This window comes from Zalophus californianus, chromosome 7 (genome assembly GCF_009762305.2).
Source record: "Zalophus californianus isolate mZalCal1 chromosome 7, mZalCal1.pri.v2, whole genome shotgun sequence".
In the NCBI taxonomy this organism is placed as follows: Eukaryota; Metazoa; Chordata; class Mammalia; order Carnivora; family Otariidae; genus Zalophus; species Zalophus californianus.
In genome coordinates, this window is record NC_045601.1 from 138,918,888 (window position 1) to 139,056,320 (window position 137,433).

The 137,433-nt window shown below is 44.8% G+C and overlaps 1 protein-coding gene across 3 annotated transcripts; it reads left to right on the forward strand.

The window, feature by feature from the left end:
- Positions 1-34,741: 34,741 nt before the first annotated feature.
- On the forward strand, positions 34,742-107,711 carry E2F3 (E2F transcription factor 3). Of its 3 annotated transcripts, none has more exons than XM_027602860.2 (8): positions 34,742-34,969; positions 42,773-42,879; positions 95,387-95,498; positions 96,724-96,943; positions 98,221-98,379; positions 101,382-101,496; positions 102,817-102,952; positions 104,088-107,711. In XM_027602860.2, the coding sequence occupies exons 2-8, from the start codon at positions 42,781-42,783 to the stop codon at positions 104,348-104,350; spliced, it is 1,104 nt and encodes a 367-aa protein (XP_027458661.1). In that variant the 5' UTR covers positions 34,742-34,969; positions 42,773-42,780; the 3' UTR covers positions 104,351-107,711. The 3 variants fall into 3 exon arrangements, with proteins under 3 accessions (XP_027458661.1, XP_027458662.1, XP_027458663.1); XM_027602861.2 differs by having other exon boundaries at positions 96,742-96,943; XM_027602862.2 differs by lacking the exon at positions 42,773-42,879.
- Positions 107,712-137,433: the final 29,722 nt, after the last annotated feature.

Consider the following 137,433-nt stretch of genomic DNA (forward strand, 5'->3'; position numbering starts at 1 on the left):
GCTTCTTGAAACGTATATTCCTTTAGAAAAAAGGTCCCTTTGGACCCCACACATCCCCTCCTCCTCTCTCGCCGTCAGTCCCTGCTAGATTCCCAAATCTGTTCCTGCAGTTTAGATTCTTATTTTTCTTCCAATTGCTAAACAATTTCACTTGGATGTCCCATGGAACCAACGGAAGGAACCCTTCCTTCTCCCCTTTATTCAGCAATGCACGGCAGGACTCGCCATCTTCTGACAATTACCCAAGCTGGAAACCCGTGCGTCATCTTTGATAGCTCCTTGCCCTACGACCTGCATTTCTAATCCCTGAGACTTGCCACTCTGGTTCCTCCACGTTCCTCATGTTCATCACCCCTTTTCCAGCCTGGGTTCCTGCTGTATCATCTCTCTCTGTCATCACTGTGGTCTTCTGTCATTGCTCTCCCCATCTCTGGTCCTGTCTCCCAAAAATCCATGCTCCCCACAGTCTGAGAGTCACCTGATGGCCAAGATCGCCATTTCACTGTCTTGTTGGAAACTGTCCATCTGCTGCCCCTCATCCAGGGACACTATGGAAACAACCTAAGAGCCCATCAGTGGATGAATGGGTAAAGAAGATGTGGTATCTATGTACAATGGAATACTACCCAGCCATAAAAAAAGAAGGAAATGTTGCCATTTGCGACAACATGGATGGATCTAGAGGGTATTATGGTAAGTGAAATGTCAGACACAAAAAGATAAATACCATTGATCTCGCTTAGAGGTGGAATCCAAAAAACAAACACAAAAATCGAGCTCATCGATACAGAGAACACATTGGTGGTTGCCAGAAGGGGGGGGGAGGGTGGCCAGATGGTGAAGCAGGTCAAAAGGAAGAAACTTTCAATTGTAACATATATAAGTCATGGGGATGTAATGTACAGCATGGTGACTATAGTGACTGCATTGCATTTTTCGAAGTTGCTAAGAGAGTAGATCATAAAAGTTCTATCACAAGAAAAAGAATTTGTAGCTAGGTATGGTGATGGATTTAACTAGACTTACATGGCAGTCACTTCACAATCTATACAAATATCCAATCATTATGTTGTACCCCCGAAACTAATATAATGTTACATATCAATTATATCTCAATGAAAAAAAATTGTCCATTTTCTGCCCATCATCCATTGGATAAAATTTATGTGGGCCTTCCATCATCCAACCCTTGCCTCCCTCTTCAATGTGGTCTTAATGCTTCCTTCCCCAAACTCAACAATGAACTTGATGAGATTCTAATCACACTATTTTATTTCTCCCTATCTCTGCTCTTGCTCCCTCCCTAAGCCCAGCCTCACCCAATTATCTCACACTCATACTCTAGAACTCATCTCCACTTTGCTTTCTCCAAAAAACTTATCTGACCCTTCCAGACTAGTTTCCCTCCCCAGTACCTTGACATTGTAGGGTTTTTCTTTAGGTCATGCAGAATAGTGCCTGGCATATAGTAATCACACCAGTGTACGCTATACAGCTACTCCATCACATCCCATGTTGTATTATAAGCACCTGTTTTTATTTCTGTTAGATACTGATCTCCTTGAAGATTCACAGGATGCTTTTTATTTGCCTGTCCAGGTCCACTCTTCCCTCCTGCTTCCTGCTCTGCCCCAGGAGGCCCATGTATAGACTGCATCAACTCGCTTCCTCTTCCACCGGCCTCCAGTTGGTTGGGAACGGACACTGCAGGGTGAGGAGAGTGCAGTCAAGGTAATTATTCCCCAGCTCCCTCCTTGCCAGGTTGCCATCAGCTGATGTGCCCTTGACCGAAGGCCACACTGTCAGGAAGCCTCTCTGCAGAGCTTGCTGGTACTTCTTCATTTCCCATGTTCCAGCAGCTATGCCTCCCCTTCTCCCCCCGATTTCAGGCCTAAGGATGGTAATTCCCAGTATTTCTAGCCTAAGGGGACTACTCTATCCCCTGTGGTTTCCCTAAACTCTGTCTACATTCTCCTCAAATGACCCAGTATGAAGTACCATCTCTCTTCTGCAGGGATTCTAACTGCTACAAGGACAGACAGCCTCTTACCTATCTCTGAAGCCTCGCATCCAGCATAGGGCTTGGCATACAGTAGGTGCTCAATAATGGTCAAACGAATGAATGTGTCATCTTGCTGCCGTTTGCCAAGTCATGCCCAACTATGTCCGAGATAACAGAAAGGAATGAACTCCTTGAACATAGGCCCAAGGGGAGATAGAAGGAGGTGCTTCCAAAAGCACAGGCAGGGGATGAGTCTCAACAGGACGACTCATAATTGGTTAGGACTAGAGGAAAGAGGGAGGGTCCGAATTTTCCTGGTAAATTTAGAATGGAAGTTCACCTTTGGAATGTGAGGAAGGTTGGAGCTATTGATGTGAAAGAAGAGATGTGGAAGATATAGAAAAAAGAAGTGTCAGTTTGCAGGGAAAGTGGAGTTGATGTTAGAATTTTTTTTTTTTTTTTTTGCATCTGCACATATTTATAGTATGTCAGGACAGCAATTTTCTGGCTTGGATGCAGGAACAGAATTCAAATAAACATTGTACTGAACACTCCCACGTGTCAGGCATTGTGGTAGGATCTAGAGTCACAGGCATGAATGAGACAGTTTCTATCCTTATAGAGAGAGGGAGAAAACACATAAACAGATCTTTAAGGCCACCTGGTAAGTATGACAGTCTGTAGAGAGGGCAGACAGACTTAGGAAGGGTTATCCAACCCAGCCTGGAGGAGATAATGTGAAAGATTTCCTGAGGAGGTGAGCTCTGAGAAGCATCTTGAGTCAGCCAGGTGAAGAAGGGTGGCCTAGATTTGGGCATAAGGAGAGTGAGCAGAGAAGATCAAAGGCGTGGGAAACGCAGGACCCACACACCCGACACCAGCCCTGAGATCTAAACACTATGGCCTGAGAGGGAAACTTGTGTTTTATCATTAGTTTTAATTACAAAGATGTCTTTTTTTTTTTTTTTTTTTGAGAGAGAGAGCATGAGAGTGGGGAGGGGCAGAGGGAGAGAGAGAATCTTCAGCAAGCTCCACGACCAGCGTGGAACCCGACATGGGGCTCAGTTCCAACACCCTGAGATCACGACCTGAGCTAAAAATCAAGAGTTGGACGCTTAACCAACCGAGCCACCCGTGTGCCCCCAAAATATGTCATTAAAATATGTCTATAAATAATAAGCGTCTGCCTTCGGCTCAGGTCATGATCCCGGAGTCCTGGGATCGAGTCCCGCACCGGGCTCCCTGCTCGGCGGGGAGTCTGCTTCTCCCTCTGCCCCTCCCCCCTCTCATGCGCTCTCTCTCTCTCTCTCTCTCATTCTCTCTCTCTCAAATAAATAAGTAAATAAAATATTAAAAAAAATAATCTAAAGAAACCAAAAGAGGTTTTCAGAGTGAAAGTGGTCTGCTTTTACCTCACTATCAATTCCCTTCCATTCCTCACAGGTAAAACCCACTAACAGCCAGGAAGATTTCTTGGGTTTTCTTCTATGGGTGGTGAAATAATATTTTGGTATATTTAATCAGTGTGGTTTTGTCCTCAATATTTGTAGTTGTTATTTCTGATGGGTTTTTTTTTTATTTGTAATTCTTGGGTTTTTTTGTTTTGTTTTGTTTTATTTTTACTCTTTTGGTCCGCCTCTGCACATACACACAGCGTTAGAGCAGGACTGTGAGGCTGGGGTATTGCAGGAATCAGGAGGACATGGTCAAAGCTGTGAATCCCCAAAACCTGAAATAAAAGTATTCTCAATTCCCAAATCTTGATGGTATGCATCCAAATCAGAGCCCTGAAATATTTGCAGCACAAACAATGGTTTGGAAATAGAATGCACGAAGAGGCCAACTTTGCCACCAGAGACTGGCTGGGAGGTGCAGAGGTAGAAGGAACAGGACATGATGGGGGCTATGTGTGAGTCAGGGCGAGGGCAGGACACAAAGCCAGCACATCCACACAAGAGGAGACTCCACCTTCCTTCCCTGCGAGTAGCAGAGAGCTCCTGGGGGCCATGGCAACGTCTGTAGAGGATCCAGCAGCCCTCTGAATAAACAGAGCCAACAAACACTCTAGTTGTTCTTCTGGTTGTCCTGTGGCAAGGGCTTTCTATAAACAGCAGCTGGCTGGACAGCCACCAAATGTCCAGCAGATATGGTGGCTGTTCGTGCCTTAGAACTTTGCCCTTTCCAAAGGTTCAGGCCATTTATAGACCTCCACGATGGAGCCCGGATACATAGGGAGTGGTGATGTGCGAAAGCAAGCCCCTGCCTCCATATGGGGTGGCCTGAGGAGAGCCAGCTTGAGATCTTTACCTACTTGGCGGAGGCGACCACAGCCCAGGAGACCTTTCCACACAGGTGCAGATAATTGTCTAACACGCACGGGTCATACTACGTAGACTGTCCCATGGTTTAATAGTTTTAACTTTCAGCACCTGGAACGGTTTGGGCAAACTTAAGTCCTCGATAAGTATTTGTTGAATCAATGGACAATATATGGGTGATCTTTCCCTGTAGAATGGACAGACTTCCATTATATTTTTTAACTGCCGGCACAGTGCTCTCTGATATGATACAATCTACTTAACTTTCCCCCACTGAAGAACATTCCAGCAAGTGTATTTCTGTAGGTTAGATACAAAGTACAACGGCTGAGCCAAAGTACATAGACATTTTGAAAGATATTGCCAAATTGTCCTCCAATAAGGATATACCTATTTATACCCGGCAAAGGTAAATGATATGATAGCCAATGTTGACTGAGAGTTTATTGTACCCAAGGCAACTTCCCAAATATTCTGCCTGGATTGCTTAGTTTATTCCTTAAAACAGCCCTTTGAGATAGGTACTTCTGTCTTCTTTTTACATTTTATTTAGAAATGGAAGCATAAACAAGTCAAACGGCTTGACCAAAGTCATGGATCAGTAAATTGGACTCCAGAGCATATGTCCTTCAGCATGTGTTGCTCCAAGGAAGGCTGCCTGTTTTCCTACATCTTCAATAATAATTGGGGATTGTACTTCTGTCCATCTCTTATGAGATAATGTGGATGAACATTATGAGCTAAATGTGGATGCAAAGGATAAAAGATTAGAAAGTTGATTCCATGTGGCTACTTCACCACTAGCCCCAAATTTTAATATTTTTGTGATGAAACGGAAAGTTCTAATGTTCTTGTTGACAGGGTGAGTGTATCAGTCAGGGATCTGAGTGGCCGACAGCAGAATCCATGCAAGCTAGTTTCAACAGAAATGGATTTATCGTTTGCTATCTGGGTTTATGGAACTTCCAAGCGGGCCAGAAAGAAGTTTGGCAGCCACACAGCCAAGAACACCGCCACTAGGAGAAATACCCAACCACACTAGGAGCCTGTGGGACACCAGGGAACCTCTTGGCTGCTGTGAGGGCATGGGACAGCAGACTCTTGTGTCCGAGGCTCTCGAAACATCCGTCTCCACCACTGGACCACAGCTCCCGATGGGCTGCCATTTCATCCTGTTCATGCCACCCTCCAAGTTTCTGGTGGCAGCTACTTGCTAAGGAGCCTGAGAAATGGATGTTTAGCTTGCTCGCCTCAGAGGTACAATCCAGAAGGGTTTGGAGTACGTCCTACACAAACGGCGGATTCTGCTACAAGCGCACACGCTTTTTCTCCCTGGGGATTCAATAAAGTTTTGCCCTCTGTGAATAAGGGGCGGAAAAAGATGTGATCTAGAAATATCTTTATTTTTCCTGAATTTTCCCTCTTGCAATTTGTCCTAAACATGAGGGCAGGGTGAGAACTGTAAAGAGAACAAAGCACAGAACGGGACCAGTAAAGATTTCACATTCTCAAAGCAAGATAATTGATCGCCCGCTAATATAGATAAGACAACGGTAGATATCAGTGGCATCATCCCCCGCAGACTTGACTTCTCTGCTCCTGAGAAGTGCACTCCCCACCACACCTCCCATCTGCACGGCTACTCTATAGGAGTATTCTCCTTATGATTCTTTCACAACTACATTTCCCCAACCAAATGTGACTTATCTTGGGATGGGCACCTGACCCAAATTAAGACGAGGAGGGCCTTTACTGGCAGCTTTGAGTTCGTGTCTCAGTCTATGGAACCCAGAAGATATGAAACTAAGAAGCTGTTTGTAGCCCTGTGTCTCGCATGCCCAGGAAGCCAGCCTGCAGTGAAAGAAATGCAGCCAATTCAAATGAGGGAAGATGGTTAGACAGAAAGTTCCAGTAGGGTTTGAGCTTCTGGTTCAGGTAGTTCCTGAGACTCAATGGTACTGCAATCTCCTCATGACTTCCCCTCTCTGATAAAGTTTAAGACACTATCAATTAAAAGATGCACCAGTTTGTTAGTATGTATGTTATGTAAATATGCTCACAGTTAAACCATAATGTGCTATCAAGTGTTAGACTCATTTTATTGCAGAGATATTTTTAAAAATTGTAAGGCAAATTTTAGAACCAATGAAAGAGTTATTTGACTTCTCCTTGGAGTCTAAGCAAATTCAAGTTGGCTTGAGTTACAATCACAACGAGTTTAAGTGAATGCAATGGAAAGACGGGTTCTGACCTGGAAACGGGATAATGCGAAAAAGACATGGCAGGAAGTATTTCTTTTTTTCGTTTTTAAGAGAGAGACAAAGAAAGAGAGAAACAGAGGGAGAGGAAGAGAGAATCTCAAGCAAGCTCCATACCCAGCGCTGAGCCTGAGTCGGGGCTCGATCTCACAACCCTGAGATCATGACCCAAGCGGAAATCAAGAGTCGGAGGCTTAACTGACTGAGCCAGCCAGGCGCCCCGGCACTATTTCTTAAGGGAAAAATGGTATCGTGCAAGAATTATAAGGAACATAAATTACCCTGAAAATAATTGATTTTGCCAATGTCCTCCTTTATTCCTCCAGTGTTACTCAGGAGAACTGTAGCAACCCACCTTGAGGTAAAGGATGACTGACAGGGACAATGTTGTCAAGCAAGTCAATTAAGGTGCTTTCCTATAATTATTATTCCTAAATACAATTTTGGATACTGGTTAATATACACGAGCATCTTCTCAAGCTAGAAGTTAGAAAGTCCTCAGAATCTACCCTCCTAGTGTAATTAAATTGTTTTCTCACTAGTGATGAATGAGTGATTCAGACAGAAGAAAGCTTTGGAAGTCCACCGATAAGCAAATTTTCTTGGTTAAAACAATTTTTCAGAAGCTCAGATTTACCTTTGTCAGTACAGGTAAAGAGCCCTATTGGAAGGCTATGGAAATTTACACACTATTTACAAATGGTTGTCCCACCGAAAAGAATTTCCGGAGCTACATGAGAATTCATTCTTACAGACTCAACTGTCCTGTAGCCCACTTTTACTTTAAATGTGGCTTGTGGTATTGCTTCTGCCGTAGTGTGAGCTATGAACTTACACAGTCTGCCAGATGGCAGTGGGAAGCCCATTAGTTATGCATCACACATCCTGATCAAAACTGAAAGAAATTATGCTCAGATTGAGGAGAGATGCCTGAGCGTAAGGCAACGATTAGAATTTTCTGTGTTTTTACAGAAGATTTCACATAATCATTGTCCATAAATAAACTCATTCTTATGATCCCACAGACCCAAATCTGGGATAACTTCCAAAGGAGCGCCCCTTGTGGTTTGGGTCAAAACATGCACGTTCCCATGATATTCGTTAGAGAATGCCATAGAGCCGAAGCCCTTTCAAGGTTATCTCGAAAAGTCTGAGAATCAGAGTGTGAGCTAACACATTAAATGTTGTGCCTTCTAGAGGTCTGTTCTTTAATAGGTACTGGAGAGGAAATAGAGGAATTCAGTTACAAAGGAAGCTTATTAGAATCTTTGAGAGAACGGGCTTGATGAAAATAAATGGGAAATGCAGTATATAAATACTGCTGATAGGAAAAGTCTAAGTAGTATTTTGAAAGGGCCTGAGGGACCCAAACTGTATACAATAACATTAGCTGATTGTAAAGTTTATCATCTCTGAAATAAAATATAAGATGGTGTTTGTTGCTGAACAAAATCATGAGATCGTTATCATACCCATTCATTACCAGCTATCTGGGGAGTAGGAGACATTTATATTAGGGCTGATTCTAATGTACTCTTGTGTGAAAAGATCTTCCTTTTTATGGCTTAAGGAGAGCCAATCACTGTAAATATGTCCATGGAAGCCAGTCCAAGCTCTGCTTTGAATTGTCTTGTTGGTAAGGAGTAAACGGATCCATTTTTCTAGTTCTTGGTTTCCCCATCTATAAAATAAGGGAAAGAAATGCTTATCTTTCCCCATCCACTGGGATGCTGTGAATAAAAATGTCAGAAAGAGACATTTCCAAGGGGGAAAGCCCTATCTTGGATGAAGAGAAGAAAAAAAACCTCTCTGCCCTGTCCCCAAATTTTCTGAGAATGCTAGACTACATCAGTAGACATTCGCTGAGTGTCTATGATGACGCTAACAATCCTTGCAATCCAAAATCAGCTCCGGGGGAAGCTTGGAAGACCACAAACCTTCCGCTGCAGTAGGAGAAGCAGGGAACACAGTGTTGGCACCTCCGGTGAACGTGGTCCTCGAGTTGTGAGGGACACAAGGTGTAGATTCTCTGCTCTCGTGGCGCATCCAGTCTCGTACCCAGGGGAGCCTTGGAGCTGCACCTTCCTAACCTGCCTCCACATCCCCCCAAACACCCAGATCTGCCTCTCCCCAGGTTTAGTGAATTGGAGCGTCTGCAATGAAGAGGGCGGACCGCGAGAGGAGCTTGGATGACATCACTGGACGCCCCACTTGAACTTGCATTCAAGTGTGGCTCTGCCATTATTTATGTTCAGCAAGATGTTGTTTGAAGAGAGAAATCAACATCTAAAACAACAAAACAAAACAACCCTTTGATTTAAAAACTGTGAGTCTAACGGGTTTTCTCACAAGCAGGAAATTGTTTCCAAAGTGTCTTCCGTTCCTTCAACAAATATTTATTGTATGCCTGTTGTGGGCACTAGGGTCTTAGAAGGGTGTACACCCACTTCCAACATGGGGGGAGATGGGGTTCAGTCCCACAAGGCTGCCTCCGCCCCGATGCCCGTCACAAACCCAGGTTGTCCCCTGCGCCTCTGACCAACCAGCTTCTACATTTGAGGTTTCAACAACTTCCTCCCTGGGTTTCATTAATTTGCTAGAGTGGCTCACAAAACTCAGGAAAACATTTTACTTACTTGGATACTGGTTTATTATAAAAGAATGCAACCCAGAAAGAGCCAGATGGAAGAGATGCATGGGGCAAAGTGTGGGGAAAGAGAGCAGAGCTTCCATGCCCTGTCTGGGCCCCCCACTCTCCCCAAATCTCCACGTGCTCACCAACCGGGAATCCCATCCTTTTGGGTTTTTACAGACGCTTCTTTATTTAGTCGTGATTGATTAAATCATTGACCACTGGTGATTGATTCAACCTCCAGCCCAGGGGTGCGCCTAAACAGGAGCTCTGTGCCAGGAACGGGGACAAAGACCAAATACACATTCCTTGTTATAAACCACAAAATCCCAGGTCTCAGCTGTGAAAAAGGACAAAGTCCCAGCTCTTACGAAGCTATCATCAACATAAACTGAACATCCGGGCCCCCAGGTTTTGTTTTTCTAGGTTTTATTCTTTAACTGAACCAGATGTTCCTCCCATAATTCTACACATTCTTTCTTTCTTTCTTTTTTTTAAGATTTTATTTATTTATTTGACAGAGAGAGAGACAACGAGAGCAGGAACACAGGCAGGGGGAGCGGGAGAGGGAGAAGCAGGCTTCCCGCTGAGCAGGGAGCCCGACGTGGGGACTCGATCCCAGGATCCCGGGATCATGACCTGAGCCGAAGGCAGATGCTTAACGACTGAGCCACCCAGGAGCCCTCCCTACACACTCTTTCTTACTTCACCCCTTTTCCGCCACCCTCTCTTCCCTTCAGAAAGTCATTTCTATTTATTCGCAAACACAGATTTTAACGTTTGCTCATCTGAAGTATATTAGTCCCTACATATCTCTGCCATTGGTTCTGAAGCCGGCGGTGCATAAAACAAGTACGTCTGCATAACACGTGCTTGTTCTCTGGCCTTATTTCCTTCTGTTTTATATTCAACATGACGTGTCAGAAATAAGTCTTCTAAGACCTTGGGTAGGTTTGACTTGATGGGCCACACAGACACAATCAATCAATTGACAGATATTTCTGGAGACATGCCTGAATGTATAAATCAAGGTCCTCATTCTCAAGAAGCCTATCCAGCTTCCTGTGAAGGGCAGCTCTGCAAGGATCACAGCGGCCTACCCGTCATCTGAAAAGAGAAGGAAGGATGTTAAAGGTGACAGGCAAATTATCTCCTCCTGTAGTCCACAGCCAAAGTGATGACTACCTCAGAGTGAACAGTTTCGCATTGGGTTCTGTGTGTGTGTGTGTGTGTGTGTGTGTGTGTGTGTGTGTGTGTGTGTGTGTGTTTCAAGAACAGGACTGGTGGGTACCCAGGGGGATCAACTTTTCACTGTTGCTGGTGGATAGCTTGGCAGCTTTGGGCGGGATGAAAAAGGTTAGCTCTAGATAAAACCAACTAAAGGGAAGGTGGTCCTCGGAGTGTCTTTTTCACCTTTGTTCTCCTTGTTCCCTCTCTGCTGGGCTTGCTCATCAGCACCAATTGCCACCTTTCTGCTCCTAGAATATCGATACTCAAGGCCCCACTCTGTGTCCTGCCTCCTCACTAGGGCATGAAGGCAGTATTCGTACCCAGCCCCACCTCCGTTCTTCAAAGGCGTGGTTCCAACTGCTCCTTGGTGGGTGGACCTTCATTCTTACTTGCTCCAGAACATCACCCCTAAAGCTGGCTAGCCCAAGGGAGAGGATGACCTTCCCAGATAGTGAAGAATCGTTGTTCAAGTAAGAATGTTGTCCAGGTAAGAATGTCATCCATCAAAGGACACCATCCGCATAAGGACGTTGTCCGAATAAGGAGCCTACTGGTCTCCCCAGCAATCCTCCATGCTCTTATATTACTGTGCCTTCCCCACCACCCAAATAAGCCTCTCCAATCCAGATTCTTTGACATGGCTGCTAAGTTTTAGCAGATCAAGCAAATTATTCCATGCTCAGCAGCCAATGGGACAAGAGCAATGGAAAATCTAAACCCCCGTCTTTTGCCTCTCTCAGGTGTCTGAGCTATCACAATCTCTGAAGACAATGCCCTCACCTTTGTTCTCTGGCCCAAAGAAATGACTCAGAGGGAAGGAATGTTAGGCCAGGGTAGTAAGGAGATATATTAAAACTGGAAGGACCTTCACCACATATTATTACATATAAGTCATCCCCAGCACAAAACTAGCTCAATGAGAAAAATTCAGTGACCTTCTCGCAAGCCCTCTTCTGCATGGAGAGAAAAAAATTAATATATACTTCAAGAAGCATTCACATTTTATAAATTTTCTGCCATCGCTTAAATTGAAAAGGTTCTCATACAACAATAATGCATAAGTATTTCTTTATATGTTTCCAACAAAATAACCTCAGAGTTAAAAAAAAAATTATAATTAAGATGTTGAGGAAAATAACCTCAGGGATTATATATTGACTATTTGCTCTTAAACCAAGGACATATTCTTTTCCTTTGACCTCTTAAATCCTCATTGAGTAACTGAAAGATAAAAATCATAATATCATATTTCTGGCATTTTATGAGCTTTGGTTTTGTTTTGAGGAACTTAAGATATAAACAGAAAATGTCATCCTGACCAAGAGAATATGATCACTTTTTATGAATAAATTGTTAGCAAAGGTTTTTACCTCCATTACGTAGAACTTACCTTTTATAGTGGTGTCTAGGGATGCTGTAACTTTGCAGCTTAAAAACAACAGGAATTTATTGTCTCACAGTTCTGGAGGCTAGAAGTCAGAAATCAAGATGTTGTTGGGACCATGCTCCTCTTTAAAACTGTAGGGAAATCCTTCATTGTCTCTTCTACCTTCCGATAGTTGGCTGGTAATCTTTGGCATTCCTTGGCTTATAGCTACGCACCCCAATCTCTGCCTTCACCATCAGAGGACCTTTTCCCTGTGTCTCTGTGTCTTCATATGGCCATCTTCTTAAAAGGACACCAGTCATGTTGAATTAAGGGCTCACTCTACTCCTGTATGACCTCATCTAATTTAACTAATCGTATCTGCAATGACCCTATTTCCAAATGGAGTCACATTCTGACATGTTGGGTGTTAGAACTTGGATGTATCTTTTTTAGGGGGACACAATTCAACCCGTAACATTTGGGATCTGCGATTTTATTTGAGAATGACTTGGAAACCAGGTATTGCTCTCCGGAGAAGTTGGCTCCTCAAATTAGACCAGTGTTCCATTTTCAGAGCTGTGTCTATAGGCCACTGGGCTCCCCTTTAGAGTGTCACGGCATGTAGAAGGATCACTGAATCAAGAGTAGGAACATCTGAGTCAGAAATTCAGCTTTGCCATCTAGCTTGACATTATAGATGGCATCCTCTGTGTTAGAGAGGGTAAAAAACACCTATGCGTTACACAGGGTAGAACATAGCACATAGCCTCACTGTTTATTGTGAATATATATTTTATATATATAAAAATATATATATTTTTTAAACTTTGAACAAGAATATCCATATATTACTTGTAAAATTAAAATTTTTTTTAAAGATTTTATTTATTTATTTGAGAGAGAGAAAGCATGAGAGGAGGGAGGGTCAGAGAGAGAAGCAGACTCCCCGCTGAGCAGGGAGCCTGATGTGGGACTCGATCCCGGGACTCCAGGATCATGACCTGAGCCGAAGGCAGTCGCTTAACCAACTGAGCCACCCAGGCGCCCTAAAATTAAAATGTTTTAATGTAAAAGCATAAGGTTTTATCATCTGTAAAGTGCTCCCAAGTTAAGATATTTTATATTTCATAAATCATACCCAATTCCTTAAAAATATTAATATTCCTTCCAAAGTACCTACCGCTCATCTTAGAGATTTCGCTTATGCAAAAAAAAAATGGCATTTGAGGCAATTGTTCATACAGGTCCACATTCTACCTCTTTCTTTTCTTCCTCTTGCCTTCCATTTTTTGCATTTGCTCTTCTTTTCCTTTCCCTGTTTGTTTCTCTTAGAGTTCCTTCTCCACCCAAGGGCATTCCAAAGAGCACACGAGATGCTCTAATCCACCTGCTCACCTTTGACATTAGGTTCTATGTGTGTATGTGCATACCATATAAGAACAGGACTAGTGAGTACCCAGAGGGATAAACTTCCACTTTTCCTCATGGATATTCTCCCAGGTTGGGGCAGGATGAAAGTTAAGGTCAAATCTAGGCAATACTAAATTAAGGGAAAAGATGGCCCTGTGAGTTTCCAAGTATTTATAAGCAAAGACTAAAAAAGCTTACTGGATAGGCCTGGATCACATTCCTACCCCTAGAGTGCAGATGAAAGGGCTCAGCTTCAACTAAATCTCATGGTTCCTGACAGTGAGGAATAGGGGTCAGCAAGCAAAAGCAGCAGATGCTTTCTGATATCTACACGTGAGTGTCACACCCATGTAAATCTACATACACCTATTTCTCCAGCAAACATTTACTAAGCAAGTACAGTGTGCTAAGTACCAAAAGACAAAGTTAGCTGAAGAAAAAATATCTACTCTCAAGATGTTCACGGTTCAGTGGAAGAGAAAAAAGAGAAAATAAGAAATCAATAGATTATCATTTTAAGTCACACACTATGGAAAAGAGGAGACATCTCGATCTGCCTGGGTGGTCTGGTCTAATTCACTACGATGTCTCACTTAGATCAGAGGTTGGCCAACTTCTTCCGTGAAGGGCCAGACAAATATTTTCAGCTTTGTGGGTTAAACTATGTTACAACTATACTCAACTCTGCCCTTGGAGCCCCAAAGCAGCCATAGACAATATGTAAACAAATGGGCTTGGCGCAGCTCTAAGAAAATTTTATTAACAAAAACCAAACTTTGAATTCCATTTAATTTTTCATGTGTCATGGGATATATTCTTTTGATTTTTTTCAACCATTCAAAAATATAAAAAGCTAAAAATCATCCTTCAATTGCAGGGTATATAAAATCAGACCACGGGCCAGATTTGACCTGGAGCCATGGTTTGCTGACCTAGATTATTGCCATAGTCCTGATTCCTCCAATACATTCCCCATACTGAAGACAGAGGAGTCCTTCTTAGACCAGATCTTACCATGTTGCACATTGTCTCAATGACTTGCCCTCAGGATAAACTCCAAATGTCTTGATACTGGTTTATAAAGGTCTTCCACAGTCCCCTGCTGAACGACTTCCATTTCCTGCAAGAAGCCATGCATTCATGTTCCCTGCTTCCATTCTATATTACCTAAATAATTCTTACCCATTTCTCTATTTCCTCCTCCAAGAAGCCTTACATAAATTCTCCCCTAAGCCCAGGTGAAGTATCCTTCTGCAGTGTTTTGATAGTACTATGTATTGCCTCACATCACAGACTTATTATGTATTATCATTATATATGATTATAATTATATCATTATTATTATTCCCTATTAGCTAGCCTCTATCTTCAAGCCTGGAGAAGATACTTTTAAGTCTATCTGTTTCTCACTTACAGCCACTGTTTCTAAATTGGAGTCTGGCACAAAGCAGATGCTTGATAAACATTTATTGGGTGAATGAAAAATATTGGATCTGAGCAGAGGAGGTGCTCCCTGAGCTGAGTCTTCAAAGATGAGTAACAATGTATAATTTTGACAGAAAGGGAAAGGCATTTCCAAGCAGACAGCTTTAGCCATCATGGAAGTGGGAGAGAGAGTAGTTTGGAATGGCTGGAGTGCTTGTCACCTATGGGAAAATAATGTAAGGTGAGACGAGAGAGAGAACCTGAAACTTGTAGGCTAAGATAAGAAATACACTCTTGTTTAATTCCTCAGGTAATGGGGAGCCTCAGAAAGACAAAGTTCACTGGATTGACATTTTAGAAACTTCACTTAGATCTCCTTGCTCATGTAGGTAGTCTAGATCCAATTAAAGTGTCTGAGATAAAGTAGACAGGATCATGTTGGCAGGAGAACTGATTGGAGTTTGGTGCCAATTTCACATTAGGAAATAAATTTGGAGGCTGCAGCAAGAGTTCACAAAAGAAGTAAAGACCATGCGAATTAAGGACATGTTAGTGGAACCACAGTGGACGTTTCATACTTAAAACTCGGGAAATATGGCCAGGTGGGAAATAGAGAATTGGGAAAAGCCACAGCCTGGAAGTATATGCTATCTGATTCACCAGCCCATGCACAGCTATTTAAATTAGAATTTAGGGGCGCCTGGGTGGTTCAGATGGTTAGGCGTCCGACTCTTGATCTCAGCTCAGGTCTTGATATCGGGGTCGTGAGTTCAAGCCCTGCATTGGGCTCCATGCTGGGTGTGGAGCCTACTTAAAAAAATAAAATAAAATAAATATAAATAAATAAATAATAAAAATAAATTTGAATTTAAATTCACTAAATGGGTGAAGGGGTTCCAAAGGTACAAATTTCCAGGTATAAAATAAAGTCATGGGGATGCAATGTAGGGCATGGTGACTACCGTTAATAATACTGTGTTGCAAAACAAATAAATAAATATTAAAAAGTCAATTCATTCATCTCACTAGCTACACTTCATGTGGTCATTGGCCATATGTAGCTAATGGCTACTGTATCTGACAGTACAGAATTATAGACCATTTCCATCATTGCAGAAGGTTCTATTGGACAACACCATCTAGTCTGAAGTTGAAGTTACAGTGAAAGTCAAGACTGTCCAGGAAGGCCCCCAAAACTTTAAACAAAGAATGACCACAGGACTCAGAAATTCCACTACTAGGTATGTACCCCCAAAGAACTGAAAGCAGGGACCTGAACAGATATTTGTAGACTAACATCATGGCCACATTATTTACCATCTCTAAAAGGTGGAAGGAATCCAAGTGTCCATCAATAGGAGAATGGATAAACAAACTGTGGTGTATACATCCAATGGAATATTATTTGGCCTATGAAAAGGAATGAAATTTTGGTACCTCTTACAACACGGATACACTTTGAAAACATTATGCTAAGTGAAACAAGCCAGACCCAGGACAAACATTATATAATTCCACTTATATGAGGTACCTATGATAAGGAAAATCTGTGTCCTAAGATGGCCGACTGAGCCAGCAAGAGAGTCCCAGTCCTTGCCCCGGGGCTCTTCTGGGTTCTTCTCCTGCTCTGCTTCCCGCGTGCACCAATCTGGGCTCCTCTCCCTGCCCCGCTTCATGCAGGAGGCAAAAGTGCCAAGTATGCAATTTATACACTTCTACTAGTGTATAGTGTATAGTGTATAGAAGTGTATAAATTGCCCCCTTTGTTTGTGCTCAGGGCTCAGACCTTTGGAGACCCACTCTCCCCTGAGCCTGCCGGCATTAAATAAACCTCCTGTCCTCCAAGATCTCCGGGTGCCTCTTGGTTCTTCTGTCGGGTGATCCAGTCCAGGTTCCGTAACACTTGGTTCCCTGAGGGGGAAACCCAACCGCGCTGGCCCATTGTTGCCCCCGGTTTGGGGGCGGTGACGGAATGAGGGATCGTAACGGAGAAGGTGTGCCCTGCCTAATTTTTGGCAGTCTACCCCCCCGCCCCCGTCCCAGTTGCCTCGGGCCGGCCCCAAGGAGACTTGGCAGGTGAGGACCTGGTCCTGACATCCCTAGGACCCAGACAGGCCCAACCCCACTGGGGTGGAAGGGGAGCCTGATCACCTCCCAGAGACCTCTTAGAGCTCTCACAGGTAGGGATTCCCAGGGAGCGAATGTAATAACTTCTGGAGTGAATGTGTGAGTGAATGTGCAGTCTGACCTGGCTTGCTCAAGCGGACTGATTCTATGACTCCATGGGCAGGCACCCTTAAGGTCCCCAGAAGCCTACGGAGTCTGAGTGGGCCCGTCTGCGATTCCGTGGTGAACGGCATACAATCTATGGCGGCATCAGAATAGTTTCTGATCATAAGTCACAACGCTGAGACCACTACGGCTAAGCCTCACCTAAGCTCCTTTGGGACATGGCCAGACGGGCATCTGATTGGTCTCCTCACCTCAGGAGGCACCCCCCCCTTGTCTGTCTCTGCGCCACCGTACACAGAGACATCACCATGGGGTCAGGGCAAAGTAAACCTATGGTTCTAGAGACCATGATCAAAAATTTCAAGAAGGGCTTTTCAGAAGACTATGGAGTCAGAATGAACCCCGGCAAACTGAGAACCCTATATGATTGGAATGGCCCACCTTTGATGTCGGGTGGCCTTCAGAAGGGACATTGGATGTCCCAAAGATTTGTTGAGTATGGCAGGTCATAACAGGAGAACCAGGACACCCTGACCAGTTTCCGTACATTGACTCCTGGATAGGAATTGCTCAGACCCTTCCCTTCTGGGTGCGATTCACTTGCAATAGGGAGGGACAGGCCAGAATCTTAATCGCCTCATCCAAGTGACCTAAAGAAAATCAGCAAAACCCCAGTCTCCACAAATCCTAGCCAGAGAACCTGAAGATGAACAGACCCTGCCCCCACTGTATGTACCCCCAAGACCGCCTACACCTGGCCCTTCAGCTCCAGACACTCCGCCATCATCAGTTTCACCAGCAGCCCCAGGCCCAGAGGATCCACCAGTGCCCCAAGGACCAAAAGATCCACTTTCTCCAAGACCAGTAGCCAGGCTGCACCCCAGGCTGGGTGCAAGCACCCTCCAAATGCCAGTACGAGAGATGCGGGAACCCGAGAGGCACGATGAAGATAGGACGTTCCAACCCCGTCATTCCATGAAGTATTATCAGCCCTTCTCCACAACCAAACTCCTCAACTGGAAACATAACACCCCATCCTACCCTGAGAAACCACAGGCTATGGTAGACCTCATAGAATCCCTCTTCCAGACTCATCAGCCAACGTGGGAAGACTGCCAACAGTTACTCCACACCTCGGTTAACACAGAGAATTCCCAACAGTTACTCCGCACCCTGTTTAACACAGAGGAAAGGAGGAGAATAATGAAAGGTGCATGGCAGTACCTGGAAGAGCTCTCACCAGCGGAAGTCATCGACCCTGCTACCTGGGCTAATACGGCCGCACCCGAAGAGCGCCCAGCATGGGACTTCACCACAACCAAGGGACAGGCCCATATCCACCGGTACCAGGAGGCCCTCCTCCAGGGAATCTGGGCAGGAGCTAAGAAACCCATGAACATGACTAAGGTATCCTCGGTCACTCAACAACCAGGGGAGTCCCCCGGGGACTACTATGAAAGACTATGTGAAGCCTACAGGATATACACTCCATTTGACCCCAAGGCACAGGAAAGCCAACAGATGGTAAACACCTCCTTCGTGGCTCAGACCACCCCAGACATCAGAAAAAATTTCAGAAACTAGAGGGTTTTGCTGGGATGAACATCACCCAACTAATAGAAATTGCCAGTAAGGTCTACAGGAACAGGGAGGTCACAGCCGAATGGGAAGCCGACAAAAAGATGAAAAAGAAAGCTTTCTCGCTGCCACCCTGAAAAAAAGGACAACACAAAGATGGGGAGACCCCAACCACCAAAAGGGGGGAAGTCCAGAACCCCCTTGACAAGGGATCAATGTGCCCACTATAAAGAGAAAGGACGTTGGAAAAACGAATGTCCCAACTGGGGAAAGGCTCAAAAGCCCAGTTGTTACAAGGAAGAGCCCCGAGAGGAGGCCCTCATAGGCCTTGTGGGAATGGACTCAGACAGAGGGACCGGGCTCTTTCCTCCTTGGCCCCCATAAGCCCACGGTCAAAATGAAGGTGGGGGGCCAACCAGTGACTTTTATGGTCAATCCTGGGGCTGAGCACTCTGTTGTCACCTCCCCAGTGGCACTTTTCAGCAAAAGGACTGCAACCATCCTTGGGGCCATCCGGGACGTAGGAGATATAAGAGCCCTTGTGCCAGGCTCACCGGTGCAAACTTGGGGGCCACAAGGTCTGACACGAATTCCTTCATCTGCCTGATGGCCCCATCCCTCTCCTGGGCTGAGACATACTCTCCAAGCTTAGGGTTCAGATCACCTTCGAGCCCACTGGACACACTAGCCTCTGACTGAACCCAAGGCAAGAGGAGATGGGGTCTCTAATACTAGCAGTTACCACGCCAAAGGAAAAAGAATGGAGCTATTCTGTGCCCAGGCCCAACCGAGCGGCCCGCCGGGGTTCAGACTCACCTTGCCTTTGGTATGGGCTGAAAACCACCCACCTGGACTAGCCCGGAATCAGGCCCCTATCATTGTTGAACTGATCCCAAGAGCCCAACCTCAGAGGCAAAGGCAATACCCCCTTCCACAAGAAGCTAAGATCGGCATCCAAGAACATCTGACCAAACTCAAAGAAGCAGGTATTCTAGTCGAGTGCAAGTCAGCCTGGAATACCCCACTCCTGCCAGTCAAGAAGCCAGGAGGGGGACACCGACCTGTTCAAGACCTGCGGGCCATCAACAAGGTGACCATCTCTCTGCACCCACTGGGCCCGAATCCATACTCCCTCCTCGGCCAAATCCCAGGGTCAGCCAGATGGTTCACTTGCCTAGATTTGAAGGATGCCTTCTTCTGCCTCCGCTTAGCTCGCCAGAGCCAGCCACGACTTGCCTTTGAATGTCGGAACCTGATAGAGGGCGCCAGATGCAACTGACTTGGATGTGCCTCCCACAGGGGGTTAAAAACTCACCAACCCTCTTTGGGCAAGCACTGGCCGGGGACCTGGTCAGCTTCCCAAGAGAGGCCACACGATGCACCCTCCTCCAGTATGTGTATGACCTCCTCCTCACCAGTGACACACAAGAAGACTGACCAAAATGCACAAAGACCCTCCTACAGCTCCTGTCATTCTCGGGATATGGAGCCTCATGGAAGAAGGCACAAATCTAACAACAGGTCCGATACCTTGGTTTCCTCCTCACCCAAGGGAAGAGAGAACTAGGGCCGGAGAGAAAGAAAGTCATCGTCTCCCTGCCATGGCCCCAGGCAAAAAAAGGGGCCTACGAGAATTCCCGGAGGCTGCACGATTCTGCCGCATCTGGATCCCTGGGTTCTTGGCAATAGCAAGACCCCTCTAAGATCTCTTAGGGGGACCAGATCGAGAACCCCCTGCCTGGACTGAGGAAGCAGAAGCCGCTTTCACAGAGATAAAGACCGCCCTGGGGCAGGCTCCAGCCCTGGGCCTACCAGATGTAGAAAAACCCTTAGTTCATTGTACATGAAAGGGAAAAAATAGTGCTCGGGGTAATCACCCAGACTGTTGGACCCTGGCAACGGCCAGTTGCTTCCCTGTCAAAGAAGCTGGACCCTGTGGCAGCGGGATGGCCACCATGCCTCAGGGCGCTGGCAGCCACAGTCCTACTCATCAAGGAGGCGGACAGACTTACCCTCAGGCAAGAACTTAATGTCAAGGTCCCTCATGCTGTTGTGTCCCTCATGAACACACAGGACACCGCTTCCTTTCCAACTCTTGGCTAGCATAATACCAAGGGCTCCTCTGTGAAAACCCACAGGTCACCCTTGAAACAGTAAGGACATTAAATCCAGCAACCTTTCTCCCCATGGAAGAGGGGGGACCAGACCATGACTACTTTGAGATGACTGATGAAGTGTACGCGAGCCGTCCAGATCTGTGGGATCAAGCTGTAAAGAATCCAGAGCTCATGCTGTTCAGCAAAGACAGCAGTTACCTACAAGAGGGTGCCCGGAAAGTGGGTTATGCAGTAACCACAGCCACTGAAGTCTTAGAAGCTAAGACATTACCAGCTGGATGGTCAGCTCAATGGGCTGAATTATATGCCTTAGTCCGAGCCCTCACCCTCGGTGACGGCAAGTGAGTCAACATCCATACTGACTCTTGGTACGCTTTTGCTACTGTACCTATACATGGAGCCATCTACAAGGAAAGGGGCCTCTTAACCACAGCAGGAAAAGCTATCAAGAACAAGGAGGAGATACTGAGACTCCTCAAAGCCGTCTGGCTTCCAAAGGAAGTAGCAATCCTGCCCTGTAAGGGACACCAGAAAGGAGATGACCCCATAGTGCGGGGAAATCATCTGGCAGATGAGGCAGCCAAGACCACAGCCAGTGAGGACATGGATAGAGCCCCTTCCCTCACCATCGCCCTAACACCCCAGAAGAAGTTCCTCCGCCCGGTTACACTAAAAAGGAAAAGGAATGGGCCATGGCTGAGGGAGCCACCCTGATTGAAAAGGGATGGTGGATGATGCCAGATGGGCGCATCTTCGTTCCAAAAGCAACTGGAGGGCATCTAGTCAAGGAACACCACCGACTCACTCATCTGGGAAAAACTGCATTAGAGGCCTTCTCAAGAAGCACAACTACATCAGTCAGCTGGCGGCACTGTGCTGAGCAATGAGTGGATGATGCATAACATGTGCTAAAAATAATGCTCGGTTTGTACCATGGTATCCTCCATGTGTCCAGAGGATGGGAGCAACCCCCTTTGAAGATCTAGAGGTAGACTTCACAGATGTGCAGCCAAGCAGGGAGTTCAGATATCTCCTAGTAATAGTATGCACATACTCCGGGTGGTTCAAAGCCTTCCCGACCAGGACGGAGCAAAGTTGGGAAGTAGCTAAAGTCCTTTTGTGGGAGAGATTGTGCCCCAGTTTGGCCTACCATTAACGATCCATAGTGACAATGGCCCCACATTTGTGGCAGACATTGTACAGGTCTTGATCAAATCTCTCAGCATCACCTGGAGACTCCACACTGCTTACGGGCCCCAAAGTTCAGGGAAAGTGGAGCGAATGAATCGCACCCTCAAGGGAACCTTAGCAAAGTTTTGTCAGGAGTCTAACCTCCCATGGCTGGATCTGCTACCCCTAGCTTTCCTATGTGCTCGCTGCATGCCTGGGACATCAGGTTTCTCCCCATTCAAACTGATATATGGACGGCCTTCCAGGAAACTTGCATCAGGTTGGATATAAAGGGATAAAGGACCAGCTTCACGCCCTGGGGGCCACCCTAAATAAATTACAAAAGTACACCACTGAGAGGGCGCCAATCTCCTTAGGGTCTCAGGTACACTTCTTCCAGACAGGGGACTCAGTTTGGGTCAAAGATTGGAAGAAAGGCCCCCTCAAACCACAGTGGACAGGGCCCCACACTGTTGTTCTAACCATCCCGACTGCCCTCAAGGTCTCAGGTGTCACCCCGTGGGTCCACCACTCCAGAATGAAGAAAGCTCATCATTAGGACCAGGAGCCATGCCAGTGCAGAGTCCAGCCAGATTTCACGAACTCACTCTGGCTTCACCTTCGATGAGACCCCCACCGACTAATGGACACCTGCTCACCGTAGTCCCTGCCTCTCATCAGTGTGATTTCCCTCATCTTGGGAGTCGGACTCTACACTGTTGCCCCTCCTGACTGGACTTTCCCCCAGAGGCTTACTATTGTCATTGCTTATTGGGTGACCCTAGGGTGTACTACTGCACTTACTTGTCCACAGGTTTCATCTGCTGTCGGGTTAGTCATGATGGCTCCCTCTACCTAAGGTCATAGATCCCACTTTTACTGGCCCTCTGCTGTCTACTCCTGAGCGCATTTCACCATGGTTTTCTTTTCTTTTTTTTCTTTTTTAAGATTTTATTTATTTATTTGAGAGAGAGAGCATGAGAAGGAGGAGGGTCAAAGGGAGAAGCAGACTCCCCGCCGAGCAGGGAGCCCGATGCGGGACTCGATCCCAGGACTCCAGGATCATGACCTGAGCCAAAGGCAATCACTTAACCAACTGAGCCACCCAGGCACCCTCACCATAGTTTTCCTGGCCCCAGTCAGTCCCGGTCTTCTGCTACCTGGTGTGCTGTTCCTCCGCACTGCCTCTAGCTTGCCCAGCCAGGCAAGGGGGGCAAACTCTCATATCACCATTACTGGTAAATGGACTTTCCAGCTTATCCCCCTCAATCCCCACCAGTGCCCCCACTGACCTCTTCCACCTGGGATGGGCACACAGCAAAGGTTAACCTCTATTTTGATGGATGCCAGCTTCTCGACACCTCCTGGGAACCTTATAGACAGTGTTCCTACCATGGCCCTCACTCAGGTTACCAGCTGGTACATATCTACATCTGTGGGGGCCCTATGCCTCAACAGCCAAACACCTGCCCTCAGTTGCAAGCCTGGGGATGTGAGTGATGGGTGGCGACTTGGCTGGGAATGGAACGATGGTTCACCAGGTAGTGACATGTCAAACAGTGCAGTGACATCCGGATTTCCTTGTCACGCAACGCCACCCCACCCTCTTGCTCTAACAATCACTGTATGCCGCTCACCCTCTCAGTCTTAGAACCCAATGCCACATCGTGGGTACAGGAATCATTCTCCCGCTGGGCCAATATCACCCGATGGTGACGGACCCCATGGCCAAATTTATGATTAAGTCCATGTTCACTCCAAGCCTTACAGTCAACCCCCAGAGTCAGACAGAAAATAACTTGCCCTGGCGCATCCCCAGGTCCCCCATCCACACGCAGCAAGCATCTATAGTGCAACTGTTAGGTATGATTAATGCCTCCCATCAAGCGCTTAACCACTCGAATCCACCCTAGCGTCTGACTGCTGGATCTGTATAAAGCCCGGTCCCGTCCAATACCTAGGTGTCATCCTCAACCAATCTACCATGTCAGTGTCTATCATGCCACACCTCCCACCTCGGCGCCGGGGACCTCAGATTATCCCTTTCTGGCTCTGGTACCGCTGTATGGCAACTCTTCCTCTCCTGTCACTGGCCACTCTCGGGTCTGTGCACCTAACACCACTTTTCTGGCTTGTGATCAAGGTGTATACATCTGCATCACCCCGCGCGATCAATCATGCACGCCTGTCAGTCTCTTACCCGATCTTTCAGTCCTCCCCAGGAGCGATGCCCCACTCATATGGAGACCCCCTAGCCGCCCTCGATGCTCTCCTGAGGCCATCCCTCTGATCATGAGCCTGCTGGCCGCATCAGGTGTTGCCCTCGGTGCCGCTGGCATTGGGATGTCTCAGGTTCAGTACCAGGGGTTAACTCAAGAACTCATGGCAGATTTTCCGCCCTCACTCAGTCGGCCCTGGCCCTGCAGAGCCAACTCAATTCACTGGCCTCACTGGTCCTCCGAAACAGGCGTGGGCTCGACTTGCTCACGGCCACGCAAGGGCGACTCTGCCTCTTCTTACAGGAGGAAAGTTGTTGCTAAGCTAATGAGTCCAGGGTGGTCCACGAAACTCTGACCCAATTACAGGAACGAGTACATCGCTGGTGGGAACCACTCCAGCAGACAACTTGGTGGGATACCCTCTCACAGTGGTTCCCTTGGTTCGCCTCCCTTGTCCGCCCCCTCCTATTGCTTCTCCTCATAGTAGCATTTGGTCCTTGTATTCCTAATGCCCTTACTAGGTCTATGACTACTCAAAATGCTAAAATCAGACTCCAGTTACTCCTTACTCACTATTGCCCCTTAGAAGATGAAGATGATGCCCTCTAAACTAGGTGTTTAAAGAGGCATCAAAGGGGGTAATGACGAGGAAAATCTGTGTCCTAAGACGGCTGACCGTGCCAGCGGGAGAGTCCCAGTCCTTGCCCCGGGGCTCTTCCGGGGTCTTCTCCCTGCTCTGCTTCTCACACGCACCAATCCGGGCTCCTCTCCCTGCCCCGCTTCGCGCATGCGCCATAAGTGTCAAGTATGTGCAAGTAGAAGTGTATAAATTGCCCCCTTTGTTTGTAGTCGGGGCTCAGACCTTTGGAGACCACTCTCCTCTGAGCCTGCCGGCGTTAAATAAACCTCCTGTCCTCCAAAATCTCCGGGTGCCGCTTGGTTCTTCCATCGGGCGATCCAGAGTAGTCAAATTCACAAAGACCTGGGGATTACCAGGAACTGGTGGACATGGGGGATGGGGAGTTATTATTTAACGGGTACAGAGTTTCTGTTGTATACTTACAAGTGGTTAAAACAATAAATATTGTGTTGTATATATTTTACTATAATAATTGTTAAAAAAAATATTGTCTAGGGAGAATGTATAGAAGAGGAGGAGGAGAAGGTTGAAAAGAGATTTTTAAGAGAATAACGAAGAAAAGGAAGCCGTTAAGAAGTTCTGGAAAGTCAGGAGTGTAGAATGGGAAACCAGAGGCAATGCTGTCAAGGAAACCAAGGTGGGAAAGAAAAAGTCATTTTCTACCCACAGACCCATTTGTGATGCTCTGCCAACAACATTCCCTATTTAAAACCCACAAGAAAGAGGTACAACCAGACTACCCAGTGTGGAAAGGTAGCTGTGTCCCCCCACTTCCTCCTATTCTAGATCTCACTGGAGTCACTGCCTAAGTAAAGTTAAGCATCTCGACTCCGCTTCTCTTCCTCAGCTCACTTTTTCAAGTTCTATCTGATAACCTGGAAAGAAAACAGCTTATAATGTTCCTTTCCCTTCACGCTTATGGAAACGTGTGCCGGCATTGCATTGTTTTCATGACAGTCCAATGTGGTGGATTCAAAATAAATTTGATTAAAAGGAAAGGTAAGGGTATGTACCCAAAGAATACCAAAAAAAACCACCTAATTTAAAGTGATACATGCACCCCTATGTTAATAGCAGCATTATCCACAATATCCAAACTATGGAAGCAGGCCAAGTGTCCACTGATATGTGAATGGATAAAGAGGATGTGGTATAGGGGCATCTGGGTGGCTCAGTCAGTTTAGCGTCCGACTCTCGACTTCGACTCAGGTCATGATCTCCAGGTCGCAAGATTGAGCCTGTGTCAGGCTCTGTGCTCAGTGTGGAGTCTACTTCTTTCCCTCTCCCTCTGCCCCTCTCCCTGCTCCTGTTCTCTCTCTCTCTCTCTCGCTCTCCCAAATAAATAAACCCATCTTTTAAAAAAAGATGCAATATATATATATATTCATATATACATATATATAAGGCATATTATTCAGCCATAAAAAAAAGAATGAAATTTTTCCTCTTGCAACAGCATGGATGGATCTAGAGAACATAAAGCTAAGTGAAATAAGTTGGTCATAGAAAGACAAATACCCTCTGGTTGCATTCATATGTGGAATTTAACAAAACACATGAGCAAAGGGGAAATAGAGACAAATCAAGAAACAGACTCTTAATCATAGAGAACAAACTGGTGGTGACCAGAGGGGAGGGGGTTGGGGGTTGGGTGAAGTAGGTGATGGGGATTGTTGAATCACTATATTGTACACCTGAAACTAATATAACACTGTATGTTAACGAAAATTAAAATATAGACTTAAAAAAAAAAGGAAAGGTAAATCCGAACATGGCAATGCGGCAGCATTGTTCTTCAATCTCTCCCTACCCCCGTATGAAAACAGAAAGGACTTCTAGATAGGAAAACCAGTACCCCATGAGCAATGTTTATGACAAAATTTGGTGACAGAGTAACCCCATGAGTCCCAAAATACAAATGAGAGGGAACAGACCACCAACTACCAGAAAAGCTGCCTGGTATCAGCACCTGTGTCTGGGAAAGAAAGAAAGAACAGGGTAGTGCCATTGGACCTATGATCAGGAGAACCCCCAAAGAGCCAGCGGAGCCTCACAGGGCTGTGAGCAGAGCGGCAGGGGGATGGCAGCTGAAACTGTGGGGGGGTTCTGCCCCCCAGGAGCAGGTGAGAGCAAGGACAGTGGTAGGATGGTCTGGAGGGACAGGAACAGTCTTAGCCTCTGCCTCCAAAACCCTCCGGGTTCCCTTTTCAGATGAGGAGACACCAAGCAGGCAGTGCTAGGATAGAATCAGAACTGACCAAGCGAGGGGCGCCTGGGGCGCTCAGTCGGTTAGGCGTCCAACTCTTGATTTCAGCTCAGGTCATGATCTCAGGGTCCTGAAAGTGAGCCCCAAGTCGGGCTCCACACTGGGCATGGAGTCTGCTTAAAATTCCCTCTCTCTCCCTCTCCCACACCCCTTCCCACCCCGCTCACATGCTCTCTCTCTCTAAAAAAACAAAAACAAGAACAAACAAAAACAAAACAAAACAAAAACTGACCAGGACAGGGACAAGGCAGAAGAAGGAAAGGGAAGGTCTACACTAGACTGGAGTAGGGGCGGAGGGGACACAACATAGAAATCTCAGAAAGTAAGCCTCCATCCTCATGACAACAATGAAAGATGGAGCTCTGGGAAGACAGACAGGCTTACCTGAACCCTTCTCGCTCAAGTCCAAGAAAACAAATTTCACATGCAGAAAAGTATTGAGGACAAATATGGTGGGAAAAAGAAAATAAGGAGCATGAATGATTGCTAAGACCACAGAACAAGGGACAAAATGGTATTGCATGCCTCAGGTTTGCCAAACAAATCAAACCTGAGGCTGGTCCACACCGTGGATCCAGCTGCAAAATCTGCAGGAAATGCAGGAGACAGAGCAGCAGGGTTAACTATACCATGAGTGTGCCTGCCAAATTCAGGCCATGAGGTTAAAGGGCCCAAATTCTTTGAGTGAGCTCCTGGAGCTGTTATAACAAACGACCACAAACGAGGAGGCTTAAAACAACAGAAATTCTTTCTCTCCCAGTTCTGGAGGCCAGAACTCTGAAATCAAGATGGCGGCAGGGTTGTTTCCTTCTGGAGGCTCCTGAGGGAGAATCTGCTCCATGCCCCTCTCCCAGCTTCCAGTGACTACAGGCAATCCTTGGCGTGCCTTGGTTTAGGGACACATCACTTCATTCTCTGCCTCTGCTCCCATTATCTCCTCTATGTTTCTCTTCTTCTCTTCTCTTATAAAATAACTGACATTGGATTCAGGGCTCATCCTAATCCAAGGTCATCTCATCTTGAGATCCTTACCTTAATCATTCTGCAAAGACCATTTTTCTAAATAAGGTCAAAATCAAAGGTCCCAGTGGGCATATCTTGTGGGAGGGGCCACCATTCAACCCACTCCATGCTTCGAGATTAATTGTAAGGAAAATAAAAGGATGAGTGAGGAACCATAGATTAAAAGAGACTTAAAAGGCATATCAACATTTTCTTTAAATGGGCAAAATGAAACTATCGTTTCTAAAGATGCATATTTGGGTGATGAAACTTCAAAAAAAAAAATTACAGGGAAGTGAAGACTAAAAATATCGGGCTGATGGTTAACTTTTGGTAGGAGGCCAGGGACTGTGATCAGGATGGAGCATGACGAAAGGTACTTCAGGTCGATGTTAGGTAGTTGCCTAAGAAGCCAGTTTATAGGGCAGAGATTGCTAGGTCATGGATGGACGCCTGCGGATGTTTCTCCAAGTGTGTCCTGTGGACTGCCTGCATCACAATTACCCTGTTTATAATAAGGCACATTCCTGAACTCCAATCAGAGATGCAGATTCAGTGGAAGTGTTTGAGAGCCATGCACTGTGCCAGAAGTTCATCCTAGATTTATTTAAAAACACCAGGGACAGCTGGGTGGCTCCGTCCATTAAGCATCTGACTCTTGGTTTCACCTCAGGTCATGACCCCCTGGTTGTGGGGTTAAGCCCAGAGTCGGGCTCTGCACTCAGGGCAGAATTTGCTTCTGATTCTTTCTCCCTCTTCCTCTGCCCCTCCCACTCCCATTCCCACTCTCTCTGTCTCTCCAATGAATAAATAAAATCTTAAATAAATAAATAATAAAAACACAAGAGCTCTATCCAAACAGTACCTTCCTGGACAAAGAGCTGAAGACAAGAAACTCTACTTGGGTATCTAAACCACAATCTGTAATAACTATAATGGTCAATTTTCTAGGATAAGCACCTAGAAATTTCATTATTAGTGTGTGATGTGGTAATGGCTTAAGGACATGCTCTTCCTAACCAGGAAGATAAAACAGAGAATGTTATTTCAATGTGGGCAACTAACTGAATTGCACTACAAAAGCCTTAAATTCTTAAACCAGTCTTCTCCAGACCCTCACATTTTAAAGCTATATACTCTAAATCCAGTGTGCCAACCGGATTTGGCTGAACTGAAATTAGAGGCACAATTTAAACTTTCGTTCTTCCAAAGACTTTCTGGGCTTATGAGCAGTTTCTTTAGTGTCCTGAGCCTACGATTTCTCTATCTGAAGATTTAATATTGAATTGCCACAAAACTGCTTATGGGTACTGTTTCTTAGGAATTATTTATATTTGTCTGATGGATGTTGGCAAAATTTTATTTTGAAATTGAAAATGAAGACTTTTAGAGAAGATTACAATATCCAGCTTTATATACATATATATATATATATATATATATATGCATGTATATATATATATATATATAGTACGTGTGTGTGTGTGTGTGTGTGTGTGTGTGTGTGTACATGCGTGAATAGGAATTCTGAGCTTATTATGTTAACTGGCAGGATAAGAAGGGGCAGGAGGATGAGAAACACCCATCGAGGCATTTAGGCACAGGAGTGGCAACTCCAGCTGGAGCTAGAATAGGAAATAATGCGAAGTCCAAAGTCATACAGCGGACTCTGGCTCTCAGTCTTTAGTGCTTGAAGAAATTAACCTGCAGGGACTTGTTAAATAAAATGCTTGGGCCCTGCCTCAAAGGATTCCGGCTCGTTAGGACTGGGGAGAGCTCAGGAATCTGCATTTTTACAAACTCCTTAGGTAAGTCTGCAACAAGTCATACTTTGAAAAGTCTTCAACAGGGCCTCTAGCCTGGGCTGACAATCAGTGTCATTGGCGTCCAGCAAGGAATGGTCTCTTGGCAACCGCACAAAACCGGTGAGTAGAAGCGGAGAGGTTTGAGATTCAGGTAGGCAGGCCAGCAGACTGAATTAGTCCCCCAGGTCTGCCATAATAAATTACCGCAAACTGGGTAGCTCAAAACAACGGAAATTTATTCTATCGCAGGTCTAGAAGCCAGAAGTCCTAGATCTAGGTGTTGGCAGGGCTCTGCTCCCTCCAGAGGCTTTATGGAAGATTCTACTCCATGCCTCTTCTAGCTTCTGGTGGCTGTTGGCATTTCTTGACTTTCAGCTGCTCATTCCAACCCCTGCCTCCATCTTCAACAAAGCCTCTCCTCTGTGTCCTTCCTCTGGGTGTCTAAGGATATTTGTCATTGAATTTAGCTCACCTAGGTAAGTCAGAAGGATCTTATCTTGAGATCCTTGACTTAATTACATCTGCAAAGATCCTTTTTCCAAATAAGTTCACACTATAGGTTCTAGGGATAGGATAAGGACATGTTTTTTTGAGGGGCCACCACTCAAACTAACTATACAAGCCCATTTTGTAACAACTAGCTGCCTGGGCCACTGTCAAAGCAAGAGAAAGGAGGTGGTGGTTGGCAAGAGCTATCTGGCTCAAGTGCTAGATCAGTCTAACCTTTAAGGGAATGACAGGAAGGCTCAGAGTCAGGAAGCAGCCAGGAGCCACTAACCCATTAGATGGGAGTGGATGAGCAGCAGCGAGGACTTTATTACCCTGAACTTCTGAGTCAGTTTTCTAGAATCCCTACTAACCAGGACATCACTGTGCTCCTACTCTGGGACAAAGCTAAGCTGCCACAGCAAGTGGACATCCACGGGCAATTGGGAAGATTTGAGGCTGGGAGTCAGATTGGACTACATAGAGCTACAAAGCACAATCACACAAATAAATAGAATCATAAATAGCTACCGCTTATTGAGCACCTGCTATGCTATATGCCTGGCACTTTCCATTTATTATTGCCTCTTTTCATCATGACCTTGTAATATGGGCATTGCAATATGACTTCCCACTGAACATATGAGAAAACAGGCTTTTAAAGATTAAAGTTATATAACTAGCAAGTGGCTCCAAAACCCATTATCTTTCTAGTAAAACATGCTGCCTCTCCACAAATCAATAGCCTACCTCAAATTTTAGCATCTTATTTTCTGTCACAAGACATAAAATGTCAAAACATTTGTTTTCTACCAAATACCCTACATTGAAAATATAACTTGGCTAAAGTAGAATAAGAATGTGACTGTCATATTCATCTTAATGTAAATCACTTGCAGGGAGATCTAGCCAGGATTTTGTACACAGTTCCAAATCCTGGGCTTGTCTCTAGTCTTAAAAATGCAGGTCTCTCACGACTTGGGCACAACCCTCACTGCCACCACCAAAACCATGCTGCCAGTGATGTTCTACAGGTGGTAATATCCAAGGAGTTAACCGAACGAGGGTTCTCAGTAGTGACCCACGGTGGAAAGCAGCATCGATGGAACAAGATCAAAGAAACTGCTTATACAGTATGCCTCTAGTCCAACAAGAATTGATGCCCTCCGAATACCACCTAATCTGCCCTAAAGAGAGTGTCAGTTTTATGATAGAGTGTTTGGGGACTAGGCCATGCGTCCCCAACCAGCTTGCATGCAAGACCAAAACATTCCTGAGCCTGGTGCCAGGTTTAACAGTACTTTTAGCTCGTCCTGTTTCAGACTAGGTTAACAGGACTGAACTATTAGGGAGTCCGAGCCTCAACTGACATATCTGGCCGGGCCTTTCATAATACTGAGTATACGAATTTTTTGGAAATTATTATTAAAAATAACAATAATAGCAAAGTTTTGCAGCAGGGCATGAAGAATCGCAAGCCTCATCACTCCATGAACACCCGCTTAGCGGCTATTTTGTACAATTCTCGGTGACCGGAATTGTAAATGACGACTGACACGTACACCTTTCCCCACATTCCTTTTCCTGTTCAGTCTCACAGAAGCGATCAATTTTTTTAAGACCCATGAACAGAGTTACATCAATACAGAAGTCGATTTGACAATAATTTAATAGACTTCTGGTGACAATTTCTGGTTTACTAAAAAAAAAAAAAAAGTTTAAAATGTTTTGGAATGAATCTGGATCGTCGCGTTTGCTTTCAGTCGGAGAACTTGGTAGGAAACCGAGACTGAAAAGCGCTGGTTCCTGGGCGTGAAGCGTTTGCTGGGAGCAAGACGTCATCGTGGGAAGCGTGTACTCCTTCGGATTACTGTTTGGTGGATTAGAAACCCGCAGATCAGTCCTAAATCAGCCCAGATTAACTGCCCTGGGTGCTTCTGGCCAGTGTGTGTGTGTGTGGGGGGGGGGTCCGCTGGACTCAAACCAATACTCGTGGTGAGCTTTCGCCCCAAACGTTCCAGAGTTCATTTTTACTTAAACCCCATCCAGGCTAATAATGAAGCTACCAGGAATGATCTGGAAGGCTAACTAAAGTGGTGCCCGCAATCACGTCAGTCGAACCTTCTGCCCCCACGATCCCGTCTGCCCACATGCTTCTGTCTATCAGCCTGGGCCTCCGGATCAGCTCTCGCCGCGGCATTGGTTGGATTTCAGGATAAGAGAAACCCACGATTTAAAGGGCTCAGGTCCCACCTGCCAGGCATCGTCCGTATGGTCCATCTTGCCTTTGGAGCACATGTGGGAGAATCTCCGGCTCGTGTACCTCTATTACACTGACTGGCCAAAGGAAAGTGAATTCCCGCAAGTGTCCCCTTGGTCACCTTGACAATTTCTAAAAGCGAAACTCGCACTCCAGACTAGATCGACACTGAGTCCGCCGGCGCTGAGCGCCTGCCCAGGTCAGCAGCCCCCGCCCGGCGTGCGGGCGGGGACCGGGCGGAGCTTGGACAAGGCGTGGTTTTCCGTGGGAGAGAAGGAAAGGCTTTGCCCCACCTCTTAAGAACCCTGCTCTCCCTCAGCCAATCAAGGAGACCTATGCAAATAGAGCCCCCTGTCGCCCCGGTAACCATGATGCACGGTAGCCAATGGAAACCAGCAAGTCGCGGCCCTGCGCCACGATTGGGACTTAAGTAAGGAGGCAGAGGCCCAATGGGCTGTGGGAACGGTCCTCGGCGGGTTGAAGGGCGGGGATATGCAAATATGGTTTGAAAAGCCGGCGGGAAATCTGAGTTTCGCGGGAGGACCTTGGCGCGTAAACCGTATCCCTTCATTCATTGTCAGCAGCAGCTTCCTGGAGCCATTTTTCAGCTGCCGGCCGCAGCACCCGGGCTGCCGCCGCCGCCTCGCAATCCGTTGCATCGGCCGCCCCCGACGCCTCCATCCCCCCTCGGGGCCCGATATCCGTGCGGCCGGGACCCTCCTCTCTCCAGAGCCCCGATTATTTTTGGCCCCCGGGGCCCGTGCGGTGCGGAAAAATAAAAAAGAAAAGAGAGAGAAGGGGCTCGGAAGCGCCGGGCGGGGAGGAGAGAAGGAGAGACTTGGAAACTCCGACTGCAAATAATAAAGAAATTGAAAACAATACATTAAAATACCATAGCAATAAAAAGAGCAGGAGCGAGAGATGAGAAAGGGGATCCAGCCCGCCCTGGAGCAGTACCTGGTGACCGCCGGGGGTGGGGAGGGGGCGGCTGTCGCCGCCGCCGCTGCAGCCTCCATGGACAAAAGGGCACTGCTAGCCAGCCCCGGCTTCCCCGCCGCCGCCGCCGCCGCCGCCGCCGCCGCCGCTGCAGCCCCGGGCGCGTACATCCAGATCCTCACCACGAACACTTCCACCACCTCCTGTTCCTCCTCCCTCCAAAGCGGCGCCGTCGCCGCCGGCCCCCTCCTCCCCAGTGCCCCCGGCGCGGAGCAGACCGCCGGCAGCCTCCTCTACACCACGCCGCACGGACCCTCCAGCAGAGCCGGGCTGCTGCAGCAGCCACCAGCGCTGGGACGCGGCGGCAGCGGCGGCGGCGGCGGCCCTCCGGTAATGCCCTCCCGTTCCCACCGTCCCCAGCCCGGGCGGGAGGTGGGCTCGCACCGCGCGGGGTGGTGGGCGCGCTGAGGGCCGCCCCGGGACAGCGCGGGGCCGAGCGTCGTGGGCCTCGGCAGCTGCCCCTCCGACTGGGCTTTATTGTTAGACTTGTGCACTCCCCCTCACGCCCCTGCGCCCGGAGGGTCGGGGGGCTCCGCCAGGCGCGCGGGGCAGCGGGGCTTGCCTTGGCGCGGACCACTTCAAACACTCTGAAACTTTTCGCGGCCCCCCCTTCTTTTCCTGCACTTTCCCCTACCCCCACCCTCCCCTCCCCTTCAACTCGAAGCTTCCTCTTTCTCGGGCGTAGGAAGGGGTCACGCCCCGGATGGAGAAGGGGGTGGGGGAGGGAGTAGTGAACTGGGGAGTGGGGGACTCTGGGGGCTGGAAACCGGGGGGGGCCTGTTGGGGTGATCACCCCCCGCCGGCCTCGGAGGCCTGTTGGCTGCCGGGGGTCCCTAAGGCGTGCTCGGGGCGCAGGGGCTCTGCCATGCCGCGCTTGACACATTTTGGGATCTGTAACTCCCGGCAACAAAGGGGCCAGGGGAGGCGGAGAGAGGTGGCGGGGAAGGTGGGGCTGGAAGCCGGGTGCGAGCTGGGGCGTGGGCTGTCCGGGGGTGAGGGACTCGCGGGCAGGCGCCCCGGCCTGGGCGCATCCCGGCGGCGGCAGCGGCGGCGCCCGCGTGGCCTGAGCGCCCGGGCCTTTCTCGCCGGGCCCCGGGCCTGCCCTTGACCCGCCTCTCCCCTTGCCCCTTCCTTCCCCGCCCTGTCCCCCTCCCCGCCCCCCGGCGACGGAGGGCGGGGGCAGCCGTGTTCCCGTCCCGCCGCCTGGGTCTGTCCCTCTCCCCGGGACCCGCCGGTGACGTTTCGCACACGTGCGCGGAGGACGCGCCTGTGACTGGGGAGGAGGCGGCGGCGGGAGGGGGCGCTGGAGGGGGAGAGGGGGGCACCCACTTCCTCCTGCTCGCCGGCTCCCTGGCCTGGGACGGTCCCGGCGCCCTCGCACCCGCCCCCGGCACGGCCACCCTCCCTCTGCTCTCCCTAACCCCCCCCCCCACCACGGGCGCCCGCCCTCGCCCGGCGCCGCCGGTCTGTTCGGCCCTCCGGGCCCCCTCTCCAGCCGGCCCCCCCACCTCCCCCGGAGCCAGGCTGGTTTCGGAAATGCCCTTACAGCAGCAGGTTAGTGACCGGGACGGCTCGGGGGCTGCCGCCGCCGCGGGGGCACCGGATTCTGTTGGGGGCTGAAGCCGTGGGGGTAGGCGGTTGAGCGGGGTTTTGGAGTGGGAACGGGGGGTTGGGTGCTTGAGGGAAATGAGTAAGCAAGAAAAATCTAACTAAGTAAATGCCCCGGCCTCCGGTTCTACGAACCTCGGGCCGGGAGTGTCCGCCCCAGGGGGTGGGTATGGTGTTTACGTGTATTTTTTTTCTAGGGGGCCGATGGATGGGCGATCGGAAAGCGGAGGGGGGGCTTCTCGCCAATGGCCGAGTTGAGCTCTGTTTTCTGTCTTCCTTCCCTTGTGCTGGAGGGGGAGGGGGGCGGGTCAGAGGGTAGGGTGTCTGTAGGATTCCCAGGCCACCCGCCACCCCCTCCCTTTGTCCCTGTAATTTATAAAGCGCCTTTGAGAGATGATTTAGGTCAGTATGCGGCTTCTCTTTTTGTCGATACTAGAAAGAAGTGTGGCCCGGAGGTCTCTCCCCTTTCTCCTTTTCTCTCCTTCATTCCCTTCCTCCATGGCTCCTGTCTTCACCCTCGTGGTGAGGGTTGGCCCCCACGAGGTTAGAAACGAACGCGAGACAGCTATGGTTGTTGATAATACCAGTCGTTGACCTCACCTTGTCTCAGTTCCAAATGGGTGTATTTTTTGGAGAATCAAGATTTTGCAGGGCTCTTTAAGAAAGTCAGCACCTACGCAGCACTTTGGGAAATGAGATGGGTTTTGGAATAATGAAGATTTTTTTTATTCCCTTACTCTTTCCAATTTCTCCCATGGTTGGATCTTCACTGCTTTCCGGCCCCAGAGATACTTGCTGAGGATGTGTGATACAGTCTCATATAGTCTCAAAGAAGCTCATCGTTTTTAGTGACAAGGGTCTGCCAGCAGGGGGGAGATAGAGTACAGTACCTACTTACACATACTGTATCCAGGATGCTGGATCTCAGGCACAAGAATATTCCATGCTTTTAGCATTAAATACTGTTAACTTCATCTGACCTGAACATGTTTAGAATATTTTTTAAGCATATTGGCCCCTTACATAGTTCTCTTACTGTATCAGAAACCTAATCTGAAACAACCACCTATTGACATAATTCTTGGATTGGATTCAGATTTATGGGAGAGTAGTTTTGATAATGGGAAATTATGAGACCACCAGATTGCTGGGGTTTTTTTGGGTTTTTGTTTTGTTTTGTTTTGTTTTTTTTTTTTGAATCTTAGCCTGCTTGTCGAGCCTCCAAAACTGTCTAGCCAAACTTAGATGTAGTTCATTGTGTTTAAAGTATAAAAATTACCCTGTCTTCCAAGTTATGTCAAAACTTTATCTTTCTTTCCATGAAATTATTCCAAAATCATGAGCATTGAAGATAAAGTTTGATTTTCTCACCAAATTATATTAAACTTCTATTTAAGCCTTGAAATTTTGTTCATCTTCTTCCACTAAGGCAGAAGATGGCTTGGGGACAGCTAAGTGATTGGCTGAGCAGAGTAACCATTTAAACACTTTGTGTCCAAGAAGAGGTTGAGAACTCTGTTCTGGTGGCCAGATTTGCAGACCCACCTGGTTCCAGTTCTCAAGAACATCTAACAACTTTTTACAGGAAGAGATCCTCAACCTTTTTTTAATGGGAGAAAATATATGAGTACTATTTTACTAGCTATATTGCTGCTGTCATTTACAAGTTTTATGATCTTAGGCAAATAACTTAATTTCTCAAAAGCTTCCCTCTTCTGTAAAATAGGAACAATAGCAGGGTTAAGGTTAAGGTTCTCTTTCTTTTTAAGAGTTCGATATGATAATGCATGTAAAACTCTTCACACAGTGCCAGGCAAATAGTAGATATCCAACAAAATTAACATTCGGAAATGTTATTTCTTTTATAACTTAGAGAAATAGTGTTAAGACTTTGTGCACACTGCCTTGTTTATTTACCTATGAGAGTAAAAGGGTTAAAGGTTTTCTAAGGTGATATGTAATTAATGATACCGAATTAATTTGGGTTTTTAAATCCACAGAACGTGGCTCTTTCAGCAATGGGTAAAATAGGGACATGTCCCTATTTTAGTCCTAGGACTATAGTCCCAGGACTATATAGAGATTGGTGTCGAACTGCCTGTACATGATCTTGTGCCCTGAGTGGTGATAAATTTAGATCAACTCATCCTCACTTTTTCACCTGGGCTCTACCTCTCCCGTGACTCCATGGACCTGCTCCCTTCAGGGTGCCGTCTGTGCTTCCTGGCTCTCAATTGTCAGCAAGGCAGAGGCATGCTCTAGGTAAATTCATTTTCAACTGGTGGACTCTTGGAAATGGAAGAGCTGTAGAGGCCCAGAAGTGCTATTTTCTGAAGCAGAAAGGGCTTCATCATTTTCTGCCTCTTCTAAAAAAGAAGGTGAGATTTATTTCATTCTCCTCCTAGAAAATTTGGGATCTATTAACAGGAGAGACAGTGGCCTTTCACATCTGATTTCATTTAATCCAGTCACAGCAGCCTCCTCATTATACTTTGGGAAAGAACCCACAGTGCTCGAAATTTCGGTGTGAGAATGGAGGAGCCATAGATGCTGTAGCTGGGTTTGTTGTTTCCTGTGCGAGTATAAAAGAAAAACGCCGGGTTCCTGTGGTTCTATACTCAATAATCTTGCTTCTGCTGAGATATATAGTTGATGCCAAGTTTAAACTAGGAGAGAATTTTTAGTCACTACATACCCCAAAATGGAAGTTTTAATATAATGCAGTGCCCAGACTCGGGCAGTACAAATAGCTCCTCTATAATCAGTACCCAGGGCGCCACTCTAATCATCCTCTCGAACAAAGCACCCTTAAATGTGGCGCTGCGAGTGGAGGAACCCAAGCTTGCGCACAGGAAAGGATTTTTTTTTTTTTCCTATAAGTCATCACCTTGTGTAATGCTTGGAAGAGTAGATTCTGAGATTAATGTTGTGCGGTGTAAAGCTAACTTGAAAACAGAAAATAATACTCAAAGCTTAGGCCTGAATAAACAGCAGCACCTGGAGATTTAAAGGCTGAGGGGGAGGGGAGGCGGGGAGTTGCTTTTATTCTCATTTCTCAGAGATCTCATGCAGTAGTTTTCTTTTTAACTCTTCTGTCTTGGGGCGCCTGGGGGGCTCAGTTGGTTGAGCGTCCCACTCTTGATCTCAGCTCAGGTCTTGATCTCAGGGTCATGAGTTCAAGCCCCGTATTGGGCTCCACGCTGGGCCGGGCTAGGAGCCTACTTGAAAAACAAAACAAAACCTCTTCTGTCTTGATTGCCTACCCAAAGATATACCACCCACACCTTCAGCCCTCTTTCCACAGGACTGGGACCCATTTGGCAAAGCTTCAGATATCCATCCTTAGTTTTCTGATTTCACAGGGTTTACCTGTCTTCCATTTGTCCAGTTTACAGCCACTTTGCCAGGCTCACCGGCTCCCATTCCTTTGTAACCACCTCCTTTCTTACTAACGTTTTTAAACCCAGGATGAGAGAAAGCCAGCCATTGACCTGTGCTCAGGATATCGAGTCCTGCCTCGATGCCCATGAAACCACTCCAAAGAGTGCAAGGCACAGAAGTAGATTCAATTCTTATCACGTTCTGTGTTTCAATTTGGTTTTTAGAGAGGGGAACTTTCCTGAATTCTTCGAGGTACTAATAAGCATGTGGTTTAATGCATATTCTCATGCTTGTTAGCAGCTTTAAAATAGTGTTTTAGGGACTGTATTTACAATTGCTAAGAAGCATTTTTTTCTACTAATCATTTTTCATGGGACTAAGAAGGGAAGATAAACTGGGAAAGCAGTAAATATAGGAAACCACTAATGGTATCTTCTTCTGCCTACTCTGATCCACTCTTTGGCTTCACAGAGTGACTTGGAAAATGTATCTTACGCAAAGAAAAGTTAGACAACAGAAGGCTCAGAAAAGCAACAACTGAGGTGAGGACAGGAAACCCGGGAGGGGGGTTCCTATAGAGGGGTAACGCACGTAGCATTGCTCCAGTAAGAAGGAAATTGGTTTATTTTCTGTTGTCATTTTTGCTTCAAACACTCCCCCCACCCCCATAAAGCAGTGTGTCTTTAGAACTCAAAGAATGTACAAGTCACAAGAATGCATTCTTAGTCTTCCCCGGACCTCAACTGGGGAGTTAGTCTTGTGGCCATGGTGGAGTATCACTTTGAGCAAGAGGAGATAAAGCCCACTGGGTGCCAGATGGTATCACAAAGCCCATGCACTTTGCTTTGCTGGAGAGAACCTGAGCAAAGCAGACCATTACTTAGATTGGTCAGCTAAAGCAGGGGTTTATGTCCACTGGAGGCCGATAGGGAGAATGAACAGCTGGTGGAATAGGGAAGAGATGAAGAAAAGTACAGGTGACCCTTGAACAGCACACACACACAACCAAAAATCTGAGTATAGCTTTTGACTCCCCCAAAAACTTAACTACCAACAGCCTACTGTTGAACCTTTCCTGATAACACAGTTAACACAGATTTTGCCTGTGTATTACATACAGTGTTAGAATAAAGTAAGCCTGAGGAAAGAAACTGTTAAGGTCACAAGGAAGAGAAAATACACTTCTAGTACTACAAAAAATAAATAAATAAAACCCCATAGAAGTGGACCCATGTACTTCAAACCTGTGTTGTTCAAGGGTCAACTATAAGTGACTTTGGCCCAACTGTCTGGGGCTATCTGTAGGGTCCAGGCAGTATTCTTATAACTCGACAGTCCCTAAGAAAAACGCTTTCGGTTAGCACGGGCAACAATCGATGGTTCCTGTGGTCTTCGTTCGACTCCTAACGTTGAGAGCTGTGAAGCAACAGTTATCCTCTGACCAGATCCCTTCATTTTGCAGGTGAAGAAATTCAGCCCCAGTGGAGTTCAGTTACTTGCCCAAGGTCACAAGCTAGCTCATGGCAAAGCCAGGACTGAAATTAGAGACTTGAATTCTTAGAGGAAGCTTCAGTCACCAAGAAAAGGTTAACTATGTCTCAGGTGCCCTATATGGGAAAAATCGGATGTATAGAGTCCATTTTAGGTTGCCTTCAGGAGGGGGTGACATTTTTTTTTTGACGTGCACATATGGAAGTATCCTTTGAACAGTTGGTCTTGGAGTAACAGCTCATTGTCAAATATTCAGAATAAGCGAGTGACTTAGATGTTCAATGAAAGGGAATTTTTCAAAATGGAAGGAATGACTGACTTATAAAAACGTGGCAGTGTTTTTAAAGCTTTGTTACAAGCTTATTCTCTGTGTATATGACATTTCGGATGCTTTTGTTAAAAGGGGAAACATACAGAGAAGAGAACCTAAGAGGACTTTTGAAACTTTTTTCAGTGCAGGGCACCAAATAGCTCCAGTGCTGGAAGTTTTGTCCGGGGCCATCCACGTCTGGAGTTACTGGACAGGTTTTCAGAGGTCCTTGCCGGGTCACACTGGGCTAGAGGCTCTTCCCGCAGGAAAGACTTCTGATCTGACCAAGTGGCTGGTCAGTTAACACTTTCAGAGGAAGTCACCATCCCCTAAAACCCAGAACGCATTTCATTAAAATGTCAGCTTTTACTGGTGGAACTGAGGAAGCTTAAAAATAGAACCACTTCAAGCCCTGGAGCCTAAAAGTGAAACCTAATCTGAGGTGGCTGTAGTTCATCCAGTTGTTAGGGGCTCGGATCTATGGCTTGTGTGTCGCCCACAGACCCGCAAGGGGCTGTGCGAAGCGCCGGCCTCTCGGCCAGGGAGCGCTCAGGAGCGTGAAGACCGGTTGTGCTTATCAGTGAAACTCGTGTTCCAGAAGATATTTTGGTAAACGGAGTCCGTCTTCCAGGCAGCGAGAAGCCGAGTGCCCTTTGGTCCTCCCGGCCAGCTCATGCCTGGCTACCCTGGAGAGCCTTTTGGCTCCTCTGGCATGCTCTAGTTTTCATGACCCCAGTGGTTGTGGCTCCGGACCCTGGGGTCACGGGAAGGGAGCTCAGAGCCCCGAGAGCTTGAGAGCTCACCCTCTCCTTTGCCCGCTGCCATTTCTGATGCTCCAAGGTTCTAGAGCTAGAAAACCAGAGCTGTAACCCTGTGGGCCCCAAGCCCCATCCCCTTTGAGTCCCGCTGGGTCTGGCAGGCCTTAGGAGAGAGGGAGGCCCGTGTGCCAAACGGCACCCTCACCTTGAATTCAGGCGACAAGGGAAGGGCAGCTGGGTATGAGGGTCAGATGATGGAGTCTAGAGCCAGGGCCCCTGGGTTCTTACTCTGGCTCCGCGCACCAGCTATATGACTTGGGGCTTAGCACGCCGAACCTCTTCGTCTCAGTTTCCTAACCAGTAGAATGGGAAGATCACAGTACCTCACCCCCGAACCCCCGGGGTTGGGGGGGGGGTTAGGAAGATTGCAGGAGTTCGTTCTTATTTGTAAAGTAAGTAGATGAGGCCTGGCACATGGGAGGGGTCATGAGAGTGTTGAGCAGATACCTGGCAGGACCGGGCTCCCCTTACAGGGCCATCTCTTGGGCTGTCCTTTGTGGCCTGTTTTCTTAACTAGCCCCGCCTTCATTTAAACCCAGTCACGCCTCCACAAAAGGTGGCGGCAGGGAGGAGGAGTGAGCAGGGGGCCGTTTTCTCCTGACCTGGTCATTAGGGTGTGTGTCTCTTGATAAGCCGCGCACTGACTTGGGAGAAGGAACAGAAGAATAAGCTGCTTATTATAATAGTCCTAGCAGTAGTAATCGCGTCGTGAGGAAAGGCTTTATTTCTGCGATTAAATGCGTTAATAAAGTTGCACTGTTAGCGTGATTTCACTTCTGCACAGTAAACTGTGGCTGAAGACTGAATGGCCGGAATCGGGGAGTCTGAGCACGCTGGGCCCCGGCTGGCGCAGAGGCCCCCGTCCATGGAGGGGGCGGGAGGGGAGGACTGCGCTGATCTCCAGAGTCGGGGAGCCTGCCTCCGGGCCTCCCTGGCCCCTTCACCCATCGCCTCTCCCTCCGCCTGGCTTCTAGAACGATGCCAGGATTGCAGCCTTCCCTGGCCGCTCTTGCGACTTACCAAATTAGCTACAACCTTTTCCGCGGCGTTCGAGGTCCGGTGAGATCTCGCCTTTCCCGTTCTGCCTCCCGTTCCTCCTGGCTGGGCTGCTGGCCGGGCACAGCACTTCAGACGGCTGCAGAGTTCCTTCTGACGCCTTCGTTTGCTCGTGGGTTCCCTTTCCTCCCGCTCCACCTCGCTTCTCTTGCTGCCCTCATTCCCACCGGCCCCGAGTCCGCCTCTTCGCCGCCTCATTACTGGCGTTCCTGCAGGCTCCAGGAAACCCGTCTGGGGTGGTTTCATCACGTACTGCCCACAGTGCCTTCTACACCATAAGACCCGGATATTCGAGAGGCGTTTTCATTCGATGTCTCCGGTGTGCTCGGCACCCTGGTTGGTCTGTCGGGGATGGAGAAGAAGTCGGAGGTGTGACCCGCCCTCTCTGGAGTTTACAGTCTGTTTGGGGAGACAGGCTTTAAACACAAGGTGATTTGGCGAGCAAGACTAAACAGGAGTCAGGAGGAAAACAAGACTCATCTAGTCCTCAGTGGTGCAGTGCTGACAAGAGGTGCTGGCTGGGCCAGGGGAGAGGGGAGCTCTCGGGACCATCAGTCTCGGAGCACACGAGGGTGCACATTTGAATTATCTGGGCACTTCCAAAAACATACCAAAAACTCGGGCCTCACCTGGTTTAATTAGAATCCTTGAGGGTGGCATCCAGACATGGGAATTTTTTTCTTTTTTTCAAAGTGTCCCAGATGATTTTGCTGTGCATTCGCAGCTGGAACCATGGAGCTAGATGGAGAAGGAAGATTGAGGAGATTGTTCATGGCTGGGGAAGCATCATGAGGCAAAAGGTAGGGAGAGGAATATAGGTCACAGAAGGAGAGACCAGTTGGACTGAAGTCAATATGGGGGAATAACAGAACCTAACATTGGATATGTTGGTAGAATTGGTCTAGAATAGGGCTTGGCCTTCCTGCGACGGTCAGGCAGGGAGTTAATCCTAAGTGATGTGGGGGGCTATGCTTGCTATCAAAGGGGGGCCGTGGGACCCAGCCCTAGGCAATGTCTGCCAGAGGGGAAGGCAGGCCCTGCGTGTTGCCATATCTTCAACCTTCTTAAAATGCCAGAATCTACCAGTTTTAAACTGTTGGCTCGATTAAATAGGAAAATGTGCAGGCCAAACAAAATAGGTCTCTAGGACAGATTTGGCTTAAGGGCTGCCACTCAGCAGTCTCTGGTCTATGGGATAATAATAGCTAATGTTTATTGAGTGCCCGAGTGTGTGGAGGGCGCTAAACTAAGTGCTTTACGCACATTAGCACATTATCCACATAACAACCTATGAAGTGGGTATTATCATCATGCTTGTTCTGCACAGGGAGAAACAGTGAGGGGTTAAGGGGCTGGCTCTGGTCCCTACTGATGAGTGGGGCCGCAGAAATGGAACCCGAAGGGCCTGGCTACAAAGTCTCCGCTCATTCCTGGCTTTTGTCCTCTGTGGTCTCTGACATAGTGTTCATTATATAGGAGAAACTCAAGATGCCTGTCAAAAAGGAATCACCCGGTGTTTTTCCAAGCTTCCCTGATAGTAAGAATTGCCTGTAGCCCTTGTCCCTCTACCCTCTTCAATTAGAGAGAAATACCAAGATCTTCTGATCTTCTGGGATGTGTGACAAACACCGGTGGCTGGAAGGAGTTGAGCACAGGCAAAGGTTCTGGAAGCTGGAACGGCCAGGCGAGGGCTGAAGCTACCTGCAGAACCCGTGCACTAGTGTTAGGCTCATCTCAGCTCCTTCCTCAGCCCAGAGGGACTAGCCCAGCAGACCCCGGAAACCTGGGCCAGGTGCGCTGGACCCCAAGCCCGCCCCTGTGGCTCCAACACCCGTATATCCAGGTCATTGCTAAGGCCGACCATCTGAAGGTGGGTTACCCAAAACCCAAAGTGAGCAAAACAAGAAGGGGCTCCCAAAGCACTGAGAACCTCGGCCCAGGAGGTCCAAGTGGGTGTGATTGCCGCATGCCGGGTACCCACACGGGCTGGGAGCATACCATATCGTATGACATGCTGGACATCGTGCCCTCAGAGGATTCACTTGACCCTGTAGTAGGAAGGCTTCTCATTCTGTTGGGTCTAGGCCTGCCTGGAACAGGTTACCACGTGAACTCAAAGCCAGGAAATTTCCCTGGGGAGGGAGCCAGGTCACACCATTTAGGGTATGGGCACCATGGATCTCATGAGTCTGGAAGCAGGATAGCAACAGTGACCATGTGAAAAGGCAGGATGGAAGTGAGGGAAAGGCTGAGAAAAGAGCTAAAAGGACTTCAGACTGCCCCCGTGCTTCGCTCCCGGGACCGTCGGGATGGGTGAGGCCAGGGGTGTTCTCCGTCACTGTGTGCGCTGTGGGGAGTGGATGGCTGTTTGGTAGGAGTTGGTTGTGAGTGACACCACAGGCCATCCAGCTTCCTAAGAGGCTAGGGGCACGCACTGGAAATGTGGCCTTGGCACAGAGGACTCAGTGGGCCTCTTGAAGAACAATGGCGAGCCAAGAACTGGTCTCCCTAACTTAAAAAAAAAAAAAAAGAAAGAAAGAATTAATGTGGTGCCACAAGAAAACCTTTCATTGTTTTCACTTCTTCCCGTGTAATATGAAAACGAGACAGATCCATCAGGTTGATTTGGGGGATCAATACTGTCAGGGCTCACTGAGATGAGCCATCAGATGTTATTTATTATGTGCTTTACCAGGTCCGGGCCTAGCTCCTGGCTGCTTTGAGAAAGCCCACAGTTTGCAACCCCTCGAAGGCGAGAGCCAGCTAGGGAGTATAAAGAAAGGTCACATAATTACGTCTTGAACTAAGATGGCTCTTTGGACCGTAATTTCCTAGGCTCTCTGATTTTGCTGATTAAAAAAAAAAATCTTGAACTTTCTTAAGCTCTAGCACATTAGCATTTAAAAATGAGTCGTTGAGTACTCCTCTGGAGGAAAGACTCATGTAAACTCTTAAGTATCTTTATAATTAATTTTTAAATATGTAACTTGTACTTAAGCCCATTTCCAGCACTCCACGAACTGACTGATTTTGTGGCTATATTGGGTAGCAAAACTGGTGATGATCACACTAATGTAAAGTTTCCAACCTTTCATGTTGCTGTTTTCCCCGTTAGCATCTCCGGCACCCTAAATCTGGGACTCTAGGAGGCGGGGCTCTGAGCCCTGGTGTCAGGGCAGTGGGTCACTGAAGGAGCACAGGGCTCAGAGATCTGGCCTCAAAAACGGGCTCTGTCACTTACCAGCATGTGACCTTTTACAAATGAGATGTATGAGCTGAAGGTACCTAAAATAGTGTTTCCTGTCTCCTTCAGCGGTTCGTTCGAAGGATTAAAAGAGATAGCATTTATAGGAAATGTGTGTTCCTGATTCAGTGCACACCGCTTCTCCACCTCCACAGTAGAAACTCTTGAGTATTGGTGGGTCTGAATTCTCAGTATTTTTACCCCCTCCAGGGAAAGCCGAGTGTCGGACAGATACTTATCGCACACCCACTTTGTGCAGAATGCAGTTCTCAGTGTTTTGAGGCCTTCAAAGGCGACCAAGACGCTCTTGCCCTCATCAGGAGAAAGGCAAGAAGGAACATGTTCTTCAGTCATTAAGACGAGATAGAAGACAGTGAAGGCCGTAAGATGGTGTCAGTGGAGTTTCTTAGGCACCCAAACTTGGGGAAGAGAAGAAAGCTGGAGGGCATTTGAAAATGGAGAAGGACTTCAGGCACCACTGACGTTTTGGGCAGAGACTGCCTCCACTTGATGTCAGTCCCCCCTCCAAGTACAACATCAGCGTGGTCTCTGGACATTGCCAATGTCTCCTGGGGGCAAAATCAACCCCCTTCCCCATTGAGAACTGCTGTACTAGAGCTCGAAGGAAGGGCAGCAACAGGGAATCCCATAGATGCATCTTTGATATAAAGTGTGTATTGACATTCTAAAATATGGTAGAGATTTTCAAAGCAAATGATCTCTCATAGCTTGATTTTAATTTCGGCATGCCTACCCTCCCGTGGAACCCCGGAGCCGTGCTCCCACCCTTGGTCAATGATACAAAGAAAACATGCTCTACCTAGCCTGCCGAAGCCCTGGCCCATGTCTGGGCGGGCGTGCTGTGAATCGGCCACTCAAAGCCTCCCCGTAACTTGGAAAAGAAAGGATCAAAGTCTGCAGCTCAGCGAAGGCCGAGGAAGTTTTGCATTTATCATTTACTGACCTGGGTCATTAAGACAGACCTGCTCAGGACCTCCTCCTGTTCAGCGTGGTGGTTCATCCCCGTGCAACCATGCCATACTTCCGACGATTTGGGCACACGATTTCCCCTCTCAGCCCCATCTCCCTCACCCGAATTGGGGTTCCTACATCACGGGGCTGTTGTGAAAGTCGAATGCCATAATGTGTGTCAAGTGCTGGCTCCAGGGCCGGCCACATGCTCAACTCGGGAGCGTTTGCCATCGTTGTCTGTGGGTATCCGAAGTGGTACCGTCGTTGTTAAGTAGAAGCTTCCCTTCCAGCGCAAACCAACTGTTAGCAAATAGGGTGAAGCGGACTGAGAGGTGCAAACTTGCAGTTATAAAATAAGTTAGTCACAAGGGTAAAAAGTACAGCATGGGGAATAGTCCAGTAATATTGTGATAACTTCATACGGTGACGGTGACGGTAACTACACTTAGTGGTGGTGAGCATTTCCTAGCACAGATAATTGTTGAATCACTGTGCTGGACACCTGAAACTAACATCATATGCGTCAACTCTACTTCAGTGAAAAATAAAAATAACGGGGCACCTAGGTGGCTCCGTTGGTGAGGCGTCTTAACACTTGGTTTCGGCTCAGGTCTCGATCTCAGGGTCATGAGATGGAGCTCCGCCTCGGGCTCTGTGCTCAGCACGGAGTCTGCTTGGGATTCTCTGCCTCTCCCTCTCCCTCCTCTCTAAAAAAAATTAATAAATAAAAACAAAAATAAATGCTCAGAAGAAAATAATCTTAAATGTGCATATCAAAAAAGAAGTTAGAAAGGTAAAAATCTTTTTAAAAAGAATTGAAGTCTGTAGAGATTTAAGAAACATCTGTTAATGTGTTATTAATAAGCTAGCAGAAGTGAATCAATGTCAACTGAGATATTAATTTGCATCAAATACTTAATAAGAAAAAATGCATAATATACATTTTTCATCATATGTAGTAATTGTGCAATCTAAACATTTTGAAATACATCGGCCAACCAGGAAATTTATACATTGTTGAAGACTAGATTACATTTGTAAATGAAGAGAAAAACCTGGTGGTTTTTTTTTAACGTCATGTTTATTATATTTTGCAAGTGACAGTATTAACTGTGGTACACACAGAAGCAGATGACAGAAATGTCAGCTCCACGTCTCCTTGAAGTGACACAATTTCCCCTTCTAATAAAAAAGAATACTATAGCTCAGCCTTCCATTCAGACTTGCTCACTGAAACACGGAAAATCTGAGTTTCGAGTTTTCAGAATTAGATGCTTTAGCAAGAATATGCATGTCAATTACTTTGCATTCCAAAGGAGTATTGGGCTGCCTGACTAGAAAGACGGGAACATGCCACGAAGAGATCAACTGGGTGCCCGTGGCATGGGCTCTGCACAACATTTAACTGTACCTCCAGGGGTGTGGAGAGCCTCCACCTGCTCAGGAGAGCCGACAGTGCTCATCCCTCCCCAACTCTGCATCCAGTGAATCCACACGGATAGCTTGTAATTGACCATGGTGGAAGGATTTAATTAGGGCTTTTTTTTTTTTCCTGGAGAGCTGGTTGTGAAATATTTAAAAATGTATTCTGTTGTGACCATGGGAAAAAAAAAACCCAAAAACTGTTAGCAGCCATTCCCTTTGTAGCTGGTGCATATACAACCACTTTCCCTGGTGCACCCCCACCCGTATGGGCCAGTCTCCACCATGGAGTGTACCGATTCATTTGACTTCCCTGCTGGGGTGTATGGGGCACCTGCTATACGTCAGCCCCTCTTCTAGGTGCTAGGCATACAGCAACAGACAAAATCCCCTGCCTTTGTGTGGCTCAGATCAGAATTGATAAAGATTTTGCCATATCATAAATACCCTGTTCCCATCTTTGATGGATTCTGGTCTATTTTTTTTTTTTAAGAACAGTGGTTCTGAGGTGTGTGGTCTCAGACCAGCAGAAGCACTTGGGAGCGTGTTAGAAATGCAGACTTTCCGGTCACACCTGAGAGCTACTGAGGCAGAAGCTCTGGGCTGGGAAGCAGCAGTGTAGGGTTAAACTGCACCCCCCCCTCCCCCACCCGTCATTCTGGTACACCAAGTTTGGGAAAGGCACTGTTAGAGAAAAGAGCTCTCAGCAAGAAAGGACTGGAGAATGCTAAGGTCTCGCTTGTGCTACAGTGTTGCTCACGTAAGTGCAAGTCTCCTAGCAGCAAAGCTTACAAACCATAGTCTTGGGTGTATCAAGATGGTTTGAAACTGGCAGTACCCCTTGATCTCTCCCTGGACCTGGCATCCCTCCCTGAAACCAGAGGCTCTGGGAGGATCCTGCACGCTGCAGCCCAGAACTCAGTAACAGAAATTCTTAGCCTTCTTTGGGCTTTTCATCATCCGGCAAAACAGGGAAACTGCTTCCCTCCCTTTTCTCCAGAGACTGTTGACATGTTTGCTTGACAAATATTTTCCTCCTTTTAATTCCTTCCCTCTTAATGGTCCCCTTATCTAGCACCATTAAAAATCTTTATAACCAAATTGCCAGCCAGATGTACAGGACTTATCTGGAAATGAAATGGTTGTTCTCCTTCCATGTCTGGTAATTTGGGTATTTAAAGATATTGTGAGGAGCAGATGAAATGAGAGACCACGGGAAAGCGTCCAGCCTGGAGCTGGGCACGGAGTGGCCGGGCACTCGTTTACTGTCTGCAGTTCCTGCCCCATCCCCAGTAAAGGCATTAAACAGATCACACGCTCCTTGCAAAAAGCTTTTGACTACCCACAGTTTGAATGGGTATGAATCACCATCATATAAATAATAATCAAAATGATGGAATCAGAAATTCTGATTAGTTAAACTTACATATATATAAAATTAAACTTAGAAACTAGAAAATAAAGATGTTAACCTGATTTTTTTTCCTTCATGAAGAGGGTTGTAAAAAAAAAAGACCTTTATCAGAGTGGCAGAAATTCTTCTGCACCAGCCCAAACCAGGGTTGGCTTCTTAAGTAACCTCTTTTCAGTTTATAAATGCTAATCGACTGCTACCCGTGTTAAAAGGAGGGTTTGAGATGGAACGATACTTTCTTTTGAGAACAGGCTGTCTTGAAAACGCATGTGAAGGATCATGTGGCTTGGTTATGGCCCAGGTTTGTCTTGGTGGTTCTTTTTCTAAAAAATGTCTCTCTAAGCCATTCAGTGGGCAACTCTGCCCCCTTTCTGCCCACCTTCAGCCAAACCAACTTCTGGTGACAGAGACAGTTTTAAGTTTGACAGTTTTAAGCTTGCCATTTGGGGCTGATGATATTATAGAGGTCGAGAAAACACAGCAGGCACTACTCATTTCTTGCTTCCTGCTTTGCTCGAGAGTGTGAGCATCAGCTTTTCTGAAGCCCTTGACTTCCGACGTTTGCGGCTCGGTGTCATGAGGGTGGCCAAGGTGTGGCCCTTAAATGCCGCCACTTCTGAAGGTCTAGCATGACTCAGCTGCTGCCATCTTCCCAAAACCAGGTCCGGGGTGTGGTCCTCCCGTCCTGCCTTGGGGAGTAAAAGAAGTTAGCCGTGCCGTCTACCATAGTTGAGTTTTATAAATATTTTTTAAACGGATCCAGGCGTACGTTGTCACATTTGACAGTTACAGGTTGCCAAGTGGTGAGCTCTTTTGGGTCTTGCTCTACCTTTTGCTGTAATCCAAGAATGAAGGTGTTGAAATGGCCAGCTTGTTGGCTGCCCTTTCTAGGTCAGGAAGGTCTCCTGCTGTGTAGGCCCCCACCTGGCACGATTAGGAACTCGGATCTCTTGCCCTGGGAAACTTCTTTGTGTAAATCAGACTTCTGTAGACTGATAAACTAGTGTGTGAACTTGCTCGTTGACCCTGGGACATCAAACCGCCGGTCGCTGACCTTGCTGTTGCCTTGCATCCCCAATCAGGAGGTTATTAGCGGCGTCAGGTTCAAGTTGAATGATCCTGTTAGTATCCAGCTTTCATAGCTCCTCTCTGGAGCCGACCTGCCAAGGTGCAGCCCGTGCTGGCTGCTGAAGGAACATAAGGGACCCTGTCATTTACTCAGGTGTCCACCCATGACCTCTGAAATAGTAACTTTGTTGCCCCCCCCTTTTTTAAAGAGAAAACGTGTTTTTAGTACGTGCTTGCTTATTTAAAGAAATCAAAGACACTCAATGGAGTAAAACTTTAAATACCCCATCCTGCTTCCCTTCCTAGACGTAACCACAATAACAGCTTGGCCTTTCCCTTTTTTGTTCATTTGCAAATACATATTTTATACAAAGGAACAAATTGTGGCTTGCAGTCTGTGCTTAGCAAGACCCTAGACACATTTCCACGCGGGGGTTCACCCTTTGCCATTGCTGTGCTGCAGTCCATTATATGGATGAACACAGTGAGTGCTTCCCGTGTAGTCGTGGTTTCTGTTGTTTCTGGGTTTCACTGTCCTTGCGGTTGTGTTTCTGTACGTGTGTGTGTCTCCTCCAGGGAGGTGGAGACAATGCCTGTTTTCCTACCATTTCCAATATTGGGTAACATTAGTCTTTCTGCACTTTTGCTTAGCGATCTCTGATTTTTATTTTGTGTGTTTTCTTAATGAATACTCGTTCACCACCACCTCCACTACCACTATTTATGCAGTGTATTTATGTGCCAGGATTGTGGCACAGGATTGGAATTTACCGATTTAACTTCAGCACCCCTGTGAATTTGCTATGATTATTGTCCTCATTTTACAGATGTAAATTGAAGCATCCCTGACCCGATTTGTATTTCTGTGAGTTGCCTCTTGGAATCCTCTACCATTTTTTTGTTTACAAAGCTATTTATAACTTCCTTCTTGAATTATTGGAATTTTTAATGAGTTGCAGATATTGGACTTTCTCTGGTGTGTGCACCTGTGTGTGTGTAGTAACTATTTTTCCCTATTTGTCATTTTCCTGTTAATTTTACCTTTGAAATATTTCTCTCTACGAAAGTTTTGCTCATTTTTTTTAAACATATAAAACAATAATCTCAACAGTTTATGAGTTTGGTGGCTTGTTTTGGGAAAGTCTTCCCTAATCCCTAAATTATAACAATATTCTGTATTTTCTTTTCCCAACTTCATAATTGTGTTATTTTGATCTTCGGCCTCCTTGGAAGGGGGCGTGTGTGTGTGTGTGTGTGTTTCTGTTTGTGTATGTTAGAGACCTAACTTTGTATTTTTCCCAAATGGATAGCCAGTCGTACTAGTGCCCTTTGTTGACCGGCTCAGCCTTTCCTCATGAATTTGAAATGCCACTTCCGGGGTGCCTGGCTGGCTCAGTCAGTAGAGCGTGCGACTCTTGATCTCGAGGTTGTGAGTTCAAGCCCCACATTGGGAGTAGAGATTACTTAGGAAAAAAAAAAGAAATGCCACATTTATCATACAGAAGTGTGTGTGTGTGTGTGTGTGTGTGTGTACATACACGCACATGGATCTGTATTGGTCTGATAAGTGTCTGCCTTATTGAACAGGTTTGTACACCAGCCATGGCCCTGAGCATCTTGTGTATATTACTGCATCTGATAGAGCAGCCCTTCCTCATGTGTAGATGAGCAAAGGGAGGTTCAGGGGTTCAGCACCTTGTCCCCGGCTACGCTTCTAGACGGTGGTAGAAGCAGGATTCCACACCAAGTGATTTCCAGCCTCTTGTTTAACCCTGATGCTAGCCAGACGCAGGGAGTCGCTTCCCGAGGTGTTTCCAGGGCCTTTAGGATGGGTGATTAGGTGGCTCCGTGGGCTATGGGGCAGTCGGTGGTACTTACCGAGCGTTTACTGTGTGCAGTGAAAGAGCCAACGAGAGCCCGCCTAAGGACTCCCACATTGGGGGCAGTAAGGGTTGAAAAATCCATCCTCGCTCAGGGTACTTGTTCGCATCCAGGACGTGGGTCACCGTGGGACCCCCGTGTAACCTAGAGGAAATGGTTTAGCTACATGCTTCTTGGGCCTGGAGTTGTTGAGCTGTCCCTCAGCCCGGAGCGCCCCGTGGTGTGGAATGCACGGTGAGGAGGAGGCAGTCCCGGACATTCCAGGGCATTCTGGAGGGAAAGGTCCTCAACACACACACACAGACACACACCTCGGCGCACACACACCTCGACACACACACACACACACACACACACCTCGGCGCACACACACACAGACACACACACACAGACACACACCTCGGCGCACACACACACAGACACACACACACACACACACACACACACACACACACACACACACACACACACACACACACACACACACACACACACACACACACACACACACACACACACACACACACACACACACACACACACACACACACACACACACACCCGGAGCGGCTACCTTTTCAAAAGAAAAGGCAACACGTGTTAGGTCTGGGGTAGGAACAAAGAAAGGTCTTGGCGATCTGGAAACATGTTGCTGGAGAGAATTTAAACTGGGGCATTTTTTTCCTCCGTGTCTAAATCAGTCTACCTGCCAGGCTGAGCCTTCTTTGCAGGCGGTTGCCCCTTGATTCGATTTCTCTTGGGTGCCTCCCGTTCTTAAGGGTGAACATCAGGGAAGTAATTTTCTTTGGAGAACTTTGGAACTGCCTCCTACACAGAAGTCCAGCTGAGCGCCCACTGGGAACCTTAGAAAAGTAATCCTATTTATTAGTAGGAGTATATTGATTCTGTGTGTAAAACGGACCCAGAGGCCTGTGACAATGAGTCCATCTGAAATTATAATTTAAAATATCTAACAGACTAGCTGTGCTGAAATACTACTCCAGAATATAAATGATTAGGTGCTCAGTGAATTTCTCACGTACGTGTAATAATTAAAGTGGCAATTGGTGGGTCAAGTTTGTTTTCATATCCTAAGTCATTTAATTTACCTTTTCTTCTTCAACCGTCACTGGTAGTAAGGAGAGAGGAATCGCTATTAAATCTTATAGGCCTTTATAAAAATAGATCATTGTGCCTTCGTTGTTCATTTATCTGTTTAATCAGTCCACATTCCCCGATCTTATATTATAAAACAAAAGGCACCTCATCAAAGAATTCTCCTTTTGACTGCATAACGGCAGTCTTAATTCTGTGGAAGTCTGCAAGGTTTCCCTCGCGATTGAGAGGTGAATGTGTAATCATCTGATTATCTATTTAGCACATGCCATGTGGCCCTGTTTCTTCTGTCTGCACTTGTGGCTGGGACGCCTGCCCGAGCCTTCTCCGTGTCTCTGGAATCTCTCTGGTCACCATCGAGTGTCACTCGGGGTCCGTGGCCCCAGGTGGGCCCACTGGGGTCACACTGGTGGTGAGCCCCGAGCGGCTAAGTGTGGCTTTGCCTCCACCGACCTGGGCTTTCTGTCGCTCCCAGGGTTTAAGCTTCAAGTCTGCCCGCTCAGTTAGCGGTCATTCTCCTCCTTGCCTTCAAAACGGATTTTCACTTCTTCCTCTCCGCCCCCCCCCATACAGCCACCCTGGCATCCTGGATTTTTCCATTCTTGACAAATGATCCGTCCACTGTAACTGTAGCTCCCCTGTGCTGATATCCGTTGAAATTAGACCCAGAATCTAAATGTGGCTTCATGAAGCCACGGGTGGGACGTTTTTCTCTTCGGATAGTCTGTGGTCTTCAGGCACCCAAACCACCCAGCTGTACCTTCTCCGCTGTGACGCGTGGGGGGCATGGGGTGACCTGTGTCTGAAAGTTCCACCCAGGGCGCCGTGTTAGCTGTTTTTGCATCTGTAATGAAGTAGAGAGGTGTTCACCACCAGGGCTGCCTGCCTCCCTCGGGTATGGTGAAGTGACTTCAAACTAATTGCCTCTCTGATCATATAAAAGGAATCCAGAACCTCCCTAAGTTTGCTTCCATAGCTGCTCCTCAACCCTAATGAGACTTTGTAACCCAAAGATGAAACGTTTTGTTTCGGCTTCCTGGACTGAGTTACCGACATACTTTGTATCTGGTCCTTTTTCTCTTAGAAGTTCAAAACAGTAATTTGGTCCAGAAAATACTGCAAAATAGGTACCTGACAAATGTGACTCTGTTTGGGCTGGAGGTGGGCCAGACTGTGCGGTGATCACTTACAGGGGCAGGGAGGAGGTCCGCCGAGGGCTGTGGGTTTGCCGTGTGGTCAGACTCGGGGGGCCTGGTGTCTGGCAGGGGCCACAGCCTGGATGGACAGGGTCGGTCAGTCCTTACACCTCTAGGCTCCAGTTCCTCATCTGTCAAATGTGGGTGATCTTCAAAGCCTCCTTCTACTTGGACCTTCCATGATTTGTCCACTCAAGCCACAGGCACCTGCCACTGTGGCCCCTGGGTTCTTGGGGGCCTCGGGGAGGTTTCGCCACCCCAGGGGGCCACTCAATCTGCCGCTGTGCATTTGGAGCCCCACTGGAGGTGACTCAGACCTCGTGCAAGGGGGGAGCCCCAGAGTGTGAGTCGCCTCCCTCCCACCACTCGCCACACCCCTCCCCAGCCAGACTTGATGTCTCTGACTTCTCCACTTTTCAAAGTCCTAAGGGTTAATTATGATGTTTACTATTTACATTTGCATTCCTGATAGTGCTCTTTCAAAGTGAGTGGCACTGGTTCATTTTCAAGTCTAAGTAGATCTCAGACTCAGGGCGTGGTTCTCCTGGCCTTTGAGATGGTCCCCACCCCAACGCAGCAAGCCTGGGTGAATGTTACACTCGCCCAGAAATCACTGAATCTCATTGCCTGCTCGTTGCCAGGACTTTGGTCCCTTCCCTCCAACAACCCAGGAAACCACCTCTGGTTTCTAGTGACTTTCTTTTCCCCTCCAAGCTGACATGGGATTAGACTTTGGAATTACTTAGGTTGAAAAATCTCATGAGCCTTGGGGGCTTGGGCAAGCTCTTCCACTTTTCCAGGTCCTCAGTTCCTTCATCCATAACATGGGACAGTTAATGACCGACGGCTCAGGGGGGAGATGGCGGGATGAGGAAGAATGCATGCCTGGAATGTTGAAAGTGATCAGAAAGGTTAGCTCTTACTCTCTAGGGGGAGGAAGTTGGAGAGACAGGCCAAAAACAGGTCTGGGGTCTAAACCTCCCGTGAGCACACCACTCCCCGTGTATACAGAGATTCAGAAGCATCTTTAGGTAGATAGACCTGTTTATTTTAATTAGACCCTACATATATTTAAGAACCATTTCAATCAGCATGGCTTTGGTGCAAATTCTGTTGTAGTTCTCTCTCTCTCTCTCTCTCTCTCTCTCACTCATTCTAAGCTGTCCTGCAATGGTATTTTTTTAAAAATTGCTGGAACTCCGGCGCCTGGGTGGCTCAGTCGTTAAGTGTCTGCCTTCAGCTCAGGTCATGATCCCAGGGTCCTGGGATCGAGCCCCGCATTGGGCTCCCTGCTCGGCGGGAAGCCTGCTTCTCCCTCTCCCACTCCCCCTGCTTGTGTTCCCTCTCTCGCTGTGTGTCTCTGTCAAATAAATAAAATCTTAAAAAGAAAAAATCGCTGGAACTCAGGACGGCGCAGTTGCGGGGGGATGGCGGGGGGAGCCGGGACGCCGAAGGTTCTCCTAGGCCAGTGGTTCTCAGCCGGGGACAGGTCTGCTCCCACGTTTGGTTGTCCTAACTGAGGAGAGGGCAGGCGGGGATGCTGCTGGCATCTCGTGGGTAGAGGCTGTTAAGTGCCCCCCGCCCCCGCCAGAACAGAGAATTGTTGGGCCCCAAATGTCCTTAGTGCGGAATTTGCGAAGCCATGCCCTCGGGTGATTCCCTTCCTGTCATAGGCGGGCTTCCCCCTCTTCTACAAAGTCCTCAGTCTTTCCATTTTCTAAGGTATATTGGTTTTCCATATGAAAAATCTTCAAAATCCTAAAACTCTAGGACCATCTCTCAAACTGTAAGGGGAGAAGGAAGCTGGAGAGGAAATGGTTCGGTCCTGTCTTCTAGCTTGAGGTATAGAAGCTCTCAGATCCGCTCAGAAATTCTCGCCACAGCTTGCTTTCTGGTGCTCCCGGCCCTCCCCCACCCGTGTCCGTTGATATTTTAGGTTTTGTGAGCACTAAGTAAGCAGTGGCAAGCTATATGAATAAAATGTTCTTCTTATACTGTCAATTACTCTTTCTTATACAAATAATACATGACTTCTTGTTCTTACACACACTGATTTCTAGGGAACATTAATAATTTGTTTTGAAACTTTTATTTCTTTCAAATTGAATGACCCAATTGTTAGAATGAACCATCAGTTCTAGAATGAGTCCTGACTATGAGAATAGCAGCCTGTTCTAGCTAGTCATGCTTCGAACATTCTGCTGTGTAGCTTATCAAAGTGAAAACAGGAAGTTCGTATTTTAAATAGAAATTCTACTTTAAAATTCTAATTTTGCTGATTTTCCATTCTGGAATATTAAGATCGGTAGGCTTGCCATATAAAACATAGGATGCCAAGTTCAATCTGAAATTCAGATAAACAACAAATGCCTTTTAGTATAAGTATGTCCTATGCAGTATTTGAGATATACTTATACTAAAAATTATTTGTTGTTTGTCTGAAACTATAATTCAGCTGAGGGTTCTGCATTTTTACTTGCTAAATCTGGCAACCCTAAAGATAGGACTCAGGATTGGAGAACACCAGGAAATACCACTCATGTCTGGCATCTCCCTGCATAACTTTATCTTGGATGTTGGACTTTATGAAAGTGTTCAATAATAAATCTCAGGCAATTATTTGCCAAAAAGAAAGAAAGAAATTTCTGAAGGGAATTTAGGAAAGTCGGTTCTGCAGTCACATTTCTTGGTCTTTGAGTGTGGCTCAGATCGTCCTGAGTTAGAAATCTCTTACCTCATGTTCAGAAGGGCCCTGTATTGGACCTAAAAACTGGATTCCAGAGGTGGAACCTAGATGGGAGAGAGAATCCTTGTTCTGGTTTGACTTTCTGAGCATTACCTAAAACGTAAGTGAGATTGTACAATATCTAAGTGCATTCTGTTCGTCATGGGCAGAACTCATGTTCGAGTTCAAAGGCCGGTTACAACAAAGGGAAGGGGTTGATTGTAAGAGAACTAGATTAGCTCTGGAAAAGAGCGCAAAAGCCCAGCCAGAATTCTCATTAAAAATACAGAATTTGCAAGAGTCTGCTGGAAGGGAGCATGCCCGAGCGAGTATCTGTCCACGTCCCCTCACCATTATCTAGCGACATCCATGTTTACCTTTATGGGAGGAAAGCAGCTGTCCCAGACACTAGCACCTTCCCCATCTTTGTGGCCTGGAAGTGGGTCCATCCCAGATCCCTGCTGCCCCCAGCCGCCCTAACGATGTTTCTGCTGTGTCAGTTGTGGTCAGGCACCTGCATGTTCCCGCTGGTCCCGCGGCGCATCGCGGTGGCCTGCCTCTATTTCAGTCACCTCTGAGTGCGTCAGCCAGCCGGTGTCCTTCGAGCTCAGGATCTCCCCCCCCAACCGAGTGTCACTTTCTGCTTTCTCCCAAGGAGCTGCTCTAGGGCCCCTGGCGCACACACTGCAACCCACAAGTCAAGGGCATTACCAGCTCTGGAGGCAACCCTGTGCCCTGTGGGACTGGCAGGAAGCCAGTGGGTCAACGTCCCTGCCTTCCAGAACAATTCCAGGGGGGCCACGGCCGAATCAAGCCCCCATCATCCATAGCCATGACGGGGTTCACACACCCTGAAATAATACACCTGCCTCACACTCCCTGCGCCCTAACTCCTGCTTCCTGGGATGGCTTCCAAATAAACTGCCTGCACCCAAGTCCTTGTCTTGGTCTCTGTTTTCAGAAATATCTAAGTTCAGACACCTGTCACGTGAGTCTGCTAGGGCTGCCATAACAGAATACCACCAACTGGAAACCGGAATCCGAATCCCCACTTCTCCCCCGTAAACTTCTAACTTTATGATCGTATAGCTTGTCTTAAACAAACTTACACTCTTCTCTGCTGATGTACGACTAACTGTCTTGTTTTATTTAGCCTTCCGGCTCCTTCTGGCTAGCATCACCCTTGCCTTGCTTTTTCTCCAGAGTATACAGAGCAGAAGTAGAGACAGGCTGCTAGGTGAATTTAAAGGAAGACAGCCAGCTAATGTAATCATTCCCCTCGAAGCTCACAGATCCACCTCTCCAAAGCCTGAAGACAGAAAAGTTTTGTGCCAACAGCCACAAACTGGAGACCCGTTATGATGGGGTGACCTGTACTCTATAAGTTTTTCTTTCTCACAGGTGTTATGGGCTGAATTTGTCCCCACTTCGAAATTCGTATGTTGAAGCCCTTAACCCCCCAATACCTCACAAAGGGGCTGCATTCAGAGACAGGCTCTTTAAAGAGGGGATGAAGTTGAAATGAGGCTGTTAGTGTGGGCTCAAGTCCAAAGAGACCAGGGTCCTCGCACATGCACAAGGGACCACGTGGAGAGGCAGCTAGAGGGGGGCCATCTGCACGCCAAGGAGGGTGGCCTTGGAGGAAACCAACCCTGTTGGCCTTGGTTAAACCCAACCTGGATCTTGGACTTCCCGGCCACTGAAACTGTGAACAATAAATTTGCTGTTTAAGCCATCCAGTTGGTGGTATTCTGTTATGGCTGAAAGAGTGGTTAGATTATTAGAGGTATGGTTGAATCAGGTGATTTATGGAACCTCTGCCCTGAAACCCTCTGATGTGAGAGATCAGTGTGGCCTGGAGTTTGTGAAAACGTGAGCGATTAAGGGAAGAAGGGAGGGGTCCGAGAGAAATGAACACCACGTCTTCCGGGGTCTTGGAAGAGGCTAGAGGGTTTGTGTGAGGGAGGGGAGGTGGAGGGAATGTTAAACGTGGTATGGTCAGGCGTGTTAAGGAATAGGGAACTTTTTCTATATTTGAGCGAGGGCCCCAGAGCATGGAAGTGCTTAAGGAGGATGGACTGGGCCATGTTGTGCAGGCAGGAACACAGGGCCCAAGAGGAGAGCAGCCCTTCGGAGGACAAGTTCGGAAGTAGGAAAGGCCTGTGTCAAGCTTCTTCCTGCCTCACAGCCTCTGCGCTTGCTGTTCCTTCCTCCTGGAATGACCTTGCCCCACTTCTTCCCACGCGACCTTGGCTCCTGGTCGTCACAGACTCAGCTGAGCCCTCGGAAAGGCCCCTGCCACCATCTAGTCTAAAAACGCCCCTCCCCCGCCCGTCACCCTTTATCCTGTTGCGGTGTTTTATTTTCCGACCAGGAATCACCATCTGAAGTTAGGATCTCGCATCCACGCCACACCTAGAATGCTGCCTGACACTTACTGGGTACTCCGTGAATATTTTGCTGAAGGAACAAAGAGGTTGAAATAGGGTGGCCGTTGGTGGACCGGTTGAGGTTTGGAGTTTGCAAGGTCACCCAGCAGATAAGTCAGACTTATCTACTGACTCGGTGCAAACATTCACTGAGGGTCTGCTTTGTGCCTTGCCTCTCGCTCATTGGATCTCAGGAATCGTGGGTAAGACCTCGTGGGGGTCTTTGTCCAGTGTATGGTTCTTCCCCTGGGTCCCGGAACTGGATTCTAGATCTTCTTTCTATTCCGACCCTCTGACTGAAATGTCGCATTTCCTTCCACGGTGAACGTGGTGGCAGCAAAGTACAGGAGTTTCGGCAGCGCCTATGACTTTGTCACCCTCAGAAATCACAGATCTCTTCATAACACACTTCGTTATCGCTTGTTGGCAGATAATCTCGAAATACTGTGTACACTGTGTATACTCATCACCATTTCAAAATTACAGTAATTTGGGGGCGCCCAGCTGGCTCAGTCAGTGGAGCGAGCGACCCTTGATCTCAGGGTCATGAGTTCAAGCCCCACGTCGGGCGTGGAGCCTGCTTTAAAAAAAAAAAAATTACAGTAGTTTTTGACCTGCTACTGAATCTTTTTATTTAATGTGTTAATTAAAAAGTACATAGATGATTGTATCATAAGTTGCTTTTTAATATTTTGAATAGCTGTATTTCAGTACAGAGTGTTTCCTTTACAATTGTTTTATGTATATAAAAACATTAGTCTGAGAAGGGGTGTGTAGGCTTCACCAGAAGGCCAAGGAGTCTGTGGCACCAAAAAAAAGAAAAAAAAAAGGTTAGGAGCCCTGGTGGAATTATGTAAAAATAGAGGTCCTATCGCCTTGGCTTACATGGTATTAGTGAAGATTCCTATCAGAAAAGATCCTACCCCTGCTCCGGGCTTATTGATTCCTTTAGAATCTCCTCCTCCTTCTTTTCTCCACCTGCCCCCCAATCTTTTGTAAATTTTGGGACGGACTTTCTGTGAAAGATTCTTTTTTTCATAGTGTGGTTGCAAGAGGCACTCGCCTCGTCAGGACGGTAAGAGAGGGCATTGCAGGCCTTGATGATGAGCAGGAAAATCGCAGGGCAGCGGGTCAAAACAAGCCCATCCTGCTTTGTGGGAGGGACCGAGCTTTCCAAACAATCTTTTGGTGAAGACCTTAATTAAAAACAGCCTCAATTCACTTGTGGCCAGAATTTATTAAAGGAAAATAACCGTGAGCCAATCCCTGTTGTGGTTTAAAGCAAGGAGCGCAGTCGTGGGAGTCGGGAGGCTTGGATTCTGGTGAGCGGGGCACAAAGCAGCCAGGAAACCTCCAACTGGTCTGGCAATTTACGATCCATATAATGAGGGGGTAACTTGGTCACTGAGATCTAAGAATCTCTGAACTTGAAGACACTATGATGTGTGGCATAATTAGGTACCATTTACACTGTGATATCAAGGTGTCAGAAGGAAATGTACAAGTAATGCATCTGCCTCACTTCTGTGCCCCTGAAATCTTAGACCTGCTGAAAGCATCTGAATGCATCCGTGGGTTTTTCAGCATTACCCAAAGTGAGCTGCTTGCTGTTTCCCTGGGAAGTCTGCAAAGAAACACGGGGTTTCTTCCAGAATGCCTTTATGAAGTTTATTAGCCCTTGTACCTTGGAGCTTCACTTCTTTGTTTAAGACCAGAAGGGGGTCAGGTAGCCGAATATCCCTTTCTTGTCCCAACACCCCGTTCACTGCAGCAAGCTTGGTACTGCTTGTGGTCATCCGTGGTAGGAGTGAGCCCTGGTGACTGACCCACTGAGCAGGGCTGGCTCTGCTCTTCAAAATCAGCAAAGGCACATGCATATAACCAGGGAAGGGAATCGGGAGAGTGACCGGTGCCGGGCGTAGGCGATGGAGGGGCAGGTACAAGAACATGGCGCCAGGGCCAAAGCAATGGGCACCTGCCCTGGGCACTCTGCACAGCACGGGTGGCCACATGGGTGTGGCCTTGGATGAGTGAGGTCGAGATGGACCAATTCAGAGTATTTCCTGGTAGTTTTTAGTTGGTCTTCCCACTTGGAAGTAGTTCAGTGGTGTATCCATCTTACAGAGGAAGAACTCAAGGCCTGGGTTGGTTATAACTTGCCCAAAGTCGTGTATAAAATTAACAGTGAACCCCCAGTAGTTGGTAACTTGAGTATTGCTTGGCCTTCGAATGGATAGTGAGCCCAGACCCCTTGAGTGTGATAAAAATAGAAGTTCACCAAGCCAATTTGTTAACTTAAAAAAAAGAGAGAGGGAAAACAATGAATATCACTAACCCTCACCGAATTGCTGAATACCGTAATTAAAGAGATACTGGAGGTAGGAAGAATGGGCTCCTTTTGTTATTCTAGAGCAATAATACTAATAGCAATTATTATTATTACAGTTCTTCCGCTTGTGCCTCTCAGCCTCCCCTGGGGAAAAAGAGCACTTTACCAAACTAAGATTGTATATTAAAGAATTGTCTTCATGGAAAAGGAATGTTTGAGTTTTTCCTATTATGGTCAAATGGAGATTCTAGCCCTTCCTCTTTATTGGTGCCCGAGACGCTCTCCCTCGCTGGGAGTAGCCCTTTCTCTCCTCCTCTCTCACACAGAAGTACCAGGCAGAAGTGAGAAAGTAGGAAGTTTAGTAAAGGGAACACGCTGCCCATCCTTTAAGCCCTTGAATTCAAGTAAAGCTCAAATACGGACCTACAAGCAAGTGAAACAATTAAGACCATTTAGGGAGTGGGAGAGTCTTCTGTACCTTTGAAAACATCAGAAGTCGATATTCCCAGGTGGGATGTACTCCTGAGAAACAGGAGTCTCTGGCTGGACCTGGCTTCTGTGGAAAGTAAAACATGCCATTGCCCATTACAGGCGACTGGTGATTCTGATTCGAATTTATCAGCATTTGAAAGGGCATCCATTTAGAAGGAGTGGTCGTTTGTCTCTAGGGAAGACTGTTCACATTCCAGCCTCCATTACCCTGGATCTATCCGAAGAGTACAAAACCTGGCCAGCGCAAATCAGGTTTGGAAGTGCAGCTAACGTAGTCACCTACAGAAGACATTGAAAAATTCTAAACACGTTTGTTCTGTAGTGTTTACTTCTTACGTTGGGCCAAAGTTGGTAAGATGCATTTTAGAACCCTGTTTTCCTGTGGTCAAGGTGGGTCGAGAGCCGTTGACCTGGAGACACGTTTGTGAATCCAGAAGGAGGAAGACCACTGGTTGACACCAAATTCTGAGTAGGCGTGAACAGAAAAAAACCGAAGCCAGTTAATGTTCTTATCAGCTTGCTGTCGAAAGGACTTGGGAGTTTTCTACTCAGCCGTTTTTGTGCTGAGGAGGAAACCGAGTCCAGAAGCAGACCGAGCTAGTGGGGAGCAGCCTCCCTGATCCCATCCTCCTGTGCAGTCTGTGTTCTCGAGCGGGGCCTGGTATTAAGATTTCTCTAGTGGCATGTGTTGACCCTCAAGACTCTCCGGGATGGCGAATACCACAGATTTGACCAGGTAACCTGATCGTTTTTATTTGCGTGAACTTGAGCCCTTAGCACGGCGTAATGGAAAGGGCACTCAACTTGGACCCAGAAGGCTTGGATTCAAGTTTCAACTTCAACATTAGCTCTGCATCAGCAAATCTGAGGACCCTGTTTTCTTAATCCATAAAATGGGAATAACACCAATTCCCCAATTTACCTTACACAGTGGTGAGGATTAATGGTGGAGGACCTGGTTTAAAAAAAAAAAAAGACACAAAGTGCTACACAAGTGTGAGACTAATCTCACACTTTGGTGATAAGCGCAAAGGCACATTTCACATTTGGGCTAACTCTCATTTGCATAATCTTGCAAATTCTTTCCCTATTTTTGCTCTTGGTATTTTTTTTTTCCCTCCAGAATTCATGCGAGGCATTCGAGCATCTCTCCTCCTGCAAACTTTTGTCTCCAGGTGTATGCTTGTAAAGCGTTTCCTCCGGTGTAATTTGTCCATCCCGTGGCCTGTTGGAAATTTTTGGTACTTTACTCAGTATAGGATAACTGCATCCTCCAAGGCCATGAGACACTTGAGCAAATGTTCAGGCTTAACATTGAAAATCCAAGCATGCTCCTCACTGGGGAAAAGGGAGGCTTGAGTATGATTTGTGATGTACTCATCCCCTGGGAACAGCCCACCTCTTGACAGCACAGATTGCAAGGAGTCTGGTAATTATGCTCTTTAGTTCTTCTATGAATATAGCCAGTCTGGGCAATTTGGGCACCAGGGTGAGTTTTCAGGCCTGGATTATCTGGTTAAGTTAGCCAGATAATCGCCAGCTGTCTCCACTGCTCTCTGCTCTGCAGACCCCGGCCTGACTGACTGTCTTCTATTTACTCGTGCAAGCACGTTGCTTGTTTCCCTTTTCAAAACAAAAACGACCTTACATATTAGGATGGTATTTTAATTGAGCTATTTTTGCTGCTGATTCAAAAATCCTCCACCCCTTGCCAAAGGAGCTGCCCAGATCAGAACCCGTTAATTTAGTTGATTAGGGGGCTTCCCTTGTTGACTTGGGGAAAGACTTAAATAGACTAAAAGAGATTTGGAACTTGATGGTAGGAGGTTTTGTGAAACATTCAAAACTTATCTCAAATTCTGACCATTTTTCTACTAATTTTCCTCACTAAATGGAGACTCCAGCTGTATAAATAATGATTTTTGTTTGGAAATATTTCTTCCCTTGCTTTTAGAACCATCAGGGGAATTAAATTATAAATAAGTAGCAGCAAAGAACTACTTTGTCAATGTGGAACAGAATGCAAAATGGCTCAGATTTTGAACTGAGTTCTAGAATGGAGAGACCACCATTTAGCATGGGTTGACAAAGCAGGCTGCCCTTGGGGGAGGACAAACAGGCTTGCTCTGATGTTCCTTTTTATTTGTGTCTTTATTTTATAAATAAAGACACAAATTTATTCGCCCACTTCTCTCTTGGATCTGATTTTAATACTCTAGTTCCTTCCATATACCCATAACTGATTACAAATGCAGTGACGTGTGCCTCTGCAACCATTACCCCACCATCCCATTTTTCCTTTAAAAAAAAAAAAGGGGAAAAACAAACACCAAAAAAAGAGTCCACATTTCATTAACCTCACAAGCAGTGTCTTACTTAAGCATACATAATGGAGATACTTAAACTTCTGACCGGCACTGATACTTTTCTTTCAGTATGTTTGGGTTTGGGTTATCAATTCCTCAGCCTAGCCGGGGTTCACACTACCCCGAATCTCCTGGTCTCCTGACCCCCTCACTGCACTTCCTTGAACCCCCATTCCTACAGATCCGTGATTTATCCATGTTATTATGCTGTGAGCATCATTACATTTTGAACTCATCTTTTGTTTAAGGGAGTCGTTTTATTAATGTCTTTATTCCACAAGTACTTACCCAGGGCATATTTTGTGACAGGAGTATTACTACCAAAGAAATCATCATTATGTCAATGGGTTATCCAGAAGGGTTGTAATAACTTAGGCTAATAGTGTCAACATTATCTTCCATCGGACATTTTTGCAGAATTACTCAGTGGAAACGAATGGCCATTGTGAATTTTTACCTTGGCCCCTGCCTACTTCTGATCAAGGCATTTAGACCCAGCGAAGCACGTCCGTCAGCCCAAAGAAGAGAGGAGGGGGTGCGGCCTCCGGGTTGGGGACAGTGGATGATTCGTGGGAGGCTTGGCCCCTTTTCTGTCTCTCTGGCTTCTTGGTAGGAAGTCAGTGAGAGCAGTAGAAAAATCCCATTTTTCCTACTTAGGATTTGCTCTGTTCTCTGGAACCTACTGGAGAAACTGAAGTTTTCTTTCCAAAATAATCTTAAGTGTTGGTAGTTACCGTGTGTGTGAAAACTCATTAAGAACGATTTCTTTTCCTTTGGAAGGGGAGGTCACAGGCTGGAGCTACCAGGGGAACACGGGACCCAGGATCACAAGCCTCTTGCTTTAACTCTGGTTCTCAGATTTATTGGAGGCTACGCAACTAGGACTAGTTTCAGTGAACAAGGGGAAGGAAGGTGATCGGAAGCAGGGGTGGGAAGACGCAGCGATCCAGTGTGGACAGGCAGGGGTGAGGGAGGACATCCCTTGGGAATCCTTGTTTTGTTTTATTGTGGTAACTTATCATTTTTCGATGTATAATTTGGTGACATTAAGTACATTTATAACGTTGTGCAACCAGTATCCATTTTTAGGTTTTTTTCCCACCATCCCTACCAGACACTCTGCACTCAATAAACCATCACCCTGCATGCCCCTCTCTACCCGGTCCCTGGCCAAGCACTGTTCTGCTTACCGTCTAGCAATTCTCTGAGAAAACTCAGAGGTCTTCCTCTGAGAGGAGTCAGAGTATTTGTCCTTTTGTGTCTGCCTTATTTCACTCAGTATCTTCGAGGTTCATCCGTGTTGTAGCATGTATTAGAATTTCGTTCCTTTTTAATGGCTGAGTACTATTCCATGGTGTGTATATACCCCCGATAGTTTATCCATTCTTCTCTTTGATGGGTCGTTTCCACCGTCAGGTTACTGTGAAGAAAGCTGCTATGAACACTGGCATCGAAGTATCTGTTTGAGTCCCCGCTTTCAATTCCTTTGAGTATATACCCAGAAGTGAGATTGTTGGACCCGATGCTATGTCAGTGTTTAACTATTTGAGGAGCCTCCCAACTGTCTCCCACAGTGTCTGCGCCATTTCGCGTTCCCACCAGCAGGTGCGCAAGGAGGAGACCCTTGTGTAGACCCGCTCTGACTATCACCTAACCAATGGGCTCGCCAGGCCTCATTCGTCACTGGGTCTCCTGTGAGTGACTGCTTTTTCTTACTGCTGGGTCGGCTTTGACTGGGGGAAAGGGTCATTTTTGTTTTGTCCTTTACTGGTTGAATATGCCCACTTGTTTCTGGGGTGCCCGCAGGCTTCCTGTGGCTGTGGGGTCCAGCGGGGTGCTGCTTTGTGTTCTTCACTTGTAAAGGGAGCCGATGTGGTGAAGTGGGCTCACCCCACCTCCTCCAGAAACAATCTGCCCGTGAGTCTTTTCATTATCCTGGTAACCGGCTTCTTAATAGCTCCTGGTTCATCTAAATGAAAAATTTATCTTGTGCTGCTTACCAAAGGGAAGGCTCCTCACGTGTCACATATTATTTTACCCATTATCTTGGAAACTTCTGCGCTTCTTTTTTATTTCTTAAAGCTAAGTTTAGAATTATTGGTGTTTCTGTAACATTCAGCTCTTTATACTTTTTTATCACTATGTAGTAACAATAAATCAAGCAGAGTTTCAAAGTATTTGAAAAGCTGTAACACCTTCAATTATGTACATGTTTGTGTATGTACATATTTATATCTGGTCGTGATTCTTCTCCTTGACCAAGGTAGATAGAGCCTTTAGTAAACATTTAGGTTTCTCGATTAATCATATTTATAGAAACTTCAGTCTGCTTTTTTTTTTAACCTTTGAAACATTTGTGTGAAGCAGGTGGCTCATGAACACCATTATCTTCTCTTGGCAGAGAAGGAAACCAATGTGTCTGTCAACAAGGAAAGTGGGACCTGCCCAAGAATTCCCGTCTGGGTGCAGTGGGGGAGGGGCCGTGTAGACTGGACAGCCTCAGAGCTGCCCACAAGGGGAGGGGCACGCGTGGGGACAGAGATGTCTGCACTTCCCTGGTCCTCATTCTTTCTCTCTTCATGGAGTTACTATGTTGGATGTGTACAGGGTTACCCTGCACCCTAACTCAGAGTGTCGCCAGACCTTCAGCTCTGCACAGAACATACACTTTGTTCCTCTGAAATCCCCGGCGTGGTTATTGATCATATTGCTTGGAAACTGTAGTGCTTCAGATCCTGTCTCAGCCCGTGGGAATTCCGGTATCTTGATTGCCTATGGAAATTATGTGTTAATAGCAATGAACTGTGCCCACTGATATTACATGTCTTCCATCCAGTTAAAAATTAGTTATTTTATTTTATTTATTTTACTTCAATTTCCTATCGCTACTTTATCCTTGTTTAGCTTTTAAAATGATGGGGCAACAGGGCGGCTCAGTCGGTGAAGCGTCTGCCTTCAGCTCAGGTCATGATCCCAGGGTCCTGGGATCGAGCCCCATGTCTGGCTCCCTGCTCAGCGGGGAGCCTGATTCTCCCTCTGCCCCTTCCCCCCCCACCCCCCACTCCTGCTCACTCTCTCTCTCAAATAAATAAAATCTTTTTCAAAAATAAAATAAAAAACATATAAATAAAATGATAGAACACCCTCCCCACTAGATTGTTAAGCTTTCTAGAGATAAAAGCTACACATTCGCATCCCCGTGGTGTCTCCAACATCACAGGTCCACACCATGTACTTACGATTTGATACGGTGCTTTTAGGTAAGATCTGTAATACTAGCTATTCATGATTCATAACAAGTTCAGTCTTTGTGAAATAAACTCACTCAAATCCTTGAGATGTCCATTTTTTTCAGTAGAGTTACACAGTGGACACCTGGGACAGATGAAAGCCTTGCCTGTTTCTTAGTTCCTTCACAAGAGAAGAACATGCAGCATCGAGCACAATCCCTGGTGGGCCCTCCACCTGCACCTGAGGTCAAGTTGTGGCCCTGTTCCTCTGTCTTCCATTGTATGTGAGCTCCTTCCTGCAACGGCGCCCAGACCCCAGTGCAGGCAAGCGGCACACGTGCCCACATCCCCACCCAGAAGCAAGAGCCTTGGAAATGAAAGGTTATGTCAAACAAACACAATGCAGAGAAAACACATTCTCTTAAGCACTCAACACTTTGTTATGTAAGTCTTGGGAAGTGTTGCACAGTGAATCCAAGGTTCACAGGAAGTCTCCTGCATCCCGGGGAGAGGGGGTGGTGGCTGCGGACCTTGGGCGTGAGGACCGCTGGGCTTCTGTGCTGAGGCTCGGTCTGGTCCCCCAAGGCCGGGATTCACACTGAGCACCAGGCGGCTCCTAGTCGTGGTCTCATAGGTGCTCAGTACCTGTCCTCTGAGCCTTCAGCTCATCGCACGTCGGGGTGGACGAGTAGGGAGCACGTCGCAGCAGGTGTCTTCTGTGTGGGCATGAGCACATTTTCTCTATTTTCTGAGACAGACATTTCTTCTTTTCTGTCCTCGTACCATTGAGCTCTCTACGTTTGTTTACCGAACCACGGTACATCTTGCAATCAGTTACTTCTGAGAGCCAAGGACGTTGTTTTCACTTCGCTCTTAGAGGCAAATTAACTATTAGAAAGATGGATTCAAGCCACTCTGCGGCTGACGTTCAGTTTCCTTGTCTGTGACTTGGAAGTTGGGGGAAGATGATGTAATAGTGTCTAACACAGCACTCTGACTCTCAACAGAGGCTCAGCGCGTACCACCTATGATCATTTTCCCAAAAGGGCAGGGGCTCCGCTTGAAGGCAGGAGGAGAGGGGGGCCTACTGGACACCTCCACGTGCAGCACCGAAGGTTGGAAGCATTGCTGAGCCCTGACGGAGAATATCCGTTTCTGGACTAGGAAATGGAAAACGAGCTTGGTGATCCACCCTTTGTAGTATTTTTGACTGGACAGACAATACATACAGTTCAAGGGAAACTGGAAAGTTAAAGCAGATAAATCTCAATCACGAAAAAGCGGTTTCATGTAACGTCTCTTTATACTGCCTCTTTATAAAGAAATGCAGCCGCCTTGGACCCAAAGGTGATCGTTTTTTAAATTGTCTTTCTCGGGTAGTATCAGGATGCAGTGTACTAAGTTAGATTAATGTATTAGCTTGTGTCTTCTTGTCAGGCAAAAGAGGTAGGTCCTCAGAGCAGAGAGGACAGAGGATCCTCCCCGTTACCCTGTTTAATGTCATTTTGAAGGGGAATGGTGCCAGGCAATGCCTGGTGGTCTGCAGATTTTGACAGACATGGGGGCAGGGCACTGCCTCTCTTGTGGGGTTTCTTGCCCAAGGGACCAATGAGCTAAGCAATACTGCATTATTGTGTATCTATGGGAGAGAGAAAGATAGAGAGAGACACACACACAGGCAAAGCCAATAAGTCTTGCCGTTTTGCTTTGTCTCTGACAACCCACCCCCAGCCCTCAGCCCAGAAATGTAATCCTAACCCCAAGCTACTGCTTTGTCTGCTTGGGTTTCTAAACTTGAACAGGTCCTGGAGACAACTGACCATTGCACCAGACTGAGAACCACAGCAGTCTTCTGGGATTTGGGGTTTCCCGCCCTCCCCCCCAGAATGTCCATGATTTGCACTGATCCAGTCTCCAAGGATAGGAGACAGGATGAAATAGAGACCTTATTTTTATATTATGTCATCTTGTGCGAAGACTGCTGTGTAATCAGTCTAGAAAAGCCAGAAATCTAAAGGATTAGGCTCTGAAGTCACTTTATGCACGCTTTGGGTTACCACACACCCATTCATCTCAAGCAGTCACCAACAGAAGAATCCACAGTCACTGACAGAATTTACCCTTGCCAGTAAATCGGGATTTCAAGTGATGGAGTACACTAGCGGAATGAAGCCACCTAAAGTTCCAGCCTCTGTTCGTGTGGCTGGGAAAAGACCTTCATGAGAGCTCAGGTACCACCCCTGCCTTTTGGGGATGTGCAAACGGAGGCCCAGAGAGGGAAAGTGACTTGCCCAGGGTCACGCACTGAGTCCGGTTGAGGACTGGAAAATTGGCAATTCTGGATGCTCTGTCCTTGGGCCTTCCCACCACTTCCTGGTGACACAACAGCCAGGATTTTACTCACGTGTCATTCCTGAGGTGAATAGGGAAAATTTAGCCCCTGTCCAGGCCCATTCTCTTTTTCCGGGTGGATCACAGGCGGTAACGTGAGAAGCCTCACGAGGGATGCTGAAGAGCTAGTTGTGTAGTGGGCTTTTTTGGTTTGGTTGTCAGGAGTGCTGCTCTCCACGCATTAGCTTAGAAACATCTCCGGAGGGATAATAATCAGCTGTCCCAGGAACGCCGGCAGGACTGGCACATTCCCGGCCCACTGGTATATATGCTCCTGGGAATTCCTGGCGTCCGGAGTCGTCAGTCCAGGGGAGGTCAGCCGACGTGTTTTCCTTCATTGATGAGATGACAGACAGTCCTTGGATTGTAACTCTGGAGCCTTGGCGTGGGCCCAGAGTGAGTTAGATGTGTTTGTCTTTATTTTTAAAAAATTTTACATAACATTTATATAAGATTTATATGAAATTTTTATATAATGTTTATATAAGGTTTATATTAAATTTTTATAAATCTTATATAGAACAGTCTAATTATAGGGAATGACGGGACAGTAGGTTGTTTTAGGGGACTATGTAAAAGCTGTTATCTCTGGGAAACACGGAGGTGGTACCCAAAACCCTCGGTTACTATGACTTACTTGTATACTCCATGTGGTGTACTTTGTACAGTATCTGAAGCTGTTTCCTCATTCTGAGTTAGATAAGCGACAGGCTGGGGAGGTGGGGGGAGGGCAGATCATATTTCTTGTCTGATCTGGGGAATTTTATATTCCTGAAGTCTATAATCAGGCACCGATGTTGATTGCTTATTTATTAAAACAAAGGTTGGTGGGGGGTGGAGGGGGAAGTGCCACAAAGTGAGAAGCATTCTAGGGCTAAGGTCTGAGCTTCACTTAAAAGCATGGGCTCCAGAGAAATGTAAATTCATTGGCTTAATTGGAAGAGAGTATTTATAGAAATTGAATGATCCAGTAAAACGAAAAGCCTGGCTTCTTTCATCTTCAGAAGCCCTCGTAAATGCCATTCTGGAAAGCTCTTGCATGCAGAGTGGACTTTGCCATCCATGTCTGGCCTCCTGGAGGTCAATAACTTTGGCCAAGCCCTATCACTTGACTGGTATTTACTAAGTACTTAGGGGTGTACGTGCGTGTCTGTGTGTGGGGGGGTGTGGGTTTGGCTTTGAATTGTGCTGAAAGCATGTAAAGAAAAAAGATGTTCAGGTACACCAAAGTTTTCTCATTGATGATACAGTTAATTTTATTTCAAGAGCTATTATAAAGGAACTTGATAAGAAGGTACGCTTGAAAATCTTGCTCTCAAGCCTGTTTCCCAACCCCTACCCCAAACTTCCCTTCTGTGCCTTTTATGGGTCATCATTTCCCTTAGTTTGTTGTGAATTCACCCACTGTTTAATGCAAATTTGAAAAATGAAATATTTTTTACTTTCTTTCTTAGAAAAAGATAACTATATGTTCTTTTCCACCTCCTTCTTACATTTAGTGATGCGCTTTAATGAGCTTTCCAGAACATGCAGAACTGCCTGGTATTTTTCATCTTCCATTGTAGGGTTGTGCCATTGTTACTAAATCAATCTCCTGTGAATAGACTGTTGGAGTCTGTCAACCGTCGGCTGTTACGAACAGAGCGGCACGTATATCAGGTCCTACAGGCGCAGGCGTATTTGTATGGTCGTTAACTGCAAGATGGATCGGAATTCTGGCCAGATGTATGCACATGAATTTGGGGTGGTGTTGATTCCTTAAGACTGTTTCATTTTGCACTCCTACCAACAACTTAGGAGAGCTTCACCAACAGAGGGGGTCATCCCCCTTTTGTTTTTTTGCCAATCAGATATGCAAAATAGAATATTGATACGGTTTGGATGTGCACGCTTTCTTTTTCAGTATGAGATTGGACATCTGCTATGTGTAAAGACCGCTGGTATTCGTGTATGTGAACTGTGTGTTCCTGTACTTAGCCTTCTATTGGCTTGTTGATCTTTTTCTTACTGATCTGCAGGGCTCTTTATATACTAGGGAGGTTAATTAGCTCTAGGTCCATGATATGATCCCCAAATATTGTTCTCCGTTAGTCATTTTCTTAGTCTTTGAGGTTTTATGTGCCCCATACAGTGATTTTCATGTTAGCAGAGTTTTTCCATTTTGTTTCTTTTATAGCTTCCAGACTTGGAGTCCGTCAGAAAGCACTCTCCACTATGCCCCTCCCACACACACATACAGAAGTTGACCTTTTTTTTTTTTGGCAGAATTTCTGTATTTTTTTTTTTTACATTTAAATGTTTGCACCATTTGAGGTTTATCCTCTACTCTGTAAAATACGATTCAGTATGATTTTTTTTTTCTAGCTATCTCAGTTGCCCCAACCCCTGAGTTAAAAAGCCCACCGTTGCCTCTCCTTAGATGCCACATTATAAAATAAACATTTTATAAATGAAAAATAGCCACTATTCCCTTGTGAAACAAACCACGCATGAACACTTTTTGGGGAAGAATGTTTAGGTTCTTGTCTTAAGGCAGCTCTCCCATTTTCCCCTCCAAGGTGACGTCTACTCACGAGCGAATGAATGATGTTAACTGAACCCATCTGCTTCTCTCCAGGGGAACAATACAATTTTGCCTCCTGGGCATCTCAAGATTTAACCCAAGACAATGTGTCATTTCACTCAGTCATTTGTCTCTTTATCACAAGCCTGAAACAGGGCAGAAACATTTCTTGACACCACTCAAGAATCACACAAAGGTTCTCGAAGGGTGGTTCGCAGAGCAGCAGCCTCAGCGTCACCTGGGAGCTTGTCAGAAAGGCACATTACCATCCTCCCCCTACAGGTCAGAGGGCCTGTCTGGTGGCATCCGACAGTCTGCATGTACCCAGCCCTCCAGGTGATTCCGAGCTGGCCCAGGTTTGAGAGCCGTGGCCTTCCAAGTTCTAGTTCATCTCCTGATGGAGACCTACAGCCCTACAGTGCTGCCCTCCTGATGGATGGGGTTGGGTCCTTCTCTTCTTGATATGGAGACATGTAACAACCAGCACCAAACAACTGTCTCTTCTTTGGCCATGGTATTCTTCGAGTAGAAAACTTCCCTGGGTTTTTCCAGAAGTCACAAAGATATCTCACTAGTGCTTTGGACTAGAACATCTTAACCTCCGAAATTCTGCGATTGGGTCAGTGATTCCCTTTGTCCTATAATAAAAGAAAAAAAAAAAAAAACCAACAGCAAAACTGGTTTCTGTCATATGCTAGAAAGTTTTGTAGCCTCGAAGACGTCTTCCCTCTACAAAAGTGTCATTGTTCCTTGTCATCCTTTGCCCCTCTTCCTTAAAAAATAATTTGATATCTGAACAGAATGCATCTTTGCTTCTGATGACTGTTAGCCACACCATAATTGGGCTTCTATTTGGCAGACGAAGGAGGACTCACCATAAACAGCAGTACCCTCTGGGCCTAATTTCCAACCAGGGTTCAGCCAAGAGCAGCAGTTCGAAACTCTGCGGGACATTAGAATCAGCTGGGTAGCTTTTAGAAACCCTGCCTCCCCGACGACACCCAGGCACCTAAACCAGAATCTCAAGGGTGGGACCCAGGCATCACTTTTAAAAGTTTCCTACTCGATTCCCCTGTGTACCCCTCCCAGCTGGAGAAGCAGGACTCACGCACTTGTCTTAAAGTGATTTTGGTTGTAACAGCAAGAACCGTAACGGAGCAGACACCGCGTGCCAGAAAGCTGTCCCGAAAATGGCAAATGCGATCAGAACGAGACCTTTGTAGTTGAAATAGCAACTTACTTGAAACTGAAATCACCTCCCTTTTGGATGACTTCCTCACCTTCTGAAGAACCCGTGTTGAGGCAAGCTTTCCTCTCTGCATCCTCTGTATTTCAATATAGTAGTCTTGCCGATTTTGTTAGCTGCAGGGAAAGGGACAGGGGCGCCGGGGGGGGGGGGGGTGGGCGGGTGTCAGGACTGGGTTGTCCCACTGGCTGTGCTTTGATGCATTAAGCAGATGGATTCAAACCTTCTCTTGGAAACTTTCGACCCCCAGCAGCTTCTGCTGTCTAAGCTGCGAGCCTTGTTAGAACTTTCCCCACCTTTTTTGCTGTCAGATACTGTTTTGTCCACAGCAATAGGGTAACAGTCCTTCCTAGCAGCCCGTGATTCTATTAACCGACCCCTGCTGCACAGGTTTCCTCGTAGCAAGTCATAGTTGGCTGGAAAGGGAGAGGAGGATGGAGTAGAAAATTTTCTAAACATCCTGCTTTCCCTGAAGACAGGGCACTGCTCGTAAAAAAAAAAAAAAAAAAAGTGTACTTTCTCAGTGGCCCTGGGGCAAGGGTGTCCCAGCTGCTTTGGCCAGGGTGCCATCTGGTCATAAACACTGTGGTCATAGGGGTGGGGACAGAAAGAAAGTCTGTCGTCTCTTTTACAACCCCGGTCAACTCTAGAACCAGACTCTTAGGGACCCAGAGCTCACGGAAGGATCCAGGGGCGGAGGCGTGCCTCGGCCACACCTCAGGATGAGCTGAGAAGGAGCTTCTGTGTTTGGCTGCAAGCTAAGTCACACGTCCAGAGACTTTCAGTATGAGGTTTTTCCTCAGGATTCCATGATAGTTTTTGAAGTAGATTTCCCTTACCTTATGCTGGTAACTAATCAAGTACAGATTTCCGGTGAATTTAACGCTTTCCAGGTTCTGGTCGGAACACACTGGGGCAGGGCATCTTGCTCCGAGATGGTAGGCGCACGTGACCAAGAGGTAAACTGTATTGGCGGGCGAGGCTTCCCGAGACTCCCAGGGGTAGGTCTAGTCTTCTGTACACCTGGTACAATGAGGAAGCTCGGGCCCAGGCAGGCGCTGTGTCTTGCCATTCCTCCACAGCCTGACAGTTGAAAAAAGGGTGGTTTTTTTTTTTTTAAGTTCTATTTTGCAAACTGACAAAAAGAATTATATAATATGATGGAAATAACACGCATTTTAATGTATCTGTTCCTGTAGTTTCTTATTTTACTCACCTTTATAAACCGCTCAGAGTATCGTCATAAAGAACGTTCTTCTAAACTGGACGGTAATTCAGACAGTCCTCTTTTCCTCCTGATTTTTATGAAGTCACTGCCTACACATGCAGTTTTAGTGAGTAATACAATCAGCGTATGAATACAAACGGAAATAGATTTTGTAAAAGATTGTCAGTCCATTAGTTGAGAAAAGTGCCAAGGTAATTACAAGATTCATTAATCATATGATTAATAAAACTATCAAGGTTTTCTTTTGGATTGCTTAATTTTATTTTATAAGCTGATGTTCTCAGATCAGTAAATGCCAAATGATCTGTAGAGATCTTGGTTTTATTTATCACACGGGTAAGCATTCGTTATTTTTTTTAGTAAGTAGGTACTTACTTTGCATTCATAATGATTAACTGCAAAATAGTTAACACTGGCAAAAGGAAACTCTAGATGGATCCTCAGGTGAGACCTCCGTGGCGCCCTTTGAGGTTCACTTGGGGTCATTCACCAAGAAAGCGATGCATTTCAGGTTTGTGAACTCACTTTGCCCCCAGGTGAGCTTTCCAGGTGGAGAGCCAGCGGGAGGAGTGGCACTGGGAGGATCTGATGTGTGTGGGGCTTCAGAGATGAAGAGAGTTTCTTGTTGGTGCACTCCCCACCCCTTGCCTACCTCTGGAAATAAGTGTAGGTTAGGGAGAAATTGTTCTCCAAGGTGTCAGGTTCAAGTGGACTGCTTTTGGAGATCCTTAGATCTCGCTTTAGTTTCCCAGTTAACAAGTAGCAATTGAGGTAACATCTGATGCCTGGAATGATTCTAAGGTATATAGGCTGGAGGAGGAAGAGGTAAATGAGCAAGGAAAAAACCCACCTGTAAAAAGGAGGCAGGCCATCAGAGTGGCCACCTCGCTGGACCTGCCACTCAGTCGTGTCCCCCAAGAGAGCCTCATTGTCTCCATGTGCGCTTAAGACCTATTCAGATCAACCGTTTCCTGTAATCATGAGGCTGCCGGATAGACTCAGCTTGATAAACTTTATAGTTTGTTATTGTTTTTTTTTTTAAAGATTGATTGATTGATTTGAGAGAGGGAGAGAGAGAGAGCGAGCATGAGCAGGGGGTGGGGAGAAAGAAAATCCCAAGCAGACTCCCTGCAGAGCATGGAGCCGGACGTGGGGCTCGATCTTCCAACCCTGAGATCATGATCCGAGCTGAAACCAAGAGTCAGACGCTCCACCGACTGAGCCACCCAGGCGCCCCTGTTACTAATTTTTTTATTAGTAAAGGTTAGCATTATCATCATCCCTTTCCTATAGAACACTAGCCTAGCATTTTTTTCAAAACTCGTTTAAAGAACATTTTTCTTTGTCTACATGTTCACTTAATTCATTATTACCCAGTTTGTGTATCTTCAAAGCTACTGTACCACCACCGCTCCATCCTACATCTTTCATAGCATTTATTCCTGGTATGTTTTCAAGGTCTTCTTACGTGCATTTGGAAAATGAACATGATTTCATACACATTCAGTAGCAGTCCCAGCCGTAGACCTTTCTAGTCTGATTTTTCTTCTCTGCCTCAAAGGTAGTGGCTCCTTACAAAGTAGAAAAAAGCCAAGACCTTGGTCTGAACGTTTAGCGTGTAAGTCAGAGGCTCCCCAGGCATGATCTCTATCAGAATGTTGGCCCAGTGAGTCCAACAGGGAGTTAACGTCTGATTCACGTATCAGAACCTGGGGAGTCAAAATTGCGGGATGCAAGTGGAGGGATGTGACTCCTTTCAGAGAGTTGTACTGTTTCTGTTTTGATGGCGGTGTTGTTTTGCTGTGTAGACCAAGAGGATCCATCTTTGAGTTCCCGGGGTTGCGGGGCCTTTAAATCCTAGGTCAACGGGGTGCCTGGGTGGCTCAGTCCTTAAGCGTCTGCCTTCGGCTCAGGTCATGGTCCCAGGGTCCTGGGATCGAGCCCCGCATCGGGCTCCCTGCTCCACGGGAAGCCTGCTTCTCCCTCTCCCACTCCCCCTGCTTGTGTTTCCTCTCGCTGTGTCTTTCTGTCAAATAAATAAAATCTTTAAAAATTGAAGCAGAAGCAGTAGGTACTAGTGCAGGACTCCTGGAAGCTACAGCAGCCCCTCCGCGGCCCTGCCTACCCTCCCAGCCTGGTCTGGCTCCTCTCCACACCCCCCTCCTAGACCATTTCCTCAGCCTCAGAAAGCTCATGGTGGTCCTGTTGGGAGGGAAATTTCTATTCCCTGGTGAATGTTGCTTTTTGACACAAGTTGAATTCTCATCTTAGGGCCAATCCATGTCTTTTCCGTATAACTTTACTCACGTGCCCAGCGTTCCATTCGGTCCTTGAAACTCTAGGAGATTTTTCAAAAATGGTCATCAGCCTGTTGCTAAAACCTGGCCGTGACAAAGAGGCCAAATTTGCTTCTGTGCGTGGCTGGTGCTTTTTTTTTTTAATATTCTTTTTCCCGGAAACAGGATTCCAGGATGCTTCTCTGGAAGTTATTGGGAACAAAAACAAATAAGACAATGGAGGGTCCGTCATGTACCCCATCCTGGGTGTTGTAGGGTGCTTCGCCCACCTCCAGGATTGCTTAATCCTTTATAGACCATGTGGAGGATCATTTGAATTGGGGTCTAGGTCATATTTTCCAGTTGTTTGCTCTTCAGTGATCTAGCTCGGGAGAGCCCAGTGAGAGGAATGAACCCGCAGGGATTATCTGTGGGGACTCACTGATCCCAGGAACGCCGGCTGTGAAAACCAACTATCACTCATACCAGTAGACGAAGAGACTAGTTTGCAATCCTCCTGTTACCCGTAGACTATGTTAAATACTGCTTCTGAATAGTCAGTGTATCTAAGGTCTGAGGTCACTATGTTAACATTAATTTTTTTTTTTCATCAAAACTTTTCCTCCCCAGTACTTACTTATTTTGTACCTGGAAGTTTATACCTTTTAATCCCCTTCACCTATATACTGATCTTTTTAAATGCAAAGAAATTTTCATCTTACCAAGTTGAAGGTTTGTTAGAGGACCCACTTTTCCTTAATTAAAATAATCTGCAGTTGACCCTGTGCAGGTCCATTAATATGCAGATTTTTCTTCAATAAATACAGTATGGTACTTTTAAGTGTATTTTCTCTTTCTGGTGATTTTTTTCCTTTTCTGGCGCTTTATTGTCAGAGTGTAGTATATAATACACTTGATATACAGACTATGTATCAGCTCTTTATGTTAACAGGCCTCTGGTCAACAGTTGGCCATTAGTAGTTCAGTTTTGGAGGAATCAGAAGTTATATGCAATTTTTGGCTGCGCGACAAGGGGTCGGTGCCCCACCTCTTGTGTTCAAGGGTCAACTGTACATGAAAGTACATGGTATTGGATAAATTTTAGTTTCTTCTCTAAAAATTTGGGAGTTAATTGAATTCTAGGGGAGTGTAGAGAAGTGATGCTACAGAAACGACCACTAATTCTAGAATCTGAAGGCTCCCACCCCCATCCCTTCCTTTCTTGCTGTCATCCATTCATTCTTTGACTGAACTCTGTCCTTTGCTGTTCTCCAGGGAGGCCCCCCGTGCCCTGGCCCCCAGGAGCCCGCCATCTCAGACCTTCTCCTGGCCTGGCTGGCCCCCCCCTCTCCCCACCTTTAACTTCTGGTTCCTCTGATTTCTCATCATTTCTTTGGTGCCTAGGCTGTTACTGTGTTTTTAACATGTGTTCCCTTTTTTATATTCTTTTTTCTTTTAAGATTTATCTATTTATTTATTTTAGTGAGAGAGAGCACACGAGCAGGGGGAGGGGCAGAGGGAGGGGGAGAGACTCTCAAGCAGACTCCCCACTAAGCACAGAGTCTAATGTGGGGCTCGATCTCACCACCCTGGGTTCATGACCTGAGCCAAAATCAAGAGTTGACTGCGTAATGGACGGAGCCACCCAGGTGCCCCTCCCATTGTTTATATTCTACTTTCACCAATTTAAAATGAATGACAGAGATACTGTATTCTTTTTTTTTTTTTTAAGATTTTATTTATTTATCTGACAGGGAGCAAGAGCACAAACCACAAGCAGGGGGAGAGGCAGAGGGAGAGGGAGAAGCAGGCTCCCCGCAGAGCAGGGAGCCCGACGTGGGGCTCCATCCCAGGACCCTGGGATCGTGATGTGAGCCGAAGGCAGATGCATAACCAACTGAGCCAGCCAGGTGCCCTGAGATACGTATTCTTGCACATCATCCATCAGTAGAGGGTACTGACTTCCTCCACCCTTGGCTTCCCTCCTTACTGACAGACTTCCTTCAAGGCCTTCCCTGGTTTTGTCTTTCCATAGGAGATCCTACTGCAAATGCTGTGCTGACTTGCTTTTTTGTCTTACTAGATAAAGCCAAAGATGGGCCTCACCATAGAGTACTGCAGCTACATAGCGTTCTCTGGCACGCTTGTATGATATAGAGTGGTTTACTTAATTATCCTCTTGTTAATGGACAATGGACATTCAGGCTTGCTTTTTTTAACTCCCCCCGTTGAATAGAATGCTGTGACAGACATCCTGTATATGCCTCCCTGTGCACGTTTTTGTAGTGTTTCTCTAGGATAAATTGATTTCCAGAAGTACAATTTTGGGGTCAAAAGGACATGCATGTTTAAAATACTAATATTGCCAGATTGCCCTGCGGTGGTTGGTCACACACCCGTACTTCTCTCTTCCCAGCTGACTCCTACTGGTTTACAATTTTTTCAGAGAATAGCACCATATAATGACATCAACAGTGCAGTTGAAGATTCTTGTTTTCCTCCCCAATTGCTTTTTCTCTTTTCCTCTCTCTTTTCTGTGTTGCTTCTACTTTCCTACCTACGTCTTATGTGCGTATACTCATACTACATATGTAGTACCCTAATTCTATTTAATAAGGTTTTCAACGTTTTAAAATTTTAGGTAAGGATACCATGTCCATTCTCTTGTGGGGGTTTTTGTTGTTACTCAGAATTTGTGTGATCTGTCCATGTTGATAACTATATCCTAGTACAAATTCTTGTTCATGCCTCCTTGGCATGTGTGCAAGAGTTTACGGTGCATACTGAGCAGTTGATGGTTTTCACTGAGTACGGATAAAACTTTTGTCCGGAGGGTTTACAACCCCCACCCCACCCACTAGGAAGGTGGAACAGTTGTGCCTGTTTGCAACACCTGCTATTTTCAGACTTTGCACTTTTTGCCAATCTGTTGAGTGAAAAGATTCTTTTAATTTTACACTTTCCCAATTATATAGTTTAATATTTTGACCACTTAGTACCCTCTTCTGGGACTCACCTGTTCCTGTCTTGTATCAGTTTTTCTCTTGGGTTACAGTCCCTTTCCTTACCAGTGTCTACTAAATTCTTCTATCTTTTTGGATTATAATTCTTAAGAGGTTATGGGCATCGCACATATCTTCTAACCGGTGGCTTGACTTCGTTGTGGTCTTTTGATGACCAGAGTTGATTTTATTTCTTTTTAAAGATTTTATTTATTTATTTGACAGAGACGGACAGAGAGGGAACACAAGCAGGGGGAGTGGGAGAGGGAGAAGCAGGCTTCCCGAGGAGCAGGGAGCCCGACACGGGGCTTGATCCCAGGACCCTGGGGCCATGACCTGAGCCGAAGGCAGACGCTTAATGACTGAGCCACCCAGGCGCCCCCGGAGTTAATTTTAATGTAGTTTTTCACATGTATGATCTGTACGTTTCTTTCTTAAGAAAGAAATTGAAGCCAGACATTTCCTTTGTTTCTTCTCATAGCTGTAAAATTTAGTCCCTTCATTAAGATCTGCAGTTGAATTTTGTGTGTGGTTTGAGGTAGGGATTCGGTTTTATTTTTTTTCCTTCTTGGATAAGCAGTTGTCCTGATACCATTTGTTAAGTAGTCATTCTTTGGTAGCTACACTTGTGGTGAGCATAGCAGAACCTAAAGAGCTGTGGACTCACTGTATTGTGCACCTGAAACTAACGTGCTGTGTGTCAACTACTTCAATAAAAAAACAGACATAAGCAAAAAATAGTCATCCTTCCCAACAATCTGCAGTGCCCCATTTGTAATACATGACATTTCCATGTATGTGTGGAATTGCTCCTGGGTTTTCCATTCTATTCTCTTGGTCCGTTTGCCTCTCCCTGCACCAGTTCACATTTCACTAGTGACTGTGGTTTTACAGTGCAAGTCTGGATACCCGGTAGGGCAGGTCTTTCTACCTTGTTCTTATTTCTTCAAAATTGTCTTGGTTATTCTTGGCTCTTTGTACTTACCCCTACTCATTCTTTAGGTATGCTTAAGATTATACCACTTACCTTATGATGATATAGCTCCATCTCTCCCCTTCTGGTCTTTATGCTAGTATTGTCATGCATTTTACTTACACATATGTTATAAATGCCATAATGTAATTTACTATTTTTGTTTAGATCGTCGTCTTCTACAGAGAAGTATAAGGGGAGAAGTCACACATTTACCTTGTAGTTACCATTTTTGATATTCTTAATTTCTTTGTATAGATCCATATTTCCAGCTGGTATCATTTCCTTCTGCTTGAAGGTCTTCCTTTAATATTTCTTTTATTGTGGATCCACTGGTTAAAAAAAAAAAAAAATCCTTCAGCTTTTGTATCACTGGAAAAGTCTCTACTTGCCTTTGGATTTCGAAAGGTATTTTTGCTGGGTATGGAATTCTAGCTTGACAGTTTCTTTTCTTTCACTTATAAAACAATGCTGCTGCACTGTCTTCTGGCTATGTTGTTACAAATGAGAATTCTCAGTTTTTGTTTTTTTGTAACCTATTCCTCCACTCACCCCCACTAGCTTTTGAGATTTTTCTCTTTATTACTGATGATGAGCAATTTGATTGTGATGTGCTTTGTTCTAGTTTTCTCTCTGTTTTCTTGTGTTTGGGATTCACTGAGCTCATTGAACCTGTAGGTTTAAATCACTGTTATCTCCCCTTAATTTTTTGAACATACGGAATACAGTCACATTAACTTTTAACTTTTTTCTGCGTCTTTGTCAACTAAGTCTACCATTTGTGTTGGTTCTAGGTCAGTTTTGATTGATTTTTCTCCTGAATCTGGGTCATATTTTCATGCTTCCTTGGAAGCCAGGTCATCTTTGGTTGAATGGTAGTCATTATTGGGTACTGGACATTTTTGTATTTGTGTAAGTGTTCTTCAGTTTTGTTCTGAGATGCCGTTAGGTTTCTTAGAAATAGTTTTATCTTTCAGTTCTTGCTTTGTAGGTTGGGACCAGAGCAGTATTTATTCTAAAGCTAATTTTGCCTCACCAATGCAGCAACACCCTTCTGAGTACTCTACCTGTGTCTCTGCATTATGAGGCTGCCTTTTGTTTTGGTTTTGCTTTTTGGTGTGTTTCCCTGCCCCACCCCCACCCCCACCCCCACCCCACTCCCACCAGTCTGTCTGTTAGGAACAGTTGTAGGAACAGTGTGCCTACAATTTTATAATTCCAGGCCCCATGGGAACTCTAGGCACTCCGTCTTTCTTATTTGTTTCACGCTATATTCTGCTGGATTCTCAAGAGGGACCTTCTGCAGATTCCCAAGATTGTGTCTCTGACCAGTTCTCTCCTTTCAGGGCTCTGTCCAAATTTGAGCTACTTTGACCTCCCTGGATTCTCTGCTCCATCTTCTCAACTCAGGGAGTTCATTGGCCTCCACCCGGGCTCCTCCTTCCCGTGTTACAACCCAGAAACTCCCCAACGCTCAGAGACAGGAATTAAGTTGGCCACTAAATGAAAGTGGAGTGCGTGGGAAAAGTAGCACTCTTTGGTCTTCAGGTCAGTTGTGCAAGTATTGGACGGTAACCTTTTACTACTTTAAGAGGAACTTCTTCAATTCGTTCTTCGTTTCATACATCTTTCAAAAGAGCACTTACCTCTTGGAGTCCGTTTATCATGCTTCTGCACCAGGGGGCGGTTTGTGAAGCTGTGTCCACCAGGACCAAGTGCCCCATCTGTGGGAGCCACGATAATCTTTATTAAACACATGCTCTTTTTCCAAGATTTAAGGTGCTCGCACTGTGCTGCAGGCCATTTTATCAACTACATTCCGAAGTCTGGTTGAGATTCAGAACAGTTACTCTGATGTTTCTACAATAACTCAATGGGAGAAAGTTCGCTGAGAGAAGATTTTTTTTTTTTGACACAAGTCATGAAGCAATTAAATTAATATTCTCTGAAATTGATCTGTCAAACCCATAGTAAGAATTTGTTTATAGCTCTTCATTGTGCCTATAAATTATCCCTTTATCCATAAAGGTTGAGGACATAAAAAAAGAGTATCTTCGTGTGTTTAATTATCATTATTTTCTGTGGATGAGATGAGGTTCAGCTATTCAAACAGATAGCTCAAATGCGCTTGTATTTTTAGTACTTCTTTGAAGTCCTCACATATAACATAAAGCATGACAGTGACAGAATTCCATTACCCAAAAAGATGACTGGCTTTCTTCGTAAAATTTCAGTATTTGGTGTGAGCAATATAAATATCCTTTAATAAAAACATAAATCAACTTGTAGGAGGGTAATGGTTTATCCGATGAGTCCACAGACTGTGGCCTGTGGGCCAGATCTGGCCTCTGGCTTATTTTGTAAATAAGTTTTATTGGAATACAGGGAAACCCATTTAACAGGGCTGTGTCCCACAAGGTCTAAAATATTTACTACCTGGCCTTACACAGAAAACATCAACTCCTGGTTTATTTCATTGGTGTTGAAGTGAGGTAGAATCGTAAGACCAAAAACCAGGAGTTGGAAAGGAAAGTCGAGATGAACTGAATAGTACTCCGGTGGGAGATTCAAGTACATCTGAGCAGCAGAGCCTATATATACTTCGTAACTGCCCATCACTAAATCTAGTTTAAATTCTTTTTGCCAACGTCCAAACTGGAAATTCAGCTGTCAGAAAAGAAGAATTCTTAAATTCTGTTTTATGGGCAGTAACTACATACTTAAGGTTAGCAATAACTTAAAAACACATTATGAATTGGGTGATATGACTGAATTTAAAACTCTCTTTTCAGTTAGTGGTTTAATTGCACAGTGTTCCGTGTTTAGTTTCCTGCAAAAGCATGTGAAGTGTAGACTTCAAAGGGAATAATAAAGCTTGAGCATTGTGTGGGGGGATTAAAAACCTTTTGCCCTCTCTGTAGGTCGAGAGACCACGATGGTTATGATAGAAAAGGTCATCACAGTATTTCTCATTATTAAAAATATTACTTATTTTCACTTCATTTGCATGACATTAAATCTAACTTATTAATCAGGCCCTTTTCTTAAGCTTCTTATTCATTTAGTATAGATACAGAATTAATCTGTAAAAGGTTTTCAGAGGTTTTTGCTTTTTTATAATCCATATTCAGTTATTAGGGTAGAGGCTTAGGAAGGATGTCTGGGTTTCAGCTGCTCTTACATGCAAAAGGAGCCATTCCTTTATCATGGGAGGGCCTAGCTCGGTGCCTTACATACGGTGGTATCATCTGCTGATAAACGAGAATTAAATACATAGACACTTCTGGTTCAGAAAGGCACATCGTCAAACAGAAGTATCTCCTTTCCCTGGAAGCCCGATGAGAATAATAGTAAACAGTTTAAAAAAAAAAATCATTGAAAATGAGAACGGGGTTTTTAGTGGACAAGATCATTCAGCAGATTTCTGGAACTCAGAGAAAGGATGGAGGGGTGGAAGTCAGTAAACTAGAACGGGGGGCGCCTGGGGGGCTCAGTCGGTTAAGCGTCTGCCTTCGGATCAGGTCATGATCTCAGGGTCCTGGGATCGAGTCCTGCATCGGGCACCCTGCTCAGTGGGGAGCCTGCTTCTCACTCTCCCTCTGCCGCTTGCCCAGCTTGTACTCTCTCTCTCTCTCTCTCTCTCAAATATATAAATAAAATCTTTAAAAAAAAAAAAAAAAAGAACAGAGGAAGCTAGGGCCAGAGAGAGCGTTGGTCTGCCTTGGAGAAACTGAGATGTGATAAACCAAAGGTAAAAATAGGAGTTTGCAGGAAGGACTTTATGCAGAATCTGGGAATCTTGTCCTCAGCCGGATAGGTTTTGAGAAATCTTCTCAAAATAAATGGATTAGCTCCATTCTGGCATTTAAGGATATCACCTCAATCTGAGTCATACAGCCGCTAGGTGTCACTTAAATAGGGACTAGGCATTTGAAAAAAAAGACTACAACAATTATAGAGTGGGGCCAAGATTTCTTTTTTCTTTAGGTAGGAAAAGAAGACTGGAGAAAATAGATTAAACGGGAAACAAAAGAAAATTTGAAAAGAAAATAATGAGTGGCGAAGGAGAGACTCTCCTATTCATAAAAGAACAAGATGCTATAAAAATAGATTGATCAGAGAGCAAAAGCAAAACAAATGCTCTTGGATATTAAAAGTCTCAGTGCCCAAACTTTAAAAAAAAAAAAACGAACAATTTAGTGAATGGAAGCTAAATTTAATGTAAGAACAGCTAAGTAGAACAAAAAGGCAAAGACATGGAAAATAGAAAATTTGAGCTTTAGAGGATCACTCTAAGAGGAATGGGAATTCCAGGGCGATGACAGGGAATGGGAGGGGATGATTTACAACGTAAATATTTCTTGTAGCTGAAGGCCACGCAGGTAGTTTCTAGGATGCCCTCACACAGTGAGTGAGAAAAAATGTACACTTGAATAGATGTTATGAAATGTCACAATAAACGTGAGGCAGGCTGGGAGGCTTTCAGAGAGGTTAGAAACCGAATAGCTTCAGCCAAATGAGAATCAGTGGCTGCAGGTTTCTCATCATCCACACTGGGTTTAAAAAACCACTGGAACAGTGACTTCCAGGTTCTGAGGGCAACCAAAGATCAGCCTTACGTTCTTTACTTAGCCAGCCTATCGAGCGTGAGAATGAAATACACATTTCAGATATACAAGGACTCGGATTTTCTCTTCCATACTATTCGGGTATGTTCCGGGAAAGCCATCGGTTAACAGCCCTGGCCGACTTAAGCAGAAAAGACCTTTATGGGAGGATATTGAAGATGAGAGAACCAGGCTTGGAGAACAGGCAGGAACAAAGGAAGGATCAGTAGCCAGAACCACAGCCAAAATGTCAAGCCACGGAAGGAGTCCAGCAACACCGGGGATTTCTCCTGGGCTCCAGCAGCCATCACCAAACAGCCTGCTGCTTTGCCAGAGCAACTGCAGATTCCAGATTCCAGGGCGGGTGTGTCTGTCTGTCCCTCGTAGGTAACGGGCCTGGCCCAAGTTCTGATGAAGCTAGGAAAGAGTGCGTGGAGTCTTCAGCTTCTGCAATAGCAAGGCGGCTCCCACCAAGACTGATCAAGTAGGGAGTTTCCTAACCATAGGAGGGAAGGTTCAGAGGCTGGGCAGTCAAATAAAGTGACAGGTGTCCCCCTCAGGCTTCAACACGGTACAGAGAGTGGAAAATCCCAGAATGACAGCTTTGCAACAGGCTTGCAGAACAATCAGTCAAGAGTCTAGACGGCAAGAGGTCCAAGAGTTTCAGGTGGGAGAAAAACTGGGGACTTGATAGCGTACCTGACAGGACGGAGAAAGAGATATGATGGATGTAAACAGGTGAGGTAGTCTTTGGTGGGGTGGTCGTCACCATTGGGTGCTGGACATTTTTGTCCAGAAGTAGCTCTCCAAGCTTATTCCTTAGCGAGGTGACCAGCAGGAGAAAGAGTAAAACTGATTCCCCTGGGGAGGTAGCCACTAGAAGCTGCCCGAACTAGTGGATTTTTAAAAAATCGTGTACATTGATTTTTCTCAAATTTTCTTAAATTATTCTTTTCTCTTTTTTAATAGGCTCCGCGCCCAGCAGGGGGCTTGAACTCACAACCCTGAGATCAAAAGCCGCATGCTCTACCAACTGAGCCAGCCTGGTGCCCTGTCTCCCAATTATTCTTAAAAACAAAACAAATGCCTTTAGAAAGGGATGCAGTCACCAGTTTATAAGTAAATGGCTTCCATCCCAGAAGTTAGGCTTTCTTTTCCTTTGGAAACATTCATGTGTATGTGGTTAGATTCCCAAACCAGTCCATAACATAAGTTATAGTAAAATTAGGATACCCTAGATCTGTAGTTTAAAAATGAAAAGAAGAAAAATGGCCCAGTTTGGGGGCCATTCTAGGTGCCCAGTGGTGGGAGGATTTCGCTGGGGCCGGGAGGCGTGGGGAAGAGAGCGACCTCTGTTCCCCCACTGGTGGTGGTTGGGATGCAGGATCAAAGGGGCAGTCTTCACCGCGGTAAAATGCACACTTGCTACTCCTGTTTCCACATGCATCCGTCGGGGCCTTCTGCATGCCTGTTGGGCTCACCAGGTCTCGGAAAGAATTCGGTTCCTGGTTGGGCTTCTCACCTAATAGCTCATAGAGACACTGCTCTGATTCAATTCTGAACGTGCCCATGGCTGAGGAAAGCCGGGGAGGACAACCTTCCAGCCCTTCGTCCTAGGTAACCTCAGCGCCAGGAAAAGGGGACATGGAAGGGAGCAAGGATGTGGCTCCTTTTTCACCCTCTGCACCCAAGCCCCTCCCTACCCACCAGCACCCCTGAACCGTGGCCCTTCCAAGGCTCTGCGCTTCTGCGCATGCTTGGACCCCCGACTCCCACTCCATTTCGTGCGGGACAACCCCGTTGCCTTCCAGCACATGGTTCAAGCGCTGCCCCCTCTAACCACCCTCTCCAGACCTCCACCCTCTTCTCCATCCAGCCCCCTGCCTGCCTGCCTGCCTACCCCCCAACCCCCAACCATGGGTTCGTTGCTGTCTTCATCATGCATTTCCCGTTACTGGTTTGCCCACAGCCTCTTTAATAGCAGGGACCACCGTGTCGCCTTTATAATCAATTATCTGCATGTGCGGGGCTTGGTACACAGCAGGCATTTAATAAATATTCGAATGGATTTAAAAATGGTTAGCCAGATGGAGTTACTATGTAGTCCCAACTGGAAGCTGGGTATGCCTTTCTTAAAATCTTCCTGCCCTAACCTACTGACCTGACAGCCAGAATCCAAGTGAGATTCAGCTGTGGTCTGGTCTGGAGCTGGAGAGTCTCACGTTGGGTTATTTCACTAATGAACCTAACCCGGCCCTCATTCTTCTTATCTAATTTCCATCTTCTGTTTCTCTTCTTCCTCTGTTCAAAATGCCCTGTCTCATCTTTGGCCATGAGACAAAATGTATCATAGATCCGGTTCTTTCCCTTGCCCGGATCTCTTATGAACTGGGGTAAAAGGAGTTTATTTTAGGGCTCAGTTTGTGAACTACAGCAGGCCATGCCTTTCTCTTGATTTAATTTTTTCCTGTCATTCGGTCGAATGGTAGACAAGAACACCACTTCCCGCCCCATCGTGAGCCTGGGATGCCTTTCCAGTAGTGTACCCATCCCATTTCTGCTGAGAACTCATACCCATACCTACTGAATGATACATAAGATTTTCAACAGTATAAAAAACAAACCAGGGGCTTTCTTTTGTCTAACCTCAAAGGGCAAATGGAAGTGATTTTTGTCACGTAATGCAAGTATTACCCATGCTCACTTTTAAATGATTTAGAAAGAAGAAAATAAAATCACTGTAATCCTACCACCCTGAGATTAATACTCTTAAACTATTAGGTCTATATCCTTAGACATCCTTTCTTCCTATGCACATAATTTCCTCACAAAAATAAAATTTTACTACTCACACCTACTTTTCTTTTAAACTTACATATGTAGATTGTTCATCATTAATTGCATAACATTCCGTTATAGAAATGTACAATAACTTTCTGAATTTTTCTCCTGAACTTGGGCATTTGTGTTGGACATATGTGGAAAAATATAAAAATATTCAAGAAACTGGCTGTACTGTTTTTAATAGACAAACCCTAGAGACAACATAAACGTTTCTCCTGACATACTCCAAAGAGTTGAATTGCTAGTTTAGAAGGTATAACTTTAATATGTACACATTGCTTTGTAAAATACAGTCAAATATTACAGAGCTATAAACATGAAATCATTACCCTGTATTTAATTTTACTTCTCAGAGATAACCTCCATTAACATTTGATGTGGATCTTTCCAGACTTTCTTCCTCTCTGGATACTTGGAAATTTTTATAACGAAGTTTATATTTTAGAGTTTTTCTTACCCTTATAAAATCACATGATGTGCATCCTTCTGCAACTTTAATTTTTCCACTTCGTATTTCTTGAAAACCTTTCCAAATGTGTAGAGATTAATCTGCAGCATGTGTATATGTGTACACACGTGTCTATATATACACACATGGGTTACAACATACACGGCAGCCTTACGGGTGGGTAATGTCAGAGCTTTGTGATTTACCTGCCAAGAGACTTTGGGAATTTTATTCCTTGGATTCATTCAAAATAAATAAGTAAATTCAACTGAGTGCATGCCAAGTGCAAGGCTACGTAAGACCTGAGCTCCTCGTGGTCCGGTGAGGAAACCTGGAGCGTATACCTAAGTAATGATGGCAAAATGATGCCGTGGTGCCCCGGAAGTTGCTATGGCAACAGAGGAGGGACATTTCCATCAGTCCAGGGAAGTCATAGGCTCAAATCTTGGTATCTATGACTTAGAAACTGAGACTGTAGGTAAATCCTTACCTTCTCTGCCTCAGTGCAAGGTGGATATAGTAATAGCTACCCCAAAATGCCATTATGAATGCTTAATGGGAAAATGTAGTAGTTTCTAGAAGAGTGTTGAATGCCATGAATGCTTGGTTAAGTAAACAAATCATGGTGTATTAATTAATCCAATATTCTGTAGCTATGAAAAATAAAGTCATTCTGTGTACTGACAGGTCAAACTTGAAGATGTGTTAATAGAGTATTGTATGGTTTGCTATCATTTGTGTACAATTTTTTTATGGGTTGCACAGGTGTATACCTGTATACATGCTTGTATTTCCATAGTCTGTCTAAAAGGATATCAAAGGGGGAGGGTTGCCTGGGTGACTCAGTTGGTTGAGTGGCTGACTCTTGACTTCAGTTCAGGTCATGACCTCAGGGTCGTGGGATCGAGCCCTGCGTCCGAGCCCCGTGTCAGGCTCCCTGCCCAGCGGTGAGTCGGCTTCTCCCTCTCCCTCTGCACCTCCCCCCACCCGTGTGCGCACTCTCTCTCTTTCAAATAAATAAAATCTTTAAAATATAAAAGGATATCAAAGGAACTTAACAGTCTTGCCTTTGAGGAAGGGAACGGGGTCAGGAGAGGGGGGAAAGATTTGCTTTCCTCATAAGCACATCTGCGCTGTTTGAATTTCCATGTTTATTGTGTAAAGGAAAGTTCTTAAAAATTATGAATCAAGTAAAACTCTACGTTTATCATAGAGGAAGATGGCATCAGTTTAATGAAACTTCAAATATTCTTACATGGCGGTTTTTCACAATCATTTTGTAAAGCAGTTGTAAGCATGGACTTGAGTAGGCGTATTTACTGACTGGGGTCCTGGAAAAGTTACTTAGGTGCTGTAAACCTTCATCTTTTTCTGTAGGATAGGAAATAATAACAACTATTTTCTGGGAATGCCGTGAAAATGAGATAGCGTAATGAAATGGAAAGCAATTAACGGTGCATGACACATTGTATGTACTCAGAGGTTCCTTGTGTTCTAGCTAATGCTAGCAGGCTAGCTCTGTCAGGACACTGGGTTGCAAATGGTGGTGATCTAACTCAGTTTTCTTTTACCAAGAAAGGGAATTTGTTGGTTCACACAAATGGAAGTCGTGGGTAGGCCTGCCTTTGGGCGTGGCTCTATCTAGCACTTCCCTTGAAGGCGCTGGGACTCATTCTCTCTCCAGCTTTTTCCTTCCATGTTGGTTCACTGCCCAGGTAGCTCCAGGCTTAACGTCCTACTAGCTCCTAGTGAAAAGAACCCACCATTTCTAACCAAAGTCCCAGCACTGGCCGATTCTCCTGCCTTGGTCAGAGGCCCACTAGCCAAGGGACTGGAATCCACGATTGGCAGGCCCAGATTACAGTCCTCTCCCTTGAACCCTTGATGGGAAGGGCCAGCCTGAGAGGTTGAGCAATGGTAGGCTTTTTGTGCAACAGGCTTAGAGACAAAGAAACCACCTGAACCAAGAACTGGGGAGAAGTTTCTTCCCCAAAGGGAAAAATAGGGGCCAGGGAGGCAGAAACTGTGGATGTTTTCCCCCTCACAGCCTACTGCTTGGCTGCCTGACAGTTATTCCTATTATTTTTATATATACATTTTCAGAAATTTAACAGTCCAACTGTTTCATTACAGAGGCACGTCATCTTCGTTTGGGCTGAGGTCCTAAAATTAGTGCAGGGTTCCTTGGTAAGAGAAGCTACCCTTGATAATACCTCGGCAGTGTGAAATGGTCTACACAGCATCACTCCTGTCTAGCCTTGACTCTTATTTAGGACCAAATGGCTGGGCCTTCTGCTGAGCACCGGATAGATGAGTTGCTTTACTGGTAGGGGCCCTGTGATGTGAAGGTCTGTTTGTAAACAGAATAACTCACAGTTCGGGGAGATGGTCACGTTAAGAGCCAACAAAAGAGATTTCCATCTGGCCTGGTGTAAGCAGAGACCACCTGTACTGTTTAAAACCTCCCATCTAGTTTTTTGGTTTGTTTTTTTTTTTTAACCAAGCATGCATGCTTGCCTTTGTTAAGGTGAGTGTGGAAGTAATGCTGCCCCATCGGAGACCAGAGTTGTTTGGCCCTTTCCCAAAAGAGAGTCCAATTAGTGTGCCCGTCCTCAGGTCTGGGAGGTACAAGTAGTTAAGTACTGTCTGTGTGTTTCTCTCAAATCCATTCAGCCCCTGCCACTGCACAACGGAGGGAGGCTCACGGGATAGCCCACCAGAAACATCCATCGGGAGAAGGGAAATGACACAGGGATCGCCTCCCAAAGCACGTCATGTCTCCTGCACAGGAATAAATTCCAGGCCCTGGGAGACTTGGTGGGGACGTGACTGTTGGTGCAGCCGATAGGACTGCCTCGATTCCTACCCTCCAGGAGGATTTGCGGGGCTGACCTTCCTCCACAGCTCATTTCTTGGTGTAGATGTATTGGCTTGGTGATTGATTCCCTTAGAGGCTGAGCTATCATAGACCTTTGTTTTCTGGACTTAAGGATTCTCTGGCAGTAGAATTGCCTTTAAGATTTCTTAGATTTTCTATCTAGTATCTAGATTGGATCAACTATCCAAAGTCACACAACCTGCCTAGTCCTGGTCCTTGAAGTTAGATCTCCGTTTCTTGGCAACAGATCTCTGGGAATTTCCCCAGCCTACAGCTTACGGCTTCCATAGGCCTTTGCCTCAAAGCAATTTGGAACAATAGCCTGGATGGGGAGACAAAAGTAACATGCCCCCAGCGTGCTCGCCAGCGGGTGGTTCTTTCTTGGGAGTGTCCAGGGAGAGTATACAGACTTCCCAACCTAGGGGCCCAAGAGTCCTAGATCCTCAGCTCTTTTCCCATTTGGCTTCCTTCTGGGGACCTTCGCGTGGAGGGGATACAGCTCTGTATCTCTTGGATTACTTTCGATGGAAAGAAGAGGCCTCCATAGCAAAGCTGTCCCCCTCTCGACTTTCAGGCAAGCCTCAAATGAAGCTTATCCGCAATAATTTCCTGAAGGCCCCACGAAGGGACCCGCTCCCTCTGCCACTCTTGAACGAGGCTTGCCAGCTCCCCATTGCACCAAGGCTCAGCTTGACTCAGCCCGTTCCACAAGCTGTCACTTGCAACACCACACTTCCATTTCCCTAACTCAAAGAGCTTTAAGCAAAAAGGAGATGTTATGGGCTGATGCAACAGAGAAATCTGGGGCAAAGACCAACCGTTGCCCCCAGCGTATGACCTGATTCCGAGTTTTGAAGGACGGCCTCAGACCCTCTCTCTCCATTTCTCCACTCCACTTGCCCCTGTGGACCCTCCGTTCTCGGATGGCTTCTGGCTAACGTCAGCCTTCCTGGGAAGGCCCACCCCTTCTTGGCAGTAGCTCCATAAAAATCCCTGGGGTTGGCCTTTGTTTACCCCCCTTTGGTCATAGGCCCCTCACTGCAGCCACTGTGAGGGAGGAGGAGGGTGGAACAAAAGATCAGCCAGGCCCGGGTCACCTAGGGGCGCGACGCACTTGGGCTGGCACCTGGGAGCAGTGCTCCCCCAAAAACGAGGAGGGAGCTTTTGCCTCATGAAGAGGGAATGGTTGCTGGGCCAACTAAAACAACAGGCTCACACAAGGATTTGACAGAATCTTTGGGAGGGGAAAATGAATTTAAGAAAGTTGCCAAATGTCATTCCTAGGCCTTTCGAGTGAAGTACAGCCCAGCATTGCCCAACAGAAAGATCACGTGTGCCACAAATTTAAGCCACATGGTAAAATATATATATATATACATATATACATATATACATATATATATGGAAACAGGTAAAATAATAATTTTAATACTACCTGATTTAATCACATTTCATAAAGGCAAAATAGTATCATTTTGACATGTAATCTGTGTAAAAACTATTGGTGAGATCCTTTACCCTTTTCAGTGCTGAGTTTTCAACCTCCGTTGTGTATTTTATACTTCGAGCTCATGTTGATTCAGATGGGCCACATGTGGCTAAAGGGGCTTCTGGAGCGAACAGAGCAAGATTCGCTGATAACTTTTTATAGAGAAGCTGCATGTCTGTCATCAGCTGATAAGTTATTCCTTCTGTTTCTGTGTCATGAGGGGTTACCGTGAAATTGTGTGTCTCCTCATTACAAGAATGTGTCTTCAGATGAGCCTGAAGACACAGGGCCATGCGGGGTGTCTAGTTGGGTGCCATTCCTGTCTGAACACCCATCCCAGCATACAGTTAGTTAGTACACAACAATTACTTAGTTATCTGTCTCCTCTCTTGGACTCTACGCGCTAAGGAGGCAGACACTCTTCCCCATTTTGCTTTACCTCTGTTCCCTAAGCCCAGTCCATAGACACTAAGTAGGTATTTTTTAAGTAAAATTAAATTAAATGAAAAACTTGGATGAAGGGGCACCTGGGTGGCTCAGTCGGTTAAGCGTCCGACTCTTGATTGTGGCTCAGGTTGTGATCTCGGGGTCCCTGAGATCGAGCCCCGAGTTGGGCTCTGCACTGGGCGTGGAGCCTCCTTAAGATTCTCTCCCTCTGCCCCTCTCCCCCTCCAAAAAAAAAAAAGGAAGAAGAAGAAGAAACTTGGATGAAGACTTCTCATTTGCCAGGTTTGATGCAAAAATGGAGACAGTGATACTAGTTGAAGCCCAAGATTGAGCATTTACAATATTTGTTGTTCTGATGAATGACCATTTGCAGTCTGTGACTAGCTGCGTTGCTGTTTAATCACTCTTTCGTTGAATATAAATATATAGAGAGCGAGAGTAATTGAATACCTACAGAAAGCCAGGCTCTATGCCAAGCACTAGGTATACAAAGATAAATGGGAAACAGTCCCTGCCTTAAAGGAAATGAGAAACAGATAAGTAAAATAACCCTTCAATCCAATAAGTGTTATCATGCATGTAAACACACAGTGTTTGGGGGGCACAAGGAAAGAGATCCAACCCGGGTCAGAGATGAAGGTAGGCGGCGAAGTGTCGCAAGGGAAAAGCGAATTTACGTTCCACGCTGCCTGCTGTGGTCTGACTGTCTCACCCCATGCCTGGCACATATGTCGAATCAACGAAGGAGTAAACAATGTGGCCCCCAGGCCTGATCCTGCAGGACCAGTGGATGGGGTCCGTCTGAGCCTAGATGGGTAATCCGTGGCAGGTGAAGAGAGTTTCCGCGCCAGCCCAGCCTCCAGATCCAGCATCTGGCCGGAGGGCATGACAGGGGCCCCGAGTGAGGCAGAGCAGAGGTGCCGGGAGTTGGCACGTGCCCGCAGCCTTTGGCAGGGCCAGCCCCCAAACAGCCCCGCAGCTTGTGACTGCCCGCGTGGCCAGTGACGACCGATCGTCCTTTCACGTTGCAGGCAAAGCGACGGCTGGAGCTAGGAGAAAGCGGTCATCAGTACCTCTCGGATGGCTTAAAAACCCCCAAGGGCAAAGGAAGAGCCGCCCTGCGGAGTCCAGATAGTCCAAAAAGTAAGGATCCCTTCCATCTCGTATTCTCCCCGGTGTGGGCTTCCCCCCTTTCAAAGCTCGTGGCTGAGACAATGCCAAGGTGTGGATAATTGTGGCCTGTTGGGTCCTTTTTCATCTCTTTCTGTTCCTAGCCAGAAAATAAACGCAGTGTCTGCAGACACCCCCCAAAGGGTGTAGAGCCCCTTCGGTGCCTGGATACTGACTCAGGGGGAGGCTTCTTTAAATGTGCGCGGTGTCCTTTTTCACCCGGTGTACAAGCTCTCTGGCACCATTCTGTAATCAAATTTAATTTTAACTTCCCTTAATGGACATTACTTTTGAGACCGGGCTAACTGCACATAGAACTGTGCCAGAGTCGGTCAGGTCTACACCGGCCCCAATCTCTAGCTCCGCCTGAGGCAGTGTCCAAATTGACCGAAACTCCTACATTGCAGCTCGTTTTCCTTCCCACCTTTTGTTTCTTTGGGGAGAGAGAGAGAGAGAGAGAAGTAGGTTGGAAACAGCAGAATAGTCCTTTATGTCTCTGGCATTTAACACAGACGCTAAATTAGACTTTGTTCGCCCCTTTTGTGGAGTTTACGGATCAGGCCTTCCACAAACCCTGTGTGATGCACACCCGCACGACAGAATAAATACGGTATTGAATGAGGGCATAACATGCAAGAGGGATGGGGCGAGTCGGTGGAAAGACTGTTTAGGTATTCTTCATCCAAATGAAGCATTCCCTGAAAAGCTGGTGACTAAGTCACAGACACACACAGACCATGGAGCCTGCAAAGCCAGTTGCGAGGGGTCTGTCTGAGCCCCCGTCACGAAACGCAGGAGAGATTCGCAGCCCCGGCCCCATTGGGCTGGGCTCCCCACGTGCTGGTGCTCAGAGACCGTAGCATGTTTTCATTCATTCAACAGATAACGTTGAGCACCTACGATGTGTGGGATACCTCACTAGACTCAGGGAGGAGGGTGAGGCAAAGTAGAAACTACTGAGAAATTCACAGGAAAATGCTTTCATCAAACAGGAATTTGTACTGTCCCTTCCTTTTCTAATAAAGCCACTTCATAGCTTTCTGTAACTTACCGAGAACAACAACAGCGGCTTCGCTTGGACACTAATACTTGGGCTGCAACGGGAAAGAGGGCTTGCCTACCTGCAAAGAAACCCTTCATTTCTTTACCTTTCCCCCTATCCCCCCCCCCACCCGCTCGGCTTTTGTTTTTCTTTAAGCTCCAAAATCTCCCTCAGAAAAAACACGGTATGACACATCCCTTGGTCTGCTCACCAAGAAGTTCATTCAGCTCCTGAGCCAGTCCCCTGACGGGGTCTTGGATTTGAACAAGGCGGCGGAGGTGCTAAAGGTGCAAAAGAGGAGAATCTACGACATCACCAACGTGCTGGAAGGCATCCACCTCATTAAGAAGAAGTCGAAAAACAACGTGCAGTGGATGTGAGTACAAGCCACGACCCCCAGCCCCAGATTTCACAATCACGCCCGCACTCCACTTCCGTGGTCTCCTCCCTGCTGCCCCTCGGCTCCTCAGCCCAAAGTTCAATGTCTCTTTACCCTCTAGATGCTGTCAGAGACATTTGATTAGCCTCAGTCAAGGAGATCCCGGGATTTCGGGGCAGGGGGGCCCTGCAGATGTCAAGTAGGATGTTATTCATCTGCAGCCGTGAGGCCGTGTGTGTGATCTAAAGGACGCGGGCACATGTTTTCGGCTTGATCCTAACAGGGCTTTGGCAATGAACTCCGGCTGTGTATGAACACATCCGTGTAGGTGCCCCATCACCACGTAGCTTCATCCGTGGCTCTGACGGCAGGTCAGCTCGCTTTCTGGGTAAATGGAGGCAAGACTTAGAGGCCTCAGTTCCTCCTGGAAAGCAGGGATGATAACACATGTCACCACACGTGTGATTCAGTGTGTGGTTAATCTCGTTTGTGAATTACGGACGGAGCATCCCAACAGCCAGTATTTTAGAAGGGACCATGAAAGTGTTGTGGGAAGGAACAAGTCTGTTAGAGGGTGGCTTTGAAAACAGACTCCCTCAAACAGGAGATGAGTGCGGGTAACTTTTTGTACTTTTGGGGAATTTTGTGACGATTCAGTGACCCATTTAGGCCTGTGGTTTCTAGAAACCTGTTGGGTATTGGTCTTTGTTCTTGCATACAGCACACACATCTGTTCCCTTAACCTTTTCCTTTTCGGTGGTTGGTAGAAGACCCTCAGAAACTGCCTAGGTCTTTTGTGCCTCCCGAATGATATTTCGTTGAATTTTGAACCACGCTTCATCTTTTCTTTCACACTTTTCTCTCTTTCCTATGCCTCTCTATCCTTTTGTATTCCCCCTCTTTCTCTCTCTTTCCTCCCGGGAGGCATGTGACAGGCGGGAACTCCACCTTTCGCCCTTTGAATTTGAGCCTTCTGAAAAAACAGCCCTCCTCTGGAGGAAAGAAACCTGAAAATAACAGTGTGGGGGTTTTTTCGGGGTTCCCCTCCACACACTTAAATTTCTATGGTGTGAAAGGTGAAGGACTGTCTAGACAAAAAATATATACAAATGTATAAATGTTCTGATTTTGACGCTTGGCTAACAAGCAGTGTGACCTCCTGTGTCAAGAGAGGACATGTTACTCAAAAGGACCATTTCTCATTGTCCCGCCCTTGCACCCTCGCCCCCTTGGCCCCCCGAGCAGCCACGAAGAGTCTGTGTTTGGGTTTCTAGGGGCTGCAGTCTGTCTGAGGATGGGGGCATGCTGGCCCAGTGTCAAGGCCTGTCCAAGGAAGTGACCGAGCTCAGCCAGGAGGAGAAGAAATTAGATGAACTGATCCAAAGCTGCACCCTGGACCTCAAACTGCTAACCGAAGATTCAGAGAATCAAAGATATCCTTTGTGCACCTGTTCCTTGGGGGTTAGTGCCTTCTAGAACACACCCAGTGTTCACACACTGACGCTTACGCCCAGGTAGAATTTTACTCGGGTTAACGCATGTCATTCACGTGTGGTTCGGGACATGCAGATACACGCAGTGCATAAGGAAGCACTATTCTAAGATAGGTGAGGTGTCAGCGTTAATATTAATGACATCATCCAGCAGCTCCCTCTCTGTCTCCCCAGATTTTTGGTGGGCGTTCACTGTCACCGTTGGGGTTCTCACATTCTATTTTCTTTTCATCAGATATTGGAGCAATTGGAATTTGTTGAATCTGTCTGAGCTATAGCTGAAGGAATGAAGAGTCTAGAAAAATCATTCTGTAACCTCTACCATGCATTATTGCTGATGGACAACACCAGAAACTGATTTCCGAAGCACCCCCCACCCCCACCCCGGCCCAGGCCTAAGACGTCTCCGTCTATCCATTCATTTACAGACATTGGTCCTTGGAAATAAAAATTTTTAAAAGCCAGTTCTTGTCAACTGGCTGACAATCTTTTGGCCATCACAGGAAAACTCACTGTTCATCAACTCACTCCCGACAAAAAGGGAGAAAGATGACTTCATTGTGTTGACAAGAAGGTCTTGCAATGTTCTCAGTTATGCATAGAAGACAAAGCCAATATTTTAAGACATCCTATCTCTAATTTGTGTTCCCCACTTCTGATTGTTCCACATTACCTTTTCCCTTGGAGGGTATGGGGACATTCATTTCCCAATTCGGGCAGTTTTTTGAAACTGCGATTGCTCATTTTCTATTGACCACAGGATTGATCTTGTCCGCTGATGATTAGTGAGGTGGAGAAGAGGTGTGGTGATTTGAACCCCAGTGGCAGCCAGCCAGAGTGGGTTTACAGGGGAAGAGACAAGAATAGCTCTAGTCGGGCTGTTTCATTCACTCTTTAGCTGGGAGCCCCATGGAGGACGATTGGCAGCTGTCTGGAACGTGCAGCTTACAGCAGAGTCGCTGACATTAGCTTTCTCTAGGGCCTTTGCTGTGGAAACTGGAAGCTTCCTTGCAGGGAGCTGCTAACCCAAAAAAACAAATTCAGGAGGGAGCCACAGTGGAAGTACTCTAAAGTTTGGAAGATTAGAAAATGTGTTTGCACAATTTTTTTCAATTCGCCATTCAGTTCCGAATGTGGTACAGCTTGTTCACAAATGTGTTGAAATTTTCCTTCCTGCAGCAGGTTGAGTAACCGTAGATGAGTTTTTATTTTAATAAGTTCTTGTCACGTAGCTTTTTGACAGTGGGCTGTGGGCTAAGTACCTGGTTATCACTTTCCCCGTGTTCTCAGTAAAAACTCAGAACTGTCAAGTCTCGTATAAAGGCAACAGTTGGCTCCCTTGATGCGATACATGGTGACCTAAGACCCGGACTCTTGCATGAGCTGTCCTGTCAAGCTCAGCACTGAATTAGCTCTTGTCTCAACCATTAAGATGTAAAGAAGATAGTCTGCAGTAGATGCCCCTAAAAGTATATACATATTTGGCGTGAATGTGCTTTTTTATCTGCACAGTAGGTTCATAGCTTCCTTCAATTTCTAATTAAAAGCCACTGTTCTAAGAGACATCATTTCCTCCTGACTCTCTAGACCCTATTTCTGTATTAAACGTGTTAGATCACAGACTCTATTTGCTAATATTATATTATCTTCAGAAAGGCCTTCATTGAGTCATGTGATTTGCTGTTTTAGCCTAGGCATTTTTTGTGGGCTAACATAAAAAACGCAACAGACTAAAGACATTGTACATTAATTATGTTACCCCGTGTCCCTTACAGAAGAGAGCTACGTGACTCTTATAAGAGAGCTATGTGAGCTCTTTTAGTGCCAAGTAAAAACTTGTCTCTCCAGGCAAGCTTGCATGAATACTTTTTATCATGTAATAAGTACCATATTCTTTCATGATATCCTCTTAGCTTCGGCTGCCAGGGCACTTAAAAGAATCGCTCAGCGCTCAGAAGTCATGACCAAGGGTACTAAAATACTCTTTCACTCTTTTCCCGCTACAGTGTTTCTCAAATTGATTCAGGTTGCAGAGCACTTGGAAGCTGCATTCCCTCCTTGTGAACACTGAAATATTGATAGTAATATACAAAGGCTAATTTTTCTAACAGACAAATAATGACTCTTTTATAGGTAGGCAGTATACAATCACAACCAGCCCAGGTGCCCTTAAGAAAACCAGCTATCTGCCTGACCCATCTTCTGAGTTAGTTCTTCCACCAATATATCTGTTTGCTACGCATGCGTTCATGTGCGTGGCTACTGACATTTGCGAATGGTCAAGCAGCAGATAGAAGTTACTGGAGTTCCAAAAAATATATGAGCAATAGAGCTTACTTTTTTTTTTTCTTCTGTAAATTGGGGTCTGCCATCATTCAATTTGAGTGACAGAACACTTCACCAAAGTTCACAGAATGTCCATGCTCCAGAGGAACTTGGCTAGAACCTGACCAAACTGGGTTTTGGTTTTATTTTGATAGTTTAGCTATTCTGTTTCTGTGTTTAACATTTTAAATCGCCATGGACTTTTTTAGAAATGGGTAGGAGAACGCCGTGCATTTGTCTTATTGTTTAGAATATCAACCAGAAAAGAAGATTCACAAGAGATCCCATATATTTAAAGAGTGAGACAGAGAGGGGCGCCTGGATGGCTCGGTCATTAGGCCTCTGCCTTCGGCTCAGATTATGATCCCGGGGTCCTGGGATCGAGCCCCGCGTCGGGCTCCCTGCTCTGCGGGAGGCCTGCTTCTCCCTCTCCCACTCCCCCTGCTTGTGTTCCCTCTCTGGCTGTGTCTCTCTCTGTCAAATAATAAAATCTTAAAACAAAAAAAAATTGAGACAGAGAGACCAGTATATTCTTACAGGTCATAAAATACTTGAAAATGTTTCCATGCATCTGTTCTGTCAGTCTTCTAATGGTTACATTCCTTAACACTCACTACGTTAGCTTACGTTACATATCAAGATATTCGAAAAATTAGTGGCCTTAAAGACCAAACTGTTATAGTTGTCAAAGCCCCTCCAGAAACAAGACTTGAAGTGCCTGACCCAATAGAGGTAAGGAGATAACATCTTTGTTCACCTGCAGAGATCTTTTTGCAATGCCTGAGTTAAAGAATCATTGACATGTGGTCAAAGCATGTATCCTCCTTAACACTCCATAGTTCTTTCCCATCCATTTTACTTAACCTGAACTTCAAAAACATTTCAACAGTTCAATACGTATTGAGTGTCCCAAAAGTCTAATTTTAACATCATGGGGCATTGAACTCAGGGTATGGTGCCCTGTCCCTCTGGTACTTTTTCTTGCTCACAATTTGGTATCTGGTGGTTCTGATTGATTTGAACGGTTGGGGAATTTTATGTTGATTGCCCTGGATATGATCCCCACTAGGAATAGAGACATAAACGTTTTATTAGAGTATCTCCCTAACTTAAAAAAAAAAAAGTATCTCCCTAACTTATCTTAGCACACTTTAAGAATTTATCTTTTAGAACATGTTTACTTTTAAGAAATCACATACAACTTTGGCTCAATTGGTAGACTAGAATATTATAAGAAAGGAGGGAATATATTTTTGTGATTGGTTTCCGACAATCTTTGCTAATATAGGCCTGGACCATAGCTATAAGATAAAGAAATGTAGCAAAAAGGAAATGCATAGGAAATAAAAAGTGAGATTTGCAAGCTCCCATCTAGGGTAGAGTTCTCACCTAAATGATAATAATAGCTCTATGACCCAGATGAAGAAGAATTTTAGATGTTAGTGTGCTGCATTCTCTTATTAAACTCTGCTCCTAGCACTTAAGAATACTATTCATCCAGTGGTTATTAAAGTTCACATAAAAACGCCCCGCCGTAAAGGGATAGCAGCATGGAAATACTGCATTTAGAACACTTAAAGGACCTTTTCATAGTTTGCATAGAAGGAATATATTTAAAGAACACAGTTCACCTCCTCTTGGGCAGGGGTCAGCAAACTTTTTCTTTAAAGGACCAGAGAGTAAATATTTTTGGCTTTGTGAGCCATAAGTCTCTGTTGGGACTCCTCAACTATACAACAGTTGCCATTAGAGCGTGAGAAGAAAAAAAAAAAACAGCCAGAGGCAATCTGTAAACAGTGGGACCGGGCATGGTTCTATGCCAATAAAACTTTATTTACAAAGCCAGTTGATGGACTGGATTTGGCCCTCAGGCTACTGTTTACTGGCCCCTCCTCTAGAGGATGACAGTCATCTGTTGATGGGGGGGCAGGGGGAGCGGCTACCAGTGAAGAAGCAAAATGAACAATGAAAATTACCCTTCCCGTTTCTAGATGAAAATTACTATAGCTCTCATTTCTTAGTTTGAACTTTTCTCGCTTCTTCTGTTGATAGAGCCTACAAATACATTTGGCAAGTACCCAAGGGCCCATTGAGGTTTATTTGTGTCCAGAAGAGACAGAAACACACAGTCCAATGAAAACAAACAACCAAGACCACAATGGGAATATCCCGAAACCCCCTTCCAAAGGTAAAAATTCCACTTTTGTTATTTGGAAACTGTTTTAAAAATGAAGGTGACCAGAAGGATCCATTGTGGGAACCACATGCCTAGGCAAGAAACAAAAACTTCTGTTATTAAAAGTTATTAAGGTAACTTTTTTTTTTTAAGGCATTCTGACTAGTTACAGAATAAAATCATGATTTTGAGCCAATGACTTCTCTGCCCACGAATGGAGCCCCTCAGGCTTTCGCTATGGGCAGAAACCGCTTCCCTTAAAATGTTTTGAAAGCCAGCTAAGGTGCGGACTGAAACTGTGAGCTCTCTGGGTGAATCATCAGCTCCACTTGGCCACACACCTTCTCATGATGCTGCAGAGGTCATGCTAGCGAAAGGGAACAAGTTCGGAGCAAAGAGGCTTTTGTCAAAGAAGTTATAACTTAATTTCTGCTCCTTTCCCCAACCCCCCAGGGTGATGGGGACAAGATATGGGAGGAAAAGCCCAGGAATATCTAAGTTCTTCCCCCTTTTTTCGGTTTCAGACTGGGGATATGTATTTAATCTTTCCCCCTACTGTCTCCCAATATAGCAGCAAGAATTAGAGCGATTTAGGTGAATCAGGTCTGATTGGTAATACTGAGCATTTATAATTGCCACAGCACCTCAGATGGGAAAACGAAAGATCACTTTTTTCACTGTAGACATTCAAAGCGGACATGTCTTATTACGTGCATTTTTAAGAAGTATCTTTAAAAAGTTGTTCAAACAAGACTTAAGTTAAAATCAGTGAGTCCCTACGAGGAAGCCACCTTTTCAGTATGTGTTTTGTTTTGTTTTGTTTTCCTTAAATATTGACTAGCTGATAGCAGAGAGAAGTGTTCGAACTTGTTAATCTCTAATCTTGGAAACCATTTGTATTCTTGTTTGCTAACAGTAGGCATCTCAAAAGTTGAGTGAGTTAGACCAGAACAGAGAAAAGCTGCCAGTCTCGGTGAACAGTTAGCACAAGACAGGCTGGATCGTAGTGGCATCTGATCATCCTTAGCAGAGGGTACATGCTTTTATAACAGCAGCGTGCATAGTCTTCCAACAAGTTGATTTGATTTTTATCCTAACTTACTTTTTGGTTTCCTCCAATTTTTTTTTTTTTTCTTTCTCCTTTCAGACTTGGCTTCAACCAACTCAGGACATAGCGATTGTTCGATTTCTATGGCAAACCTTTCTCCTTTGGCCTCCCCAGCCAACCTCTTACAGCAGACTGAGGACCAAATTCCTTCCAACCTAGAAGGACCATTTGTGAACTTACTGCCTCCCCTGCTCCAAGAAGACTATCTCCTAAGCCTTGGGGAGGAAGAAGGCATCAGCGATCTCTTTGATGCTTATGATTTGGAAAAGCTCCCACTGGTGGAAGACTTCATGTGTAGTTGATTACGCTTTGTGTGACCTCCCCTTATAAACCAATATTTTTTTATTATGGAACCAGAACATCTGTCATGCAGTGTTGTCCCTTCCTACCTTCTTCCTCCGAGATAGTATCATGAAGTAAACTACAAACTTCAGAACAAAGCTGACATTTTAATGAATTAAAAAAAAAATTTTTTTTTTTTTTTTTTTTTTTTTTGTCTAAACGCACAGTCGCAGGCTCCCTTGGGAAAGCCCTGCTATGCCCCAGGCTCCAAAATCTCCTGGATGAGTCAGCAAGTGAGAAAATGTGCAATCAGGTGTCTCTCACCCATATTTTTCTTCCCTCCCTCCCGGACTGGCTTGCTGTGCCTGTCGGATGGGCTGTAGAATGGGGTCTGGCCACCTGGCCCACTCGAAAACAGCAATCTTCCTTAATAGCATTTCAAGCCGTGCCTTCTCCGAGGAATGCATGTCTTTGGGGTCTGCTCATATGGAATGGAACGGCAGGAACTGTAAACTTGAAGTCATGCAAAAGTATGAAATGGATTTCTTCAGCTCTTCTTAGGAATATTTAAATTACTGTCATAATTCAGTGTAAGCTACAGACCTTGTGTACCGCTAGGAGGTCAAGAGAACCTGCACAGCCTTTCGGATGAAGAACCTGTTTTCCAATATTTGTTGCAGATGCAGAAGAACGGTAGATCTGCCACTCGAAGCTGTTGTGGATTTTCCTGTCTCCATTAACTACTCCCACTCCCTTGCCCCCAACGTATTTGTAAGTTTAAAGTTGATTTGTAGCAAATGCTTACTTAGGAGTTTTCTGTGGATTGTTTTTGCCTTTTTTTTTTTTAAGCTGCCATTTAAGCATTCCTGTGGCACCCAGCACCATTTCAATTTAATTGTTTACTTTGAAACGGTTTTTGCTAATTCATATTATTTAAGCAGAGGTAGAGGACCTCTACTGATCAGAGCATCTAAACGTGTGTGATCTAAGGTTTAACAGCCTCTGCAAGAAGCATTGCCCCATCTTGCTTCCTTTCCCAGGGTGGGGAGCGTGGAGCGAGTCAGTCCTGGGGCTCGCTCGCTCGCTCGCTCACAGACACGGGTGGCCCATTTGAGAGGAGAACCAGGTCAGATGACATAGCAGTCCCAAGGAGCAGCAGGTGTGGATCCCTCCGTCCTTGGGCTTCCTGGCCCTGTGACTGGGGCAAGGGCTCTCTTACTCTGCACTCAGGGAGACCACTTCTCAGGATGGGGGTCGGATGGAGAGGCCTCTGGGGACAAAGACATCCCCACTGTGTCAGTGGCATTTACTTAAAAGCTGGTGAGAACAGGGCGTTCCCCCTGCATCGGGGGCTGCCATCGTCCTGGCCCAGAACCCATTCCCCTTCCTCTATGAAGGAGTAAGTTGGACCAAGGGAAGTCATTACATGGAAGGAGAAGTGATAGAATGCCAGGGCGTGTCCCGCTTTACTCTTCAGGAATGGTGTCCCCCAGCTGGAGGCTTCGTGTCAGCTGCAAATCCTACCAGTTAGGTCCAAGAATGGCTTTCCCATTGGCTCTGGGGAGAGGTACCCTTCTCCCGCTGGGCGTGTGGCATGGTACCTCAGGTCCATTGCTTGGATCCTGAAGACGGCGGGAATGAGGGAGTCCGGTTAAAAAAAAAAAAAAAAACCTCCAAACGAAACAGTTAAATTGAAATGCTATGTGCCTGACACAGTAGCACTCGATTTGTGTGTTCAATGGAATCGAAAATATCCCTTAGGAAAAACACAAAACGAAACAAAAACAAAACAAAACAAAAAGAAAACCACGAAAGCCCCAGCCAGTTGATTCAAGGTAGATTTCCACAATATGCAAAGTGGTGGTAGGGTCAAAACCAATGACACCAGCACTTTAAACTATTTGTGTGGGTGTGCGTGGGTGTATGTTTGGGAAGGAAAACAAAGGTGCACATTATCCCTCTTTTTCTTCTTCGGCCTCCGTCCCCAGCCTCCTCCCTCACACACACTGGCTTTGGTACAAACAGCAGTGTGGTCTGTGATGAAGCATTGGGGTGGGGGAGGGAGAGGGGAGCTTTGTGTCAAGTGCCTACTGGAAATGCACTGTGGGGTTTTTTCCTGTACGGGAAACCATTTATGCCAAGCTTTTGCCCATTTCCCATATTTATCTCATCTGGTTGGCTGCCTCTGTTTCCGGCTTTGTCATGATTCTCTTTATCAGCTGCACAAAGCTGATTTTGTTTCCAAAGTCTAAAGACTGAGCGCTCACCTGGCTAGGTGGTTGTGTGTTCTGTTGGCTTTCTCCTTAAGCCTTTTCGTAATGTAATGATGCCGTATTTATTGTTTTGAAAACGAAAGGAATACTAATAAGTCTTAAAAGTTCCTTCATGCATAAGATTTTTCCAGTTAGTGGGCTGAGCTTGGTGTCCCTGAGTTAGCTGTCCATGCTGTGTTCTGCTTGCATTGCCCATTTTTTCTTTCTGACATAGTATCTGGCACACAAAGTGGGTTAGTACTACAGTATTTGTGTTACTTTACGTACTAAGTATGCAGGTTTTCTGGTACCATTGAGTTGCTGCTATTAACGCTCACACATGAAATGGCTAAAAGTTACAAGTGTGCGAATTATGACTGCGTGAGCCTTACAAAATAAAAAGTGTATAAAGGGCAACACATGAGCTGTCAAACAGTGTTAGGTGTGTGTTCATATGTACAGATCTGTGCATAGCGATCGTTTTATTTAAGTTGATTGTAGTCTCCTCCACACTTTCATTATCTAGCGATTTTGTACAAGAAAAAAAAATAGCAATTAATTTGTAAACACTGCCAGAATATTTTCTAGCTGGTTTGTAATTTTTTAAGAGTGTTCTATTTTGTTTCTGTTTATTTGTTGTTGTTGTGGTGGTGGTTGTGGTTCTTATTTCCGTTTTTGTTGTTTTCAAGTGTAGATCTGTAAATAAAACCGCAGTATTTAAAGCTTTAGCTTTCAGGAAGAAAAGAAAGTAAGTAAGAACTCAGATGCGTGCATGACAGCCTGTGTGTGGGGGGATTTGAAGGAACATGGCTTGCAGAGTGAGTCAGGTGGCAATTGTCAGATTGTGGGAATTTCTTTTCCTACGGGGTACGTGATTTTTGTCAAAAGGAAGTATTTCTCCCAAAATTGGGAGTAGGCAAACTACTAATCGGTTTAGCTTTGTGTTGTATGCTAGTTTAAAAAAGAAAATATGTAATATAATGTAAAAAAAAAAAGCTTTTATGATGGATTTTGTAAATAGATTTGTTACAGGGTAACCTGTTCTCTAGTTGTGATCTTACCACTTCAAATGGGTGTAATTTGAATAAATTTTGTATGGTAAAGGATCAATAAAATGATTTTTTTTAAGAGTTCAGACTTGTAAATGGCTTTCCTTCATAGTATCTTACATTTCTGTATTAACTTCATTCTTAAAGACGTGCTTTAACACGGGGAAAGGTGGCCCCAAAGTTCAAGAACATCACATGCCCTGCCCTTTAAATGGGACTTCAGGAACACTGGCCAGATATTTGTCGAGCACCTGTGGTGTACTCGGCACTTTGAGAAGCAGAAGAATTTGCCACGCCTCTGACCAGCGGCAAAAACCACTTTCAGATCTGGAAGGGTTTTTACACCACGTGGCAAGTCCAGTTTTATTTTTCATAATGAGTTATGAAGCCAAAAAATTTTAATTCTCATGATGGGTAAATTACCTCCCTCGTCCTGTGTTCCGTGTTTCTTGTAATGCCACCTCTGAGCAGGTTAGGGGTTTTGAATAGCCATCTCATACTCTTAACTCAGCTCATCATCTAAAATTCCAACGTGTTATGTATTGTACATATACACACAATCATTCAATACACAGGGTATAAAGTACGAAAACAAAGCCACCCCTCGTCCCCCCAACCTATTCACCCCAAAGAAAACCACTATCCTCCTTTATTTATTTATTTGAGAGAGAGAGAGCCCAAGTAGGGGTGGTGGGGAGGGCAGAGACAGAGGCAGACTACCCTCTGAGCAGGGAGCCTGACATGGGACTTGATCCCAGGACCCTGAGATCACGACCTGAGCCAAAGGCAGATGCTTAGCCAACTGAGCCACCCAGGCACTCCTGAGTAATTTTCTATTTGAGAGATTATTGTTCGTTTTGCTATAAAAAATAATATGTAAGCTTTATTGAATGCTTATATTATGCCAGATACTATTTCTTTTTAATACGATAAAATACCCGTAACATTAAATTCACCATTAGTGACATTCAGTACATTTAACAATCTTGGCAATGACCACCACTATCTAGTTCCAGAACATTTTCATCATCCCAAAAGGAAACCCCATACCCATTACCAAACCCCATACCCCTCCTCCCAACTCCCAGCAACCTTTCTGACCATATGGATTGGCCTGTTCTGGATATTTCCTATAAATGGAATCATACAATAAATGACCTTTGGTATCTGCCTTTTTTCACTTAGGTCCTCAAGGTTCATCCGTCTTCAAGCATGTATCAGTACTTCCTTCATTTTTTACACTTGAATAATGCTCCACAGTGTGGATAGACCACATTTTGTTTATCCATTCATTAGTTAATGGGCATTTGGGTTGTTTCTACCTTTTGGCTATTGGAATGCCGGGTACCATTTTAAGTGCTTTATACGAGGGCTCTATGTTTTCTTGAAGCATACATCACTAGCTAATATATATGTAGCTGTCATTTCTCTACCTCTAGAATGTCAGCTCAGTGAGAGAGGTACTTCATGGGGCTTGAACTCACAAACCTGAGATCAAGACCTGAGCTGAAATCAAGAGTCAGATGCTTAATCAACTGAGCCACCCAGGCAACCCTAAATATTGTTGTAGAGATGGGTTGTACTTGAGAAAATTCAGAAGTCAGTCTCAGCAATATTAAGAGATAGAAAATAATTGGAAAATTCACTGTACTCACTCATTCAGTGCCCATTAAGAGAAATCATTCATTAATTCATTTAGTCACTGAAGGATACAGCAATTACTATATGCCAGGCACTGTTGTAGTTCCTGGAGTCCAAACAGAAAAAGGCACAGTTCCTATCACCAAGAGGAAGCTTATAGTCTAGTTGGGGGAGAAACAAGTTTTAGCTGGAAGTAAATACTGAGGGCCAGATCTTAAATAAGCAATTTTTCTTTCTGAAGCCGTATTTGAAAGACTTGGAAGGACAGATGATTAGAGGCAGAAACAGAAATGGAGGGGGGATGTAGCCTTACTACTAAAGAGCTTTGCAAAATGGGAGATTCTGATCTGGGGTGGTGTGGGGGCAATTCCCAGTCCTGGACCTGTGCATCCAGGTGCAGGAGTGGGTGCAGGAGATTGCCCAGGTAAGCATGACTCAAAGGTGAATAAACCAATGGATTCATTTTCTAGGATCTCAGGAAGTGGGGAGCCTCCATCTAGACCAGGACTGCAACCCTGATACCATGAAGGAAAACAACAAGTGTAAATGGTAGGTCATGCATTGTGGTATTTAGTGAGAATGCCCACACTGGCTTTTGAGAATGAATCAGCCAGGAGTCAGTCAGAAGTTAAAAGAAGTAATCTTTGTAGCAGCAAGTTGGGGTGATCCATAGAATGCACAGAGAAGGCTTTCCATGGTGCCTTAAATCTACGACTTGAAGGTGGAAAGACGAACAGAGCAATTTATTAAAATATTCTAAAATATTTCTAACACTAGAAATTACGAGTATGCTTTTCATGTATGTGAAGAGCACTATGAAAAAGTTCCTGAGTTCCTGATGCTGAAGTGTCTGAGAAGTACTATGGGAAACAGAAGGGACAAGGTCCCATGTTCTCAGGAATGTGCCTCAGGAACAACATTGGAAACTCCATTAGTGCTTCTGTGGGGAGACTTTGGGTCTTGGGTATAGATTATATCATGGAACAGGTAGAACTAGGAACTAGGGGAAAGAGGGGTTGTGTCTTCTCTTTGCTACCCCACCTCAGGGACTGCCTGCCTGCAAGTCAGGAACACAGAAACTTGGGAAGTAGAACCAGGGAATTAGGGAGAAACAAAGCCAACCATTAATCAAGCCCCTGGTGTTTCAACTCAGACAAAGCCACGTCAACTGGTAATGATCAAATCCCAGAATTCGAGCTGGAAGGCAGCCTCCTAACAAGAAACTGGTTTCATCATGTGACAGTACAGCAATCAATTTTTTTTCATCAGGAAAAAAAAAAAGTCTCTAGAATCCTAGACCAAGGCTCCTTCTGCTATGTCCATAAGGTTTAGTTGCCCCACTCTGGCATGCACATCAGAAACCTTCCAAGTTTTAGCCCTGGAATCATAGGCTTGCTGTCATGGTTAATTCATCATTTTGAATCAACATAGCTTCTGGAAGTTCCTCATCCAGATTGTCCACGAGTGCCGTAATTCCTTCTACTCTTCCACACCACCTTTCAGAGGTGCAGGCTTCTAAATAGGATGTTCCATTTCCCCCTTGAAAGACTCAGACAACTATTCCTGTGCAGACCACTTTGCACCTTCAGGAGGCTTTAGGACTTCTTTTTCTGGACTGTTTTTCTAAATAATCAAAGTCCGGGACATCTGCGTCAGCTGAAGCCTAAACTACACTGTGTATCTTATCCCCGAATCATCCTCAGCATCGCACAGGGCTTTCTAGTTTACAAAGTATTTTCATATGCCTCTGTTCATCTGAAGCCGCTCATAACTGATGGCAACCACTGCAGAAGTAACTAATCAATCTAGAAATGACAGAACAATCTATGGGCAGTGATGTAAACCGAGGAAGAAAAGCATTTAGCTTTAAGCCATATTCTGGAGATCCAAAGAGCAAGAAAGAACACTAGTTCCACAGGAGGGACCTGAAATAATGACATCAGCAGATAGAAATTCAACCACGCCAACAGAGAGATCATGTTTAAATGGGTTAGGGCTGACAATAGAGATTGTGTGTGTTTAGAAATGGGAGGAGGCTGGAGACCCAAGATGCTTGAAAAGAGCCACAGCTAAATTCTGTCCTTGGCAAGAAACCAAAGAACGGGTGTTTCTTTGGTCAAAGAGAAGACACCGTCATTGTCGACTCTGAGTTTGGGTATCTGTTAAGGGGATAAAATGAGTGCTGAAGACAAGGGCAGGCACAGGGCTATCGCAAAGGAAAGGAGAAGGTAGAAAGTATGGAAATAATTCCCTTACCTGGTCCTGGGAAGGAGCTAAACCAACAAGTGGGGGCCAAAATTAGTCATAAGGGTAGAACAAAGAACTGGATAGGACTCCCACCCTGGCAATATGGCAGATTAGATAGCCAGGAAACCCTCCTGTTATACAACATTGAGATTGCATAGAAAAAAAATTTGCCGAGATTACAGGGAATTCCTAATGGCTAGAAGAATAAAGAAGAAAACTGAGCAGAAAAGAAAATTAGAGGAGCATGCACATGGGAAAGACAGGCATGCCTAAAGACAGTCACCAATTTAATTGCCGATATTGGTGCTGGAATGGAAGGAAAGAAGTCTTGGGTCAACAGAGAAAGACTGAAGCGTTGAACCTCAGACTCCCAGATTAAGCGAGAGAAATTGGAAGAAGGCTCTAATGCTTCAGGTGATAGTCATCTCCCTGGCTTCCAGCAGAGCAAAATCCTCTCTGGACAGGTCCTTAATGTAGGACCATAGACTTGATCTAAGTCTGAGCTCACAATCAAAGATCGCCAAATACATAAAGAAACGATCCAACATCAGTAGCAGAAGTGGCAATATCAGATTTAGACCTTAAGGGATTCAAACAATGGAATTATCAGGTACAGAATATAAAATAAATATATATGAAATGTGTAAAGAAATAAAAGATGGTATCACAAAAATTCCTTACTCAAAGCAATAGAGATGATCAAAACCTGCCACATAGATTAGAAAAAGGATAAAACACAGTGTTAAAAATTTTAAATTGTGGAAGAAAAGGGGGAAAATGATGACTAAATCAGCAGATTAGATATGCTAAGAAGGTCATAATAAACTGGAAAGTAAATTACCAAGAATGTAGCACAAAGAGAAAAGGAGATTATATATATATGTATATATATATATATATATATATATATATATTTATATACACATAGAAATATTAAGAGATAGGGAGCAGAGTTTTAATTTTTTTTTCATTGTAAAGAACCAGATAATAAATGTTTTAGGCATTGTGGCCTTGAGATCTCTGTCAAAACTATTCAGCTTGCCTGTGCAGCATGAAAGCATCCATAAATAGCATGTAAATAAGTAAGCATGGCTATATTCCAATAAAACTTAATGATGGATCCTAAAACTTGATATTCATGTATTTTTACCAGTTGTGAAATAATATTCTCTTTTGATTCTTTTCAACCATTTGCAAATGCAAAAATTGTTTTCAGTTCACTGTTGTACAAAAGAAGGTGGTGGGTGGTTTCTGGTCCAATATGTGAAGAGTGTAGAAGTTGCCTCACAGTAAGAATAAAGCTGAACAATGTGAAAATCAACAATTCTCCTTAGATTCATCAGAGAATTGATCCAGAACAAACCCAGTCTTAGGAGGACCCCTCCCACTTACACCAGTTTTTCCTTCAAGAGCCCCACTAGGTTCTCAGGATGAAGATCTGAGAATATTTCCTTCATGCTTCTAGCAGGGGAAGGGGGAAATTACCTATTTTGAAATATGCCCAGAGCATTATGGTCTCCTTAACAAAGGCCTGCTCTTGAGGAAAACAGTTTTGCCAGATGTTAACCAACGTGGATTTGGTCAGAGCCTAACTAATGTGGGGAAAAGGGCATACCCAATTCCAGCCACTTCTAGTCTTCCTGTCCCCCCTAAGGGGCAGAAAGAAACTAATGAACAAACACACACACATACACACAACAACAAAAATACCCGAAATTCTTGTGGAGGTCTCGGCCCAGAGGCACTAAAAGAATGAGATCCAACTATAGGGTTATAGGATGCTTTCCATCTCCCACACCTTACTACCACAACATCAGGACTGTGTATAATAATAGGGAACCACAATGGAAAGACCTATAAGCCTCAGATTCTATTTAAAAGGGAGGAAGTCTCTAGGAAAACCCCAAGACAATAGGAAAGAAAAAACAAGGACACAAGAGGAAATTTTGGCCACTGACTCTAGACAGCTACAGCAAATAACACACACAGCCTAACTCCTAAGCAGATAAACATAAAACCTCATGCCAAAGGCCCATCTACCTCAGTTCCTTTTACCCTATACATAATGTCTGACTTCTGGCAAAAAAAAAATTATGAGGCATGTTAAAAGACAAAAAACAAAGTTTGAAGAGACATAGCAAGCATCAGAACAAGACTCAGGTATGATAGAGGTTTGAGAATTAGGAGACTGAGATTTTAAAATAACTGTGATCAAGATGCTAAGGGCTTTAATGGAAAAAAGTGGGCTTTAAACAAAAATAGAGGAGCAATGTAAGCAGAGACATGGAAACTCTAGGAAAGAATCAAAAGAAAATACTAGAGGGGCACCTGGATGGCTCAGTTGGTTAAGTGTCTGTCCTTGGCTCAGGTCATGATCCCAGAACCGAGCCCTGTTGGGGGCTCCCTGCTCAGCAGAGAGCCTGCTTCTCCCTCTTCCTCTGCCCACCCCCCACACACTCATGCTCTCTCTCAAATAAATATTTTTTTTAAAGGAAATACTAGAAATTGAAAACACTGAAACAAAAGTGAGGTACATCTTTGATGGACTCATTAGTAGGTTGGAAATGGTTGAGGAAAGAATCACTGAGCTTGAAGATATGTCACTAGAGACTTTTTAAGCTGAAAAACAAAAAGAGAATAAGAAACAGACTATCCTAGAACAGTGGGAGAATGTAAAAAGTTTTATCATGTACTCAGTAAGAATACCAGGAGGAGAAGAGAGAATGGAGAAGAAAAATTCTAAGTTATAATGGCTGAAACTAATATAACACTGTACCTTAATTATATGGGAATTCTTTTAATTTAAAAAAATAATGGCTGAGAACTTTCCAAAAGCAATGACAAACACCAAAACACAATCCAGGAAGTTTATAGTTCACCGAAGAGGAAAAGAGATTTATATCTTGGTATATTATAACCAAACTGCAGAAAATCAAAGACAAAGAGGAAATCTTGAAAGAAGCTGAATGCAGGGGACTTTATTTGTAGAAGAGGAAGGCTAAGTATTACACTGGACTTTTCAGAAACCATGCGAGCAAGATGAGAGTAAATTGAAATATTTAAAGTGTTGATAAAATATTGAAAGAAAAAAAAACTAGCAACCTAGAATTCTATATCCAGAGAAATTATCCTTCAAAAGTGAAAAGAAAGAGAAAAAAAAACTTTCTCAGACAAATAAACATTGAAAGAAGTTGTTGCAAACAAATCCCAGCAAGTAATTTTGTGGATATCAGCAAAAGTGGATATCTAAAGTTCATAGGGAAAGGGGAAATTCCCAGCATAGCCAACACACTACTGAAGAACAAAGTGGGATAATTGAGGCTATCCAGCTTGAAGATTTAACCATCATGCTATAGTCATCAAGTCAGTACGGTACTGGTGAAAGAATAGACAAATAGATCTGGGGAACAGAATAGAGGGTCCAGAAATGGATCCATGAAAACATAGTCAAGTGATCTTTGACAAAGGACCAAAAGCAACTCAATGAAGAAAGGACAGTTTTTGCAGTCAATGGTGCAAGAATAACCGGACACCCACATGTAAAAAAAAAAGAAAAGAAAAGAAACTAGACACAACCTTCACATCTTTCAGAAAAATTAACTCAAAATGAATCATAGGCCTAAATATATAAAACACAAATCCATAAAATGTGAAGATGACATAGAAGAAAATCTAGGTCACCTGGGGTTTGGTGATGACTCCTGACATGCAACACCAAAAGCATGACCCAGGAAGACAATATCGATCAACTGATCATAGTTTGATGCAACAGTGCTGGTTCTTCATGCTTACTTTAAGCAGTAAATTCACAGATCTCATTTTATTAGGTATCAAAATTTTCATGCTACTATCTTTTTGAATGTAAAATTATTATATCATCTAAAATGTTTTTAAGGTTGGGCCCCAAAATGCCCAAGAAGAAATCAGGTAAGGGATTGACAGGTTCTTTAACAACAAATACCAAATAGAATACCAAATGGGATATTTCATGGCCCATCATATTACTAATTAATTAGAGAGGAATCACACACTGCAGATTGAAGTCATCTTTTTTTTCTTTAGCTTGCTGTGCGCTGCAATAAAAAGGCTTCTAATAGATAAACATCGAGAATTCAGTAGAATTGAGAGAAAGGCAAAGCTTTACAATTCGTTTTTTATTTTTATTTTATTTTAAAGATTTATTTATTTGACAGAGAGAGAGCGCGCACAAGTAGGCAGAGAGGCAGGCAGAGGGAGAGGGAGAAGCAGGCTCTCCACTGAGCAGGGAGCCCGATGAGGGGCTCAATCCCAGGACCCTGGGATCATGACCTGAGCCGAAGGCAGACGCTTAACCTACTGAGCCACCCAGGCGTCCCTCGTTATTTTTTTAAAGCCAAGAAATAAATCAGAAACATTAAAAAAAAAAAAAAAAAAAAACCCGCAGGAGAGAAGCAAGGAGACAGAAAAATTTAGTTTTACTGCACCAGGCCTATAGAGTGCTATGCCTAGCCCTTCTTTCAATGCTGATTATGTGCAGATAGAATGCCAGGACCTGCCCTTGAGGAAAACTGCTCCAGGCCCCCTGTCCAGTTGTGTTCAGTTACCTTCTCAAAGGCCCCAGGCACCACTTGCTCATGGATAGGGGAGAGGGGAGAGGTTGATAAGAGCAGGAAGAGTTGAGGAGCAGGGATCTGTGCTGTGTGCCTTGTGCTTTCATAGTAATTTCTTTTTTTTTTTTTTTCTGAAGATTTATTTACTTATTTGAGAGAGAGAAACAGAGCACTCATGCACACATGACGAGGGAGGGGGCAGAGGGAGAGGGAGAAGCAGACTCCCCGTTGAGCATGGAGCCTAACGATGTGGGGTTCATGGACCCTGAGATCATAACCTAAGCCAAAATCAAGAGCGGGCTGCTCAACTGACTAAGCCACCCAGGTGCCCCACTTTCATAGTAATTTTGTTATGGAACCTGGACTGCATCGCCCAACGGAAGAACAAGCAGCACCCGGAGATCTTGGAGGACAGGAGGTTTATTTAACGCCGGCAGGCTCAGGGGAGAGTGGGTCTCCAAAGGTCTGAGCCCTGAGCACAAACAAAGGGGGCAATTTATACACTTCTACTTCCGCATACTTGACACTTACGGCGCATGCGCGAAGCGGGGCAGGGAGAGGAGCCCAGATTGGTGCAGGCGGGAAGCAGAGCAGGAGAAGAACCCGGAAGAGCCCCGGGGCAAGGACTGGGGCTCTCTCACTGGCTCCGTTAGCCATGGACACAGATTTTCCTTATCAATTTCATGAAAATACCAGGAAGAGGGGAAGCTGGAGCAAGAAAGAACTTTCTGAGCCATTCTTGCTGCTTTACTCCTTCTTGCCTCGGTCTTACCTCCAAATTCCACAGCTTACTTCGTAACATCTTTGCTTTCTCTTACTCCTTCCCTTTCCGAGGCTCCCTGTTTCTCAGCCTGTGTGACCTCGGCTTGGATGCACCTGCCCCACAATGACCATTCCCCAAACCCAAATCCCCTCTGACCACCCAGCATTAGGAGTTGGCATTTTGGTCCTTGCTATTCCCAGTCTGGCTATCACAGCACACACTTCATGGAAGAACCGAGACAATAAAGAAATAATCTATTAAGTATTTGTGAAACTACCCACCCAAGTCAGTTTAAAACCTTCTGTGGACTCTGCTGTTTTTCACCCTATTTTTTGCACTTTGGGGGAAAATACAGAGAAGCCATATGTAATTTTTTTACCCCATTCATTGTACTTTGGGAGAAAATATATATAGCCCATATATGCTTTTCATCTTTTAATTATTTAGCTTCTTAAATTAAAATTACAAAGATACTCTCTTCATGGTAAAATTACCAATATTTTTCTCTCCTATTTCTTTTGGCAATTATTTGGCATAACTGAAATAGATAGTACTAACCTTATAATGGAATTCTATATTATTTATGAAAGCTACTCTTGTTTTAGAATGACTATTTTCCTTACAAGGGCAAGGAGGTGACATAAAAGAAAAGGAAATGGGGATCATCCCCTGGCCTCTTCCTACCACTTAAAGCTGCCACATCCAGGACCGCTTGCAGGATACTACATGAACATAAAACGTGGAAAGCCTCAACTCTCAGAGTTAAGTATAAAAATGAAGTTTCTATTGCTTCAATTATCAAAAATAGAGTGGTTTCAATGCAACCTCCCACACTGAATTCTATAGCGGCCTAATTAAGGAGACTTTTCAGACTGTTCAGGAAAATTCTAACGCCAGCCATGTTTATTGCACAGATTCAGATATTACTGCAAAGACCCTTCTCCTGGCACTGGTTTGGCTCTCAGCAACCATTTCTTACTTTGCCTCACTTGTCAGCTCTGCTACCGCTTGACAAACAGCCTCTTCCAGGAGTCAACGTTTTTGAAGACCTGAGGAAAACAGCCTAAGTTGTTTTTCTTTAAAGATTTTTATTTATTTATTTGAGAGAGAGAGAGAGAGCCTGCACACGTGAGCAGGGGCAGAAGGAGAGGGAGAAGCAGACTCCCCACCAAGTAGGGAGCCCAATGCGGGGCTCAATCCCAGGACCCTGGGGATTATGATCCGAGGCAAAGGCAGACGCTTAACCACCTGAGCCACCCAGGTGCCCCAAGATCATAAATTTTAAGATGGTAGAAGAGCATTTTAAGCTGCTTAAAAAAAAAAAATGCCTAGAGGTATTTTAACAACATATTGGAGCATTGAACACTTGACTCACATTATGCTTTGAAAGGTAAGAGATTGGTATGTGTTGAGTTTCTTCTAAAACCATAAACAGAAATGCTGGAATGGAAGGGATGTGGGAATCAGATCATATGATGATTCCTAAAAACATATAAACTGCTCATTTCAGAATCACCCAAAATGAAGGAAGTTGGTCTTTGCTCTATGAGAAGTAGATCAAGAATATTGCAAGTGTTTGCTTCCTTTCCTTACTAATTCATATTCTTTCCACACAGTGCTGTTAGATAAAATAAGCTGAAAAACAAATCAGTGAGGGGAACCCTTTTGCACTGTGGTGGGAATGTAAATTAGTGTGGCCGTTATAGAAAACAGTATGGAGGTTCCTCAAACAATTAAAAATAGAGCTACCCTATGATCCAGCAATTCCGCTTCTAGGTATTTATCTGAGGAAATGAAATCACTATCTTAAAAATACATATGCATCCCATGCTCACTGTAGCATTATTCACAATAGCCAAAACATGGAGATACCTAAGAGTCAACCCATCGATAGATAAAGAAAATGTGATACATATTTAGCCATAAAAGTTATTCAGCCTTAACAAAGAAGGAAATTCTGCCATTTGCAACAACATGGTTGGAATTTGAGGGCATTATGCTAAGTGAAATGAGTTAGACAGAGAAAGACAAATACAGTATGATCTCACTTGTATGTAGAATCTGAAAAAGAAAACCTCATAGACCCAGAGACAGACTGGTGGTTGCCAGAGGCAGGAGGTGGGGAGGTGGGTGACATGGGTGAATGTGGGTAAAAGGTACAGACTGCCAGTTATAAAGTAAGTAAGTTCTGCGGATATAATGTACAGCATGTTGACTATAGTCAAGTTAAAAAAAAAACAAACAAAAAAACAAATCAGAGAGGCAATTAAGAAATGAAAAAAGAGACACCTGGCTGGCTCAGTCAGTACAACATGCAGCTCTTGATCTCAAGGTCGTTAGCTCGAGCCCCTCGTTGGGCATAGAGATTATTTAAAAGAAAAAAAGAGGGGCACCTGGGTGGCTCAGTCATTAAGCACCTGCCTTCGGCTCAGGTCATGATCCCAGGGTCCTGGGATCAAGCCCCGCATCGGGCTCCCTGCTCAGCGGGGAGCCTGCTTCTCCCTCTCCCACTCCCCCTGTTTGTGTTCCCTCTCTCGCTGTGTCTCTTTCTGTCAAATAAATCAATAAAACATTTTTTAAAAAATGAAAGAAAGAAAGAAAGAAAGAAGAAAGAAGGAAAGAAAGAAGAAAGAAAGAAAGAAAGAAAGAAAGAAAGAAAGAAAGAAAGAAGGAAAAAAAAGAAAGAAAGAAAGAAAGAAAGAAAGAAAGAAAGAAAGAAAGAAAGAAAGAAAGAAAGAAAGAAAGAAAGAAAAAGAAAGAGGGGCGCCTGTGTGGCTCAGTCGGTTGTGTCTTCCTTCGGCTCAGGTCTTGATCCCAGGGTCGTGGGATCAAGCCCCGCATCAGGCTCCATGCTCAGCAGAGAGTCTGCTTCTCCCTCTCCCTCTGCCTGCCTGTCTGCCTACTTGTGATCTCTCTCTCTGTGTCAAATAAATACAATTTTTAAAAAAAAGAGTTGTCTTCAAGATAATATGTACATAGTGATGAGATTAGCATGCATGATGCATGTTTGCTAGAAAAGAAACGCTAATTCAACTCCAACATCTTTAGAACCAGCACGAAGAGAGAAATCAGTTACATGGTTCAGAGTTGATAGGATCCAACAAACCAGGGCTCAGGAGAAGTCCTAGCTATTCCTTGGTTCTAAGATCCTGAAATCACAGTTTCTCTGAGAATCTTCACAGAAATAATACGGTTTAAATGTCATAAACAACAAAAATTATTCAATTCAGCGAATGTTTATTGAGCTTTGATAATATGTCATTAATTTTATGTGTCAGCTTGGCTGGGCCATGGTGCCCAGATAGGTGGGCAAATAATATTCTGGATGTTTCTGTGAAGATGTTTTTGGATGAGATTGACAGCTAAACCTGTGAACTTTGAGTAAAGCAGATTGCCCTCTGCGATGTGGGTGAGCTTCTTCCTATCAGTTCAAAGTTCAAATAGAGCAAAATACTGATCTGTGTAGACATATATATACACAGACAGAGTCTATTGGTTCTGTTTTCTGGAGAACTCTGATTAATGTAGTAGAAACCTTTTCAGGGTCTGCCCGTCCTCCAACTATCAAAACTTCCTATCAAACCATAGGGGCCCAGGTAGCCCCTCTTCTATTACATGATCCGCATTTCTGAGACTCAGCTGATTGAAACAGTCTCTTGCCCCAGAGTTGGAATTGGAGGTAAGAGAAATTAGTGTCTGTTTCTTGAATGGCGGAGATGTAACCATTCTGGAGCATTGTACAGCCATCCTCCCATGCACTGAGTAGCCGAGAAAGCCACCACAATTAGAGAAGAGAGAGTTCCAGGAGTTCAGAGAAGCAGGGATAGAGACAAAGAGAGCAATGAGTTCCACATGCTTCCTGAAGCTAGCTGCCCAGGAATTCTCCTTACAATAAACTCTTCATTGTTTAATTGGGCTTGAGTTTGTTGTTTCCATTACTTGCTACCCAAAGAGCCTAAAGAATATAACCTAGTGTGTCACACAATGCGTCAACCACTAGGGATACAGAGATAAAAAAAAAAAAAAAAAAAAAGATATGGTTTCCATGCCACACCCTCACCCCACTAACTCCCCACCAAAAAAAAAGACATGGTCCCTTCCTGTAAGAAACCTCCAGTACCCAAGGGAGAGGTACATATGTAAGCAGATAAATTCCATACAGTATAATAAGCGAGGAAATGTTTAGTGTTGCCAGGTTCAGAAAAGAAAAATGAAAACAGGATGCCTGGTTAAATTCGAACTTCAGATCAACAATAGACAATTTTTTAGTAGAAGTGTTCCCGAAATATTTTATCTGGCAACCTCAGAGATATACTGTATAGAGATGTCAGAGAAAGGGGGGACTTAACCCAAAGTGAGGTGTCTCAGAAATCTTATTTTATTTATTTAGTTAGTTGGTTCTTTCCCGGAGAAAAGAGTGCTTTGGGTTGAGTTTTTCTTTTTTTCTTAAGATATTATTTATTTATTTGACAGAGAGAGAGAGACAGCAAGAGCGGGAACACAAGCAGGAGGAGTGGGAAAGGCCGAAGCAGGCTTCCCACTGAGCAGGGAGCCTGATGTGGGGCTCAATCCCAGGACCCTGGGATCATGACCTGAACCAAAGGCAGATGCTTAACCAATGAGCCACCCAGGCGCCCCTGAGTTTTGAAGAACAAGTAAGAGTTCACCAGATCAAGAAATGTGGTAAGAGTTTTTGAGTGAAAAAGAGAAAACCACTCCACCAAAGGCACAGAAGCATGGCATATCTGTGTGTGTGTAGAAAACTCCAGCATCTTGGTATCGCTAAAGCTCAGGAGCTCCAGGCAATGAGATGAAAAATGTCAGTAAACGTATTGGAATTAAGATGACATGCTAAACACAAACAATGATTTCCCTTCCTGTGCATATGCCTATTGGAATGTCAGGAAAGATATTTTAAAAGCAGTAATTCATGACACTAGAAATCTAGAAGGGCTGTAGGCAGCAGATAAAAGAGTTAAAGAATTCCTGGAAAACAGAACATTGAAAGCATCAGATTAACAAAGAAATAAAGAAATTTTGGCTACAGAAACTGTAGCCAAAACACACACAGGAGAGAGTCACTTCAATGGGGGTAGTTAGAAGGGTAAGAACAGATTTACCTAAGGAAACCCCAAGGTCATTGTCAATAAATAGGAGAAAAGAGAAGAGCCTGGACACATCATTATGATAATTATTGAAAGATCTGGCCTGGAACAGCAGGATCTATTGGATTTCCCTCCCCTCCCCATGTTGCTAGCCAACAGTTTGCTTCCAGAATAAAGGGCTGAGGATGTTTTTTCCTAAGCATGGCAGGAAAGGGTCCAAGTTAGAAAACAAAGGAGGAGCCATTGGTGACTCTAGACTTTGGCCAAGACTATGGAGGGAGAAAATTCCAAACTAAAGTCATGAGCACTACTCTCTAAAGAGAGGGGATGCCTGGGTGGCTCAGTCAGTTAACCGTCTGCCTTGGGCTCAGGTCATGATCTTGGGGTCCAGGGATCAAGCCCCGAGTTGGGTTCCCTGCTCAGCGGGGAGTCTGCTTCTCCCTCTCCCTCTGCCTTTCCCCACACTGGTGAGTGCTTTCTCCCTCTCAAATAAATAAATAAATAAAATCTTAAAAACAACAACAACAACAAACAACTACTCTTTAAAGAGAGAATTGTGTTTCAGGAGATAGGTAGAGGGCCCCAGATAAGAGTCAGCTGCCTCCATAACCACTCACTCTCTCTCTGCACATATATATATGTATATATATTATCTTTCCACCTTGACAAATACTCCTGAATAACAGAATATTTTTTAAAAAAATTTTTTTTAAAGATTTATTTATTTATTTGAGAGAAAAAGAGGTGCAGAAGGGCAGAGGGAGAGGGAGAGAGAAACTAAAGCAGACTCCATGCTGAGTGCAGAGCCCAACACGGGGCCAGATTCCACGACCCAGAGATCATGAACTGAGCAGAAACCAGGAGTCGGATGCTCAACCAACTGCACCATCTAGGCGCCCCGAAAACGAAAGTATTTTAAAGTATGCAAAGCCATGGTTTTGCAAAATATCAACAAGGTCTGACTTTAATTAGTATTGCACCTGTCTGGATACTCTGTTGATGGGCTGATTATGTTTAGATGTACGAGGGGGGTGGAAATCTAGAATTCATAAGTTATATTTATTCCCTAACATTTCTTTTTCTTGACCATTTTGGTAAAATCACTAACTATATTGTTACAGTCAAGATTTTTAGGGGCGCCTGGGTGGCTTAGTCATTAAGCGTCTGCCTTCCGCTCAGGTCATGATCCCAGGGTCCTGGGATCAAGCCCCGCATCCGGCTCCCTGCTCGGCGGGAAGCCTGCTTCTCCCTCTCCCACTCCCCCTGCTGGTGTTCCCTCTCTCGCTGTGTCTCTCTCTGTCAAATAAATAAATAAAATCTTTAAAAAAAAAAAAAGATTTTTACATAATTTGTCTGCTACTGAAAGTAACTATCTGAAGGATTAAAAATAAAATGTAGTCTTTAAGATGTACAAAATTTATATTGCGTTTATCAAAATGTGTAAATTTAAGTAAATGTGATAATTATTTTTCATAAGTTTTCAAAAATGATATTTTCTTCTAAAATATTTAAAATTTTCAGAATTAAATGACAAACTGCAAATCAAAGTTCATGAGTATTGAATTTTTTAATCAAATTATTTTAGAGATGAAATTTAAATTTAATTTTTATAAATTTTATTTAACCAATATTAATTTTTAAATAAAAGGCACTAAAAGCTAGTTAAAATTTAATTTTCACTGTCCATCTAGTTGCCAATAGAAAGGATCAGCACCATGTTACATGCTTATTATATTCTAAACATATATATATACAAATTTAAAAGCAATATGATTTATTCAACATTGCACAATTTTATTCAGCTGTCATGTAGAATTGTTTCAAATATTGAGCTAATTCAAGAGAACCTCCAGATCTACAAAGGCAAGCCAGAAAATGGATGCTCAGGCTTCTTAGAAAATAATTCTTCATTATGTAAGAAACTATTGCATTCAACTTGAGAGGAAGGATTTGTCACAGTAATTAATTTGTATTTTCTCTTCTTTCGATGATTCTGCCTCTCGAATCCTCCATGCTGAAACAATACCTATTTCTGAACTCGATAGGGCACAACTCACAAGCCTTTATGCAGTTTGGACAGGATTGTCTCTTTTTGTTTCAAGGTCACAGACACGAGGCAAGGAAAAGTGTTTCTCTGAGGTTTGAATACAGTTAGCATGAGAGCATATGTTGAGGGATGCAGATCTTACTGTGCCAGGACCAAGGGCCTAGCCTGAGTGGAAAAGGCACTTATGTGTTCTTTAACCATTTATTTTTGTGCAGAGCCTTTTATGTCCAGCTCTCAGAGTGTTGATGCCCCCAACACTTCACCTTTGTCTCATGATTCACCTCTCACCTACAATCATCAGAATCAGTGTTCTGTGATCAAAACTTGAACCCACTGGGGTGCCTGGTAGCTCAGTTGGCTAAGGGTCTGACTCTTGGTTTTGGCTCAGCTCATGGTCTCTGGGTCATGAGATTGAGCCCCACGTCAGGCTCCTGGGCATGGAGCCTGCTTAAGATTCTCTCTCTCCCTCTGCTCTTCCCCATCTCTCTCTCTCTGTCCCTCTATAAATAAACAAAACAAAACAAAAACAAAACTTGAACCCACTGGGATAGGTGACCAGAAAGCCTCATTTGGGCATGGAAATAAGCTGTGGAATCTAGACCCACAAGCAAATATTAACAAGAAAAAAAAAAAAAAGCAAGAACCACCAAACACTTAAGAAAAATCAACACTATGGAAGAGAGACACCAAAGGCAACAAATAAGAGAATTGACACTTGGAAACACAATGTTAATAAGAGGGGAAGCAGGCAATGGCCAGATCCTGACAGGCTTTATTGGTCATGCTGAGGAGATTGGACTTTATGGAGTTGTCGGAGGGCCTGTGGAAGGTTTCCACCAGGGAATGGCTTTATCATATTCGGGTAATAGATAGGTCACTGGTTGCAGTGTGAGAAACAGTTTTGAGAGGAATAAGATTAGATGCAGGAAACAATTTAGGAATCTATTTAATAGTCCAGATGGGAGCTGATGGAGGCCTGAACTAAGGCATGGGATAAAGAAAATAGTCTGAAAGGACTCAGTAGATATAATCATTAGAACATAATGATTGATTGGAGGTAAGGAAGGAGGATAAAAATCAGTCAAGGATAATATCCAGGTTTCTGGTGTTTAGACTGATGGGATCACTGTGTTGCTAATTGATTTTGAAAAATGGGAGCAGAAGCAGATTTGGTTAAAATTAAAATTTAAAAATTAATAGTCATAACAAATAACAGCAAATAGTGATGGGATGGATGACACCTACTGAGCTTCTACTATATGCTATTTATGATTCCGTTTCATTCTTTAAACTAACTACACCTATTATTCCAGTTAATGCTCTACACATTTTGAAAAATGGGTACTATTAATTAGTCTCGTTTGACAGGAAAAAAACTGAGGTGTAGCAGGGTCACCTAACTTGCCCGAACTCATAGACAATACCCTTGATAAATAGTGTTATTGTCATTGTAGCAAATAGTGTATTGGGATTGTTTCTTATAATGTCTGCTTTAATTTACTGCTGCATAACAAAATACCAAAAGGTATTGGTTTAAACCAATAATAAACATTCATCATACCACACCTTTTCTGTGGATCAGGAATTCAGGAGCAGCTTAGTTAGGTAGTCCTCATTTTGGATGTCTCATGGGGTTGTAATCAAGATGTCAGCCAGGGCAATAGTCATCTGAAGGCTTGACTGGGATTGGAGGGTTCACTTCAAGATGCTGCACTCTCATGGTTGGCGCACTGGTGCCATGATTGGCAGGAGGCTTCAGTTCCTTCCCATGTGGACCTCTCCACAGGGCTGGTTGAGTGTCCTCAGGACATGGCGGCTGACTTCTGCAGAGTGAATGATCCAAGAAAGAAAGAGATAGGAGTTACAATATCTTTTATGTCTTAGCCTCAGAAATCACACAGTGTCATTTCCTCACTGTCCAGGTTCAGTGTAGGAGGAGAATAGAGAGAGATGAGCATCATTGGGGTCATCTTGGATACTGGTTGCCACGTGTCCCTTAATTTGGCCATGTGGCATTAAGTCACAGTACCTTCGACAGTGGTCTGGCTCTCAGCTCATCTGACTTAACCGATGGATAGATTTTTGGAGACAAGCGTGTGCTCCATACCCTGAAGGCAATCCTTTATTAATATTGTATCTGTCAATGAAGCTTTAGTCAATGTTAAGCATCAGGAAATTTGACATTGTAATCCCTGACAAGTTCCTTGAGGGCAATAAGCCTCCCCTGATGGTTAGCAATATAGAAGGCCTAGCATAGCTGATCTCTGTCTACATGGAACCCTCATCCCTGGCCACTCTCTGCCCATTCATACATTCCACTGTCACCCTCATTTTCCCCCACCTTGGAGCCTTTGAAGCTGCAGTTGCCTCTGCCTGGAATGCTTTCCCTTGCTTCCTCCCACTCCTTCTCTCCCTTGGCTTCTTATTCTAGACTTCAGCTTACTTGTCATTACCTCAGAGAGAGCATCCCTGCTGACATGGGACTCACATGGAGCTATGGCCTCTCATAATTGGGGTTCCTGAGCTATGTTCTGCCAGGAAGCAGGTGAAAAGAAATCTGTTTTACCTGAGGAAGACAGCTACATTAGCACTCTCATGGGGGGAAGAAAAGGCGCCATTTGTTATGGTTGTCATGAATAATAAAGACAATTATTGCTACCATTTGTCAGTACTTAGATAGCAGTTGTGCCCTTGTCCTCATCTCCTTCAGGAATTTACTTGCATAAACTGATAGTGAATAAAAGGGACTTTACTAAAGATGTCAAGGGAAGAATGAGAAGTAAACAATCTGAAAAAAAAAAATCTCCCTTAGATACCCCTGTTGCTCTGACATAGGGATATTTCTGGGGGGTTTTGAGGGGTAGTCCACTTTTTCTTTTAATTAGGCTCCATGCCCAGTGTGGAGCCCGATGTGGGGCTTGAACTCACCACCCTGAGATCAAGACCTGAGATCAAGAGTCAGATGCTTAACCAATTGAGCCACCCAGGCGCCCTGACATAGGGATATTTCATCCAGTGTCCTGCTGTAAATACTTACTAAGCAGGTGTTTGGAAGGTGGGAAGGGCTCATTTGTACACTTGCCAGGTGCCGTGGTGTAAATATTCTCACCATGGTTAATCGCACACTACCAACACAGTATCACCAAACACAGAACTGGAAGGAGATGCCAACAATCAGCCCTAGGAAGCCAATAGGAGCCACCTCCAGCACATCCTAACACCCATTCAACACCAACGTCTTTAATTCTTTTATTTTCTTCCTCAGATTTATTCCATCTCTCAGCCCCTAACCATCAAACTTTGTCTATCCAGACCCTATTAGGCATTCAGAAAAGCAAAAGGTCTTCAGTTAATGCATTCATCCTTCCTAGAAAGCGGTCAATTTTGATAGCAGAGCTTGAATTTTGGGGTCTTGGGTCAAAGAAGCCCATCAAAGTATTTCTCTTAAACTCATGTGCTAGAGCCAAGAGTAATTCAAGAGAACGTTATTTCCTGTTTTTCCTTATACATGCATCATTTCATTTATAATCTTTGTAACTGTATTGGGTATCATTACCCAATTTTCCATTTAGGAAATTGATGTTGAGGGATTTTTTTTTTCAGTTTTATAACTTTATTTGACAATCAGTGATTAGTTATCATCCACATTAACTGTCTGTAGATTTTTGAAAGTGACTACAGGTACATAGGTAACCAACATATAGAACTTGTTTGGTGAATCTTCATCCTCATTACATTTTCTGGACAACCACACATGGATGTGGTATGGAACATTCTTTATTCCTTTGGCCCAGATGGCTTTGTGGAGCCTGGTGTTGTTGTGCACATCTGGAGTTCCCATCTCCTTCATGGCACATTTCTGGATCTCTTTGAGTGCCCGAGGGGCATGCTTCTGGAAACCCACTCCATGGACGTGCTTGTGAATATTAATGATGTATTCTCTGGTCACTACCTCGCTGATGGCAGAACAGCCCTTTTTCTTCTTGCCACCCTTCTTCGTATGAGCGATTCTGCTGGGCCCTGGTTGGAAAAGTTGAAGTTGAGGGATTTTAAGTGACTAGGATTTGCTAGGGCTGACTGATTCTGTGTCTGTGCTCTTCATCCTTACCTTACATTATGCGCACCTGTGCATCTGTGCTGTGTCATAGAGACCTGACTGGAATGCACTGATATAGTTATTTCTCCATCAACCACACGGCCTTCCCAGAATGTTGCTGGAGAATTACAGAATTAACACTATGACTTGAACAAACAAAGTGAGGGTTTTTTTTTAAGATTTTATTTTTAAGTAATCTCTACACCCAACATGGGGCTTGAACTCACAACCCCGAGATCAAGAATCGTATGCTCTACCGACTGAGCCAGCCAGGTGTCCCCAAAGTGATTTGTGTGTGTGTGTGTGTGTGTGTGTGTGTGTGTGTGTTTTAAGACTTATTTATTTATTTATTTATTTGAGAGAGAGAGAGTGTGTGTGTACACACATGTGGGCGCCGGTCGCATGAGTGGGGGGAGGAAGAGAAAGAGAGAGAATCTCTTAAGCACACTCCACACTGAGCACAGAGCCCAACTCAGGGCTCCATCTTACAACATGGAGATTGTGACCTGAGCAGAAACCAAGAGTCAGACACTCAACCGACTGAGCTACCTAGGTGCCTCCAAAGTGAGTTTTAAATAAAGAAATTCATAAGACTTTTTTTTAGCATGTGTCAACAATACAGGAAACATGGAGCCAGGTAGAGTTGTGGATATAAACATGGGACCTAAGGCTTTTTGAACGTTTGTAGAAAAGCAATGACTAAGTGGCTTAAGGCCAAGTCTCATAGGGTGTTCCATGTGGGGAAAAAACCAGGAGATAATTGTTAACTATACAAGGCCGTAATATGTCAGGTGGGATCCTTAGGAAATAAATTCACATTACTTAAACTCAGTTTTTGGTGGCCAGACTCCATTCACCCTTCTTTTAATAACAGTGCCCATTTTGTTCTGGAATATCTTGCCTCCCAAATTTTCAGTCCAGGTGCTCTAGGTGGTATTCATTCTTTGTTCTTCTTCCAAAGAGTTCATGTGGGGTGAATTTTATGGTATGTGAATTGTATTTCAATAAAGCTGTTATTACAAAAAATAGAATTCATGAGACTCAGTCTGGCTAATTAGAATATTACATTCTCCTGGCCAGAGTGAATTTGTTCAGGGACAGTTATGTAACCCAATCACGCTAATAAAAAGAAATGAGGCTTTTGCTGGGATTGTTGAAAGGCACACCTTAACACATTTTTTTTGTTATTGAATTGACCTGAGAAGATGATTCTAGAGATAGTTCTCTCATAGGGTCAGAGAACAAGCCCAACCTTCTCAAGACAAACATTTAGATGGGATTTCCTGATGACATTTTGTTTAAACTTCCTCCACACCCAGCCTTAATTGAAGCGAGATCTTTCCTTTCTTTTTTTTTTTAAGTTTATTTAGGTAATCTCTGTACCCAATGTGGGCCTCGAACTCATGACCCTGAGATCAAGAGTCACCTGCTCTACTGACAGAGTCAGCCAGGTGGCCTGAAGATCTTAAGACTTTTCAGTACCATAAGCCAATAACTTATCTTTCTTTCCTTAAGCCAATTTGGGTTGTGGTTTTTGTTAATGGCAACTAGAAAGAAGTTCTAAATGATGACACAACTTATACCAAAACTGGAGTGTAAAGGACACTCAACTATAGAATTATCTAAGTTAAGGATAGTTTCCGTAAGAGTGAACACCCTCCTTTCCTAGACTGGAAAGTTGGCCACTCTTATAGCCCTTAATTTGAAGTAGGAAAGAGCTGGTCAGATGACTATCATGTATTTTATCTTGGGACTAGGACTATTTATTGCCAAAGGATGGAATGTTAAAAGATACAGTACAACAATGGAAGAATTTTCGAGTGCGTTGGCTGTTTCTTGTGGCCTATATGATGGTGCTCCTTAAAGGAGGGCTTGGTTGAAAGTGGCTCAATCTGATATCTGAGAGCTAGAATCAATATTTTTAAAAACACTCCTGACCCCACAGGTCCCATCCAACCAGCTCTCCTAATGTACTTCTTTGCCTGACAAAATGGGCAATTACCAATTACAAAAATGTGGCGGAGACACAGGCCTGGAGCAGATTAGCTTCAGCTACGTATCCAAGAACATCATTTTGAATTTTGTAAGACAGATGTAGAGATGAAGCCATTAAGCTAAGAGTTCTAGAAGAACAACAGAGCCCTGGAGTCTGCTGCTAAGAAACAGAAGCCCATAGGTCCAGTTCTAGACTCGACTAGTTGTCTGGCTTTGGCTATTAGCTCAGAGAATTGCATGGACGCAAGAGCTAATGAAACTCCAAGTCTGGCATAAGCACTAGTGATCATTTTACCCCTAAGTCTCTTGTCATACTATTAGTAGCTGAAGAGGTGTAACCTCAGGAAGGGAAACCCTCCCCAATGTCCATCTTAAATGTGGCCTTGGAGGAAAAGGACTCTTTTGGCCAATTACTTCACTTCCAAGATTGGGAAACTTGCTATTCCTATCTAGCAGTATATGATGCATGCTGTGGATTGGAGACAACTCTCTATTTTTTTTCTACTCTTCTCTTTTCCAAAGAAGTATTGATGGGGGCTAGGTAACAAAAAAACAAGATGATGGACAGATCAGAACTCCACTTTTTTTTTTTAAGATTTTTTATTTTTAAGTAATCTCTATATCCAATGTGGGGCCGGAACTTACAATTCCAAGATCAAGAGTCACATGCTCGGGGCACCTGGGTGGCTCAATCAGTTAAGCATCCGACTCTTGATTTCAGCTCAGGTCATGATCTCAGGGTCGTGAGATAGAGCCCAGCATTGCGCTATCCGAGCTCAGCAGGGAATCTACTTCTCTCCCTCGGCCTCTGCCCACCCCCTGCCCCCTGCTCACATGCTCTCTTTCTCTCTCTCAAATAAATAATAAATCTTAAAAAAAAAAGAGTCACATGCTCCACTGACTGAGTCAGTCAGGTGCCCCTCACTACTCCTCTGTTATTCCTGATTCTGTTCCCTAGGTACTTTGATACTGGGAATACTGTTGTGTCAATTCCAGTCTATTGGAAAGCAGATCCTGATGAAGTTAGAGATGCAAAAAGTTTATTAGGGGGGTGGGGGGAGGACCCACAGGAAAATTGATACTCTAAAAAAGATACTCTAAAAGAGAGATTTATCAGGAGTAATGTCTGTAAAGGATAAAGGGGGAACAAGTTGGAGTGGGTAGGCAAAGCCTTCAGTTGGCAACGCAGATCACACAAAGCCTGAGTCAGTGCAACGGAGAGCTCTATAGCAAAATTGCAGTTACAGTAGTCTGCCTTGTATAGAAATGGCTAGATATGAATAAGCCTGTCATGCTTAATCATTGCCTGGGAGGGTTGCCCAGGAAGAGCATGGCCTCAGCTGAGAAGCTGGGTGGGTCCTGAAGGTGCTGCTGACGGAGGCTGTTAGCTGGCTGCCCTCTTCCCAACTGAGCAGCTTGTTCTTTCTTGAGAGCAGACCTGATGGTTGCACTTCCATGGCCAACACAGGTTTTGGTTCTTTTTATTACCATTATTACCATAGCACATTGGGTATGTTGGTGGGTGCTTGTGTTACTTTTTATCATTTATATGGATTATATGAAGTCACCCAGAGAACTTCGACAAATATTTCAATGGAGCCATGAGACAGAAATTTGAGTCGTCCTATTTTAAGGTTGGAGTGGTTGTGTTTTGGTTGCATATGGTATTTCAGTATGGAAGTGTGGGCATGTTTTAAAGCATGTGTATGGGAAGAAGGGTATGTGGGAATGTCAAGAAACAAATTGAATAGTGAAAATCCACCTTGCTACCCAGCACACGTTTATCATTCTTCTAGCAAAAGTATCCCAACTTTCCTCTGTGGAGCCATTCTGTCCTACACAACCAGTCCTGATGCTTTGGAGAGAAGCAAGCTTATTCCAACCCTGCCTCCAGGGGTAGGCGTGGCTAAGCCTTAGCCAATCACTGTATCGCATTCTCCATGCCAACCTGTAATACCAAGACAGGCACAAGATCCAGTCAGAGCCAATAATATGCAGTGAGACTTTTTTTTTTTTTAGGTTGTTGAGTGAAAAGCAAATTTTTTTGTTTTCTTCCGGATGTGAATCTGGAAATTGGCCTTGAAGCTAATGACAGCCATCTTGACACCTTGTAGAGAGTCTGAGAATGTAGATGAAGTCAAGATGAATGATAGAGCCAAGAGGCTGAGAGAGATGGGTGCTGGCTGAAACTCTATGACATGTATGTATATGTACCAAATTATCTTAGGTAAAACACATTCAAATCTTAGGAGGGATCATACATCAGGTAAAAATTTGGTACATATACATACATTGTATATACACACATATATACACATTTATATTTACTTCTATATCTACTGTTATATATTAACAACAAGTTTATACTGAAATCTCCAATTCAAATCCAAAACCACAGGGTTCGTTCTTATTTTCCTATTTTTTTTAAGTCATCTCTGTGCCCAGTGTGGGGCTCAAACTTATGAACCCGAGATCAAGAGTCACATGCTCTACCAACTGAGCCAGTCAGGTGTCCCTTATTTTCCTCTTTCTAATTGTCTTGTTTGCCTCCTGTTATGTTGCATATATTAACTTAAATGCTTTATCCTCCTGTATGTAGCTAATCTTTCATTATGGCCACCGTGCCTCTTCCCCTGTCATAAAGCCCTTGTCACCCACTTAGAATCTGACATCCTCCCTGCCTTAGCAGACACTATTCTTAACTCGGCCTGGGCTCTGATACTTTGCACCTAGCTGATACTGGTGCCCTCCTATATCGATATCCTTTTCACGCAACTCTGACTTGGACATCCCACCCTGGGTCACCACTGCTGAGTAGTATCCATAGTATGGATGTACTATAGTTTGTTTAGTCATTCACATATGGAAGCACATGTGGGTTATTTCCAGTGTGGGGTATTACAGATAAAGCTATTGTGAATGGTTGTGTACATGATTTTGTATGAACACAGGTTTCGTTTTCTGGGATGAAAGTCCAGGAATGGCATTGATGGGTCATGCGGTAAGGACATGTTTCATCTTCTAAGAAACGGCCAAGCTTTTTTCCAGAGTGGTTCTGTCACTTTATACTCTCAGTCTAATGGCTTTTTTACTAAGTAGTTCAGGAAGGGCAGAGCAAGGAAGGGAAGACAAAGGGAGAGAAGGGAAGGAAAAGAGGAAAACGAAGAGTTAATAATAAACTATTACCTATATTGATGTCCATGTGTGGTTCCTCTAATTTTTTTCTTTTGATCTTGCTTTTTGTTTTCATACCATTGACACATTATTTAAATTTCTATTGCTATGTGATACTTTCTTGTAAAAGCACATTTTACCTGTTCTTTTTTTTAAATTTTTTAATTGTTATGTTAATCACCATATATTACATCATTAGTTTTTGATGTAGTGTTCCATGATTCATTGTTTGTGCATAACACCCAGTGCTCCATGCAGAACGTGCCCTCCTTAACACCCATCACCAGGCTAACACATCCCCCTACCCTCCTCCCCTCTAGAACCCTCCGTTTATTTCTAAGAGTCCATCGTCTCCCATGGTTCGTCTCCCCCTCTGACTTACTCCCCTTCATTCTTCCCCTCCTGCTATCTTCTTTTTCTTTTTTCTTAACATATGTTACATTATTTGTTTCAGAAGTACAGATCTGTGATTCAACAGTCTTGCACAATTCACAGCACTCACCATAGCGCATACCCTCCCCAATGTCTATCACCCAGCCACCCCATCCCTCCCACCCCCCAACACTCCAGCAACCCTCAGTTTGTTTCCTGAGATTAAGAATTCCTCATATCAGTGAGGTGATATGATACATGTCTTTCTCTGATTGACTTATTTTAGTCAGCATAACACCCTCCAGTTCCATCCATGTCGTTGCAAATGACAAGATCTCATTCCTTTTGATGGCTGCATAATATTCCATTGTGTATATATATACCACCTCTTCTTCATCCATTCATCTGTCGATGGACATCTTGGCTCTTTCCACAGTTTGGCTATTGTGGACATTGCTGCTATAAACATTGGGGTGCACGTACCCCTTCGGGTCCCTACATTTGTATCTTTGTGGTAAATACCCAGTAGTGCAATTGCTGGATCGTACGGTAGCTCTATTTTCAACTGTTTGAGGAACCTCCATACTGTTTTCCAGAGGGGTTGCACCAGCTTGCATTCCCACCAACAGTGTAGGAGGGTTCCCCTTTCTCCACATCCCCGCCAACATCTGTCGTTTCCTGACTTGTTAATTTCAGCCATTCTGACGGGTGTGAGGTGGTATCTCGTTGAGGTTTTGATTTGGATTTCCCTGATGGCGAGCGATGTTGAGCACTTTTTCATGTGTCTGTTGGCCATTTGGATGTCTTCTTTGGAGAAATGTCTGTTCATGTCTGCTGCCCATTTCTTGATTGGATCATTTGTTCTTTGGGTGTTGAGTTTGATAAGTTCTTTATAGATTTTGGGTACTAGCCCTTTATCTGATATGTCATTTGCAAATATTTTCTCCCATTCTGTCGGTTGTCTTTTGGTTTTGTGGACTCTTTCTTTGGTGTGCAGAAGCTTTTTATCTTGATGAAATCCCAATAGTTAATTTTTGCCCTTGCTTCCCTTGCCTTTGGCTATGTTTCTAGGAAGAAGTTGCTGCGGCTGAGGTCGAAGAGGTTGCTGCCTGTGTTCTCCTTTAGGATTTTGATGGACTCCTGTCTCACGTTTAGGTCTTTCAACCATTTGGAGTCTATTTTTGTGTGTGGTGTAAGGAAATGGTCCAGTTTCATTCTTCTGCATGTGGCTGTCCAATTTTCCCAACACCATTTGTTGAAGAGCCTGTCTTTTTGCCATTGGACGTTCTTTCCTGCTTTGTCAGACCATAGAGTTGAGGGTCCATTTCTGGGCTCTCGATTCTGTTCCATTGATCTATGTGTCTGTTTTTGTGCCAGTACCATACTGTCTTGATGATGACAGCGTTGTAATAGAGCTGGAAGTCCGGAATTGTGATGCCGCCAGCTTTGCTTTTCTTTTTCAATATTCCTCTGGCTATTCGGGGTCTCTTCTGGGTCCATACAAATTTTAGGATTATTTGTTCCATTTCTTTGAAAAAAGTGGATGGTATTTTGATGGGGATTGCCTTGAATGTGTAGATTGCTCTAGGTAGCATTGACATCTTCACAATGTTTGTTCTTCCAATCCATGAGCATGGAACGTTTTTCCATTTCTTTGTGTCTTCTTCAATTTCTTTCATGAGTATTTTATAGTTTTCTGAGTACAGATCCTTTGCCTCTTTGGTTAAATTTATTCCTAGGTATCTTATGGTTTTGGGTGCAATTGTAAATGGGATTGACTCTTTGATTTGTCTCTCTTCTGTCTTGTTGTTGGTGTATAGGAATGCCACTGATTTCTGTGCATTGATTTTATAGCCTGCTACTTGACTGAATTCCTGTATGAGTTCTAGCAGTTTTAGGGTGGAGTCTTTTGGGTTTTCCCCATACAGTATCATATCATCTGCAAAGAGTGAGAGTTTGACTTCCTCTTTGCCGATTTGGATGCCTTTGATTTCTTTTTGTTGTCTGATTGCTGTGGCTAGGACTTCTAATACTATGTTGAATAGCAGTGGTGAGAGTGGACATCCCTGCCGCGTTCCTGACCTTAGGGGTAAAGCTCTCAGCTTTTCCCCATTGAGAATGATATTCGCTGTAGGTTTTTCATAGATGGCTTTTATGATATTGAGGTATATACCCTCTATCTCTATACTCTGAAGAGTTTTGATCAAGAAAGGATGCTGTACTTTGTCAAATGCTTTTTCTGCATCTATTGAGAGGATCATATAATTCTTGTTCTTTCTTTTGTTAATGTATTGTATCACATTGATTGATTTGCAGATGTTGAACCATCCTTGCAGCCCAGGGATAAATCCTACTTGGTCGTGGTGAATAATCCTTTTAATGTACTGTTGGATCCTATTGGCTAGTATTTTGGTGAGAATTTTTGCATCCATGTTCATCAAGGATATTGGTCTGTAATTCTCCTTTTTGATGGGGTCTTTGTCTGGTTTTGGGATCAAGGTAATGCTGGCCTCATAAAACGAGTTTGGAAGTTTTCCTTCCATTTCTATTTTTTGGAACAGTTTCAGGAGAATAGGTATTAATTCTTCTTTAAATGTCTGATAGAATTCCCCTGGGAGGCCATCTGGCCCTGGGCTTTTGTTTCTTGGGAGATTTTTGATGACTGCTTCAATTTCCTTAGTGGCTATAGGTCTGTTCAGGTTTTCTATTTCTTCCTGGTTCAGATTTGGTAGTTGATACATCTCTAGGAATGCACCCATGTCTTCCAGGTTATCTAATTTGCTGGCATAGAGTTGCTCATAATATGTTCTTATAATTGTTTGTATTTCTTTGGTGTTGGTTGTGATCTCTCCTCTTTCATTCATGATTTTGTTGATTTGGGTCATTTCTCTTTTCTTTTTGATCAGTCTGGCCAGGGGTTTATCAATCTTGTTAATTCTTTCGAAGAACCAGCTCCTAGTTTCGTTGATCTGTTCTACTGTTCTTTTGGTTTCTAGTTCATTGATTTCTGCTCTGATCTTTATGATTTCTCTTCTCCTGCTGGGTTTAGGCTTTATTTGCTGTTCTTTCTCCAGCTCCCTTAGGTGTAGGGTTAGGTTGTGTATTTGAGACCTTTCTTGTTTCTTGAGAAAGGCTTGTATTGCTATATACTTTCCTCTCAGGACTGCCTTTGCTGTATCCGAAAGATTTTGGACAGTTGTGTTTTCATTTTCATTGGTTTCCATGAATTTTTTAAATTCTTCTTTAATGTCCTGGTTGCCCCATTCATTTTTTAGTAGGATGCTCTTTAGCCTCCGCGTATTTGAGTTCTTTCCGACTTTCCTCTTGTGATTGAGTTCTAGTTTCAAAGCACTGTGGTCTGAAAATATGCAGGGAATAATCCCAATCTTTTGGTACCGGTTGAGACCTGATTTGTGACCTACGATGTGATCAATTCTGGAGAATGTTCCATGGGCACTAGAGAAGAATGTGTATTCCGTTGCTTTGGGATGGAATGTTCTGAATATGTCTGTGAAGTCCATTTGGTCCAGTGTGTCATTTAAAGTCTTTATTTCCGTGTTGATCTTTTGCTTAGATGATCTGTCCATTTCAGTCAGGGGGGTGTTAAAGTTCCCCACTATTATTGTATTGTTGTCAATGTGTTTCTTTGTTTTTGTTATTAGTTGCCTTATATAATTGGCTGCTCCCATGTTCGGGGCATAGATATTTACAATTGTTAGATCTTCTTGTTGGATAGACCCTTTAAGTAGGATATAGTGTCCTTCATCTCTTAT

What these genes read in the sequence shown, in the direction of transcription:
- E2F3 (XM_027602860.2), top strand. Translation starts at nt 42,781, where the DNA reads ATGATTTTGCTGTGCATTCGCAGCTGGAACCATGGAGCTAGATGGAGA. An exon ending in GAAGATTCAGAGAATCAAAG is followed by an intron (nt 98,380 to 101,381) that starts ATATCCTTTGTG and finishes AACACTCACTAC; the next exon opens with GTTAGCTTACGTTACATATC. An exon ending in AAGTGCCTGACCCAATAGAG is followed by an intron (nt 101,497 to 102,816) that starts GTAAGGAGATAA and finishes TTCTGTTGATAG; the next exon opens with AGCCTACAAATACATTTGGC.